A 117,731-nucleotide genomic window follows, 5' to 3' on the forward strand; every position below is an offset into this window, starting at 1 on the left:
CATGCTACTTCGATTCGATTGCTGTGACAACATGTTGTAAATGAATTGTTGGTTGTGGAAAAAAAAATCAGTGGTGAACACCCACAAACGTACGTGTTCAGTACATGGTAATGTTGCAACTGCTAGCAGCACTGTTGGATGATGCTTCAGGTAATGCAGAAACTGAGCTCCACGATCGGCCACTTTCGGGATGTCCTGTCGCAGACACTTCTAGAAATGTAAAATCGCATGATGATGACTCAGGAATACACTACAATCCGTACGTATCGCTTACATAGGGATCGCGAGGATGAGATTAGAATAATTATAGAAAGTACAGAGGCATTCGAACAATCGTTCGCGCCGGCCGCTGTGGCCGAGCGGTTCTAGGCGCTTCAGTCCGGAACCGCGCTGCTGCTACCATCGCAGGTTCGAATCCTGCCTCGTGCATTGGTGTGTGTGATGTCCTTAGGTTAGTTAGGTTTAAGTAGTTAGGTTTAAGTAGTTCTAAGTCTAGGGGACTGATGACCGCAGATGTTAAGTCCCATAGTGCTTAGATCCATTTGAACCATTTTTGAACAATCGTTCTTCCCGCGCTCCATACGTGAATGGATCGGGAAGAAACCCTAATAACTGGTACAATAGGACGTACTCTCTGCCACCTCACGGTGGTTTTCAGAGTATAGACTTTGATGTAGATGTAGATGCCATTATTCGTGTAGACCCGGACACCACTACTCGTCAGTTGGCTCCACAGCTATAGGTGAGCATTTGAATTGCACATTATGACTGAGATTCTGGGGCATTCGAAGATGTGCTCAAGAGGATTCCACGAATGCTCATAAGAGACTACAAAAGTTAAAGAATACCCATTTCACATGAACTGTTGGAGTAACTTGAGGCCAAAAGAGGCCTTGTTTCGCGTATTGTTATAGACAAGGCCGTACGAGGATAAGGCGAGAAAGGCCCCCACCAAAGGCTCAAGAAAAGACGGGCTGTAAGAACTGATCGGAAACAACAAACAAAGAAAGACGGTTTAAGAACTAACCGGGAGAAGTACGTGAGTTCTCTTTCGCCTCGTGTGACTATTTTATACTTCAGAGAAAAAGCTTTTCTCTGCGACTGTAAACCCGATTTTTTTTTGTCTGTGAAACTTCGTCACAGTAGCGTCATAAGTAAACGAGTATTATCGAACAGCTGTCTGTCACTAATATCGTTACGGTAATGTGGAAACAGTACACCCGGTTAGCACAGATGCTGCCTACACAACTCCATCCTGTTCAACAATCGAGTTTGTGCTGCTACTTTACTAGGGGATTGTTGGTTCACAGAGTTATGCGAGCTGGGAATGGAACTAATATGCGTTTGGCCAGTTTTGCCAAATTAGCTTTTTTAGAACTCACTCTGGCTTATTTTTAATACAGTTTAGCTGGCAAAACAGTGATTTATCTGGCGTCCGAAAGTATGGCCTTTTCTCTAGTTATTTTCTTGACTATAGAAAAGAATTAAAATCCATGTTTATTAGGCCGGCCGGTGTGGCCGTGCGGTTCTAGGCGCTTCAGTCTGGAACCGCGTGACCGCTACGGTCGCAGGTTAGAATCCTGCCTCGGGCATGGATTTGTGTGATGTCCTTAGGTTAGTTAGGTTTAAGTAGTTCTAAGTTCTAGGGGACTGATGACCACAGATGTTAAGTCCCATTGTGCTCAGAGCCATTTGAACCATGTTTATTAAAGAAAAATTATTTGCCTTGAACTAAGAAATAGACTTTAATATCCCATGAAAATGTATTACTTGACTGAATTAAAAAGCACAACAAAGCAAACTAAAGCTCTGTCGGTGTGCCTTCCGGGCTTGTCAGCATACATATACGCAGTTGAGAGTTTTACTGGAGACGCTGTTGCAGTGTAGGTGACACCAGCAAAGAATCACAACTTCACAATAATGAAGAAAGCTGTTCTAAGCATAGCAGCCTTTGATTTAAGCAGCATCAATCCAATATCATACGGTTCACAGGTGCGATAAACAATGAGCCGGCTACTGAATTGAGGAGAGGGAAGGCGAACTTCTATTCAGTGCAGTAGTTTGCTAAGTGTAAAAAACAATGTAAAATTGCAGTGCAGATATTGTGAAGTTCGTCCAGTAAGTACTTACCACAAACATAATTTCTATTTCTATTGCGAGGAAAAGAAAGTTATCCGAAAGTAACTGACATGAAGACGATCATTGAAATACATTTTTGCCTCAAAACATCGAAGTTTTAAAAATGGACTGATATTTTATATGCGTATCATAGAAATATCTGCTGCTCGGTACGCCTTACAATATAGCATCTTATTTCGGAACCATGTTTGTCCATTATGTAATCTAACTGAAATCTTCCAGTATCTCTCGGCCTTTCCCAAATACAAGTCCTCCTGTTGTGATTGAACACAGTATTCGCTATTACTAGCTGAAATTTATTACAGAACTCAGCCTTTCTCCTCTCTCATTACTAGTACCAATACCACATTCTGCCGTACTCATTTCTTCTACTCCTTCTCTTACAACCGCATTCCAGTCCCCTATGACTATTAAATTTTCATCTCTCTTTACATACTGCATTACCTCTTCAAATCCACATATACTTTCTCTATCTCTTCATCTTCAGCTCACGACATCGGCATGTGTACCTGAACTATCGTTGTGGTTGTTGATTTGTTGTCGATTCTCATGACAACAACTCAATAACTGAACTGTTCACAGTAACACACTCTCTGACATACCTACCTATTCATAACGAATCCTACTACCGTTATACCATTTTCTGCTGTTATTGACATTACCCCGTACTCATCTGACCAGAAATCCTTCTTTCCTTCCACTTCACTGACACCCACTGTATCTAGACTGAGCCTTTGCATTTCCGTTTTCAGATTTTGTAGCTTCCGTACCACGTTCAAACTTCTGGCATTCCACGCCCCGCCACGTAGAGCGTTATCCTTTCGTTGGTTACTCAATATTTTTCTCATGTTTATCTCCCCCTTGGCAGCCCCACCTGGAAATCCCGAATGGAGTTTGTTCTGGAATCTTTTGCCGATGGAGAGCATCATCATGCCACTTTTTCAATTTCAGACCACATGTCCTGTAGACACACAATAAGTGTCTTTAGAGCAGTGATTTCCACTGCCTTCTGCACCCTCATGCCGTTGTTCATTGCTGATTTTTCCCACCTTAATGACAAGAGAGTGCCCTGAACCTCTGTCTACTCCTCCGCTTCCTTTGACGAGGCCGTAGGCAGGAAGAGGGTGACTTCTGGTGACTTCTTATGCTGGAAGATCTAATGTACCAGCAAGTGTACCTCATATCATATGCTCTTTGAAATCCAAACGTGGAAATATCATTGCGGTGGGGAGACGGGGTGAGGGGTAAGTACGTCGTTACCACGATCATTTATGCTGTAACATGTCATAAACAATGTTCCACACACTGCACTGGTAGCTTTGTTAACTTGTTTCACAGTCCCTAAGGCCTTAACCACCTGCTGTGCCGCAGAAAGATACCATGGCTAAATGCAAAATTTCCTCAAAGTTTTCAGCGAGAGCCAAATCAGGCCAGACCAGCACGCCATGTAGCAGCCAGAAAACAAATGGGCAGAGAGCCGATTGCAAATAATATGCCACACCCCGGAAGTTATTGCTTCACTTCGTCATTCTCACAGCACAATACGATGCCGCAAGAATGAGTAGACTCTTGAACACTTCCTTTGTGATAATCGTATACGTTTTCTGATGTATGAAGCACTTTTTGCCCCTGCCATCCAAACTTTCTGGAATGATTTACACCACACCAGCTGTCATCAACATAAAGACTTAGTCCATCCATTGCTTTCGCAAGTCTCTTATTTCCCACAAGAAATCGTCCCTTTTTCCTGCTACTTGGTTATTATCCATCAGTCCAAGTTCCTAGTTGACCTCTTTGTATCTGAAGCCGAATTTCCAAATAGCACGTCAAAGGTTGTTTCATTCATATCAGGAAAGTCTTCCACTTCAATCTTCAACTTTTCCAATATGGCTGCTGGTGCTGAAACTGATTTTCCACATAGAAATGGTTCAAATGGCTCTGAGCACTATTGGACTTAACTTCTGAGGTCATTAGTCCCCTAGAACTTAGAACTACTTAAACCTAACTAACCTAAGAACATCGCACACATCCATGCCCGAGGCAGGATTCGAACCTGCGACTGTAGCGGTCACGCGGTTCCAGGCTGAAGCGCTTAGAACCGCTCGGCCACACCGGCCGGCTCCACATAGAAGTCGTAGATTTTCCTACATTGTAACTGAATGGAATATCGGCTTGCAAGCCTGGATCTGTCCATCTGAGTCAATGACGTGTTGTCTTGCTGAGGATTACTACATGTGTCCTCGTTTTCCAGGCCCACCAGCATTCTTCGCCACACCTCAGTGTCCCAACAGTGGCTCCCAGTGGTTCAGCTTGGTACTTTTCTGTCATGTCACCTGTCTGATAGGTGTTCCACAGGAACACCAGACGGCCCAGACCATTCCAGGTAAATACAGCCCACACCATTATGGAACCACCATCAGCTTGCACAGTGCGCTGTTGACAACTTGGGTCCATGGCTTCATGGGGTCTGTGCCACACTCAAACCCTACCACCAGCCCTCACCAACTGAAATCGGGACTCATCTGACCAGGCCACGGTTTTCCAGTGGTCTAGGATTCAGCCAATATGGAGAGGCGCTGCAGGCGATGTCGTGCTGCTAGTAAAGGCACACGCGTCTGTCATCTGCTGCCACAGGCTGCTGCCATACGGCCCGCATTGATGTCTGCGGTTATTCCATGCAGTGTTGCTTGTCTATTAGCACTGACAGTTTACGCAAACGCCGTTGCTCTCGGTCGTTGAGTGAAGGCCGCCGGCCACTGCCGAAATGTGGTATTCGCGGCACACTCTTGACATCGTGGATCTCGGAATATTGAGTTCGCTAACGATTTCCGACATGAAATGTCCGGTGCTGTTAGCTCCAACTGTCGTTCTGCGTTCAGAGTCTGTTTATCCCTGTCGTGCGGCCATAATCATGTCGGAAGCCTTTTCACATGAATCACCTCATACAAATGACAGCTTCACCGCCGGCCGGTGTGGCCGAGTGGTTCTAGGCGCGACAGTCTAGAACCGCGGGATCGCTACGGTTGCAGGTTCGAATCATGCCTCGGGCATGGATGTGTGTGATGTCCTTAGGTTAGTTAGGTTTAAGTAGTTCTAAGTTCTAGGGGACTGATGACTTCAGATGTTAAGTCCCATAGTCCTCAGAGCCATTTGAACCATTTGAACAGCTTCACCAATGCATTGCCCTTTTATAGATTGTGTACGCAACATTGTCGCCATCTGTATACTTCCATATCGCCATCCCATGGATTTTGTCACCTTAGTGAACAATTTGTAATCCATTTATAACCCGTCAGTTCCTTTTTAATTCATTAATCTTGTGGTTTAACGGTACCTATTTACGCAATGGTTTTTGATTCTTGATGTGTCTATGGATGTATTATCAAAAGCAGCACTGCTGATTTCCATAACCCTTGATGTAAATAATTTCTAATGATGTGTGCAGTTGTCACCTCAATGTATGATGGGGACTACGTAGAAAAATAGTACTTGTAAGAGAAATGTTGACTCGTATGATCTCAAATTCTAACTCTTAAAAATACACATGATCTGAGAAAAAAAATTGTGGAGCATTATGTATTGAACGATTCTCGTAAGAGTTACACAGTCGCAAAAGTCGGCATGACTCCCATATTGCTTATAAACTGTTGAAGAAAGGTCTCAGAAAACAAGAAGACAGTATTGGTAAGTAGTAAGAAGCGTCGCAGATCGTGGATCCCGCATACGAGGTCCTGCGGCTATCGGAAGCGGCGGGCTTTATCGTAACGGGCGCGAGCAGGGACAGGTGTCGTCTGGGAGCGGAGCCTCCTATCTGTGCTGAGATGACGGCGCATTTCTCCACAATAAATACGCTGCATGACGCTGCACTTGGCCCAGACACGGCTGGACTCCAACGCACGACGCAGCTCTTGCAGTCAGGTAAGAATTTTGTTCGTCTTGGTCTATCTAAAATTTTTCATAAAATTTGGTTGACACAACGTCCGCAACTGAGCATCGTGGATTCAGGCAGTAAACCGCTCCAGTTGGAACTAGTTTTTTTGGTTCAATCACGATCGGTTTCGAGCAGTTATAAACCCATCTTCAGCTGAACAAGAACATGATTCGCGTGGCCACCACACCCTAGAAACTAGACTGCGGGTGGTGACGGATGCACGTGAAGCCGAGATACGGTTATCTCGGCCTCATGTGCAGCTGTCACCTGGCGCAGTTTGGTGTCTAGTGAGCGGTGGCCACGCGAATAATGTTCTTGTTCACCTGAAGATGGGTTTATAACTGCCGAAACCGGACGTGATTGAACTTATAAAACTGTTTATCTCAATCTAAAATTTTTCTTTTGTGACCGGAGGGGAGGTCACGGTTCTTACGTAGTTATTGGAATATTTTGGATCAACAACGTACACTGAAGAGCCAAACAAACTGGTACACCTGCCCAATATCGTGTAGGGCCCCCGCGAGCACGCAGAAATGCCGAAACACGACGTGACATGGACTCGACTAATGTTTGAAGTAGTGCTGGAAGGAATTGACACCATGAATCCTGGAGGACCGTCCATAAATCCGTAAGAGTACGAGGGGGTGGAGATCTCTTCTGCAGAGCACGTTGCAAGGCATCGCAGATATGCTCAATACTGTTCATGTCTGGGGAGTTTGGTGGCCAACGGAAGTGTTTAAACTCACAAGAGTGTTCCTCGAGCCACTCTATAGTAATTCTGGACGTGTGGAGTTTATACTGTCCTGCTGGAATTGCCCAAGTCCGTCGGAATGCACAATAGACATGAAAGGAAGCAGGTGATCAGACAGGATGCTTACGTACGTGTCACCTGTTAGAATCGTATCTAGACGTATCATGGGTCTCATATCACTCAAACTGCACACGCCCCAAACCATTACAGGGCCTCCAACAGCTTGAACAGTCCGCTGCTGACATGCAGGGTCCTTGTATACATGAGGTTGTCTCCATACCCGTACACGTCCATCCGCTCGATACAATTTTGAAACGAGACTCGTCAGAGCAAACAACATGTGTCCAGTCATCGTCCAACGTCGGTGTTGACGGGCCCAGCGGAGACGTAAGGCTTTGTGTTGTGTAGTCATCAAGGGTATACGAGTAGGCCTTCGGCTATGAAGTTTAAACTGACTTAAATATTGATAACCTTGTATTGAAGCAGCAGCAACCGATCTAACAACTGCTACAGACTCCTGTCTTATATAGGCGTTGTCGATCGCAGCGCCTTCTGCCGGTTTAGACATCCCTGTATTTGAATACGCATGCCTATAGCAGTTTCTTTGGCGCTTCAGTGTATAATTACCAAGGCACTGAAGCCTTCGGTAGCACGAAAACCGACTCTAGAGAAGGCTCCTGCTCGTCACAGTCTTTATTGACATCACGTTGGTGTTGTCTTGAGCGTTAAATGTAAATGTCGTGTGACTAGGGCCTCCCATCGGGTATACCGTTCGCTAGGTGCAAGTCTTTCGATTTGACGCCACTTCAGGGACTTGCGCGTCGATGGGGACGAAATGATGATGATTAGGACAACACAACACCCAGTCCCTGAGGGGAGAAATTCTCCGACCCAGCCGGGAATCAAACTCGGGCCCTTAGGACTGACATTCTGTCGCGCTGACCACTCAGCTACCTGGGGCGGACGTCTTGAGCATTGAACGTACGGCACATCTTGTGCGTTACTCATTGTGATTCTGCGATTTCGTCAGATTTATTTAGAAAATTATTCAAACGGTTCTATGGTCCTTGTACAATGGTGTGCAAAAATTAAGACGGAAAGCAGCTTTCGTGTGACGTGTCACTGCCAAGTAACACAGCTAGGTGAAACTAGGATCTTATATAAAGAACTGCTACAGTAATAAGCAGGAGGTAATTGAAAGAAATACGCAATGAGACGAATAAAACTGGCACTCTTATTCAAAGACAGTAATGCACTAAAGCCCCCACAATTCAAGATGGTCCCCTGGACAAAGCGCGGGACATGGTTCTTAATTATGTTTGTGATCAGCACGGATGGCAGTTCATACTCTGCAACGTGCCCCATGCTTACAGCAAAGTTGGTAAAGACTTTTTGCGATAGGGCGTTCCATTCCTTCATCAACACGGTTGACAACTATTCGATGGTCGTTGCTGCAAGTCGAGGTGCTGCAGGACGTCTCCCCAACCCAATGTATCTTCATCTACATCCATAGTCAGCAACCCACCTGACGGTGTGTGCCGGAGGGTATTTTGAGTACCTCTATCGGTTCTCCCTTCTATTCCAGTCTCGTATTGTTCGTGGAAAGAAAGATTGTCGGTATTCCTCTGTGTGGGCTCTAATCTCTCTGATTTTATCGTTATGGTCTCTTCGCGAGACATACGTAGGAGGGAGCAATATACTGCTTGACTCCTCGGTGAAGGTATGTTCTCGAAACTTCAATAAAAGCCCGTACCGAGCTATTGAGCGTCTCTCCTGCAGAGTCTTGCACTGGAGTTTATCTATCATCTCCGTAACGCTTTCGCGATTACTAAATGATCCTGTAACGATGCGCGCTGCTCTCCGTTGGATCTTCTCTATCTCTTCTATCAACCCTGTCTCGTACGGATCCCACACTGCTGAGCAATATTCAAGCAGTGGGCGAACAAGTGTACTATAGCCTACTTCCTTTGTTTTCGGATTGCATATCCTTAGGATTCTTCCAATGAATCTCAGTCTGGCATCTGCTTTACCGACGGTCATCTTTATATGATCATGCCATTTCAAATCATTCCTAATGCATCCTCCCAGATAATTTATGGAATTAACTGCTTCCAGTTGCTGACCTGCTATGTTGTAGGTAAATGATAAAGGATCTTTCTTTCTATGTATTCGCAGCACATTACACTTGTCTACATTGAGATTCAATTGCCATTCCCTGCACCATGCGTCAATTCGTTGCAAATCCTCCTGCATTTCAGTACAATTTTTCATTGTTACAACATCTCGATATACTACAGCATCATCCACAAAAATCCTCAGTGAACTTCCGATGTTATCCACAAGGTAATTTATGTATATTGTGAATAGCAACGGTCCTACGACACTCCCCTGCGGCACACCTGAAATCACTCTTACTTCGGAAGACTTCTCTCCATTGAGAATGGCATGCTGCGTTCTGTTATCTAGGAACTCTTCAATCACACAATTGGCCTGATAGTCCATACGCTCTTACTTTGTTCATTAAACGACTGTGTGGGACTGTATCGAACGCCTTGCGGAAGTCAAGAAACACGGCATCTACCTGGGAACCCGTGTCTATGGCCCTCTGAGTCCCGTGGACGAATAGCGCGAGCTGGGTTTCACACGATCGTCTTTTTCGAAACCCATGCTGATTCCTACAGAGTAGATTTCTAGTCTCGAGAAAAGTCATTATACTCGAACATAATACGTGTTCCAAAATCCTACAACTGATCGACGTTAGAGATATAGGTCAAATTGATGATAGGATTTAAGTTGGAAGAACGGGCAGGCCACTCCAGTCGCCAAATATCCCCTCTCTCTAAGACCTTCTCTACCTGCACAGTTCCAGCAGTCGCACTTTGTCATCTATAAAAAAGAAGTCAGTGCCGAATGCACCCCTGAAAGGACGCACATGGGGAAGCCGTACAGTGACACAATAACCTTGGCCAGTGAGTGTGCCCTGTTCAAAGGTTTGGGAATCAGAATGTCCATGCAACATCGTGCATCCGCACACTGCAATACCTGGACCACCAAAAACATTATGTTCGACAACGTTCCTGGCTGCATTACGTGTTTCCACATCTCGCCATATGAGAGTACGTCCAACATTGTCGAGCATGATCGTTTTGGTGGTCCAGGTGTTAGGGCGTGGACAGACATTATGTTCCATGGGCGTACTGACCTCCAAACATATGAACACGGTACATTCACCGTTAACGTTATTGTAACTTTGTACTTCATTCCCATGTACGTCTTTTGAGAGGTGCATTCTACCCTGACTCCATTATAGGGTTCCGTACCGCAGTCTCTAAAAACGGAACCTATCTACATCTACATGGATACTCTGCAAATCTCGCCGGCCGGAGTGACCGAGCGGTTCTAGGCGCTACAGTCTGGAGCCGCGCGACCGCTACGGTCGCAGGTTCGAATCCTGCCTCGGGCATGGACGTGTGTGATGGCCTTAGGTTACTTAGGTTTAAGTAGTTCTAAGTTCTAGGGGACTGATGACCTCAGAAGTTAAGTCCCATAGTGCTTCTAAACATTCTGCGTGGTATCTGTTTGTTCTATATCGTGTCTCCCTACCACTTTCGCGCAACGACGCTCTGAGCGTGTTTTTTTAGGGAATTGACTAGTTTGAAACTGGGACCTGTTGCTGGTAAGGAGACGCCAGACCACACATGACATGTAGAATTCAGAAGAGTTCGGTGAGACTAGCGATGATATAACCAAATACTTAATGATTTCAGCGTCAGCTCCACTGCACTCCCTGTAAAAGAATCTTAATACTTACTAAATTTAGTGGAAGGGGTTCAAGGCTTTCCTATTTTTAGTTAGCTGGTAAAATAACGACGAAAAAGCAGTTAAGTTCACCATTGGAAATTTTATTCTACTCACAAAACATCGTTTATAAATTGCACTATTGATAAAAGGAAATGTTTTAATACAGGATGGTAAAAACCAACTGCGTTCAACAAAAATGTGAACGAATATTCCCTGAATGGGTTTCCAAGTTCTACAATGGATCGAAGGATGACCTATGCCATATCACATCTATAATCTAGGTTTAAATTAAGTTTCACAAGAGAGAAAACTATCAAAATGGTCTACAGTGACCCTCAATTATCTTTAATTACTTATCTAACTTGTCGTAAATTACAGTGGCTGATGTGGCTTCTCAATAACTATATAACAGAAAAATCATCGAGTTTCAGATTTTTACTTCAAGTGGCAAATGTGAACACCATGAGCTTTAATTGACGATCGACACTAGTATTACGCAAAAAGGGGATGTAACAGATGAGACTTCTGCAGTTCTGAGTGAAGCCTTATGCGCTCAAAAATGCGGCATCGCGTGCGTTCATTACCTTGTCGGTGTTCGTCAGGGGGCGGCAGGCAGCACAGGTCCGCTCACCTCCCCGTCTCCGAAGCAACTCTCTCCTAACTTCTCCTTACTACAATTTACCGAAGTTGGTTTAAAAAAAACTATCTGGCTGTGTTTTCATCTGACCAATCAGGGTCTCAATGTTAACCTTAAGCTCTCCCTACAAAAATTCTGTCTATCCAATGACAAACGTTATGCTTTTCGTGGTGGGGCAATGTTTTTAAAGTTTGCAACGTAACAGAGACGCGAAAAAGTCTCACGCTAAAACTTGCAGCTGGTGTGGTCCTTTTAGCGTTATCGTAAGATCTATACTGTTCTTCTGGAGGGCTCTATCTTTTAACATGGGCTGGGGGGTGGTCCTAACGTAACATAGACGCGAAAAAGGCCTCACGCTAAAACTTGCAGCTGGTGTGGCCCTTTTTGTGTTATCGTGAGATCTATACTGTTCTTCTGAAGGGCTCTAGCTTTTAACATGGGCTGGGGGGTGGTCTTGACGTAACAGAGACGCGAAAAAGTCTCACGCTAAAAAACTTGCGGGTGGTGTGGTCCTAGCAGTTAGCTGGCGACGTGGGTGTCCGTCCGTCCCTTATCGTAGGGCCTTCTCGCTTAACACGGTTCTGCTCTCGCCTTCTGTTCTCGTTTCTCCCCTCGGAACTGCGTCTGTTTCACGGTGGGAAGGTATGACATGCATTTAGGCATTCTTGTGTTAGTCTGTTATTCCATTTGCTCACTCGTTACTCGTATTACTTTGGTTAATTTAATGTCACGCTTTATTCGGAGCTATGTGACATACTACTGGATTTGCTTATCATGTCAGGGTTTTCATGGAAGGTGTTGGATTTGCCTGACACCTTACATGCTCAGAGCCATTTTTTTTGCAAATCTCATTTAAGTGCCTGGCAGAGAGTTCATCGAACCACCTTCATAACAGGTGTCTATTACCCCAATGTCGTACAGGGCGCGGGAAAAACGAACACCTATATTAAACGATAATTAATTGAAACCCTCAGCTGCGGACAGGTGGGGACAGAAGACGCTCTATCCATCTATTAGGGACATTACGTATGTAGATTGTGGACAGTTGGAAATGTGGGTCTCGCGGGAAGCGTGCAAGGGATAAGACCCTGCAGTCGCGCTATTCATCTGTGTCCTCGGTGGCTCAGATGGAGCCGGCACGGTAGCTCAGCGTGTTCTGTCAGAGGGTTTAGCTACCCTCTGTAATAAAAAAAACTGAGTGAACGGATCAACGAACAACCTGAATGACGGTCGTTGGACGTCCGTCACGAACAAAGCCAACGAACAATATAGAATAGATTGAGATTTTAAAAAAAATGGATAGAGTGTTCGCCATGTAAGCAGGAGACCCCGGTTTCGAGTCCTGGTCGGGGCACACATCACACAATTTCAGCTGTCCCCATCGAGGTGTATCAACAACACCTGTCGGCAGCTGAGGGTTTCAGTTAATTATCATTTATTCTAGAGAAGCTGCATGGTCATCAGTGGTAGCTGTTCTTTCGAGAACAGTTACTATCTACATATATAGTTGAACACCTATATCTGATTTCCCTTATTTTATTATGATGATCCTTTCTCTCTATGAAGGTCGGCGTCAACAAAATATTTTCACTTTCGGTGGAGAAAGTTCGTGATTGAAATTTCGTGAGAAGATTCTACGGCAACAAAAAACGCCTTTGTTTTAATGATGTTCACGGGAAATCCTATATAATTTCAGTGACACAATCTACCCTATTTCGCGATAATACAAAATGTGCTGCCATTCTTTGAACTTTCTCGATGTACTCCCTCAGTTCTATCTGGTAAGGATCCCTCACCGCGGAGCACTATTCTAAAAGAGGACGGACAAGCGTAGTGTAGGCAGTCTCTTTAGTAGAACTGTTATATTTTCTAAGTGTCCTGCCAATAAAACGCGTCTTTGGTTAGCCTTCCCCACAGCATTTTTATGTTTTCGTTCCAATTTAAGTTGTTTATACTGGTAATTCCAAGGTATTTAGCTGAATTTACGGCATTAAGATATGACTGATTTATCGCGTAACCGAAGTTTAACGGCTTCCCTTTAGCACTCATGTGGATGACCTCACACTTTTCGTTATTTAGGGTCAATTTCCAATATTTTCACCATTCAGATATCTTTGTTAAATCCGTTTGCAATTTGTGTTGATCTTCTGATGACTTTACTAATCGACAAACGACAGCATCACCTGCAAACAACATAAAATGGCTGCTCAGATTGTCTCCTAAATGGCTAATATAGATAAGGAGAAGCAAAGGACCTATAACACTCCCTTGGGGAGCGCCAGAAATCACTCCTGTTCTACTGGATGACTGTCCGCGAATTACTACGGACTGTGACCTCTCTCATAGGAAATCACGAATCCAGTCACATAACTGAGACGAAATTCCATAACCATACAATTTCACTACAAGTGGCTTGTGTGGTACTGTGTCAAAAGCCTTCCGGAAATCCAGAAATACGGAATCAATCTGGAATCCACAACACTTCATGCGACTAATGAGCTAGTTGTTTTTCACAAGAAAGATGTTTTCTAAATCCGTGTTGACTGCGTGTTAACAGACGGTTTTCTTCGAGGTAATTCATAATATTCGAAACAATTTATGTTTCAAAATCCTGCTGCATATCGACAGTAATGATATGGGCCTGTAACATAGTGGATTACTCCTCCTACCTTTCTTGAATATTTGGTGTGACCTGTTCAACTTTCCAGTCTTCGGGTACGGATCTTTCATCGAACGAACGGTTGTATATGATTGTTAAGTATGGAGCTACTGTATCAGCATACTCTAAAAGAAACCTGCCTGGTATACGGTCTGGACCGGAAGACTTGCTTTTGTTGTGATTTAAGTTGATTCACTACTCTGAGGATATCTATTTCTACCTAACTTATGATGGTAGCTGTTTTCGATTAGAATTCTGGAATATTTACTTGGTTTTCTTTGGTGAAGGAATTTCGGAAGGCTGCGTTCAGTACCTCGCCTATAGTATTTCCATTGCTGTCGCGCAGAGAAGGCATAGAGTGTGTCTTGCCGCTAGCATACTTAACATACGACCATAATCTCTTTGGATTTTCTGTCAGGTTTCTTTGTCGTAACTATTAGAAGCATCTCGCATTGAAGTCCGCGCTAAAGTTCGAGCTTCTGTAATAGATCGACAATTTGGAGACTTTGTGTCCGTTTAAATTTAAAATATACAGGGTGATTCAAAAAGAATACCAGAACTTTAAAAATGTGTATTTAATGAAAGAAACATAATATAACCTTCTGTTATACATCATTACAAAGAGTATTTAAAAAGGTTTTTTTTCACTCAAAAACAAGTTCAGAGATGTTCAATATGGCCCCCTCCAGACACTCGAGCAATATCAACCCGATACTCCAACTCGTTCCACACTCTCTGTAGCATATCAGGCGTAACAGTTTGGATAGCTGCTGTTATTTCTCGTTTCAAATCATCAATGGTGGCTGGGAGAGGTGGCCGAAACACCATATCCTTAACATACCCCTATAAGAAAAAATCGCAGGCGGTAAGATCAGGGCTTCTTGGAGGCCAGTGATGAAGTGCTCTGTCACGGGCTGCCTGGCGGCCGATCCATCGCCTCGGGTAGTTGACGTTCAGGTTTCATAACTAACCTTTTTCGTAGGACTCTCCATACAGTTGATTGTGGAATTTGCAGCTCTCTGCTAGCTCTGCGAGTCGATTTTCCTGGGCTGCGAACAAATGCTTGCTGGATGCGTGCTACATTTTCATCACTCGTTCTCGGCCGTCCAGAACTTTTCCCTTTGCACAAACACCCATTCTCTGTAAACTGTTTATACCAACGTTTAACACACCACCTATCAGGAGGTTTAACACCATACTTCGTTCGAAATGCACGCTGAACAACTGTCGTCGATTCACTTCTGCCGTACTCAATAACACAAAAAGCTTACTGTTGAGCGGTCGCCATCTTAGCATCAACTGACGCTGACGCCTAGTCAACAGCGCCTCAAGCGAACAAATGTACAACTAAATGAAACTTTATAGCTCCCTTAATTCGCCGACAGATAGTACTTAGCTCTGCCTTTTGTCGTTCCAGAGTTTTAAATTCCTAAAGTTGTGGTATTCTTTTTGAATCACCCTGTATATGGTTATACTTGCAAACTCACTCATTAAAACCTATAGGGTACTACCAGTTGTCCTAGAATTATGAAAGTTGGAAAAAGAAAGGTTTCAAAGTACAAATAGAGTAAAAAATAAGGAAACTGTTAATTTGTAGTTATATTACACACAACTATTTCTTTTGTTGTTTGTTTTTCGACTTCAGTCTTAAAATTAAAACATCCTCGAAATTTTTGGAACGGCTGGGACCGATAGCTCGCAAGTACCAGTGTCGATAACAGGCAAAAATAGTCGAGATTCTCGACTCCTGGGACTGATGAACTGTCAGTATACGTAATTAAGTTTGTACGGAGCCCTCAGAGGCGGACATGCCGCCGTCTTCACCCCCCCCCCCCATACACCTTCTCTAGTACGCCGATGACGCCGCCTTCCTTGCCCTCGCCCCCACCCTGCAACGCTCCCAGCACTTTCTCCAATCCCATCTTGACCGATTCACGACCTGGTGCAACCAGTGGCTGCTCAAGGTCAATCTTCAGGCAACCATTGTAGGCAAAAGCACCCCTTCCTTCCGTCTCCTTGATTTTTATATCACTATCTACGGCCGTCCTATGAACCTCACCCCCACCCTCAAATACCTTGGCGTCACCCTTGACTGTCGCCTTTCCTGGACCACCCATCTCCGGACAATCCAAGCCAAGGCACACTCCCGACTCCGCCTCCCCAAACACCTCTCTGGCTGCTCAGGGGTTTTGACCCCTCCACTGTCCTCCACACTTATAAACCCCTCATCCGCCGCATCCTCTGTTATGCCCATACCGCGTGGATGTCCGCCCCTTCTACCTACTACAAGTCCCTTCAAATCCTGGAACGCCATGTACTCCACCTCGCCTATCGCATTTGTCTCCCATCCCCCACACGGCTCCTCTACGACTTAATTCCTATCCTACACCTCCTCCTCTTCCTTGAACGGATATGGATCCTTTACACCTCCCGTATACTTGAACCCACTCACCCGCTTGTCTCTCCCGTCCTTTCCCACCCCAATCCGTTGCCGCACCTGTACTCCTGCATCCCACCCGCTCTCCATCTTACCACCCCCCATACCCTTGCCCAAGGTGGCTTCCGCCAACTCCCCCTCGTCCCCTCCATCTACCCCTCCTACCAGATTTGATCCTCTCCTTCCTCCTCATGAGTTTTTGCTCCAGTACTCCTTCTTTACCTTCTCTCCCTCCTAACTTATTCTCTCCGTCTCCTCCCCCCCCCCCCTGGGCTTCCACAGTCAGCCCTACCCTCTCCCCTCTGCCTCACTTCCTCTCTCCCACTGGCGTCCTCCCCACCTCCCTCCTACCCTCCCCTATTCCCTGTGGCAGCCCCCTCTCCCTTTTCTTCGTGCAATAGCGTGTGCAGTTCGTTGAAGATCATCGTCAATGTTTTCTGTGCAGTGTTTCTCCATTCCAGCGCAATTGTGTCTCTTCAGTGTCCTCCACCGTTCGACAGTGTACTCATTCTGCCTTCATGTACAGTTGCACTTGCTTATGCAATTCAGTGTCTTCTGTTCGAACGTCTTCGTAATTATCATTATGTGTTGTCACTTGTTTTTTCATATTCATATTTTCTGTATATCTGCCTACATGTTATCTGTTCTATGGGTTTCTGTGGACGAAGTGCGGCGTAGATAGGCCGCTCCCGGCCTACCTTTTGTACAAGGTTTTAAAATAACAATAAAGAACAGAAGAGTCCTCAGAGTGAGCCCTACTCGCACCTGGCCAACATTTATGGTGACAATGTGCGACTGGATCTAGCTGTGTTGGTGGAGGATGTAGTGTTGGCAGAAGAGCCAACACTGTGTTGCTAGAGGAGGCCGAAATGCATGCGTTTAATTACACGCTGACTGGCGTGAGGTCTGGAACAGTTAAGGGAATTAATAGTAGCAAATAAAGTACGTAGTTGATATAATACTTAACTTTAATCCACAATTGGTGTACATCGCTCTTGACGGTACATGTTATAATGTCAATATCAAATGCTATGGCGCCTTGCTAGGTCGTAGCAAATGACGTAGCTGAAGGCTATGCTAACTATTGTCTCGGCAAATGAGAGCGTAGTTGTCAGTGATCCATCTCTGGCTAAGTCGGCTGTACAACTGAGGCGAGTGCTAGTAAGTCTCTCTAGACCTGCCGTGTGGTGGCGCTCGGTCTGCAATCACTGACAGTGGCGACACGCGGGTCCGACGTATACTAACGGACCGCGGCCGATTTAAAGGCTACCACCTAGCAAGTGTGGTGTCTGGCGGTGACACCACAGAGGATGTTTGGAAGGAGAGAGGTTTCGGTGAATGGACTGGCGTGTTCGTTCCCCCGACTTAAATTCCATCCAGCGCTTGTGGATATGTTGGGGAGACATTATATGAGAATGCAGGCTTTCGTGGCCAATCTCGATCTTCTTGGGATGACAGCCGAGTCAGTACGTCATTCTACGGTAACGTTTCAGCAAGTTTCTTCCACGTGAAGATGGCAAATAACAAACTTGCTGAAACGTTGCCGGAGAACGACGCACCGACTCGGCTGTCACCCCAAGAAGATTTTATAATTGGGAAGACGTATTGCAGCAAGTCTACATGCACCAGCGACCATCGAACAATTGTCAGCCGCTCCCGTAGTGGAATGCAACGCCCTGCCAAACAAATATCTCTCCAAGCTTGTGGCGAGCATGGGAGCAAATTGCAAAACATACACTGCCGTCCGTGGCCATCACACACCCCGTTAAGAACAATGTCGAGCCTTTTGTTGCGGCGACCATTTTGAATTGCAGTGTCTTCAGTGTAATTATTGTCTTTGAATGGAAGTGTCATTTCTGTTTGTCTCACTGCGTGTTTCTTTCAGTCACCTTCTGTACTGCACTGTACTGTAATAGTTGTTTCTAGGTATGCTTCAACTTTCATTTAGCTAAAGTGACATCAGTGAGTGAAGCTCCATCTTTCACCCTTAACAGCAGCTTACGTACACTACTGGTCATTAAAATTGCTACACCACGACGATGACGTGCTACAAAGGCAAAATTTAACCGACAGGAAGAAGATGCTGTGATAAACAAATGATTGGCTTTTCAGAGCATTCAGACAAGGTTGGCACCGGTGGCGACACCTACAACGTGCTGACACGAGGAAAGTTTCCAACCAATTCCTCATACACAAACAGCAGTTGACTGGCGTTGCCTGGTGAAACGTTGTTGTGATGCCTCGTGTAACGAGGAGAAATGCGAACCATCATGTATCCGACTTTGATAAAGGTCGGATTGTAGCCTATCGCGATTGTGGTTTATCGTATCGCGACATTGCTGCCCGCGTTAGTCGAGATCCAATAACTGTTAGCAAATGTGGAATCGCTAGGTTCAGGAGGGTAATACGCAACGCCGTGCTGGATCCCAACGGACCCGTATCACTAGCAGTCGAGATGACAGGCATCTTATCCGCATGGCTGTAACGGATCGTGCAGCCACGTCTCGATCCCTGAGTCAACAGATGGGGACGTTTGCAAGACAACAGCCAACTGCACGAACAGTTCGACGACGTTTGCAGCAGCATGGACTATCAGCTTGGAGACCATGGTTGCGGTTACCCTTGACGCTACATCACAGACAGGAGCGCCTGCGATGGTGTACTCAACAACGAACCTGGGTACAGGAATGGCAAAACGTCATTTTTTTGGATGAATACAGGTTCTGTTTACAGCATCATGATGGTCGCACCGTGATTGGCGACATCGCGGTGAACGCACATTCGAAGCGTGTATTCGTCATCGCAATACTGGCGTATGACCCGGCGTGATAGTATGGAGTGCCATTGGTTACACGTCTCGGTCACCTCTTGTTCGCATTGACGGCACTTTGAATAGTGGACGTTACATTTCAGATGTGTTACGACCCGTGGCTCTACCCTTCAATCGATCCCTGCGAAACCCTACATTTCAGCAGGATAACGCACAACCGCAAGTTGCAGGTCCTGTACGTGCCTTTCTGGATACAGAAAATGTTCGACTGCTGCCCTGGCCAGAACATTCTTGGTTAGACACTGGACTCGCATTCGGGAGGACGACGGTTCAATCCCGCGTCCGGCCGTCCTGATTTAGGTTTTCCGTGATTTCCCTAAATCACTCCAGGCAAATGCCGGGATGGTTCTCCTGAAAGGGCACGGCCGACTTCCTTCCCCATCCTTCCCTAATCCGATGAGACCGATGACCACGCTGTCTGGTCTCCTTCCCCAAGCCAACCAACCAACCAACCAGAACATTCTCCAGATCTCTCACCAATTGAAAACGTCTGGTCAATGGTGGCGGAGCAACTGGCTCGTCACAATACGCCAGTCACTGCTCTTGATGCACTGTGGTATCGTGTTGAAGCGGCATGGGCAGCTGTACACGTACATGCCATCCAAGCTCTGTTTGACTCAATGCCCAGGCGTATCAAGGCAGTTATTACGGCCAGAGGTGGTTGTTCTGGGTTCTGATTTCTCAGGATCTATGCACTCAAATTGCGTGAAAATGTAATCACATGTCAGTTCTAGTATAATACATTTGTCCAATGAATACCCGTTTATCATATGCATTTCTTCTTGGTGTAGGAATTTTAATGATCAGTAATGTATTTAGCATTTCCTGTGTTTCCTTACAAGGATATATTGCTTACATTTCGTGCGTATTTTTGTATTTAAGACGTTTAATCTTGCGTTTTGTAACTATATATTCAGGCAGTCTGTAGCTCAATTGTCATTTCTTCTGAATAGTCAGTTACACAGTTCATTAAATTATCGGTGTCAATTGCTGACATGTCAGGAAGGTAAAATGTTGCATATATACGATGGTCGTCCACAAAGTAAGTTCCGTTTCTATTTCTATCCGCGTCAGTGCTACGATCATAGTTCCGAGCATGCGTGGCAGTTACTCTGTCTCAAGGAGAAGACATGTACGCCATTTTCAGTTCGCTGCTGCCGACGTGAGCTTTGTAGTGCTTCTTTATAATGTCAGCCGTAATTGAAAATGCCGCCGCGTGTGAAATCAGATCTGTGATTCGTTTTATAAATGCAAAGAAAGTTAAACCAAAGGAAATTCATCGGCAAATCTGCGAGGTTTACGTACAAAATGCTATGAGTGATTCAATGGTTAGATGATGGGTCAGACTGTTCAATGAGGGACGTGATCAAGTGCTCGATAAGAACGAAGTGGACACTCTCTGTGGTTACTGATGAACTGGTTCACACAGTTGAAGTGATTAAGCACAACCGTAAGTTTGCACTTAGTGCCCTTGCTACGGAAGTTTCGCAAATCTCATGATCACTAATTCATGAAATTGTTACTGAAAAACTGAATTTTCGATAACTTTGCTCACGTTGGGTACCCAAAATTCTTACTGAACAACACAAAAAAACAACGGATGGGCAGTGCATTTCAGTTTCTGACACGCTACAATGAAGAAGGCGATGGTTCTCTTTCTTGGACAGTCACGGGGGATGAAACTAGGGTATCGTACGACATCCCTGAAACAGAACGGCAATCAATGGCACATTTCATCCCCCAACGAAGGTTAAGCCTAAGCAAATCTTGACACCGCGAAAAGTCATGTGCACCGTTTTTTGGAGCAGAAAAGGCATTTTGCTGATTGATTTCTTTCCACGAGGGCAAACAATCGATGCACATAGTTACTGCGAGACCATTAAGAAATTACGCCGCGCGGCGGCATTTTCAATTACGGCTGACATTATAAAGAAGCACTACAAAGCACACGTCGGCAGCAGCGATCTGAAAATGGCGTACATGTCTTCTCCTTGAATCAAAGTAACTGCCGCGCATACGCGGAACTGCGATCGTAGCGCTGTCGCTGATACAAACGGAACTTACTTTGTGGACGACCCTCGTAGGTACCTGTCAGTTTTTGTAGGTTACTTCTTCACAGTCTTGCTAACATTAGTAGGATGTGAGCATGTTGCATGCGGACGCTGGGGGAGGTGGCCGCAATTCGCGAACAGTTGAATGTAATTTTGCCTACGGTAAGCCGCCTTCAGGCTACTGTCTCGGGATGTAGCGGTGGCCGAGAATCCAGTGCGTCGCATGGGACACCTCAAGTGTCACTTGTTTCGTCCACCGGCTCTGCTGCCGAGGCGTCTTATAGTGTACCCGACTCGGTGGATCCACCCTCACAGCAAGGTGAGGCAGGTGGTAACTAGAACTCGTTCATTCTTGGGAACTAATTCTCTGGTGATCGCTCATTTTTACTCGTTCACCGTTCATTTGTGCTTGGTATATCGTTCTTATGAAAAACTGAAAATTAGTAGCATAGGGACTGAAGATGGAAGGCACCAAGAGGAGGCACTTGCCTCCCCTCTGGAGTATGGAGCTTTTATTCGTAACCGTATTCTCACACACTTGTAATTTTCGGGATTCTGCAAAACCTTTCGTTTAGCCAACTGTAGCGTTATGTGGCTGATCCGCTGTGAAATAATATGGTGGCGCACGAGAAACCGGCCCCGAGTACAGACTGCTCGCCATTTACGCACGATTTGTTGACCGCTACGAGCAGAATATATAAACATGTAATAATTAGCAGTGAAGAAATAACAAATAAGCTAATGCAAACGACAACTTCGAAACAATAGATGACGATTGGTGGGCAACAATGAGCAGTCTAGTACTTGCGGCCGATTTTTCGTGCGCCACCCTGTACCACTGAAATAATATTTTAGAAGTTACCATATTCTCTTTACAAAATGTGACCCCAGACGCTCGATTATGGAGCGCGGGCTTCATTCGGTTGTAAGTTGGTCTACCTTCCATACAATGAACATGCTGCTGTACCTTGGATAAAAAAAAAAGACTGAAAATGGCCACTCGTGGGTGTCATGCCGACTTCCTTCGCATGTGTAATAACGAAAAAAGAAACTTGCCTTTTTATAAGTATTTCTTCTGCTGTTTATCGAAATAGTGAAGTAAGCTGATATGATGTTTTGTTACCTGAAAAGATGTATGTATTACATACCACGTAATTTTTATGTAATGTACGTAATTATAAAACACATTTTAATTACCGGTCATGGACGCTGAATGGATATACGAAAAGAACCAGAAGTTCAGAGTTCAAAAAAGGTCTGAAACAGATCTAGAATGAGCGCGTACAGCAAACGAAACGAACAACTCCATACTGAACTATGAGCAGTCGGCAGTGGAACTGCGACGAGTGGCCACGCGAAGAAGAACGAGTCCGGCCGAGCTAGACCGAGACCGAGACGACGGTAACGGGACCGAGGCTGGAACGAGACCGGCCGACGTGTCGTTGCGGGAACGAGACCAACCGTTTCCCGTTCCCGGGAACTACAAGTAGAAAGCCACGACCGAAGTGAACTATGAAAGACCATTCATTAAAATTTGTTCCTCGCTCTTTCCGTTCTACATCTACATCTACATCTACATTGATACTCCGCAAGCCACCCAACGGTGTGTGGCGGAGGGCACTTTACGTGCCACTGTCATTACCTCCCTTTCCTGTTCCAGTCGCGTATGGTTCGCGGGAAGAACGACTGTCTGAAAGCCTCCGTGCGCGCTCTAATCTCTCTAATTTTACATTCGTGATCTCCTCGGGAAGTATAAGTAGGGGGAAGCAATATATTCGATACCTCATCCAGAAACGCACCCTCTCGAAACCTGGCGAGCAAGCTACACCGCGATGCAGAGCGCCTCTCTTGCAGAGTCTGCCACTTGAGTTTATTAAACATCTCCGTAACGCTATCACGGTTACCAAATAACCCAGTGACGAAACGCGCCGCTCTTCTTTGGATCTTCTCTATCTCCTCCGTCAACCCGACCTGGTACGGATCCCACACTGATGAGCAATACTCAAGTATAGGTCGAACGAGTGTTTTGTAAGCCACCTCCTTTGTTGATGGACTACATTTTCTAAGCACTCTCCCAATGAATTTCAACCTGGTACCCGCCTTACCAACAATTAATTTTATATGATCATTCCACTTCAAATCGTTCCGTACGCATACTCCCAGATATTTTACAGAAGTAACTGCTACCAGTGTTTGGTCCGCTATCATATAATCATACAATAAAGGATCCTTCTTTCTATGTATTCGCAATACATTACATTTGTCTATGTTAAGGGTCAGTTGCCACTCCCTGCACCAAGTGCCTATCCGCTGCAGATCTTCCTGCATTTCGCTACAATTTTCTAATGCAGCAACTTCTCTGTATACTACAGCATCATCCGCGAAAAGCCGCATGGAACTTCCGACACTATCTACTAAGTCATTTATATATATTGTGAAAAGCAATGGTCCCATAACACTCCCCTGTGGCACGCCAGAGGTTACTTTAACGTCTGTAGACGTCTCTCCATTGATAACAACATGCTGTGTTCTGTTTGCTAAAAACTCTTCAATCCAGCCACACAGCTGGTCTGATATTCCGTAGGCTCTTACTTTGTTTATCAGGCGACAGTGCGGAACTGTATCGAACGCCTTCCGGAAGTCAAGAAAAATAGCATCTACCTGGGAGCCTGTATCTAATATTTTCTGGGTCTCATGAACAAATAAGGCGAGTTGGGTCTCACACGATCGCTGTTTCCGGAATCCATGTTGATTCCTACATAGTAGATTCTGGGTTTCCAGAAATGACATGATACGCGAGCAAAAAACATGTTCTAAAATTCTACAAGAGATCGACGTAAGAGATATAGGTCTATAGTTTTGCGCATCTGCTCGACGACCCTTCTTGAAGACTGGGACTATCTGTGCTCTTTTCCAATCATTTGGAACCCTCCGTTCCTCTAGAGACTTGCGGTACACGGCTGTTAGAAGGGGGGCAAGTTCTTTCGCGTACTCTGTGTAGAATCGAATTGGTATCCCGTCAGGTCCAGTGGACTTTCCTCTATTGAGTGATTCCAGTTGCTTTTCTATTCCTTGGACACTTATTTCGATGTCAGCCATTTTTTCGTTTGTGCGAGGATTTAGAGAAGGAACTGCAGTGCGGTCTTCCTCTGTGAAACAGCTTTGGAAAAAGGTGTTTAGTATTTCAGCTTTACGCGTGTCATCCTCTGTTTCAATGCCATCATCATCCCGTAGTGTCTGGATATGCTGTTTCGAGCCACTTACTGATTTAACGTACGACCAGAACTTCCTAGGATTTTCTGTCAAGTCGGTACATAGAATTTTACTTTCGAATTCAATGAACGCTTCACGCATAGCCCTCCTTACGCTAACTTTGACATCGTTTAGCTTCTGTTTGTCTGAGAGGTTTTGGCTGCGTTTAAACTTGGAGTGGAGCTCTCTTTGCTTTCGCAGTAGTTTCCTAACATTGTTGTTGTACCACGGTGGGTTTTTCCCGTCCCTCACAGTTTTACTCGGCACGTACCTGTCTAAAACGCATTTTACGATTGCCTTGAACTTTTTCCATAAACACTCAACATTGTCAGTGTCGGAACAGAAATTTTCGTTTTGATCTGTTAGGTGGTCTGAAATCTGCCTTCTATTACTCTTGCTAAACAGATAAACCTTCCTCCCTTTTTTTATATTCCTATTAACTTCCATATTCAGGGATGCTGCAACGGCCTTATGATCACTGATTCCCTGTTCTGTACATACAGATTCGAAAAGTTCGGGTCTGTTTGTTATCAGTAGGTCCAATATGTTATCTCCACGAGTCGGTTCTCTGTTTAATTGCTCGAGGTAATTTTCGGATAGTGCACTCAGTATAATGTCACTCGATGCTCTGTCCCTACCACCCGTCCTAAACATCTGAGTGTCCCAGTCTATATCTGGTAAATTGAAATCTCCACCTAAGACTATAACATGCTGAGAAAATTTATGTGAAATGTATTCCAAATTTTCTCTCAGTTGTTCTGCCACTAATGCTGCTGAGTCGGGAGGTCGGTAAAAGGAGCCAATTATTAACCTAGTTCGGTTGTTTAGTGTAACCTCCACCCATAATAATTCACAGGAACTATCCACTTCTACTTCACTACAGGATAAACTACTACTAACAGCGATGAACACTCCACCACCGGTTGCATGCAATCTATCCTTTCTAAACACCGTCTGTACCTTTGTAAAAATTTCGGCAGAATTTATCTCTGGCTTAAGCCAGCTTTCTGTACCTATAACGATTTCAGCTTCGGTGCTTTCTATCAGCGCTTGAAGTTCCGGTACTTTACCAACGCAGCTTCGACAGTTGACAATTACAATACCGATTGCTGCTTGGTCCCCGCATGTCCTGACTTTGCCCCGCACCCGTTGAGGCTGTTGCCCTTTCTGTACTTGCCCAAGGCCATCTAACCTAAAAAACCGCCCAGCCCACGCCACACAACCCCTGCTACCCGTGTAGCCGCTTGTTGCGTGTAGTGGACTCCTGACCTATCCAGCGGAACCCGAAACCCCACCACCCTATGGCGCAAGTCGAGGAATCTGCAGCCCACACGGTCGCAGAACCGTCTCAGCCTCTGATTCAGACCCTCCACTCGGCTCTGTACCAAAGGTCCGCAGTCAGTCCTGTCGACGATGCTGCAGATGGTGAGCTCTGCTTTCATCCCGCTAGCGAGACTGGCAGTCTTCACCAAATCAGATAGCCGCCGGAAGCCAGAGAGGATTTCCTCCGATCCATAGCGACACACATCATTGGTGCCGACATGAGCGACCACCTGCAGATGGGTGCACCCTGTACCCTTCATGGCATCCGGAAGGACCCTTTCCACATCTGGAATAACTCCCCCCGGTATGCACACGGAGTGCACATAGGTTTTCTTCCCCTCTCTTGCTGCCATTTCCCTAAGGGGCCCCATTACGCGCCTGACGTTGGAGCTCCCAACTACCAGTAAGCCCACCCTCTGCGACTGCCCGGATCTTGCAGACTGAGGGGCAACCTCTGGAACAGAGCCATGTCAGGCCGAAGATCAGTATCAGCCTGAGACAGAGCCTGAAACCGGTTCGTCAGACAAACCGTTCCTCGCTCGTTCCATTCATCTTGGTGAACCGTTGTTATTTATAATCCGTCTTGATTGCAAAAAATGTTTATTCACATGACCTGTTTCGGTTCATCTAGAACCATCTTCAGATCTGTAACGACAATGATACTAATTTACTAATTCACAAATGCAAACCTTTTTCATCCTATCCAATCAACATCAAATGTACCAGAACGTACCTGCAATTTCGGTTACAGGAGTAACCCGTCCATACACAGCAACCTTCACATGATGCGTCACATAAAATTGGTTGGCAGAATGCAAGTCATTTATAGTAATTATAAAACTTACCGACAGGTGGTGTCTGGTACATCTGTTACATTACATATGCACATACTGTATTAAGCAAATTTTTGGTAATTTACTTATATTTTAAGAAACAGTCCCTTATGATCTCTATGCAGGATGTCTAAATTTTGTTCAATGTTCGTGACTGAGTGCTTTAAGGCAACCATATGCGCCCCAAACGCTGTTTGGTTTTGAGAGTAGGTGTGCTCCCTGGATCTGGTCTCAAAGTTCCTACCAGTCTGCCCTATATATTGTTTACAGCAGTCATAACATTTGATCTTATATACACCTCAATCCTGAAATTTATTTCTACTATTACATATTTTGTGCCGGAGCTTCAGTTTTAGCGTGTTGTTTGGAAGAAATTGAAATATACACCCACAAAAAGAAAGATCCGGATTTAATCCTCAAGGAGCAAAGCGAGTTCAATCATAGCGCCTATTTTAGTATTTATGACGACTTACTGAGATGACAACTGTTGCCTGTGGAGGTCCAGGCCGAGGGATGAGAGATGGGGCATGGTGGGGAAGCTGGAAGATGCGTGCAGCGCCTGGCGTCGTTGACGGGGCCCTCCTGTGGGGCCCTCTTGCCCGCGGCGATGGTCATCACACGACTGAGCGGATCGCGGCACAACACCGAAATGACGGGAACCACGGAAGCAAACCATGGAGGAAAACAAGTCTACACCAGCACCATGGATATAGAAATCGCGCTTTGTTTTCGATCGTACAAAAATGGTAATTTTATTGTGTATTTTAATTTTGACAAGTACAGATTTTTACCTTGACATCTACAGATTTTAATTAAGTATTTTTAGAGATAAAAGTAAATTATCAAAAATCTACTTAATGCAGTATCTGCATATGTAATGCAACAAATGTACCAGACGTCACCTGTCAGTAATAGTTTCATAATTAATATAAATGACGTGCATTCTGCAACCAATTTTTTGTGACGCAGCATGTGTAGGTTGCTGTGTATGAACGGGTTACTCTTGTAACCGAAATTGCAGGTACCTTCTGGGCATTTGATGTTGACTGGATAGGATGAAAAAGGTTTGCATTTGTGAAATAGTAAATTAGTATCGTTATGGTTACAGATCTGAAGATGGTTCTAGATGAACCGAAACCGGTCATGCGAATAAATATTTTTTGCAATCAAGACGGATTATAAATAACATTGGAAAAACCAGTAATTGCGGTTATCCCATTAGACATTATGTCTGTTTTTGTGTTGAGGAACCGTTCCTTTGGACCCGTTAGTTCGCGAACGATCCATCTCTAGTGGTAACGCTTTCGCTCCGTTCGAGGCTGGGCGTGTGGCCTCGCCTAATCGCCATGTGAGTGAACAAATGGTTCAAATGGCTCTGAGTACTATGGGACTTAATATCTGAGGTCATCAGTCCCCTATAACTTAGAACTACTTAAACCTAACTAACCTAAGGACATTACATACATCCATGCCCGAGGCGGGATTCGAACCTGCGACCGTAGCGGTTGCGCGTTTCCAGACTGAAGCGCCTAGAACCGCTCGTCCACACCGGCCGGCTGAGTGAACAAGTGGTCCGTTCCTTCAGCAGGTCCGAGCAGGCACACATGGGCAGAAGCTTGCTAGTTAACGGGAGCTCCAACGTGAGGCACGTTATGGAGCTCCTTTGCAAGACAGCATATAGCATTCAAGGCTGGAAAGAAGGCCAATTTGCACCCGCTGTGTCTGCTGGGGGAGGGGAGGGGGGGGGGAGGAGGCTCGTCCGTGATGTGGAGGCGGCCTTGTCTGCGGCTATCGATCGGGCGGGGTGTAGTTGTCTGCAGCTTGTGGCTCGCGTAGGCACCACGACGTCTGTCGCATGGATTCTGATAGCATTCTCATTCAGGCGGTTAGTGGAGGTGGTGAACGTTGCCGTTGCTGGCCTTTAGCGTGGAGTGCAATAAGAGCTCGCAATTTGCTGCAACGTTCCCAGAGTTGATCGGGGTCCTTTGGCTTGGAGTCGAGTGGAGGGTCTCAGCCAAAGGCTTCGTTTACCCTGTGGCTCAAGGTCCCTAGACCTGCATTACTCGGTGGGGAATTGTAAGACTCCCCTTGATAGGTCGGTGGTGCACTACGCAGCGGAAGCAGCTACTCGGGTAGCAGAGCACTATTGAGTGCGCACATGCGTAGTTTTTAGGCCAGTTGGTAATTTGAGGTACTCTGATGAACACTCGCCAGTCGATACGCAGATGGGAAAATCAGACCTCGTTCAGACACTTCGACGGTCTAAATTTTATCAGTAAACTGTCGAAGTATTCGTAATAAAGTACTCACGCTCAGATTGTTCTTGGGACTGAGAACTGGCTAAAACACGAAGTAGAAGGCTCTGAGATATTTAGCGAGTCATATAATATTTATCGGCAGGACAGTTTAGATGACATTGGAAGGAGAGTGTTCCTTGCATTCACAAAAATATTGTCTATTGAGGTTGAAATTGAGTGTAACAGTGAAGTTATCTGGTCTCGTATAACACGTCTAGGTGAGACCAAGTTAATTGTAGAATGTTTTCATCGGCCACCTGATTCCGTTTGACAGTTCTGGAGTCATTGAATGGAAGGCTACGGTCAGTAGTGCGTAAGTACCCAGATTATGTAATACTAGTCGGAGGCAACTATAACCTGCCGGATAGACTGGGACATTCAAATGGCTCTAAACACTATGGGACTTAACATCTGAGGTCATCAGTCCCCTAGACTTCGAACTACACTACTGGCCATTCAAATTGCTACACCATGAAGATGACGTGCCGCAGACGCGAAATTTAACCGACAGGAAGAAGATGCTGTGATATGCAAATGATTAGCTTTTCAGAGCATTCACACAAGGTTGGCGCCGGTGGCGACACCTACAAAGTGCTGACATGAGGATAGTTTCCAACCGATTTCTCCTACACAAACAGCAGTTGACCGGCGTTGCCTGGTGAAACGTTGTTGTGATACCTCGTGTAAGGAGGAGAAATGCGTACCATCACGCTTCCGACTTTGACAAAGGTCGGATTGTAGCCTATCGCGATTGCGGTGTATCGTATCGCGACATTGCTGCCCGCGTTGGTCGAGATCCAATGACTGTTAGTAGAATATGGAATCGGTGGATTCAGGAGGGTAATACGAAATGCCGTGCTGGATCCCAACGGCCTTGTATCAGTAGCAGTCGAGATGACAGGCATCTTATCCGCATGGCTGTAACGGATCGTGCAGCCACGTCTCGATCCCTGAGTCAACAGATGGGGACGTTTGCAAGACAACAACCATCTGCACGAACAGTTCGACGACGTTTGCAGCAGCATGGACTATCACCTCGGAGACCATGGTTGCGGTTACCCTTGACACTGCATCACAGACAGGAGCGCCTGCGAAGGTGTACTCAACGACGAACCTGGGTGCACGAATGGCAAAACGTCATTATTTCGGATGAATCCAGGGTCGTTCTGTTTACAGCATCGTGATGGTCGCATCCGTGTTTGGCGACATCGCGGTGAACGCAAATTGGAAGCGTGTATTCGTCATCACCACACTTGCGTATCACCCGGTGTGATGGTATGGGGTGCCATTGGTTACACGTCTTGGTCACCTCTTGTTCGCATTGACGGCACTTTGAACAGTGGACGTTACATTTCAGATGTGTTACGAGCCGTGGCTCTACCCTTCATTCGATCCCTGCGAAACCCTACATTTCAGCAGCATAATCCACGACCGCATGTTGCAGGTCCTGTACGGGCCACTCTGGATACAGAAAATGTTCGACTGCTGCCCTGGCCAGCACATTCTCCAGATCTCTCACCAATTGACAACGTCTGGTCAATGGTGGCCGAGCAACTGGCTCGTCACAATACGCCAGTCACTACTCCTGATGAACTGTGGTATCGTGCTGAAGCTGGATAGGCAGCTGTACCTGTACATGCCATCCAAGCTCTGTTTCACTCATTGCCCAGGCGTATTAAGGGCGTTATTACGGCCAGAGGTGGTTGTTCTGGGTACAGATTTCTCAGGACCTATGCATCCAAACTGCGTGAACATGTAATGACATGCCAGTTCTAGTACAATATATTTGTCCAATGAATTCCCGTTTATCATCTGCATTTCTTGTTGGTGTAGCAATTATAATGGCCAGTAGTGTACTTAAACCTTACTAACCTAAGGACATCACACACATCCATTCCCGAGGCATGATTCGAACCGACGGTAGTAGCAGCGCGGTCCAGATGGAAGCGCCTAGAACCGCTCGGCCTGTCGTTTTTCCCTCGCTATATCTGCGAGTCGAATAGGAAAGGAAACGGCTATTAGTGGTACAGGATACCCACCGCCACGCACCGTATGGTAGCTTGCGGAGTATATATGCAGATGTAGATGCAGATGCGAACACCGCTTTGCCTGCCAGTGTATTTACCTCTCCTAAAGACGAAAACTTTCGTTATAAATAGAGTGCCACTATTTACGCTGATTCCTTTTCATCAAACAAATATTCCATAAATGGAGAATTCCACTTCCCATCTGGATGTTATAAAATCACTGCCATTATTTACACCACTGTCGTGCGACTTCGGCTGTTGTCCATTTTCAAGTACACATTCTTAAAACCACGGGCGAGAACAATGTCCTATAGCCGTCAACACTTTAAATAACTACTGCGTAGTGGTGTACGTACATAAACATAAAACTAACCTCACTGCCGAACATTGTCCTGCCCGGGCTGATTCGATACTGACCAGTTTATAGTAAACAGCTGTTCAAAGATATACCGACAAAGAGTTATCATTGCCCGGCACATCCCACCTATCGATAAGTGTCGGGGACAAGGTATCTCACTATTGTATATCTTTTGTCGGTGTGGTTAAACTAATTATCATTACGTATATATACCACCTCGAACACAAAAATACGTTAATGCTTACGTCATGCCATAGAGCAAGTATTTACGTAAAATGAAGTCAAAACTTTAAAACATTATCAAACACCGAAATTTAAAACTTTCACTGGCTTCCCGATGTTGTAATTTGGCATATGGTTCAAGTGGTGCTGAGCACTATGGGCCTTCACTTCTGAGGTCATCAGTCCCCTAGAACTTAGAACTACCTAAACCTAAATAACCTAAGGACATCACACACATCCATGTCCGAGGCAGGATTCGAACCTGCCACCGTAGCGGTCGTGCAGTTCCAGACTGTAGCGGCTATAACCGCTCGGCCACTACGGCCGGCTAATTTGTCATATAATAACATAGATATGAAGGGCTTATTTCAATAGTGGTAAAAGTCGATTTTTGTTCATTTTGAGGTACAGAGTCCTAAAGTTAAATGAGCGTTGAAAAATCTGCAGTTGAGATACCACAAATATTCAAGCATGCGGCTTCTTGCTGGAGATGAACCTTTCTCTCTGTTTGTATGCATCATTAATTTCAGGAGCATTATAGGCAGAAAAGTGGAGGTAATGGACTTGTACCACTATTGAAATAAGCCCTTCATACGACTATAGACTGCTGGCGCGCTTATTTCTAGTAACATTTGTACCGTTCCACGGAAATATCAGGTGTTGATATTTCCATGTGCTATTTGAGTAAGGACTGGTCAAGACATGGTCTGAAAGTGGCTCTGTGAACTCTCTGCGAAACCCTTTGGAGTGAAATGTGGAGAGTAGCCATCTAGACGCAGATACAGATGTCGATGTACAACCACATACGGTGCCCACTGGCTGGAGACCGCATCAGAAGCTGGGACGGGACCTTGTTCCCAGTACCGGCCACCCACCAGCGGACGTTGCGATACCTTATCAGGAAGCTGGCTGCTGATGGCTCTCACCTTACAGCTCGGCTGATCTCCCACGGCTGCGAGTTGTGCCTGTTGTGACTTGCGAAGCTGATGCAACATGGTCACAGGAGGGGGGAAACCGTTACCACGCTCACTGTGGAGAATGTACCCGTTATCTACATATTCGACATCAGTTTCTGAGAATACTGAAACGACTCTTCCGTCACAAAGTATTTTATATTCTGGGGACCCCAAGCCGTTGAAAGGAAGATTGTTAAGGACACTACTGGCGATTCAAATTGCTACACCACGAAGATGACGTGCTACAGACGCGAAATTTAACCGACAGGAAGAAGATGCTGTGATATGCAAATGATTAACTTTTCAGACCATTCACACAAGGTTGCCGCCGGTGGCGACACCTACAACGTGCTGACATGAGGAAAGTTTCCAACCGATTTCTCATACACAAACAGCAGTTGACCGGCGTTGCCTGGTGAAACGTTGTTGTGATGCCTCGTGTAAGGAGGAGAAATGCGTACCATCTCGTTTCCAACTTTAGTAAAGGTCGGATTGTTGCCTATCGCGATTGCGGCTTATCATATCGCAACATTGCTGCTCACGTTGGTCGAGATCCAATGACTACTAGCAGAATATGGAATCGGCTGGTTCAGGAGGGTAATACGGTATGCCGTGATGGATCCCAGCGGACTCGTATCACTAACAGTCGAGATGACAGGCATCTTATCCGCATCGCTGTAACGGATCGTGCAGACATGTCTCGATCCCCCAGTCAACAGATGGGGACGTTTCCAAGACAACAACCATCTGCACGAACAGTTCGACAACGTTTGCAGCAGCATGGACTATCAGCTCGGAGACCATGGCAGCGGTTACGCTTGACACTGCATCACAGACAGGAGCGCCCGCGATGGTGTACTCAACGACGAACCTGGGTGCACGAATGGCAAAACGTCATTTTTTCGGATGAATCCAGTTTCTGTTTACAGCATCATGATGGTCGCATCCGTGTTTGGCGACATCGCGGTGAACGCACATTGGAAGCGTGTATTCGTCATCGCCATATTGGCGTATCACCCGGCGTGATGGTATGGGGTGCCATTGGTTACACTTCTCGGTCACCTCTTGTTCACATTGACGGCGCTTTGAACAGTGGACGTTACATTTCAGATGTGTTACGAGCCGTGGCTCTACCCTTCATTCGATCCCTGCGAAACCCTACATTTCAGCAGAATAATGCACGACCGCATGTTGCAGGTCCTGCACGGACCTTTCTGGATACAGAAAATGTTGGACTGCTGCCCTGGCCAGCACATTCTCCAGATCTCTCACCAATTGAAAACGTCTGGTCAAAGGTGGCCGAGCAAGTGGCTCGTCACAATACGCCAGTCACTACTCTTTATGAACTGTGATATTGTGTTGAAGCTGCATGGGCAGCTGTACCTGTACACGCCACCCAAGCTCTGCTTGACTCAATGCGCAGGCGTATCAAGGTGGTTGTTCTGGGTACCGATTTCTCAGGATCTATGCACCCAAATTGCGTGAAAATGAAATGGCATGTCAGTTCTTGTATAATATACACTCCTGGAAATTGAAATAAGAACACCGTGAATTCATTGTCCCAGGAAGGGGAAACTTTATTGACACATTCCTGGGGTCAGATACATCACATGATCACACTGACAGAACCACAGGCACATAGACACAGGCAACAGAGCATGCACAATGTCGGCACTAGTACAGTGTATATACACCTTTCGCAGCAATGCAGGCTGCTATTCTCCCAGGGAGACGATCGTAGAGATGCTGGATGTAGTCCTGTGGAACGGCTTGCCATGCCATTTCCACCTGGCGCCTCAGTTGGACCAGCGTTCGTGCTGGACGTGCAGACCGCGTGAGACGACGCTTCATCCAGTCCCAAACATGCTCAATGGGGGACAGATCCGGAGATCTTGCTGGCCAGGGTAGTTGACTTACACCTTCTAGAGCACGTTGGGTGGCACGGGATACATGCGGGCGTGCATTGTCCTGTTGGAACAGCAAGTTCCCTTGCCGGTCTAGGAATGGTAGAACGATGGGTTCGATGACGGTTTGGATGTACCGTGCACTATTCAGTGTCCCCTCGACGATCACCAGTGGTGTACGGCCAGTGTAGGAGATCGCTCCCCACACCATGATGCCGGGTGTTGGCCCTGTGTGCCTCGGTCGTATGCAGTCCTGATTGTGGCGCTCACCTGCACGGCGCCAAACACGCATACGACCATCATTGGCACCAAGGCAGAAGCGACTCTCATCGCTGAATACGACACGTCTCCATTCGTCCCTCCATTCACGCCTGTCGCGATACCACTGGAGGCGGGCTGCACGATGTTGGGGCGTGAGCGGAAGACGGCCTAACGGTGTGCGGGACCGTAGCCCAGCCTCACGCCCCACGTGTTGAGCAATTCGGCGGTACGTCCACCCGGCCTCCCGCATGCCCACTATACGCCCTCGCTCAAAGTCCGTCAACTGCACATACGGTTCACGTCCACGCTGTCGCGGCATGCTACCAGTGTTAAAGACTGCGATGGAGCTCCGTATGCCACGGCAAACTGGCTGACACTGACGGCGGCGGTGCACAAATGCTGCGCAGCTAGCGCCATTCGACGGCCAACACCGCGGTTCCTGGTGTGTCCGCTGTGCCGTGCGTGTGACCATTGCTTGCACAGCCCTCTCGCAGTGTCCGGAGCAAGTATGTTGGGTCTGACACACCGGTGTCAATGTGTTCTTTTTTCCATTTCCAGGAGTGTATTTGTCCAATGAATACCCGTTTACCATTTGCGTATCTTCTTTGTGTAGCAATTTTAATGGTCATTAGTGTACATATTCGATGTCAGTTTCTGGGAGTACTGAAACGACTCTTCCGTCACAAAGTATTTTATATTCTGGGGACCCGAAGCTGTTGAAAGGCAGGATGTTAAGTAGTATGCCGCTGACAGCTGGAAAAATCCTTGTTTTATTGATACACCACCAGTTTCGCGGCCTAAAGCCGCATCGTTAGGTGCAGCCTACGTGGTAGAGTGTAATGTACAGTGTTTCGACTTTGTAGATATTAAAATTAATAAAGATAATATCTATAATGCACTCACAGTGTTAAAAGCTCATAGGTGTGCCCATCACTCCTAGTCAATATATATTATTCAGTGAATACTTTCTACTTTACATTGGCGAATGAAGGGCGACAAGTATGCGATCCAAATATATCATAAAAAATTACTGGTTGGTGGATCATGTAGGTATAGACCCTTGTTTTAAAATTCACCCTCATCTAAAAGAAGAAAAATATTTTTAAACAATGGAAAATCCGGGATGAAATGTAAAAATATTATGAAAAGCGTAGTTGCTCTTCACCATACTGCGGAGATTCTGAGTCGCAGATAGGCACAACAAAAAGAGTGTCGGAAACCTCACTTGCCGACAATTTTTTTGATGTACCTTCCTGTGACTCAGGATCTCCACCTCCTTAGCTGGGTGGTAACGTGCTTGCCCCCCGTGCAGCGGGTCCGGGTTCGATTCCCGGCCAGGTTGGAGATTTTCTCCACTCGTGGATTGGGTGTTGTGTTGTCCTCATGATCATTTCATCCTCATCATCAGCAAGTCGCACAGTGTGGCGTCGACTGAAATAAGACTTGCATTTGGCGGCCGAACTTCCCCGGAAGGGGCCTCCCGGCCAACGATGCCATACGCTCATCTCATCATCCGCAAGAGTAGCAACTATTCTTTTCGTAATACTGCAAAAAATAGTTTAGTGAAGAAACGCTAACTTTTTAAAAAAAAGCAGGATTGGCAATAAAAATAGTCACTACTAACGTGATTAGTTGGGACAATATGCATATCACTGTGCAGGTGGTATAAGGTGGCGGTTTCTTACCAGTGTGACTGCAGTGCAGCCAGGTGTTGGGGAGATTACCGTAGAAGCGGCCCCACAAACGATTAAGACGCACTAAGAGACTAGCGAAACGGAGATTATCTTGTGGACGAATCTGCTTGCAATACAGTGCACACCCGCTTCATTCTATTTGATTACCACAGACTTTTCCTTATGCCTGAGTTTGCTACCTAGATCCGAAGAAGAAGGTAGTAAACTCGGGCATAAGGAAAAGTCTGTGGTAATCAAATATAATGAAGCGGCTATGTACTGCGTTACGTGCAACGATTGCCCTAAGAAGTACAGGGTAGCGCAGATAAATGTAGCTCACGTAAATACAGGTGACACATGGGAGACGGACGGTTTTTGATGAACTAATACTCAGCCAACTTTAAAATTAATGCATGTTTATTTACACAAAATCAAAGCTCATTGTTTGCCATTTTAGTTAACAAAGTTATTTGTGAAAGATAATGTCGTCAAGGTGATGTCCATCATTTCGAATGCAGTCCTCAAGTCTCTTCTCAAAATTCTCCATCACACAGACTAAAATCTCTGCAGGGATGACAGCAGTTTCTTGAATGATTGCACTCTTCAACTCGTCCAAATTTCGTAGTTTGTGGTTATAGACACAGAAAAAAGTCACATACTGACAAGTCGGGAGATCTGGGAGGCCAAGGAACATTGCCAAAACGTGAGATAATCCGGTCAGGAAACATGCGTCTAAGAACTGTCATTGAAGTGTTTGCGGTGTGCGATTTTGACCCAACCTGCTGGAACCAAACGCGTTTTAAAGGGGTTCGTCGTCTTCTAAAATTTCATTTTCATTCGATCCCAAAATCACTTGCATTCTGTAAGCGAAGTCTTCTCGTACAGCAAAATCAGTTTCCTCAAGTTGTTGGACAATGAGCATTTTGTAGGGATGGAATTTTAATTCTTTATGCAAAATTCGTCTAACCGATTCACGATTGATTCGTAACTCTCTAGCATGACGTCTAGATGACAATCCTGGGCTTCTGACTGTCGCTTGCCTTACCCTTTCAACATTTTCTGGTGTCGTTACTCTGCGTCTCCGGCCAGGATGCTTCTTATCCAGTATATTTCCAGTTGATCTGAAGTTTTTCACCCATCTGAGGATTTTGTTATGGCTCGGAACAGCTCCGTGTCGTCCGACATTAAACCGCACACGAAACAATCGCTGCGTAGCAATAATACACTCCCCACTTTTCACGAAACTGTCATAGACAAACACTCGACGTCGCAAGTCCCAGTGCTCCATAGTACCTGAGTAAATGAAATGGCGTCTTGTGTGGATCAGAACTATCCCCACCACAACCACTTCCCACCACCGCGCCCTCGGTACTACGCAGTTCAAAACCGTTCGTCCCTCGTGTGTCACCCTGTATAAAGGAAATGCAGTGAAATTACAGAAACGAACAAAATGTTGGCCAGGCGGTTCTAGGGGCTTCAGTCTGGAACCGCGCGACCGCTACAGTCGCAGGTTCGAATCCTGCCTCGGGCATGGATGTTTGTAATGTCCTTAGGTTAGTTAGGTTTAAGTAGTTCTAAGTTCTAGCGGACTGATGACCTCAGAAGTTAAGTCCCATAGTGCTCAGAGCCATTTGAACCATTTTTGAACAAAATGTTCAATTGTGTGTGAATTCTTAAGGGACCAAATTGCTTAGATCATGGATCCCTAGACTTACACACTACTTAGACTAACTTATGCTAAGAACAACAGACACGTCCATTCCCGACGGAGGACTCGAACCTCCGGCGGGAGGGGCCGCGCAGTCCGTGACATGACGCCTCAAACCGCGCGGAACAGCTGAAGTGGACTCACCATTAATTTGCAGTGAATAATACAGTCAAAAATACATTATAGAAAATGTCGAAACTGATTCCTGCAACCTCAGCACAGTTGTGCACGGCTAAGCATATTCAGATACAACCGGCTTATATGTCCGGATGTCAACTGCGGCAGCTGCACGGCTGATGTCTTTCATTTCCTGTGTTGTGTGTGGATTTTTTTCATAGACCTTGCTCTTCAAGTGTCTCCACAGGAAGGAAATCACATGTTGTTAGACCCGGCGGACGTTGTGGCCATAAATGTTTGTTGACAATTCATTCCTCAGTGAATGGATACCTTAGACATGCGGCATGTTGCCCCACCTTGGTGTAAAAAGCAGTACTGTCTTTCATATTGAGTGAGTTGAGCACAAAAATATCAAAAATCTCCATATAAGCAACCGTTTTGGGGGTAGCATAAAAATATATCGGTCCAGTGATGCGTGGTCCTGTTACACCGCATCAAACGCCGAGTTTTTTCATCATGATTTGATTGCTGGCACACAATTTTAGTGTTCGCCGTTGCCCAGTACCTGGTGTTCTGTGAATGCACATGACCGGAAAGATAAAACAACGTTTCATCACTCGTGATGTAATGGAAAGGGTCTAACAAACCATCGTTGATGTTATTCAAAAGCCACGTGCAGTAATCTACACGTTTCCGACTGTCACCCTCCCGTAACTGCTGCACAACTGCAACACGATATCGCTTCAAATTAAGACTTTTCAGAATCCGCTGGCAATTCCTTGGAACTTATGTGGGCCTGTTGGGTGGATCTATGTGTGGACTTTTTCAGGCTCTGATAATTTCCGACGTGCGAACTGAAGGAATTCATTATCGTTTCACTTTTTGCGCAGATCTGTAGATGCGTCAATTTTTATACAGACTCTGTGTTGCTCTCTTTGCTGGTAGTCCTGTAACTGGATGCTCGACCCCAAAAATTTCGCGAGTTTCCTTAATCGAACCTGTTTTCACATATGCTTCCACAATTCGATAAAGTCATTTTGCAGACTGCGAAGAGAAACGTCTAACATCACTGATGAAATGAACTGAAATGTTGGAAGAAGAGTGCTAACAATCGATTATTGCGTAAACTATACGTTATAGTGGCTGTTTATTTCAGAAGTCGAAATATTGCATTCGTCTTCGTGGTAGGGGTGGGCATTTCTTAACTGCACTACCCAGATCATTTCAAAAAAGATTTCACTAACACTTTAACTTTAATTACCTCTCGGTTCTAGGCGCTTCAGTCTGGAACCGCGCTGCTGCTACGGTCGAAGGTTCGGATCCTGCCTCGGTCATGGATGTGTGTGATGTCCTTAGGTTAGTTAGGTTTAAGTAGTTCTAAGTTCTAGGGGACTGATGACCTCAGAAGTTAAGTCCCACAATGCTCAGAGCCATTTGAACCATTTCTGAAATAACCTCTGATGTGCATTAAAACGCACTTACGCGAAGCGGGGCACAGCATCACAACCCCTTTGAAAAATTTAAAAATACTTAATAGAAAAGTAAAAAGCCGTATTTTGAATCTGTTAGAGGAAGTAGAAAATTTTAGATACAAAAAAGAAAATGCACAGTTCACGTTGAATGACCAGTTAGAATTAAAGCACGATAGTGTTCCGGCTAATTTTGATTGTTTTCACGATTAAGTATTAGTATGTAATAAAATTGCCTGTTATTCTGGCTTGTAACGGTAACGACGCAGCGCCTCTAGTCATGAGTACATGACGTCACACCGTTTCCGTTCCGCCAGCCTGTTTTTTAGTCCGTCTCACTCGCTTGTGTGGGGGCCGATTCTACACTGCGTTGCCCTGTCGCCGCAGCAGTAAAAAGGTGCCAACTTATACCATTCCACAGAGTAATTTGCATTGTGTCCCGTCTAATCACATGACTGTTTTGTTGCCAATTCGGCTATTTAAAAAAAATAGCTTCCTCTCACTATAAAATAGTTTTTCTTCTTTTAGATGCAGGCAAATTTTAAAACAAGGGTCTACATGATGCACCACCAGTGATTTTGCCATCCATCGGTCACCTGTGTTAAAGTAGACAACAGTCACTGAATAATACACTCCTGGAAATTGAAATAAGAACACCGTGAATTCATTGTTCCAGGAAGGGGAAACTTTATTGACACATTCCTGGGGTCAGATACATCACATGATCACACTGACAGAACCACAGGCACATAGACACAGGCAACAGAGCATGCACAATGTCGGCACTAGTACAGTGTATATCCACCTTTCGCAGCAATGCAGGCTGCTATTCTCCCATGGAGACGATCGTAGAGATGCTGGATGTAGTCCTGTGGAACGGCTTGCCATGCCATTTCCACCTGGCGCCTCAGTTGGACCAGCGTTCGTGCTGGACGTGCAGACCGCCTGAGACGACGCTTCATCCAGTCCCAAACATGCTCAATGGGGGACAGATCCGGAGATCTTGCTGGCCAGGGTAGTTGACTTACACCTTCTAGAGCACGTTGGGTGGCACGGGATACATGCGGACGTGCATTGTCCTGTTGGAACAGCAAGTCCCTTGCCGGTCTAGGAATGGTAGAACGATGGGTTCGATGACGGTTTGGATGTACCGTGCACTATTCAGTGTCCCCTCGACGATCACCAGTGGTGTACGGCCAATGTAGGAGATCGCTCCCCACACCATCATGCCGGGTGTTGGCCCTGTGTGCCTCGGTCGTATGCAGTCCTGATTGTGGCGCTCACCTGCACGTGCCAAACACGCATACGACCATCATTGGCACCAAGGCAGAAGCGACTCTCATCGCTGAAGACGACACGTCTCCATTCGTCCCTCCATTCACGCCTGTCGCGACACCACTGGAGGCGGGCTGCACGATGTTGGGGCGTGAGCGGAAGACGGCCTAACGGTGTGCGGGACCGTAGCCCAGCTTCATGGAGACGGTTGCGAATGGTCCTCGCCGATACCACAGGAGCAACAGTGTCCCTAATTTGCTGGGAAGTGGCGGTGCGGTCCCCTACGGCACTGCGTAGGATCCTACGGTCTTGGCGTGCATCCGTGCGTCGCTGCGGTCCGGTCCCAGGTCGACGGGCACGTGCACCTTCCGCCGACCACTGGCGACAACATCGATGTACTGTGGAGACCTCACGCCCCACGTGTTGAGCAATTCGGCGGTACGTCCACCCGGCCTCCCGCATGCCCACTATACGCCCTCGCTCAAAGTCCGTCAACTGCACATATGGTTCACGTCCATGCTGTCGCGGCATGCTACCAGTGTTAAAGACTGCGATGGAGCTCCGTATGCCACGGCAAACTGGCTGACACTGACGGCGGCGGTGCACAAATGCTGCGCAGCTAGCGCCATTCGACGGCCAACACCGCGGTTCCTGGTGTGTCCGCTGTGCCGTGCGTGTGGTCATTGCTTGTACAGCCCTCTCGCAGTGTCCGGAGCAAGTATGGTGGGTCTGACACACCGGTGTCAATGTGTTCTTTTTTTCCATTTCCAGGAGTGTATATCTTGACTAGGCGCTATGGGTACACCTATGACCCTTTTAACATTGTGAGTGTATTTTAGATATTAGATTTACTAATTTTAATATCCACTAAGTTGATACCCTGTATATTACTCTACACCATGTAGGCTGTACCTGACGATGCTGCTTTAGACCGCGGAACCGGTAGTGCATCAATAGAATTTTACCAGCTGTCTGCAGCATTCTTCTCGACTTCACATCTTTTCCGTCGCGTCCTCGGATATTCCATTGCGTCGTTCCACTGGTAGAAAGCACACGTGGCGAGGCTTCAAGGAATCGTCAATTTGGTAACAGAGCAAAGTGACGGGAGCTGATAACTGGGAAGCGCGTCCAAGACTTGACTACAGTAAGCAGACTAAAATGGTTTGGGTTGCAGTAGCTATGCAGAGATTCAGTGGCACCCACAGCATAAAATAGCGGGGAGAGCTGCATCAAACCAGTGTTTGAAATCGCAAGCGGTGTGCTCTGCTACGCAAATGGTTTAACTCCTCGCAAGTAAACCTGTCTTATCTTGGAATATGCCTCAACAGCTCAGTAAGAACTCAAACAACATATCTATTAACGCAATCTGATATCGATAAGAGAAAAGAATGTTACATGAGCAGCACATTAAATCTGCAGCGGGACGATATCAGGTATATTACAAGAATGCGTATGATAACGAACATGAATAGTCACGAGATCCTAATAACATTTAAAGTGAGGTAATATCTAGGTTACACTTATTCACTGTGCAACGGAATATGAACGCGGTATGCTAGGCAAAATCGTCAAATATGAAACACGGAACAATTACTAGTAATACGACTTAAAATCGGTTAAATTATGACACATTTCGAAAGATTTGAGTAAGCACGGTTTACCCACTCGTACTAAACACATGTTGATAATACTCTGCTTGAAATAGCTTATGAGACACAAATAAATATAGTTTTGTAGAATCATGACAGTATTCGTCGTCACAACCTACCTTGAAACATGAAATTACAAGCGTTAGCACGGGATATTTACTACTAAAAGAGTGGAATACTATTTGAGAAGTGAAATATTTAGCCATACTCATCAACTGCAGTAGTAATCTGAGGGAAAAGTTGCGTTTGATAACATGCGATCACGAAATAATGGAGCACGAATTGTTGTGGTAATTCTTATTTAAAGACTCAGTAAACAACACGGGAAGGTAGAAATAAGATACTGTAGTTCAATTTAAATTGTATAGTTGATCCAAAATCAGAAGAACACTAAGGAACATTGGCCCTTGACCATACAAAGACACCTGATCCGAAAAGTCAAGTACAGTAGAATTGCATAAAATCACTTTCGTACACAACTAGCAACAAATCATTGATCGTTAAACGACTAGCAACAAATCATTAACTAAACTAAACTGGGAGAAAGAATGATTGAAATTATTATACTATGTTCAACATTGAGTAACAAAAGTTCGATTTTCCCACCAGATTAGCATCTACTGACCTACAAAGAATGAAACGTTAGCAACATAACACATATGAATACATAATTCACTTAAGCAGTACCAGGCTAATGAAAATCTAGCCGTAGCATGTGAACATCTTACGAAAGTTTTAATAGCACGCTGTTACACACCAACGGTCTCTTCGAATATCGCACTAATCGCAGCAATCTCACAAAGAAAACTGTAAAGTCGTGGTGATCTTATCTAACACAACTAAGTTGTCTCCCCGCGGCTCCTCGAACGAGCGTGTGTTTTGAAAGCAGCTCAGCAGTGTGTCTCCCAACTGATTGAGCGCTGATTGGTCTGTTCCCCGGAAACGCGTGAAGAAGGCTTCCCAAAGCATCACAAAGACAGTCATCCCAAACATTACAGTTATCTGTAGTCGACGCTCCTTACAGAAACATTATTGCAGATACTACTCCGCGAGATAAAGAACGTGAGTAAAATTTGAAAGTGGCCACTTGACAGATGCCTATCAGATTGAACCATACCAGTGGTTGTGCTCTATCTTCGAGATCTCCGTGACGCTTTTTTTTTAACAATGCAACGCAAGCCGTACGTTTCCGATGCTGTCCTGACCTACCTCGATTGTTTCCCTGGGGCCCTATTCTGTTTCATTCATACCGATCGGTGTAATAGGTTAGTCTCAGAAAGACGTCATTTTCGGTTCTTTATCGAAATATCCTGTTCAGTAAGCTTCTGAGACCTGTTACCGAACGGTTCCTTCACCGATTTTACGACAATTGTACCGAGAGGTTTTGGATTTTGGTGTAGCCCTGTCGATCGGTGAGCTGTGGTTTATGTACACCTATAATTTGTTATTTTAAACATATTTATCGGTTTTAGCTTTGGATTTAGTGATTGTGTTACTAAAGAATCACCAGAGGACACATATGGTTGGAAATTGAGTTCATAATAGACCATTTTCCTTTGTTAGAACTATGGTTAGGTTAGGTTGTTACTATGAATGATTACATAAAAAAAAGTTTTCGGTCAATATCCTCTCAAAATACGTGTTATTTTTTATGCAAATTAGAGTTTAAAGATCATTAAATATCAAGACATCGGCTCTGCTTACGTATATTACATGAGTGTGAACTGACGTTACTAGTGACTTCGTGTACTTTTGCCAACAAATGGTTTAGTTAGTAATTATCGAAACGTGTTTACAACTTTCAGTTAACAATGGAAACCAATTATGTGAAGCCTAATATTGGGAACGTTCCAAACTATCACTCATTTATGACTTACGCAGCACCGTTTGGAAACGAAGTCAGCCTACGTTCCTCTGCACAATTGTACGAGAATAGAGCGCAATGTCTCTGTTGTTTGGCGTGGCCAAGTGGTTTGCCCGCGGGAATAACATACTCAAGGGAATATTCGTAATTACTTACATGTAAGAGCGCACTTCAAAATGGTTCAAATGGCTCTGAGCACTATGGGACTTAACTGCTGTGGTCATCAGTCCCCCAGAGCTTAGAACTACTTAAACCTAACTAACCCAAGGACATCACAAACACCCATGCCCGAGGCAGGATTCGAACCTGCGACCGCAAAGAGCGCACTTCCTCAGTAATGATTTCGTGATTTCTGTGTGTTTAAAAAACGAAATATGAAATTGCTGGAGATGAAATTGCAGTGACTGAAACAACCAACAGTGACCTTTATATTTTTTCTTGTCAGAAATAATTCACCATTTTTTTCCCAATATGTAGCGATTTCGGAGTTGCAGTTATACAGGAATCTAAGAGCACAACTTAAATTACTGGGAATGTTACTAGCAGCAGTCATCTTCATAATCTTGCTTGTCACAACTGTCTATCAACGATCGAATCCTCAACAACAGCAGACACGAAAGATCTCCGCCGTAATATTTTTAGACTGTAGCACCATATACGAAACATTTTCATTCATGAGAAGCATGTTATAAACTTCGACAAACTGCAGGGGCTCTCGAAAATGTGTTTTTTCAATTTTGTTTTCAAGACCCAAATCGTTGATGTATCATATAGGGAAGTGGGCTACTTAATCATTTGGATCTCTAGGAGCGAGCTATAGCCACATTCTTTGAAACTCTCAGAATCAATTTTTCGGGTGTTTTTATAGATGTGTCAGTACAATGTGGTACTACACACTATTCCTAACTCATTTGCCGAAACCTAAAATCCAAAATACGATATCAGTGTGAATTAGAATAAGATGACATAATGCGACATTTACGACAATCTGCAGAATACAGTCAAATACGCTATGAAACGTCCCCTTTGAAAAATTATACATGACTGTGCTTAAACTGACACACAATATTTTTTAGCGCAACGCAATCTGACTTTCAATCATCCCTACAAGAGAATGGCCCTGACTAAATTAACCTACACGTTTCACAAATCACTTACCTCACAAAAATCTTTGTTACTCGAACTACTGCAATACAGCGAGCGCCACTACTGCCAGCTAAATAAAAGATGCAAACTACTGAAGGCACTAACTACTGATAGGCATAGTTAGCAAATGAAAGATTTTGGTAGAGAACAAACAATGTATTTACCTTAATAATGTTCAAAAGTCATAATATATATATCAGTTCATGACATCCATTCTTACAAATGTACTGTTTCTGATGGACACACGTCCAGATCATCCGCTCTCAAAATTCCGCCATCTCTCTCCCCACATCCACCACTGCTAGCGGCTCACCTCCAACTGCGCAACGCTAAGCGCTGTTAACATCCAGCTATCCAACACTACAATGGCGAGTATTACAACAATGCCAACCAGCCACTGACTGCACACAGCACAGCCAATGATTTTCATACAGAGCGCTATGTGGCGTTACCAATATAAAAAACCTAAACAGCCTATTTACATAGCCCCCATGCTCCCTACAAAAAATTTTACAAATTGTTTTGGGCAGTGGCCAATGCAGATTTGAAAAATTTTTTCATAGTTACAATAACAAAGAAATCAAATGCACACACTTATTGAGACAATGTTGGTCAAAAGCTAAAATTTTCTCACAGTCCATAAAGACAGTCCTGATCATTCATCACAGTAAAGTTGCAGTGTTTCTTTTCTCAAAGTCTGAGCAGTAAAAGAGAATGCACACGGAAGTAGTGGATTTCCATGCAGTCTTGAAGAAGTAGTGTTGTCCTTCCAACGGAAAGACAGTGCTGACTTGTGACATGCAGACAGGTAATGGGCCACAACAGAGCAAACCCACAGCAGAGTCAGCCGAAGTTTAGAAGAATATTGGTAGGTAGGTCATCACAGAGCAGACCCACTATAGTCTTGGTAGAGAGTATGGTATTGGTGGGTCACCAGAGATGCAGACCCACTGCAGTCCTTGTAGAAATTATGGTATTGGTGGGCCATCAAAGGTGCAGACCCACTTCAGTCCTTGTAGAGACGGCCAGCAGCCATTTGTTGCGACTGTGCAGGTGCACAATCACCATCAAAGAGACTTGCGGAGAATATAACAAGTCCATAAACCACCACTTGTGCACTCACAAAGTTTTTGGAATTGTCCTTAGACAGTCCCTTGCTGAATTATTAACACATGTGCAAAGACTAAGAATCCCAACTTCTCACATATTGTACATTACTGTGACCAACAGAAACGTGTGCAGTGAAATGAATGCTTACAAGTTACTTAATTTGATGAACAGGTGTCAATTACAATTTTATAACATAAGAATACAATTACAAAGGTACAAAATACATAATTAAAGAACATAACAGTACAGATAACATTTGTAGTAACACAGGCTTTACAAAAAAATAGAAATAAACATATATATATCAGTGTTACAGGAATTATGATATAAGTAAATATATAAAATAATGAGAATAGTTTTCGAAACATTAATTTCACACATGAGAATTGAAACAGAACAAAATTAATAATGTGTAAACATCTTTATAAAGAAAATGACATATTATTAATGCAAATTATATTTGAGGATAATAGTATTCCTCATCATAGTGAATGTAGCTTAGTACTAGAAAAATTCTACAACATAAATCTATTAGCTAAACACACAAAGACAGGAAAAACACAACTACACAAGAGTACACAAACACATAGCACAATAACACAGGACAAAAGGACAGGGTTTGTTTTCAGTGTAACATTTGGCACTGCAGACCAACCCAAAACTTCATTCCATAGATCTTTCGTATTATTTCAACATTTGTTTCCACCAAAAAAATCCTATCCAAGCATGCTTTCTGTATTTATATGTTCACATATTTCTTACCTCATTATTTATTTTCCATTATTTTACCTCATCATTTATTTCCAAGAAAATCCTACCTAAACCTGTTGTCTATAAACCCTACTTTTTTGTTCATATCCTCTTTCAAAATACTTTTATGGCCAAACCATTTTCTTATAGCTTCCCAATGCATTTCTTCCAATTCATCACAACTCATTCTCTTATATAGCCTACCCCATCTTAAGCTAACTTAAATCTACTGAGCTCAGATGCATAAACTAAGGGACGAGGCAATGCAGCAGCACAAAACAATTAACACAAACAGCAATGACAAAAAATGCAAATTGGCAAAGCAAGCAGCAGTATAAATTAACAGAGCAAATGCAACATTGCAACTAATATGAGCCAATGTGCAGCAACAAGAAAAATAAATCAGTAGTAAAAAAGGCTTAACAGAGTAATACTAAGTGACATTCAGTAGCACTAAGCCCGGCAAACAGCAGCTGCAAATGCTATAACTTATTCCTAAACATGACAAAGCTCAAGCAGACAAAATATTACAGTAAAAATGGCCATGTTTAATACCTACGTCACATATTAATACTAGAGTGATGCATCACCTTAACTTACACTACTAAAAAGTTACCAGTCATTGACAAAAATTATGTATGCAATTCCTGTGAGAGGAAATGTCTTTTTGTGCTCCCTAGTTTTTTTTGTTTTTAAGTAGATTATAAAGTTATTATTTACTGGGTCTGTAGGCATAAAATATCTATATTAATACATCTATTAAATTTTATTCTAACCAATCTGCAGTGCAGCTAGAAACTAGATATTAAACAAAATGAGCAAATAAATACATAAGGGAAGGCATGAAACGTCATTCACTAGGCAAATGGCGTCTCCAAAGGCAGTAAAAAATCTCTCAACTAGAAAAACAATAGATGTAAAATGTTTCTCATCATTTCATTAGGCATTTTAGTAAATATCATAGATTAAGAACTCCACAGTGTAATCATATGTTTTCACGCCATATGTTTCCAAGTAATGAGCGTGTCGTATTTGCGATGCTTTCTGTAAAGGAATGTCAATAGCGAGGTTAATGGTCTCCTTTTTTCTCCACCTAATGGCTATCTTTTGTCAGACAAGTATCTCTCAGCTGGGCGCCCAAAACGCATTACATCAAGGTCACTTACCTTTCTTTCTGAAATATTTACGACAGCAAAACAGTGACAGTCTCTTATAAAAATTTTCACAGGTCGAAAATTTGCATTACAAATGTGTAGAAACAAAATCCTATAAATATAACAGTATGCAAAAATTTTCGCCAGCATTGTGATACATTCACGCATATTCACTCATTTCGTTACTCTTAAAGTACGATTCTTGGTTCCAACATCCTTTTTCACAAGCCAGAGTCCCTAACCACTACTCATTATTCCTTACTTTATTACACATATTCATATTCGTAGACACTTCTTCAATATTTCATTATAATAAATACATAGCTTAATCAGATTCCTCATACAGCATCAGCTTATTAATCATAAACATACCTCAACAGCATAATACACATTGTCATCATAATAACAACATCATAGCACCTCAGTCAAATCTCAAAAACGTCGTAGCTTTCTGCAATAATTTCAAAACCTAAAAACAATTCTCTGCTCATTTCGATAGTGTCATCTACCTCAAATGTACTTTAAAAATCATGATCCCATACCAAATACATCATTCAAAGCTCTCATAGTATCACAATGGTTCTGAAAAAATATGAACAGTTCACAAAGTACAGACAAAATACAATTTCATAAGTGTGAAGTTATAAAACTGTGTAATTACGTAAACATGAGTCACTGACATAGTAAAAAAAATGTTTGTTTCTCTGTTAAATAATCAGATAGCTGTGCAATTCCGTGTTAGAGAAATATGGTACCGATGTGTAAAGTTGTATAAGCAAATACCATATTAGCTAGGGCTCCTTGTGCTTGCCAAACACATGGTACACAAAGTAAGCGTGTACCCCCCTGAGGATTAATGTAATTATACCCTCAGGTGTTACAGATTACAACAATGGAATGAAATGTATCACAGAAAACCTCTGTATCATTGTAATTCAAAAATCTTTAAAAATAAATGTTTTAAGTACAAAATTAATCACTCAAATGCGTGTCCTGTAGCGCTAAAGTGTGCGTCTTGTTGTAACATAATCTCTGTCATTACTTAAGGGTAAAAAAGTCCCCTTAGAAAAATTATACATGACTGTGCTTAAACTGACACACAATATTTTTTAGCGCAACGCAATCTGACTTTCAATCATCCCTACAAGAGAATGGCCCTGACTAAATTAACCTATACGTTTCACAAATCACTTACCTCACAAAAATCTTTGTTACTCGAACTACTGCAATACAGCGAGCGCCACTACTGCCAGCTTAATAAAAGATTCAAACTACTGAAGGCACTAACTACTGATAGGCATAGTTAGCAAATGAAAGATTTTGATAGAGAACAAACACTGTATTTACCTTAATAGTGTTCAAAAGTCATAATATATATATCAGTTCATGACATCCATTCTTACAAATGTACTGTTTCTGATGGACACACCTCCAGATCATCCGCTCTCAAAATTCCGCCATCTCCCTCCCCACATCCACCACTGCTGGCGGATCACCTCCAACTGTGCAACGCTAAGCGCTGTTAACATCCAGCTGCCCAACACTACAATGGCGAGTATTACAACAATGCCAACCAGCCACTGACTGCACCCAGCACAGCCAGTGATTTTCATACAGAGCGCTATGTGGCGTTACCAATATAAAAAACGCTATCGTTATTATGCATGCATAGAAACATGTGGTCAGGGAAACTGTAAAAATTTCTATGCATTTCAGCTGAGAATCATGGAAATGGATATATTGCGCCTGATAGTGTTAAGGAGGAGGCAAGAGCGATGAAGGCGGGCACATCAGCTCGATGGTATGCGGCGTCATGCGTTATGGCAACGTAAACGCAATTTTTGGTACTTGGAAGAATGGCGCGCCTGTGTCGTCTGCTAGCCGCTTTGTGTTCGTGGCGCTGTAATGTGCATGCGCGGATCTGCAGCCGCTTGCCTTTGATTGACTTGCGCGACGCGAACCGACAACAGCGCTTCGGTTGTCTAGACCCGAACGGTATCGCTACCGAAATGCATACTGAATAATGCAGGGGCTCTAATTCGAGTATCAGACCGTTCGGTGCTCTTGATTACCGAAACGATCGGCACAATGGCGCAAAGATACAGAATAGGCATCCTGGACACCACATTCTCCAGATGTCTCGCTCATCGAAAACTCTGTCATACAATCTGAGTTGTATTCGTGCCCAGCAGAATTAGAGCCGCTCATGCTGACAGAGGCTGTATACTTAACTTCGAACCTGTACACTCCCAAATCATCTACATAGTTTTCATGCAGTCTTCCTTCTACGACAGGCATTCAATAAATAATGCAACACATTTTTTTCCTAGAAATATGTTGGTTTTATTCAGGATTCCACTACTTCATATTATACCCCACTCTCGTGGCTACAAAACCCTATTTTTCTACATAATCTCCATTCAATGCAACGAATGTACTCCATCTTACTGGGAGAGCCCGTATGCCTGCATGGTACCACTCTACTGGTCGACGTCGGAGCCAACGCCTTGCTGCATCAATAACCTCATCATCATCCATGTACTTCTTCTCACAGAGTGCATCCTTCATTGAGACAATCAGCTGGAGTACTTCTTCCCGCAGAGTGCATCCTTCACTCAGATAATCAGTCGGAAGTCTGAAGTTGCGAGATCCGGGCTGCAGGGTGGATGAGGAAGAACAGTCCAATGAAGTTTTGTCAGCTCCTCTCGGGTGCGCAGACTTGGGTGAGGTCCTGTGTCATCATAGAGAAGGAGAAGTTCGTTTGCGTTTTTCTGGTGAAGAAGGAGCTGGAGTCGTTTCTTCAATTTCCTGAGGGTAGCACGATACACTTCAGAGGTGATCGTTGCACCATGATGGAGCACATCAAACACAATGATCCCTTCGGAGTCCCAGAAGACCGTCGCTATAAGAGTGCGGCTTTGAACTTTTCCTTCGGAGGAGAGGTTGCGTGGCGCCAATCCACGATTTGCCGTTTTGTTTGAGGTTCGAAGTGATGAACCCATATTTCATCGCCTGTGACGTTGATCGACAAAAAATTGTCACGATCAGCCTTGTAACGAGCAAGCAGTTCCTCACAAATGGTCCTTCCGTTACGCGGCGAGAAACCCACGGGCACACACCTTTGAGTACAACTGGGCGACGAATGTATCAGCACAACCAGCAGGGACCTCGAGTTGTTCACCGAAGTGTTTGATTGTGATCTGTCTATCAACTCGAACGAGAGTGCCCCCGCACGTTTCAATATTGCAAGAGTCATAGCTTTGTGTGGCCGACTGGCAAGCGTGAGTTCGAACAGGTTTGAACGACCTTGCTGCGATGATCCAACACGCCTCTCCCAACGACTCATCGTGATTTTATTCAATCCCAGGTCTCCGTAGACATTCTGATTGCTCTCTGCATGGAGCGCACCTCTTTTACACACGCCATTTTGAAGGCTACATACAGCGCCGCCACCTATCGGAACTTCTTGAAACTATAGGGACTGAAGCGAGAATATTCCACGAGGTCCCCCCATGACAAATTCAGCATTTTTCAACATAAATCGACCGAAAAAAAAATGAGTTGCAGGACGTATTAAACGCCCCTCGTATATTGTAGGCGCACAGTAAGAAAAAATTTCATTACCTCCTGACCCGATAGTCAAGGGAAGGCAGGATTCGGTTACGATTGTGGACAGGACCGTAATCAGTTACTATTGGTTGCCTTTTACATTTACACGCATTTATTTTTAAAACACTAATGCGAGACTCAACAATAAATTAAAAAAATTACCACACGTTATTAATGAAGTTATAAACAACTGTGTAAATAATAGTGTTTTCATTGCATTACAGTTTAGCAAATCGCCATAAAATACAGATAATGTAAAAAAAAGCCACTGAGATCATGGCAATAGATTAAGAATGTTTAAGAACTCGCTGCAATTACAACTTACAGGTATTAAAATACTAAAAAGTAAGTGGCCACAAACTCAGCAGAAGGTATCAGGCGCCAGGAATGGCAGTAAATGAGATTTTAAGGCTTACTGCTAAAATACAAATATCGTTTTTTTTTTCTAAGCAAATAACCACAATCACGGCTGAAGGCCTTATTACACTACTGACCATTAAAATTGTTACACCAAGAAGAAATGCAGATGATAAACGGGTATTCATTGGACAAATATATTATACTAGAACTGATATGTGATTACATTTTCACGCAATTTGGTGCATAGATCCTCAGAAATCAGTACCCAGAACAACCACCTCTGGCCATAATAACGGCCTTGATACGCATTGGGCATTGAGTCAAACAGAGCTTGGATGGCGTGTACAGGTACAGCTGCCCATGCAGCTTCAACACGATACCACAGTTCATCAAGAGTAGTGACTTGCATATTGTGACGAGCCACTCGCTCGGCCACCATTGACCAGACGTTTTCAATTGGTGAGAGATCTGGAGAATGTGCTGACCAGGGCAGCAGTCGAACATTTTCTGTATCCAGAAAGGCCCATACAGGACCTGCAACATGAGGTCGTGCATTATCCTGCTGAAATGTAGGGTTTCGCAGGGATCGAATGAAGGGTAAAGCCACGGGTCGTAACACATCTGAAATGTGACGTCCACTGTTCAATGTGCCGTCGATGCGAACAAGAGGTGACCGAGACGCGTAACCAATGGCACCCCATACCATCACGCCGGGTGATATGCCAGTATGGCGATGAAGAATACACGCTTCCAATGTGCGTTCACCGCGATGTCGCCTAACACGGATGCGACCATCATGATGCTGTAAACAGAACCTGAATTCATCCGAAAAAATGAGGTTTTGTCATTCGTGCACCCAGGTTCGTCATTGAGTACACCATCGCAGGCACTCCTGTTTGTGATGCAACGTCAAGGGTAACCGCAGCCATGGTCTCCGAGCTGATAGTCTATGCTGCTGTAAACGTCGTCGAACTGTTCGTGCAGATGATTGTTGTCTCGCAAACGTCCCCATCTCTTGACTCAGGGATCGAGACGTGGCTGCGCTATCCGTTACAGCCATGCGGATAAGATGCCTGTCATATCGACTGCTAGTGATACGAGACTGTTGGGATCCAGCACGGCGTTCCGTATTACCCTTCTGAACCCACCGAGTCCATATTCCGCTAACAGTCATTTGATCTCGATCAACGCGAGCAGCCGTGTCGCGATACGATAAACCGCAATCGCGATAGGTTACAATCCGAACTTTATCAAACTCGGAAACGTGATGGTACGCATTTCTCCTTCTTATACGAGGCATCACAACAACGTTTCACCGGGCAACGCCGGTCAACTGCTGTTTGTGTATGAGAAATCGGTTGGAAACTTTCCTCATGTCAGCACGTTGTAGGTGTCACCACCGGCGCCTGCCTTGTGTGATTGCTCTGAAAAGCTAATCATTTGCATATCACAGCATCTTATTCCTGTCGGTTAAATTTCGCGTCTGTAGCACGTCATCTTCGTGGTGTAGCAATTTTAATTGCCAGTAGTGTATACAAGCAAAGGTTAATTAAAAGCAAGAAGCAACTGACCACCAAACGGATGAAATACGAGATGATGGTAACCTTGTAACACAGCCCTTACACTGCTAGATTTATTCCAAAAGGCGGCCGGAACTATTAACTAGACATCCATAGCCTTTAATGTAGGCATTACAAGGTATGGTAATAAATAACACAATAATAAAACACAAAGACCAGTGACACACGCTGCTCCAGTAATCGACCTCTGAGAAGGTCCGGCAACAAACACTTACGCAAGTGATGTTATAGGTAGCCAAGAGTTGCATTCACTTCACAATATGGTAACTCAGACTTGTGGCAGTCTAACGAATGTCTAATGACAATCTTGCTGAAGCTGCCTGACGTCCAATAAACCAAATGCAAGAATGGAACAACACGTCAAAGCCGGAACCGTCGAAATGCACTACACCTCGAGAATGCTGTGCTTAGAGCGCCCGAAACGACAAAGGAATCACTACTACCAGACTAAACAATCACAAACGGCGTACAATCAAGAAAGCTGTCAAAACTACACGCATTACCGGACAGCAGCGGCAAGGCGAGGAAACGTACTCTGCCATTACATACACTAACTCCCAGGGCAGGTAACTGGGGCGTCAGCGGCCACCAGGCAGGAAAAAATACCAGTGGCTGAACTTAACAAATTATAACAAGCTGAACGCAGTAAATACACTCCTGGAAATTGAAATAAGAACACCGTGAATTCATTGTCCCAGGAAGGGGAAACTTTATTGACACATTCCTGGGGTCAGATACATCACATGATCACACTGACAGAACCACAGCCACATAGACACAGGCAACAGAGCATGCACAATGTCGGCACTAGTACAGTGTATATCCACCTTTCGCAGCAATGCAGGCTGCTATTCTCCCATGGAGACGATCGTAGAGATGCTGGATGTAGTCCTGTGGAACGGCTTGCCATGCCATTTCCACCTGGCGCCTCAGTTGGACCAGCGTTCGTGCTGGATGTGCAGACCGCGTGAGACGACGCTTCATCCAGTCCCAAACATGCTCAATGGGGGACAGATCCGGAGATCTTGCTGGCCAGGGTAGTTGACTTACACCTTCTAGAGCACGTTGGGGGGCGCGGGATACATGCGGACGTGCATTGTCCTGTTGGAACAGCAAGTTCCCTTGCCGGTCTAGGAATGGTAGAACGATGGGTTCGATGACGGTTTGGATGTACCGTGCACTATTCAGTGTCCCCTCGACGATCACCAGTGGTGTACGGCCAGTGTAGGAGATCGCTCCCCACACCATGATGCCGGGTGTTGGCCCTGTGTGCCTCGGTCGTATGCAGTCCTGATTGTGGCGCTCACCTGCACGCGGCCAAACACGCATACGACCATCATTGGCACCAAGGCAGAACCGACTCTCATCGCTGAAGACGACACGTCTCCATTCGTCCCTCCATTCACGCCTGTCGCGACACCACCGGAGGCGGGCTGCACGATGTTGGGGCGTGAGCGGAAGACGGCCTAACTGTGTGTGGGACCGTAGCCCAGCTTCATGGAGACGGTTGCGAATGGTCCTCGCCGATACCCCAGGAGCAACAGTGTCCCTAATTTGCTGGGAAGTGGCGGTGCGGTCCCCTACGGCACTGCGTAGGATCCTACGGTCTTGGTGTGCATCCGTGCGTCGCTGCGGTCCGGTCCCAGGTCGACGGGCACGTGCACCTTCCGCTGACCACTGGCGACAACATCGATGTACTGTGGAGACCTCACGCCCCACGTGTTGAGCAATTCGGCGGTACGTCCACCCGGCCTCCCGCATGCCCACTATACGCCCTCGCTCAAAGTCCGTCAAGTGCACATACGGTTCACGTCCACGCTGTCGCGGCATGCTACCAGTGTTAAAGACTGCGATGGAGCTCCGTATGCCACGGCAAACTGACTGACACTGACGGCGGCGGTGCACAAATGCTGCGCAGCTAGCGCCATTCGACGGCCAACACCGCGGTTCCTGGTGTGTCCGCTGTGCCGTGCGTGTGATCATTGCTTGTACAGCCCCCTCGCAGTGTCCGGAGCAAGTATGGTGGGTCTGACACACCGGTGTCAATGTGTTCTTTTTTCCATTTCCGGGAGTGTAATAATAAGAAGTCGAGGAAAGCTAATAAGATCCGCCTTCCCCAAGCACTCCACTCGTTGCTCTTCGCCTCGCGACACTACGAGCGGCTGCACGAATCCAAGTCACTGGAGAATCGCGAGACGTCAGAATGGTGGAGGTTCCTCTACTTGGATTGAAATGCACTCATCTTAAAGCCTGCAGGATCCGGTTTACAACGAGGTCGTGCACCCTCGTGACCACAGCCCTTTCTATCTGGCTGTCCATGCAGGCCGCCAGTGGTCCCGTCGTGTTCCTCGCACTGCGTGGACCTGGCCTCTCCGGAATCCCCAACCGAAATGCCACACTCACATGACATGGAAAAACAACGTTGTCGCCCCAAAGATAGGGCAACAGTTACTACATATCGATAAATCGATAACCACCGCTGCTGCCACTAGCGGACAGGCAACGCTTGCGAAACGAGTGGCGCCAGTCAAGACGAGAAGTAGACAAACGACGGCAACTATGCCACTAAAGGATACGGTCTGGCCTCCAACAGAGGGTGGAAACCTACAAACAGCACCAACGCGAGCCGCAGCACGGCTCTCTCCCTATATTTTTTTGTGTTGCAATTTTATTGGCCCAGAGTGTACACCGTGAAGTATTAACATAGACGATCATAGATAGATAGTCGTGCCAGCCACCGTGATCGCAGGCTTAAGCAGAATGTGGTATTATTCTCTCATTTTGTTGTTATTCACACAACTTCACAGAATCTTGTAGCACTATTAGAAAACTGCAACCGAACAAAGAATCAGACAAATGTGAGTCACAGCTGTCATGTCATGCGGAGAAATCGTTGTGAGGATATGTTTCTTGGCTGATGTTGTGAAAGAAACTCTATTGTTTCTAAGGTGACTGCTCCCAGTCAAAACTTTTATTTGCTTTGTTCTGCAGGGATGATTACTGTGTTTAGAGAACTCAACCAGATTTCGACGTTGCAAAATTTACTTATTGACGAAATTGTTTCACTGGGGAAGAACGCACTATGGTCTCTCCTTTCAGTCGATGCATCAACGTTAAAATGACAGATATCGAAATGAGTGACCATGAGCTACTAAATCAACTCAAACACTCAGCTGAGGCAAGGCGACTGAACCTTATAGGATACGAGTACCTTCCTACACACAATATATGAAAGAACTTGCTCGTTCCTAGTGATCGGAAAAATGCGTTTTCATGGTGAGTCGTCGTACGAACGCACGAAACTACAGGCCTGTATTGTTGACGTCGGTCGCTTGTAGAATTTTAGAAAACGTTTTATGCTCGCTTATGAAGTCGTTTGTGGAGACCAAAAATACAGAGCAGTCGCAACGCTAGAAAATTGTCGCGAAATGCAGGAAGACACGCACAGGACCTATCCTGTGCATGTACAAGGACTGGCAGTTTATCCTCAGAATAAACAAATGTAACGTATTATTTATAAACAGGCGGAGATACCCGTTATTGCATTATTACACGATCGCGGAACGTTGGAAACAGTGACACCGATCACAAATATACGAATATGTCTATGGAGTAAACTAAAGTGGAACGACTAGATAAAACTCTTCACAGGAAAGGCAAACACGAGACAGGTTCAGTGGAAAAAATCTCAGGTCATGAAGCCCACTCGCAAAGGAGGTTGTTTACAGATCCCTTGATTTACCAAGACTTGCGTATCGGGTACCCGTTCCAGGCAGGACTGACAGAGGAAAATGAGGAGATCCAAATAAGAGCTGCGCGTTTTGTCTCAGCTACGTTTAGCAAGAACGAGAGCGTCATGGAGATGCTGTAACAGGTCAAACCACTACGGACAAATCTAACTACAGATGTACAGTATGTGAATTTGTGGAATTTTAAAAGCGTATCCGCTCGCATTAAATAGTTTTCGTATCTGCTACTCAGGTGGTTTTATACGTTGGCTTCCTTGTCTTCGGAGTGTGATTGTTGACTCCGAATTTTCTTGTACGAAGAAATCCGAGACTTTTAAGGATTGTAAAAATTCGATAGATCATCAACTACGAAATCTAAACTACTACATAAATAATAGTCGTTGTTTAACGTTGTTAACAGAAACCTCTAAAAGTTCTAGTCTGATTTGCTTCAGATTCTTACACGATACTCTAATAATCGTTCGGACGGACATAGGCTACGTTTTTTTAAATAAATAACATATAAATATATCTACCTGGTACACTACCGTATAAAGACAATCGTTGTTAACATTGTTACCATATAGATATCAGGAAAAGTTCTTAACCAATTTACTTGAAACTTTTGGGTGATAATAAACGTTCAGACGAACAGAGCCTACATATTGTTAATATACCCATACGCGTAATAAAGGTGTGTGTGTGTGTGTGTGTGTGCGCGCACACACATCTCCTCCTGATCTACTGGACCGATTTCAACCTAACTTGGTACACGTATACCTTACTGTCAGGTGACAATTACTGTGCGGGTGAGAAGCGTAGGAAACGACGCGTGAATTTCCAGGCTTTATTCATCCAGTATTTCAGAATGAGCACTTCATTCAAATGGCTCTAAGCACTATGGGACTTAACGTCTGAGGTCATCAGTCCCCTAGACAACCTAACTAACCTAAGGAAATCACACACATCCATCCCCGAGGCGGGATTCGAACCCGCGACCGTAGCAGCAGCGCGGTTCCGCACTGAAGCGCCTAGAACCGCTCGCCCACAGCGGCCGGCGAGAACTTCGTGACTTGTAACAAACTTTATACTGAATTTCAAAAAATTACGAAATTTTTTCTCGGTGACAACCCCAAGAGAATGGTGAAGGCAAATGTGTTGATCGCTTACTGCTTTTCCGCTGTTCATGCAGTAAAATTACCGCATGAGGTATAACGTTATAATTCATCACTTCTTTACTACTTACTGTATTCGCGACACATTTTACAGATAATATGCACGTATACCAATGAATCTTCTAAGTGCAAAGTTATATCAATGCACGACACGTAGCTCAGGAGATATGACGTCATAAAGAATGAGATGCGTGAAAAACTGATGCATCACACATGACGTTTAATTTGGTTACTTCTTTGATACTAACTCTATTTGCAATAAATTTTAAGACAGTATCCACATATACCGCAAAATGTACCTACAAAATTATATCATTGTACGACGCATACTTCAGGAGATATGACGTGATAAACATTTAGCACAAGGCCAGGCGCTGCTTGGTACTGGCGTGGACGCACAGCTACACTCCTGGAAATTGAAATAAGAACACCGTGAATTCATTGCCCCAGGAAGGGGAAACTTTATTGACACATTCCTGGGGTCAGATACATCACATGATCACACTGACAGAACCACAGCCACATAGACACAGGCAACAGAGCATGCACAATGTCGGCACTAGTACAGTGTATATCCACCTTTCGCAGCAATGCAGGCTGCTATTCTCCCATGGAGACGATCGTAGAGATGCTGGATGTAGTCCTGTGGAACGGCTTGCCATGCCATTTCCACCTGGCGCCTCAGTTGGACCAGCGTTCGTGCTGGACGTGCAGACCGCGTGAGACGACGCTTCATCCAGTCCCAAACATGCTCAATGGGGGACAGATCCAGAGATCTTGCTGGCCAGGGTAGTTGACTTACACCTTCTGGAGCACGTTGGGTGGCACGGAATACATGCGGACGTGCATTGTCCTGTTGGAACAGCAAGTTCCCTTGCCGGTCTAGGAATGGTAGAACGATGGGTTCGATGACGGTTTGGATGTACCGTGCACTATTCAGTGTCCCCTCGACGATCACCAGTGGTGTACGGCCAGTGTAGGAGATCGCTCCCCACACCATGATGCCGGGTGTTGGCCCTGTGTGCCTCGGTCGTATGCAGTCCTGATTGTGGCGCTCACCTGCACGGCGCCAAACACGCATACGACCATCATTGGCACCAAGGCAGAAGCGACTCTCATCGCTGAAGACGACACGTCTCCATTCGTCCCTCCATTCACGCCTGTCGCGACACCACTGGAGGCGGGCTGCACGATGTTGGGGCGTGAGCGGAAGACGGCCTAACGGTGTGCGGGACCGTAGCCCAGCTTCATGGAGACGGTTGCGAATGGTCCTCGCCGATACCCCAGGAGCAACAGTGTCCCTAATTTGCTGGGAAGTGGCGGTGCGGTCCCCTACGGCACTGCGTAGGATCCTACGGTCTTGGCGTGCATCCGTGCGTCGCTGCGGTCCGGTCCCAGGTCGACGGGCACGTGCACCTTCCGCCGACCACTGGCGACAACATCGAAGTACTGTGGAGACCTCACGCCCCACGTGTTGAGCAAATTCGGCGGTACGTCCACCCGGCCTCCCGCATGCCCACTATACGCCCTCGCTCAAAGTCCGTCAGCTGCACATACGGTTCACGTCCACGCTGTCGCGGCATGCTACAAGTGTTAAAGACTGCGATGGAGCTCCGTATGCCGCGGCAAACTGGCTGACACTGACGGTGGCGGTGCACAAATGCTGCGCAGCTAGCGCCATTCGACGGCCAACGCCGCGGTTCCTGGTGTGTCCGCTGTGCCGTGCGTGTGATCATTGCTTGTACAGCCCTCTCGCAGTGTCCGGAGCAAGTATGGTGGGTCTGACACACCGGTGTCAATGTGTTCTTTTTTCCATTTCCAGGAGTGTATAAATAAATGAATGAGCAACGCCGGGTTTGTGGGTTGCCGGCTTATGTTTAGAATACTACTACAGAATCTGTATCGTCAGAAATTTTGTAATCCTACGAGCTGACAGATTAAAACTACCGAAATACTCGAACAATCCACGGGTGTACTGCCGATCCATAGTGTCCAACGGGCACAATATTTCGGCGAGCAGACATGTCACCGTCGTCAGGTGCGCTGACGAACTGAGCTCCTGTGGGCGGGCGGCCGTCTTAAATCCGTCTTAAATCCCCTCCCCTCGCGAGGCGTTCTCTCCGCGGTCCGCGCCCGCGCGTCAGCGGTCCGTGAGACGCTGGCGTCGGCGTCTGTGGTGGCGTCGGTGTAACTGCCTCGTCCGCCCTTTCGCTCCTTTGCTGAGCATCTTTTTAATTAGACTCAATGCTGGTTCGCATGCCATGCTGAGGTTGTAGCCGCAATCTCGGTTTATGAGTCCGTCCCTGGTACGAATTTCGATAGCCTCTCTAACCTGTCCCAGTATTCAGATGTCTGGGCCAAGACCCTGGTATGAGGGTAGTCCATTTCGTGATTTTCGGACAAACAGTGCTCTGCGACCGCCGACTTGTTGCGGTACCCAAGTGCAGTGTGCCTCTGATGTTCTCGGCAACTATCTTCGAAAGTGCGCGCTGTCTGTCCAATATAAGTCTTCGCACATGGACACGGAATCTGGTATATGCCGATCTTCCGCAAACCGAGATCGTCTTTGACACTTACCAATAATGCTCGCGTTTTATTTGGTGGACAAAAGACAGTTCCTACTCAGTGTTTCCTCAATATTCGTCCTATTTTCCCCGATAGTGCTCCAGTATACGGTGCATAGGCAGTGGCTATCTCTTCTCTGTGACTCCTTCCGTCTCCACATGCTGTACTGTAGAGGTGGCGCGGAGAGCACGTCTGATCGGCCATTCCGAGTACCAGTTTCTCCGGAATACAGTTTTGAGGTGTTGCAGCTCTTGGGGCAGACACTCTGTGTCAGAGATGGTGCACGCTCTGTGCACCAGTTTTTAGCACCCCGTTCCTCTGTGCAGGGTGGTGGCAGCTATCCGCTTGCAAATACTGGAGCTCAGTTCGTCAGCGGACTTGACAATGGCGACATCTCTGATCGCCGAAATATTGTGCCCGTTGGACACTATGGATCGGCAGTACTCCCGTGGATTATTCGAGCAAGAAATACGCCGGGAGAAACTGAAGAATCATACCGAAACACTGTCACTGAAGCTACTATCCTTACAGACCCAACTGCTAGTGAGGTTTACCTCATACGCTCTATACCAATGAGACAGCCGATTTACCTACTCATTTTAAGCAACTTCAGTTCCCAATCAAGGTGTTGTTCTGTAACAAAAATTAAGTCTGAAGGGGAGAGGTAGGGAAGAGGAGATGAAGAATGTAGGGGACAGGAGGAGATGGGCAGAAAAAGGGTGGGAGGAAGTGATGGACAGAGAAGTGGGAGGAGGAGGAGATGCACAGAGATAGAGGGAAGAAGGAGGTGAACAGAGAGAGAAGAGAGAGAGAGGAAGGGAGGGAGGGGGGAGGGGGGAGGGAGAGAAGGAGAGTAGGACGTATATGCAATTCCAGTTCTTATTTAGCAATTGTGAAACATTGCCGGTAATAAATATTTACACTTTTAACTTGAGCATACTTAAACATTTCAAATAACTGATTGACTAAAATAATTTGCAACTGCTCCCATGACTTACAGATGGCAACTAAATACAGGGCTATTACAAATGATTGAAGCGATTTCATAAATTCACTGCAGCTCCATTCATTGACATATGGTTACGACACACTACAGATACGTAGAAAAACTCATAAAGTTTTGTTCGGCTGAAGCCGCACTTCAGGTTTCTGCCGCCAGAGCGCTCGAGAGCGCAGTGAGACAAAATGGCGGCAGGAGCCGAGAAAGCGTATGTCGTGCTTGAAATGCACTCACATCAGTCAGTCATAACAGTGCAACGACACTTCAGGAAGAAGTTCAATAAAGATCCACCAACTGCTAACTCCATTCGGCGATGGTATGCGCAGTCTAAAGCTTCTGGATGCCTCTGTAAGGGGAAATCAACGGGTCGGCCTGCAGTGAGCGAAGAAACGGTTGAACGCGTGCGGGCAAGTTTCACGCGTAGCCCGCGGAAGTCGACGAATAAAGCAAGCACGGAGCTAAACGTACCATAGCCGACGGTTTGGAAAATCTTACGGAAAAGGCTAAAGCAGAAGCCTTACCATTTACAATTGCTACAAGCCCTGACACCCGATGACAAACGCTTTGAATTTTCGGCGCGGTTGCAACAGCTCATGGAAGAGGATGCGTTCAGTGCGAAATTTGTTTTCAGTGATGAAGCAACATTTGTTCTTAATGGTGAAGTGAACAGACACAACGTGCGAATCTGGGCGGTAGAGAATCCTCACGCATTCATGCAACAAATTCGCAATTCACCAAAAGTTAACGCATTTTGTGCAATCTCACGGTTTAAAGTTTACGGCCCCTTTTTCTTCTGCAAAAAAAACGTTACAGGACGCGTGTATCTGGACATGCTGGAAAATTGGCTCATGCCACAACTGGAGACCGACAGCGCCGACTTCATCTTTCTACAGGATGGTGCTCCACCGCACTTCCATCATGATGTTCAGCATTTCTTAAACAGGAGATTGGAAAACCGATGGATCGGTCGTGGTGGAGATCAGAATCAGCAATTCATGTCATGGCCTCCACGCTCTCCCGACTTAACCCCATGCGATTTCTTTCTGTGGGGTTATGTGAAAGATTCAGTGTTTAAACCTCCTCTACCAAGAAACGTGCCAGAACTGCGAGCTCGCATAAACGATGCTTTCGAACTCATTGATGGGGATATGCTGTGCCGAGTGTGGGAGGAACTTGATTATCGGCTTGATGTCTGCCGAATCACTAAAGGGGCACATATCGAACATTTGTGAATGGCTAAATAAACTTTTTGAGTTTTTGTATGTGTGTGCAAAGCATTGTGAAAATATCTCAAATAATAAAGTTATTGTAGAGCTGTGAAATCGCTTCAATCACTTGTAATAACCCTGTACATGTCTGTTCTTTAGGAACGACTTCACATGACTCTCTCCCACAACTACTCATCCCGCCAAGGGAAAAAGAACAGCGTTTCATTTATAGACAAAGAATTTAACTATTCACATCGCTGACAAAACCAGCATCCAAATTCACTTACGTTTATCCTGTATGTAAACATTAACAAAATTTATTGGAAATGTTGTAACTAATGATGATGCTGTGGTATATCAAGAGGTTGTAAGAATGGAAAATTGTACTGAAATGCAGGAGGATCTGCAAAAAATTGACGCATGGTGCATGGAATGGCAATTGAATCTCAATCTAGACAAGTGTAATGTGCCGCGAATACATAGAAAGATAGATCCCTTATCATTTAGCTACAAAATAGCAGGTCAGCAACTGGAAGCAGTTAATTCCATAAATTATCTGGGAGTAGGCATTAGGAGTGATTTACAATGGAATGACCATATAAAATTAATCGTTGGTAAAGCAGATGCCAGACTGAGATGCATTGAAAGAATCCTAAGGAAAATCAGTCTGAAAACAAAGGAAATTGGTTACAGTACACTTGTTTGCCCACTGCTTGAATACTGCTCACCGGTGTGGGATCCATACCAGATAGATTTGATAGAAGAGATAGAGAAGATCCAACGGAGAGCAGCGCGCTTCATTACAGGATCATTTAGTTGGTTTGTGAGATTGAAGGGACCAGAGTGCGATGGTCATCGGTCCCTTGATCATTTAGTAATCGCGAAAGCGTTACGGAGATGATAGATAAACTCCAGTGGAAGACTCTGCAAGTGAGACGTTCAGTAGCTCGGTACGGGCTTTTGTTGAAGTTTCGAGAACTTACCTTCACCGAGGAGTCAAGCAGTATATTGCTCCCTCCTAAGTATATCTCGCGAGGAGACCATGAGGAAAAATCAGAGAGATTGGAGCCCACACGGAGGCATACCGACAATCTTTCTTTCCACGAACAATACGAGACTGGAATAGAAGGGAGAATCGATAGAGGTACTCAAGGTACCCTTCGCCACATGCCGTCATGTGGCTTGCGGAGTATGGATGTAGACATAGATGTAGAACTTTATCAAATTTATCGTTACGTTTCTATTCACATCGAATGTAAGCAGTAGCCCACAAAATATTACATTTAAGTACAAATGGTTTTGTACGAGGTTATTGTCTTATAAATAAAATTGTCGATACCCATTGGTATCAGACAGATCGTAAGGCGGATTAAGCTTCATTACGTCACAATAATCAGCCAACTCCAATGGCAGACGCTAAAACAGAACCATTGTGCATCACGGCGTGGTTAACTGTTAAAATTCCGAGAGTGTAAGTTCCGAGAAGAGTCAACCAATACGCGGTTTCCTGTACCATCTACAGAGGAGACACGACTGCGTGAAGTCAAGGTAGCTGTTGGGAAACTGCTAAGCATCAACGACGCCAGTAAAACATTATTAGACTTCAGTTATTTATTCGCATTGTTTACAAGCCGTCATTCTTCTGCAGCAGTATCGGTTGTTGCTAATTCAGCTGCAGGTTGGTTTCCGTCGAGTCTGCTCAGCGTTTGCACGCCCGGGATGCAATGTCAGCGACCCAGGCGACGCGACAGCTGCCTCGCGCCCGTTGCGAAGTGCACTCGGTCCCACTCCAAATTCTAGGATGACCCTTGATGACACATCCGCGATGTACCGCTAGTCGTATGGTCGGTTGATTTCCTCCCCGTCCTGGTAAGTTTCAGCACCCGAAGGCGCCTAAGTGCTGAAAAGGAACGTGGGCCCCAAGAGGCTCTGTTACTGTCTTCCACGTTGAAGTGTACGTAGCTCGTGGTCTAGTGGCTAGTGTTGCTACCTCTTGATCACGGGGACTCGGGTTCGATTCCCGTCCGGGTCAGGGATTTTCTCCGCCTGGGATTGGATGTTTCTGTCGTCCGCATCTCTTCATCATTCGGGACGTGGCAAGACTGGAACTGGAAAGATTAGGAACTTGTACGGGCGCTGATCACCACGATGTTGAGCGCCCCACAAACCAACATCATCATCATCATCATCATCCACGTTGAATTTCGGTATTGGCAGCGCTCTGCGATGTGATGTTGTCGGAAGACAGTTTCTCCATCAGCAGATATTAGGCGGCGAGCAGCATGAAATTCATCTGGTGAAGGCCATAATCTTGAGTACATATTCGGCTAGTTCACAGACTGTGCTGGGGCATCTAGTACATAGATTCACCAAAGTATCGAAATCATGAAATCGAGTGCTGTTACTGTGAATATTTTTGCTTTCGATCCCAATGATCAACACATGACAAAAGCTGCAGGAATGGAGTATTTAGAGGGAGATATCATGAGGTTATCATGCAAAGTTCGGTTCGTAATGACCAAATGTGTCCTTTTTCTGCTATATTCACTTAACAGGCTGTTAAAAGCTGGGTCGGTCCCTCGCTATGTGCTCTTATGAAATAGATAAAGTTTCTTGCAACATGCCTTACAAGGTAAAGAATATGCATGTCTCTCTTTCTTTGGTTTTCCGTCCTGTTTTCTGCTGAATGTTTATTCTTTACTCGGCGGACAGTGTCCTTGACCTAACCCAACTGCGACATAATCGCTCACTTCTTGCTTGAAACCTCCGTCGCTGGCATGATTCGGATTTTTGCTGGGGCAGTGTGAGTGAGTTTTAATAAATTTTTTTCTAAATTCTACCTCTTGCTATTCTGTGCCGAAACAATTCTCTTTCGCAAAAGAAAGAAAGAAAGAGGTAAAATTGGAGAGAAACGAGCTCACACAGAGGTTTACCGACACTCGTTCTTCCCGCTGAACATTCTCGGCTGGAACAGGAAAAGGAGGAAATGACATTGGTATGCAAAGTACCGTCCGCCACACACCGTAAGGCGGCCTGCAGAGTATGGCTGTAGCTGTAGTTGTAGATATAACACTTGACTCTTACCTCTGGATGCCCTTCTTACTCTTTGCAGCATACACAGCAGCTGCCGCTCTCGTGGTCTTCGGAGATGTTCCTGTTGTTGGTATTGGCCGCTGTCCTGGCCGTGTTGGTCTGGAAGAAGTTGACGGCTGCAGAGGAGGAGCCGTTCAACCCGCGCCGGCTGGAGGAAGCGTGGTGGGGGCCCGGAGAACCCAAGGAGGTGGACGAGTCCGTCCGGCCATTCACCATCGCCGTCCCAGACAGCGTAAGTACAGGGGGACAATTATTGAAGAACATGAAATAAAATGGTCATAACTTGTGAACGGTTTGCGTTAGGACGTTCAAAATGGACGGTTGACCGTGTGGCTTGATGGGAATTAGTTTGGTTTGGTTTAGCGACAAGCCCGCTTCCATTTGGATGCGCTCGTCAATAACCAAAATGGCGCATTTGAGGAACTGGGTATTAGCATTTCGCGAAGTCTCTTCACCCTCAACAGGTGACTCTGTGGTGTGTAACGTCCAATCACTGAATGATCGGCGCGATATTCTTTGATGGCATGGTGACTACCGTATGACACGTGAAGGTTTTGGAAGATGATTTCATCCCCATTATCCAAAGTGATCGTGGATTCGACAAGATGTGGTTCATGCAAGACGGAGCTCGACCCCCATCGAAGCAGGACAGTGTTGAGGAGCACTTTGGGAACCACATTGTGGCTCTTTAGTACCCAGAGGCCACTGGCATGGGCCTCGATTGGCCGCCATATTCTCATGTTCAGACACATGCTACTCCTTTTTGTGACGCTATATTAAACACAAGGTGTACAGCAATAACCCCAAAACCATTGTTGAGCTCAAAACAGCCATTCACGAGTTCATCGCCACCATCAATGTTCCAACACTTTAGCTGGTCAGGCAGAATTTCGCTATTCGTCTGCACCAAATGATTGCCAATGATGGCAGGCATATCGAACATGTCATAATCTAAATCCGAATATTTTTAGTGAGTTTTACATGTTGAATACATTGTGCCCACGCCGTAGTTTGTAACTACTCTACCTTTCTTTTCATGTAGTTCATTAACCATCACCCTACAGCTGCAGCAGTGCCTCTCGCTATAACAGAGTGTGTAGCAAGGCATAGCCATGTTTTATTGATGTTGTGCAACCACTGCAAACTGCAAAAGGGCATGCTGGAAAAGGAATAGCAATTAACACACTTTCCCAGTCAGCCACCCAGTTAAAAGAGGTAGTCACGAAGTTTTAACTATCACTTCGAAAGGTAAAAGTTATGAAATTAATATGAGGTGAAATTTTTCCCAAACAGCGAAAATGCGGACTTCTACACCCAATGTCTACGCAAAGCGGTTTGTTGATTTGGAAAAGTAAAGTATCACATTGAAGGCTGAACACGTGGAGAAGAACGAACACAAAGTTTGAAAGGGGTGTTCACTACCAGCTTCCCTTATATCTTGGATACACAGGCGGCAGTGGCCCTTACTTTGTTTATCAGACAGCGCGCAATGTCATCTGCGACATTGCTGGTCTGCAGTATCATCTCTGCGTCGGCCGCTCCTAGTGGATGCTGTTCGCAGAGTGTCAATCGGCATCGTGTTATCGTGACGTGAGCCATAGCCGGGAGAGTGGCATGCCAAGAATCATGAGAATTTATGTTTATTGATGAAGTTTGTAATATAGTTTCTGATATTGTTACTGCGAAAGAGAAAGATTTTTGATTGATTTGTTGAGGACTTCATAATAAGTTAATAATTAATTTCCTTTGCATTAATTGCGAGCGAGCTGCTGCCTGCACACCATTATAACAATTCAGTATACAAAGCTGAACTCTCCCCCTATTTTTAATTAGGTAACGTTTGCGACAATTCAGGAAAGATTAACTCATTTAACGCAACCTTGTGTAATCTACGATGAACATATATTACTTGTAATAGTTCAATGAACGTGAAACTGTTGAACAAACAACTTCAAAGTATTTTCAGAGTCTATTATTTCTTTGCAATTCTTGATTAGAATGAAGAATCCTTTTGTAAAGTGACTTTTCTAAATTTGCCAATACACCTTTTAAAGAAATCAACATTAACGTAAGTTACCACATTATCATCACTTTCGCAATCTTTGTCATTCACTAGATAAAAGTTTCACAATTGAAGTTTACAATGGAGACGCGTTAGGTCCAATGATTGGACACGCTTGTCCTACCAGTAAAACACGAGAATGTTGGCTGCACTGTTCACAGCCAGCTTCATCACAACAGATGTAAGTTATAGTTAGTACTTCAGCCACTTGTCTGTTTGGAGCACAATGAAACCTATTATCATGCTGTTTAGTTGCTATGTTCGAGTACTAGCACTAAAAATCACCGTTCAGGTAGTTTGCTCTGCTTGCAATAGTTAGCGAATTTCTCACAATTAACGTAGTTCATCCTAACGAAGCTACCGATGATTTTCATGAGTGCAAGTGTAACCATTCTACGTTACGACTGGTTGTTGTCCTTGTGACACAATATGCGAATGAAGTTCCTCCACTTGTGAGTTTTAGTTACATAGCTTACGACTCTCCCTCAACTCGAATAATCCCAGAATTGAGATCAAGTCCACGTTTGTTACGTCTGTAGCCATCGTGACGTTGTTCATTGTTACTTTGATGACGCAAAACATGGATGCAGAATTTTCGCTTTTCATAATAACTCACTGATATTGGAACTGATGTAAAACACACACCTTCTGCGATGAAAGCTTTAACGGTTATTATGAATTACAGCAATTGCATTTCTGTAGGCCACGTCTCCAGCACAACACGTGAAACTCACCGCCAAGGTTGACATACAGCTCACTAAAACAATTAGTCTCCACGCTCTCGAGAGAAGCGACTATCGATACTGCGGTTGGTCAGGAAGCAATACTATAATCTGCTTATAAACATCTAAATTGTAATCAGATCTTTGTTTAGGCTGTGAAATATTTCTTTGTACGCTCCCCCGAACTAAATACATTATCTAGTTGTATTCCCAAGAATTTAAGTCAGTTAACCTCTTCAATGTACTTGTCATCATCCTTTAGACATATGCCAGGAAGAAACCACTTACAATTTCTGAAATGTGTAGAGTGTGCCTTTTCAAATTCTAATGACAAAGAGTAGATTAGCAACCATCTACTAGTGCCCAAGAAACTTTCGCTAACTGGCCTTTGTGAAACTACACTTGCTTTTCTGTTTGTTACCATGTGTGTATCATCTGTAAGCAAAATTAAATTGGGATCCGGTAATGTCATTGATGGAAAGTTATTAATCCACACAGGGAAAAGCAAGTCCTTAAGAGGGAAACTGATAGGACACTGTATGCAATTAATTCCCAGTCGGATGACGACAGATAACTTAATACAGAACTGTTTAAATATTGACAGTGTTTGTTCCTTGTTGGGTTGGGTTGTTTGGGGAAGGATACCAGACAGCGAGGTCATCGGTTTCATCGGATTAGGGAAGGATGGGGAAGGAAGTCGGCCGTGCCCTTTCGAAGGAACCATACCGGCATTTGCCTGGAGCGATATAGGGATATCACGGAAAACCTAAATCAGGGTGGTCGGACGCGGGACTGAACCGTCGTCCTCCCGATCGCGAGTCCAGTGTGCTAGCCACTGCGTCGGTTTTGTTCTTTGCAGCCATTTTGAGGAATTTGCTGTTATTTCGTAATATTCCAATGAAATTAAAGGATATTTTGATTAATCTATTTTTGATTTGCTGTTTTCTGCAATATTTGTATCAGCTGCAAAAAAGTAACCTTGAATTCTTCACATACTCACTGTAATAGTACTGTGAGGAAGCAGCCTTTGAATTTCTGCATTATTTTAATCACATTGCTCGTTGTTTTCTGCAATATTTGTATCAGCTGCAAAAAAGTAACCTTGAATCCTTCACAAACTCACTGTAATAGTACTGTGAGGAAGCAGCCTTTGAATTTCTGCATTATTTTAATCACATTGCTCTTTTCATGTAGGTGATTGAAGACTTGCACGAAAAACTAAAAACCACACCAAAGCTGACGCCGCCATTGGAGGGTGTCGGATTCGAGTATGGCTTCAACTCCAACTACATGCAGGAGGTGGTGGAGTTCTGGCGGACCAAGTACGACTGGAGGGAGCGCGAGAAGTTCCTGAACCAGTTCCCGCAGTTCAAGACGACGGTGAACGGCCTGGAGCTGCACTTCATCCACGTCAAGCCGGCCGAGGTCCCGCAGGGCACAATGGTGGTCCCGCTGCTGCTGATGCACGGATGGCCTGGCTCCGTGAGGGAGTTCTATTCGTTCATCCCCCTGCTGACCACCCCCAGGAAGGGGGAGGGCTTCGTCTTCGAGGTGGTGGCCCCCTCTCTGCCTGGGTTCGGCTTCTCGCAGGGCGCGGCAAAGCCAGGTCTTGGTATCGTACAGATGGCCGCCATTATGAAGAGGCTGATGGAGAGACTCGGCCATAACAAGTTCTACATCCAGGCTGGAAACTGGGGAGCCATCATAGGAACCGCTTTGGCGCAGTACTTTCCGACCTCGTAAGTACTATCACAGATACACAAGAGTGCAGCTCTGTTCTATCGTTTGTAGAGAATATAAGCAAACTGTATATTCGAACTGTTATGACACATCGCTCACACACAGAAGATGAAATTAACACCACACAAGAAATCAGAGACTCCTATGAGGCATCACGCTAGTACTATATAACACCATCTCTAATTTTGGTGAAGACTTCAATTTGGCATGGAAGAGAGTCCACAAGTTTCTTCAGGTATGCCATGTTGTTGTTGTTGTTGTCATGGTCTTCAGTCCTGAGACTAGTTTGATGCAGCTATCCTGTGCAAGCTTCTTCATCGCCAGTACCTACTGCAGCCTACATCCTTCTGAATCTGCTTAGTGTATTCATCTCTTGGTCTCCCTCTACGATTTTTACCCTCCACGCTGCCCTCCAGTGCTAAATTGGTAATCCCTTGATGCCTCAGAACATGTCCTACCAACCGATCCCTTCTTCTAGTCAAGTTGTGCCACAAACCCCTCTTCTCCCCAATTCTATTCAATACCTCATCATTAGTTTGTGATCTACCCATCTAATCTTCAGCATTCTTCTATAGCACCACATTTCGAAAGCTTCTATTCTCTTCTTGTCTAAACTATTTATCGTCTATGTTTCACTTCCATACATGGCTACACTCCATACAAATACTTTCAGAAACAACTTCCTGACACTTAAATCAATACTCGATGTTAACAAATTTATCATCTTCAGAAACGCTTTCCTTGCCATTTCCAGTCTACAATTTATATCCTCTCTACTTAGACCATCATCAGTTATTTTGCTCCCCAAATAGCAAAACTCCTCTACTACTTTAAGTGTCTCATTTTCTGATCTAATTCCCTCAGCATCACCCGACTTAATTCGACTACATTCCATTATCCTCGTTTTGCTCTTGTTGATGTTCATCTTATACCCTCCCTTTCAAGACACTGTCCATTCCGTTCAACTGCTCTTCCAACTCCTTTGCTGTCTCTGACAAAATTACAATGTCATCGGCGAACCTCAAAGTTTTTATTTCATCTCCATGGATTTTAATTCCTACTCCGAATTTTCCTTTACTGCTTGCTCAATATACAAATTGAATAACATTGGGGAGAGGCTACAACCCTGTCTCACTCCCTTCCCAACTTCTGCTTCCCTTTCATACCCCTCGACTCCTATAACTGCCATCTGATTTCTGTACAAATTGTAAATAGTCTTTCGCTACCTGAATTTTAGCCCTGCCACCTTCAGAATTTGAAAGCTTTCTCTAAGTCTACAAATGATAGAAACGTAGGTATGCCATACCCAAATGAAATCAGTCAATGATGATTACCATAGAGCCATCAAAATGTGGTGACGAATGCTACTATGGTGTTGTATATGCAATGCCTAACAAAAAAAAATCACTCGGAAGGGGAGGAGGAAATGGAGTGAAACTTCATGGGTTGAGACAGAATGCGATGTAATTTCAGTGACTACAATATTAAGTCAAATTTACAAAGAACTTGGCAGTACGAGCCCACTAATTAGTATGGCGTTGCACGCACTCTGTCGTGTATGCACGCACTTATTCATTTGGGGAAGGTGTTATAAAGCCATTGCACCCTCCCCTGAGGCAAGGTGGCCCACAACTGTTGGAAACTGGTCCTTGATAACCTGGATACTGACGCTGGGGCAGAGCTAACGTCCGAGCTGTTCCCACGTGTGTTTTATAGGGGACATATGTGGGGATCTTGCTGAACACAATGAAACGTCCCCTTAGAACAATTATACATGACTGTGCTTAAACTGACACACAATATTTTTAGCGCAACGCAATCTGACTTTCAAAAATCCCTACAAAAGAATGGCCCTGACTAACATTAACCTATACCTTTCACAAATCACTTACCTCACAAAAATCTTCGTTACTCGAACTCTGCAATACAGCGAGCGCCACTACTGCCAGCTAAATAAAAGATTCAAACTACGGAAGCGACTAACTACTGATAGGCATAGTTAGCAAATGAAAGATTTTAATAGAGAACAAACAATGTATTTACCTTAATAGTGTTGAAAAATCATAATATACATAGCAGTTCATTACATCCAGTCTTACAAATTTCAAAACTCCGCCATTTCTCTCCCCACATCCACGACTGCTGGCGGCTCACCTCCAACTGCGCAACGCTACGCGCTGTTCGCATCCAACTGCCCAACACTACAATGGCAGACAACAATGCAAACTAGCCACAGACTGCACACAGCACAGCCAGTGATTTTCATACAGAGCGCTACGTAACGTTGCCAATAAGAAAACATAAACAGCCTACTAATATAGCTCCCTTGCTCCCCACAAAAAAATTTACAAATTGTTTTAGGCAGTGGCCAATAATGATTTGATAAAATTTTTCATAATTACAATAACAAAGATATCAAATGCACACACTTATTGATACAATGTTGGTCAAAAGCTAAAATTTTCTCACAGTCCATAAAGACAGTCCTGATCGTTCATCACAGTAAAATAGCAGTGTTTTTCTCAAAGTCTGAGCAGTAAATGAAAATGCACACGGAAGTAGTGGATTTCCATGCAGTCTTGAAGAAGTAGTATTGTCCTTCCAACGGAAAGACAGTGCTGACTCTTGACATGCAGACAGGTATTGGTCCACAACAGAGCAAACCCACAGCAGAGTCAGTCGAAATTTTGAAGAATATTGGTAGGTAGGTCATCACAGAGCAGACCCACTGTAGTCCTGGGAGAGATTATGGTATTGGTGGGCCACCAGAGGTGCAGACCCACTGTAGTCCTGGTAGAAATAATGGTACTGGTGAGTCAGCAAAGGTGTAGACCCACTGTAGTCCTTGTAGAAATGGCCAGCAGCCATCTGCTGCGACTGTGCAGGTGCACAATCACCATCGAAGAGTCTTGCAGACAATATAGCAAGTCCATAACCACCACTTGTGCACTCACAAAATTTTTGGAATTGTCCTTAGAACCAGCAATGCTGTTATCCAGTCCCTTGCTGAATTTTTAACACACGTGCAAACACTAACAGTCCCTATTTCTCACATATTGTCCATATACTATGACCAACAGAAACGTGTGCAGTGAAATGGAACTTACAAGTTACTTAATTTGATGAACTGGTGTCAATTACAATTTTATAACATAAGAATACAATTACAAAGGTACAAAATACATCATTAAAGAACATAACAATACAGATAACAGTTGTAGTAATAGGGGCGTTACAAAAGAATAGAAATAACATATACATCAGTGTTACAGAAATTATGACATGAGTACATACATAAAAGATCAGAATAACTTTCGAAACATCAACTTCACACATGAGCATTAAAACAGAACAGAATAAATAATGTCTAAACATCTTTACAAAGAAAATAACATAGTATTTGAAAAATTCTACAACATAAATCTTATTAGCTAAATGCATAAAGACAGGAAAAAGACAAATACACAAGGGTACAGAAACACATAGCAGAATAACACAGGAGAAAAGGACAGGGTTTGTTTTCAGTGTAGCATTTGGTACTGCAGTCCAACCCAAAACTTCATTCCATAGATCTTTCGTCTTATTTCAACATTTGTTTCCACCAAAAAAAAATCCTATCCAAGCATGCTTTCTGTATTCTTCACACCCTCTTTCAAAAATAGTTTTTCTCCACTGTGCACTACTTTTTTGGCGAAACCATTTTCTTATAGCTTCTCAATGCATTTCTTCCAATTCATCATGGTTAGTTTCTCATATAGTCTACCCCCTCTTAAGCTAACTTAAGTCTACTGAGCTCAGATGCTAAACTAAGGGACAAGGCAATGCAGCAGCACAAAACAATTAACACAAACAGCAATGACAAAAAATTCAAATTGGCAAAGCAAGCTGCAGTATATATAAATTAGCAAAGCAATTGCAATATTACAACTAATATAAGGCAATGTGCAGCAAACATGAAAAATAAATCCGTAGTAAAACTGGCTTGATAGAGTAATACAAAGTGAAATTCAGTAACATTATGCCTGGCAAACAGCAGCAGCAAATGAAATAACTTATACCTAAACATGACAAAGCTCAAGCAGAAAAAATAGCACACTAAAGACAACAATGCAGATAAGGGAAATGTATAATCACATCTTAATGTCTCCGTAATCAAAATGGTGCACCACAAAAGCTAATTCTACAAAAAATTACCAAGTACTTGAAAAGAAAATTATATATGCAGTTACTGTTATTAGTCCCTTCTTATTGTTCTTTCCATTCCAAGAGCTCCTTTTTCGAAGAATGTGGATCATAAAATAATTACTTAATAGATCTGTTGACAGAAAGTGTTCACATTAGCAAATGCATTTAAGTTTATTTTATAAAACCAATGCTGCAACACAGCTGGAAACTAGATATCAAATGAAATAAGCAACTATAAAAAGCAAAGCATGAAAATATCATTCAATAGTCATGTGACATTTCATAAGTTAGTAGAAATTCTCTCAACTCTCGTGGAAAGACGCTTGTCATAATCAGGTGTGCAGATGTAAGTATCTTTCCAAGTAATGAGCGGGTCATATTTGCGATGCTTTCTGCAAAGGAATGTCTATTGACATTCCTTTGATAATGGCCTCCTTTTTACTGCACCTGTGCCTCTGAAAGGCACACACTAATGGCTTTTTCTCCAGGCAACTGGCACACCTGGGCGACACCTAGGTCACTTAGCTTCCTTACTGAAATATTTACGACAGCAGTTTGCGCTACAGTGACAGTCTCATATTAAAAAAAATTCAGAGGTCGAGAATTTGCGTTACGAATGTGTAGAAACAAAATCCAATAAATATAACAGTGTCAAAAAATTTTCGCCAGCATAGTGATACATTCACGCATATACACACATTTCATAACTCTTAAAGCACGATTCTCGGTTTCCAACATCCTTTTCCACAAATCAGAGTCCCTAACCACTACTCATTATTCCTTACCTTATTATACATATACATATTCGTAGACACTTCTTCAATATTTCATCATAAGAAATACGTAGCCTAATCAAATTCCTCACATACGGTAGCATCATCTTATTGATCATAAACATATTTCAACAGCATAATACACATCGTCGTCGTAATAATATCGTAACATCGCAGTCAATTTTCAAAATCATGGTAGCTTCCTCCAATAATTTCAAAACCTAAAAAAAATTCTTTGCTCATTTCAATAGTGTGATCTACCTCAAACGTACTTTAAAATCATGCTCCCTTACCAAATACATCATTCAAAGCTCTCATAATATCAGAATGGTTCCGAAAAAATATGAACAGTTCACAAAGTACAGACAAAACACAATTTCATAAGTGTGAAGTTACCCAACTGTGTAATTGCGTAAACATGTGTCACTGATGTAGTAAAAAAATGTTTATCTCTCAGTTAAATGATCAGATAGCTGTGTAATTTGTGTGTTAGAGAAATATGGTACTGATGTGTAAAGTTGTATAAGCCAATACCATATTAGCTAGGGCTCCTTGTGCTTGCCAAACACATGGTACACAAAATAAGCGTGAACCCCCCTGAGGATTAATGTAATTATACCCTCAGGTGTTACAGATTACAGCAATGGAATGAAATGTATCACGGAAAACCTTTGTATCATTGTACTTTAAATATCTTTAAAAATTAATGTTTTAAGTACAAAATTAATCACTCAAATACGTGTACTGTGGTGCTAAACTGTGCGTCTTGTTGTAAGATAATCTCTGTGGAAGTGTCGTAGTTATCGTCCTCCGAAAGCTAAGTTCCGCAAAAGTCAATGTACTTACCTCATGATAAACAAAAGTGAAATGCTTTGCGTATAGATACCTTAGTTATTACGCTTATTGCCGTGATGAAGAAAGTACTGTGCTGTAGCGTATTGTTGTGCTACGGAAAAGGCTGTCTCCTTGTAGCTATACCACAAAAGTTACTACTAAAACATGTTTTACTTTCCAGAATAATACAGAAAAACTGTGCAGATATAAAACAGAATCACCGCAAAAGCAACATTGTAAATTGTCACTCATTAATAGCGTCGTGATAAAATCGTGTAGCTGTCACATAAACTAACCACTGTGTCATCTGGTATCTCACAGAAAGTACTTTAAATCCAGAAAGTATTTACAAGTAAACCAAAATTTAGCATTAAAATCTCATTAGCAGTACCAGTATATGTTCTAAGTATGTAAGCCTTATAGTCGTTACGTAATCGTGCAACAAACAAACAAGAATGTACACACACAATAACACTGTGTCGTCTGTTCACTATAACAATGCATTCGTAATTTCTGTTTAAAAATTTTCCCTAGGTTCTAGACTGGATATTTAACTTCAAACATTGTTGCATGTTAACAGTTTCTTAAGTCTGACAAAGCATACTAGAAATGTGAAGTGAAAAGTTTTATGGCAAAGACAAAGTTAAGAAACAGATTATCTTTCAATAAACGGCCTTACATGTGAAATGTGGTGTAAACCTTTACTCTTCCTTGTACGCAGAGTTTCAACTTCAACGCAATTATCATGTGGTATACATTGGTAAAGAATACTGGAGTTTTTCTCAAGGTTAGCGCCTATGTTATTTTTCTCTGAGCCAGCCGGCGTACGCGGCTGCCTGCGGTGCAAGTCATTGTCTGTTCCTTTGTTGGCGCGCGTCGTTATTGGGATTAGGAGACCTAACTTCCACAAATTCACCTTGTCGAGAGGGCCTTGCTCTGTTTGAATCCCGCCAATTCTGATGCAATTCAGCTCTGTCGTTACGATCATATCATCTGTCGTCATGTTGGTAGATTCCATAGTTTCTTTCTTGTCGGTCACGTGGTGGAGAATTTTTCCCTGAATCGTTACTGCGCGCTGGACCGTTGCGTCTAAAGTTATTGTGTCGCCCTTGATAATAATTATTTTGGTTCCCAAATTGTCTGTTTCCCTGATTGTCTCTGTGATAGTCACTACTGCGGAGAGGTGGTCTTTCCCTGTAGTTATAACTACTCTGCCAACAGTTGTCATACGGGTGGTGTCTGCTTTGGTCACGATTTGTGTTGTGAGAATAGCCTTGTCGTGTCCAGTTATTATTTCTTTCATCGCGGAATTGCGACGGATGTGACCTGTAATTGTTGTGTTCCTGTTTTCGCGTTCCGCGATTGTCAGTGTCAATTTCTAATTCTTGTAAGAGTCCCTGAAAAGCTTCAATGTCGTCTTTGCAACGTCCTGCCAAAATAATATGTCGTAAATGTTCAGGTAATTTGATTAAGCAAATGCGGATGAGTTCTGAGGGGCTGTATGGGTTTGACAGGTACTGATTCTTGTGCAACATGTCTTCAAAATATTTCACAAGACTGGAAAATTCAGATTGTTCGAAATGTTTCATCATTATGATGCTATGTTTTACCCAGTCTTGTGTAGCTTGAGACCAATATGCTGAGAGGAAGGCATGGTAAAATTCTCCTTCACTGTGACAATCGTGAATGACCGATCGCATTCTTACAGCTGGTTCATTCTCTAAATAGCCACACATAAATTCTAATCTGTGCTCTAATGACCAGTTGGGAGGAAAACAATGAGAGAATTGATGGAGCCATGCTTGTGGATGAATGTCGTTGCCAGAATTCTTAAATGTTTTAAATTTACGTGAAGTAATGAACAGCTTATAGTCAAAATCATCATGTCGGCGAGTCGCATATCGGTCATTGTTACGTCGTTTCGGCGGTTCCATTTCAAAATTCGGTGCACCTTGCCAATTTTTTTCATAATTTCCGAAATGCGCTGTGTTATTATTTTGTGGCTGTTCCGTATTTCTATGTCCGTCTTCCCGTATTTGGGCGCGAGTGTCCTCTGAAATACGTAATTCTTGTATTACCTGTGTCAGCTGATCTTGTACTTCCCGGGTTTCTCTTTGGTGTTGCGTATTAATTTGATTCTGATTTTGTTTGAATTTCCTAATTTGTTCGCACTCTTCTGTGTCATTAAAGACTACCAGTTTTGTGTCATCCAGATTATCATCTACCTTCGTAGATAAATTATTTAGCTGATCGGAAAGTTCAACTACTTTGTCTGATAATGAACTAATTTCCTCCATGTGTCTTTCTGAACCAATTTTCAGAGTATCTACTGTGTCCTTTAAGTTTTTCTGAGTTTTTGCAAGTTGCGTAACCGAATCGGTAGATGCAACTGAGTCAATTTTAGCTTGCAAGGTCTCATGATTTTCATGAACAATAGTTTGCAGTTCTCTTGTGGCTGCTTCGTGATTCTGTAATGCATTTTCATGACGCGAAAAAATAGGTTGGAAATGCTCACAAATTTATGTTTTTACGTCATTACAGACTTTTTGACGATTTTACGTAACTCAGTAGTTAAATCTTCACGTGTTTGTTCAAGCGTGGTGTGAAGATTTTATTCCATTGCGTCTAACTGTTGCTGTGTTTGTCTCTGGTGTTGTTCCCTTGTGTCTAACTTTTGAAGATTTTGTCCCATTTGTTTCTGATTTTGTTCAAGCGTTGTGTCTAACTTTTGTAGCCTTTGTCCCATTTGTTGCATTAACTGTAATAACAATGCACTGGTGTCTGAAACATGTTCCTCAGTGCTTTTCGGCAGTGAAGTTGCACCGGCAACATTCAAATTTTGACAAGCAGAAAATGTGTCTTGACTTATTTGAGAAAACGGTGACGACCCAAAACCTGAATTTACAGTATTTGCAAGATTGTGTCCTGTCATTTCGGATTCCTGAGGCGAATTGTTGCTGACCGATCGATCGATAACGCTTCCCTGTTCACTAATTGTTTCACTGTCTACACCATTATTTGCCGCCCGCTCCATTTCCCTATGCACAATTACCAAATTACTACTTTGAACATTAGTTAATTCATTACTCGGTGGCGCTAACACACTGCTTTCGTCTTCACTGTCATTTCTCAGTTTACTTTGGAGCCTAGTATTATGTTTTTCACACGCCATTATTGTCACAATAACACAGAAAAACACAATTGGAAGAGTAAAATAAGAAAACACATTAACATAGCACTGAAAATAATATCTAGTTAATTGCAAGCGCAGCTGCGAAATACTTGGTGCAAATCTACATGCATGCCACAACAACAATGAAAGACTGCAACTACAAAGGAGATTCTCTCTACAATTACGCGCTAGCAATAAACAAAAGCTACCCTAATTACACAAACTACAAGAAAAAAAACAGAAGATTCCAGTGAGGTATCCTCGGCTAAGGGTCGACATATGAAACGTCCCCTTAGAACAATTATACATGACTGTGCTTAAACTGACACACAATATTTTTAGCGCAACGCAATCTGACTTTCAAAAATCACTACAAAAGAATGGCCCTGACTAACATTAACCTATACCTTTCAAAAATCACTTACCTCACAAAAATCTTCGTTACTCGAACTACTGCAATACAGCGAGCGCCACTAATGCCAGCTAAATAAAAGATTCAAACTACAGAAGCCACTAACTACTGATAGGCATAGTTAGCAAATGAATGATTTTAATAGAGAACAAACAATGTATTTACCTTAATAGTGTTGAAAAATCATAATATACATAGCAGTTCATTACATCCAGTCTTACAAATTTCAAAACTCCGCCATTTCTCTCCCCACATCCACGACTGCTGGCGGCTCACCTCCAACTGCGCAACGCTACGCGCTGTTCGCATCCAACTGCCCAACACTACAATGGCAGACAACAATGCAAACTAGCCACAGACTGCACACAGCACAGCCAGTGATTTTCATACAGAGCGCTACGTAACGTTGCCAATAAGAAAACATAAACAGCCTACTTACAACAAGAGTACCTCAACATCATGTAGACAGTTCGTAAAGAGAAGCGCCATTTGTGTACCAGCATAATATTCTCGCAGGAGATGTAACACATGAGAACACAACATGTCAAAAAAATTGCTCTGAGCACTCTGGGACTTAACTTCTGAGGTCATAAGTCCCTTAGAACTTAGAACTACTTAAACCTAACTAACCTAAGGACATCACACACATCCATGCCCGAGGCATGATTCGAACCTGCGACCGTAGCGGTCGCGCGGTTCCAGACTGTAGCGCCTAGAACCGCTCGGCCACCCCAGCCGGCTACAACATGTCAGTCACATACCACTGTACAGTTTGATTTCCCTCAGTCACTACCTGACCTGAAATCATACCCAAAGGGGCTCCAGACCATGGGGCTAAGAGTAAAACCCTTTGACTCTCCAAAACATCGGAAGATTGGGACCTCTCACTGAGTCGCCGCCATGCTCGCCGACAGTGGTCATCCGAGGTACAGTAGGAACGTGATCCGTTACTAAATACACTGCATGGCCAATCGTCAGCAGTTCAAGCTTCCCGGTCACGGCAGCCGTTTGTGTTGTTGACAGTAATTTCCCAGTCCATCTGCTGCTAATCTCCGACCGATGGTGCAAGTTGACACAGGACGAGGAGTTCAGGTCATCAGAGTAGGAGCACATGCTCGGATTAGGGAAGGATAGAAAGGGAAAGCGGTCCTGTGCTTTCGAAGAAAGCATTCCGCCTATTGTTTTAAGTGACTTAGGGAAATCATGGAAAACCTAAATCTGGTTGACTGGACGAGGGTTCGAACTGTTGTCCTCCTGAATGCGAGTCCAGTGTGCTAACCTCTGCGCTACCCCGCTCTGTAGGTCGACACAGAATGTTGCAGGGAGTCCAAACCCCATTCTCAGATGGCAGGCGCAGATGTGGATGGCTTATCGTTGGTGCATCATACAGTGATCCCCCCCCCCCCTCCCCCTCCACGCCATGGTCGGGAACCTTGACAACGAGTATGCCATGCATCACGATCCTACGCAGTCCAACACTGGGCTAGTGTCACATCCAAACGCCACAAAAATCCGGACATTGGGGGATTCGACCAACTGGCCAAATGGATACCCACTGTGACGCCTCGCTCAAACAATGTTAAGTGCTGATAACGCTGTCTCACACAAGTATGTGTCCTCCACAGTGGTCAACCAACATCCGACGCTGTTCATGCCTCTTATATACCATATTAGGCGTGGTAACATTAATGACGACGAACACAATTTATACACTCTGGTGGCCGTTCTGTCACAGAAATGCAATTCTTGTTATTCACACAGCCGCCGGTGGTGTGTATGTGTACCGTGCGCTGTTTTTGTCAGGCAGTGAATATAAATTCAGATTTTAGATTGACTGTGTACTTCCATAACCCACAAATTCTTCTCAGTTGGCTCAAAACTCAGTTGAGTTATACGATGTCTGTTCAAAAAAACCCAGGGACTTTGTCCACAAAATTTTTCTGCGCTTACCTTTCACTTGTTGTGCATGGACTCCTTCTAAATACTCTCCTCCACAAGTGCTGCACCGGTCCCAACGCCCTTTCCACTTCCGGAAGCACTCTTGATACGTCTCCTCCTGGATGTGCGAGGCGCCATCTGCGAATTTTCTTTTATCTCGTCTATCGTTGCAAATCTTCGTCCTTTCAAATAAAAAAAGTCCGCAGGGTCCAGGTCTGGAGAGTACGGAGGATGAGGCAAAACAGTGGTTTCGTTTTTTTGTGTTTTTTTGTTTTGTTATGTGCAATAGATTGCAAGGCAAAGGTCTTTCTGGTCGTGGCTCATGAGCCGTGGAAGAAACTTGGCTTCAACACGACGCATTCCAAGATGCTGTGTTAGGATTTCACGACATGATCCAACTGAAATGGTACACTACTGGCCATTAAAATTGCTACACCAAGAAGAAATGCAGATCATAAACGGGTATTCATTGGACAAATATATTATACTAGAACTGACATGTGATTATATTTTCACGCAGTTTGGGTGCATGTATCCTGAGAAATCAGTACCCAGAACAAGCACCTCTGGCCATAATAACGGCCTTGATACGCCTGGGCATTGAGTCAGACAGAGTTTGGATGGCGTCTACAGGTACAGCTGCCGATGCAGCTTCAACATGATACCACAGTTCATCAAGAGGAGTGACTGGCGTATTGTGACGAGCCAGTTGCTCGGCCACCATTGGCCAGACGTTTTCAATCGGTGAGAGATCTGGAGAATGTGCTGGCCGGGGCAGCAGTCGAACATTTTCTGTATCCAGAAAGGCCCGTACAGGACCTGCAACATGCGGTCGTGCATTATCCAACTGAAATGTAGTGTTTCGCAGGGATCGAATGAAGGGTAGAGCCACGGGTCGTAACACATCTGAAATGTAACGTCCACTGTTCAAAGTGCCGTCAATGCGAACAAGAGGTGACCGAGACACGTAACCAATGGCACCCAATACCATCACGCCGGGTGATACGCCAGTATGGCGATGACGAATACACGCTTCCAATGTGTGTCCACCGCGATGTCGCCAAACACGGATGCGACCATCATGATGCTGTAAACCAGGGCCGGCTAAACGCTGCACAGTGTGCAGACGTGCGGAAATGCTGCACATGCGCACACGTGTGCGACAGTGACATCTGTTATTAGACATGTGTCCTAAATGAACAGCGGCGGCTCCACTTCCTTGTTTATGTAGTACAAGCAAGAGCGCAACGTACCCAGTCTCGTTTACCCCTGGTGACCGTAACCTTAACAGAGAGGGATTGAGAAATGGCAGGTAGGCCTTCAGTGAAAAAGCAAAGGACGGGAGATCTATGTTCTCAGTAGTTTAAAAACGACTGAGAACTACAATTCTTTTTTATAGACGTTGCTGAAAACTCACAGTGTTTGCTGTTCCGCCGAATAATAGGCGGCCAGCGTAAGTTTTCAATTGAAAGACACTACAATGCATATCACAAAGACGAGTGTAGTGTACTCAACAGTGAAGAACGGCAAGCAAAATTAAATGTCCTTAAGAAAATGGATGAGACATATCAACTCGATTTTACTGTACGTCAAAGTAACTGATACTTCTTGAACTCTTAGTTTCTTGTGTTACATTTATGTCTATTTTACTGTACGCTGTACAATGTACGGTTTTCAATTTTCCAGAATGACAACCACACTAAATCTTCACTGCGAGCAAGTTTTAAAATCGCATTAAGAATTGCACAATCTGGGAAACCCTTTCCGAAGGGGAGTTTGTGAAAGGATGTCTGACTGATGCTGCAGAACTTGTGTGTCCCACGAACGTTAGCAGATGTCAAGAAATCAGTCTATCCAAACGAACAGTGACAAGACGTATCAGTGCTATGGTCGGCTATGTGCACAGGCAGCTAATAAATAAGGCTAAAGACTTTGTTGCTTTCTGTGTTGCGCTCGATAAAGCAACAGATCTTACAGATACAACCCAGGTTGTGATATACATACTAGGTGTCGATAACGCACTTTGTGTAACAGAGGACGTTTTGGACTTAAAGGGACTACTACAGGTGCGGACTTACTCCAAGCTGTCGAGCAAGCGATTGATGATGTCGGTATGGACTGGAATCGGTTAGTTTCAGTGACCACAGATGGAACACCATCAATGCAAGGCCATCGGAGAGGACTCGTAGCGCGGATGCGCAAAAAGCTAGGGCGCACAGACGAGACGTTGTACGGAATTCACTGCATTCTGCATCGAGAGGCGTTTTGTGCAAAATCAGTAACGTTAGCAAATGTCATGCAAGTTGTTGTGCGGACTGTAAATTATCTGAAGGCACATGAGCTTACGCATCGCCAGTTTCGGCGGTTCTTGGAGGAATTAGGAGCGGAGTACGGCGACATACCTTATTATACCGAAGTACGCTGGCTCAGTCGACGTAAAACGCTGAAAATATTTTTTTTATTTACGTTTGATCATAGTAACAGTTTTACACGAGAAGGGAAAAAGTGAACCTATGTTGGAAGACCCTTGTTGGATATCAGACCTTGCATTTCTCGTGGACATTACGTCTCATATGAACAGCCTGAACGTCAGTTTGCAAGGTGAAAATAATTTAATTTCTGACATGTTGGAAGAAGTTAATGCCTTTGAAAGGAAGCTTGCGCTTCGGGAGAGCCAGAAAACAGTGCACATTTCCCTACTCTTGGACTGGTCCATGAATGTGCTAGATTTGAAGAATACGTGTCAATAATTGTAAAAATTAAGGAACAATTTCGAGCACGATTTGCAGATGTTACGAGTTTGTCTCCTGTCATTCGCCTCTTTGCTCGACCGTTCTCGTCGTCAGTTGAAGATGCTCCGAATGATCTACAGATGGAACTGATCGACCTACAGTGCAATACAAGACTGAAGGACAAGTTCTTTTCAGTGTGAAGTACAAAAGAATTCTACGAAAATTTTTCACAACAAGAATTTCCACGTCTGCGCCGAGAAGCCGCGAGAGTTATGACCCTGTTCGGGTCGACATACGTTTTTGAAAGATTTTTCTCGGTGATGAAAATGAATAAATCAAGGTTTCGATCAAGCATAAGTGATGATGAAAATCTTCGTAACTGCTTGCGTTCGTCAATGAGCCGTGCTTTTGTGCCAGATATTAACTACACTCCTGGAAATGGAAAAAAGAACACATTGACACCGGTGTGTCAGACCCACCATACTTGCTCCGGACACTGAGAGAGGGCTGTACAAGCAATGATCACACGCACGGCACAGCGGACACACCAGGAACCGCGGTGTTGGCCGTCGAATGGCGCTAGCTGCGCAGCATTTGTGCACCGCCGCCGTCAGTGTCAGCCAGTTTGCCGTGGCATACGGAGCTCCATCGCAGTCTTTAACACTGGTAGCATGCTGCGACAGCGTGGACGTGAACCGTATGTGCAGTTGACGGACTTTGAGCGAGGGCGTATAGTGGGCATGCGGGAGGCCGGGTGGACGTACCTCCGAATTGCTCAACACGTGGGGCGTGAGGTCTCTACAGTACATTGATGTTGTCGCCAATGGTCGGCGGAAGGTGCACGTGCCCGTCGACCTGGGACCGGACCGCAGCGACGCACGGATGCGCGCCAAGACCGTAGGATCTTACGCAGTGCCGTAGGGGACCGCACCGCCACTTCCCAGCAAATTAGGGACACTGTTGCTCCTGGGGTATCGGCGAGGACCATTCGCAACCGTCTCCATGAAGCTGGGCTACGGTCCCGCACACCGTTAGGCCGTCTTCCGCTCACGCCCCAACATCGTGCAGCCCGCCTCCAGTGGTGTCGCGACAGGCGTGAATGGAGGGACGAATGGAGACGTGTCGTCTTCAGCGATGAGAGTCGCTTCTGCCTTGGTGCCAATGATGGTCGTATGCGTGTTTGGCGCCGTGCAGGTGAGCGCCACAATCAGGACTGCATACGACTGAGGCACACAGGGCCAACACCCGGCATCATGGTGTGGGGAGCGATCTCCTACACTGGCCGTACACCACCGGTGATCGTCGAGGGGACACTGAATAGTGCACGGTACATCCAAACCGTCATCGAACCCATCGTTCTACCATTCCTAGACCGGCAAGGGAACTTGCTGTTCCAACAGGACAATGCACGTCCGCATGTATCCCGTGCCACCCAACGTGCTCTAGAAGGTGTAAGTCAAGTACCCTGGCCAGCAAGATCTCCGGATCTGTCCCCCACTGAGCATGTTTGGGACTGGATGAAGCGTCGTCTCACGCGGTCTGCACGTCCAGCACGAACGCTGGTCCAACTGAGGCGCCAGGTGGAAATGGCATGGCAAGCCGTTCCACAGGACTACATCCAGCATCTCTACGATCGTCTCCATGGGAGAATAGCAGCCTGCATTGCTGCGAAAGGTGGATATACACTGTACTAGTGCCGACATTGTGCATGCTCTGTTGCCTGTGTCTATGTGCCTGTGGTTCTGTCAGTGTGATCATGTGATGTGTCTGACCCCAGGAATGTGTCAATAAAGTTTCCCCTTCCTGGGACAATGAATTCACAGTGTTCTTATTTCAATTTCCAGGAGTGTATATCATTTCTCATGACCAATGATAAACGTTGTTGGGTTTATTCCTTTCATAATTAAAAATTATTGTTTACTAACTGTGCATTACTGCCTCATTCTGCTCCATGTTACATTATTATCAGGAAAACTGGTCATTAAACCGATTGTTCCAATGTATACTTACATTTAGGTTGCTTTTGTTTTTTAAATGTGTGAAGGGCTACGCTCAGCTGAAGTCGATAAAACGTAACATTCATCTAATTGTCGATTATTATGCAGATTTCAGACGGAAGTGATGAAAGATATAGCACTAATGGTCTTGAAATAACAGGTTATCATCGAGAGGTCTGCGGTTATCATTCTGTTCGGAGGTCAGTGAGACAGAAATTATGTGGGTGTAACTGAGGGCACCGAGAATTAGTTATAGGAAACCTTGCATTAATTTAATGTTATTTGAAATCATGAATAAGGTTCGTTGGAAGTCGCTAAGTGCTCTCTTTCTTAAATACTAAATCAAAAACATTCTGCGTATTTACGAGCCGTCAGTCAAGCTGCCTTAATAAAAACCCACGGTTGTTAACTGTATTACTTGTCTTGCTGGGTTAAACTGTTAACATAAAAGTAGATGTCTGAATGAGTAGAGTGTGACAGTATTTTAAATGTTTAATACGCGAAATACCTTCCCATGGTTGGCTTGCAAGCTGTGGGAAGAGCACTAGAATGCGCCGGTACGGAGTATCCTAGCAAGTGGATAAAGCGACATCTGCACTACATGAACGATGACGGCTGCGGCGTGTACGCTATGACCCGCAAGTTGCACATGTGCAGGACTGCAGGAGCACCGCACGCGTGCAGAATTTCTGGCCGACCCTGCTGTAAACAGAACCTGGATTCATCCAAAAAAATGACGTTTTGCCATTCGTGCACCTAGGTTCGTCGTTGAGTATACCATCGCAGGCGCTCCTGTCTGTGATGCAGCGTCAAGGATAACCGCAGCCATGATCTCCGAGCTGATAGTCCATGCTGCTGCAAACGTCGTCGAACTGTTCGTACAGATGGTTGTTGTCTTGCAAATGTCCCCATCTGTTGACTCAGGGATCGAGACGTGGCTGCACGATCCGTTACAGCCATGCAGATAAGATGCCTGTCATCTCGACTGCTAGTGATACGAGGCCGTTGGGATCCAGCACGGCGTTCCGCATTACCCTCCCGAACCCACCGGTTCCATATTCTGCTAGCAGTCATTGGGTCTCGACCAACGCGACCAGCAATGTCGCGATACGATAAACCGGAATCGCGATAGGCTACAATCCGACCTTTATCAATGTCGGAAACGTGATGGTACGCATTTCTCCTCCTTACACGAGGCATCACAACAACGTTTCACCAGGCAACGCCGGTCAACTGTGTATGAGAAATCGGTTGGAAACTTTCCTCATGTCAGAACGTTGTAGGCGTCGCCACCGGCGCCAGCCTTGTGTGAATGCTCTGAAAAGCTAATCATTTGCATATCACAGCATCTTCTTCCTGTCGTTTAAATTTTGCGTTTGTAGCACCTCATCTTCGTGGTGTAGCAATTTTAATGGCCAGTACTGTATATTCTTCTGCAATCTCTCGGTCAGTCAGTCTTCGTTTTCCACGCACAATTTCGTTGACGTTCTTGACAAGAGCGTCGTCTGTAGACGTCGAAAGGCGTCCTGAACGAGGGTCATGTTCAACTTACATCCGGCCATTTCTAAACCGTGTGAACCGTTCGTAACACCGATTACGGCTTAAGCACTCATCTCCGTAGGTTCCCTGCATCATTTGGTTTGTCTCTTGAGTTACACGCAAAATTTAATACAGGCTCATTGCTTCTCTAAATCTGCGAACGCGAAATTCGCAAACTGTGTGATACAACATTCTACTTAATACAGCACAGAACAACAACAAACAAACATACAACAATAAAACTTTCGGCAGTTACATATTAAACACAGGCGTGCGCAGGGATGCCAACCGCATTTCGCTCCAACACACCATTGGCGTGAAATTGTGAATGTTCCGGATTTTTTTCAGCAGCCCTCGTATGTAATTTCTGCTTTCAAACTTGCTTCTTCTCAGTACGCTAACCATTGATTGAAAGGACTGATTTCGCTTTCATTTTGCCTTTCGCGGGCAAGTGCTCTACCAACTGAGCTACCCAAGCACTACTGACGGCCCAGGGCATGAGTGTGCTGGGGTAGCTCAGTTGGTAGAGCACTTGCCCGCGAATGGCAAAGGTCCCGAGTTCGAGTCTCGGTCCGGCACTCAGTTTTAATCTGCCAGGAAGTTTCATTGCCGTTGTTCTGGTGCTACGACGATGATCGGAGGTCACAGGTGACAAGGCTAATACACGAGCTCTTCTCTGAGGAGCGACGGCCATTGACGCACTGCATATGGTGATCAGCCAATCGACAGCATAGTTCGGTCTTCAGAGGCATCACGCATTCTCCCAAATGTCAGTCGTTATTTGAAAATAAAAAACAGAATTTCTGTAAATGCACAGCAAATATACATTTAACACTTAGTAGAACATAAAAATAACTTAATATAATTTGTATAATGCGTAGTAGATACATTTAGTCGCCTGTTGCAAGTAGTGAGTATCACAAACACATTCCACCCACTGCTCTAAGCAGACCGTAACACTTCCTATGGCGACAAGATCGTATGATTTAGCAGGCCCGAGTGTTTGTCAAATCTGGAAAGTATGCACCCAGCTTTGCGAACACGGCTTTTGTGTTCTTGGAAGACGGGACTGTCCATAGGGTGCCCATTATGAAGGTACAGAAGAGAGGGCGATGCTTGGACGACGAAATTGTGGAAATTAAGATGGTGGTTTATTTTGAATAAAGTCCTTTTATGTATTGGGCCGCATCATTTGAAAGCTAAACAATTAGAAAAACAGACTTTTGGACAATCGGTTGTACACAAGGCGCCCTAACTGCTACCTCCCCCCCCCCCCCCCCGCCCATTTAAAATATCTTAGGGGGAGCCCCTCTAGGCTTGCACTTGCATGGTTGCATGTGACCATCATAAAAAGCTCTCTCTGACTCCTCTGCGAATCGGGGGATCGCAGAATACACGTTTGCAATGTTGCCCATACGTCTGATGTGGTGATCCATTAATATGGTCCTGTAAGTGATACAGCATGCAGAAACGTTTGAAGGTAGTAGTTTAGGACAGATGGTAAAAAGTGCCACGGCGAGCCGTGGACTAAACCTCTGCGACGTTCTGGACGGATGGTAGGACTGTCGGTGGACATGTACTGCTAACATTGACAGTCCATTCAGTGTGCAAGGGTTATTGCTCTGCGCAGACGACGTCTCCTTGACCAACTGTAGGGGTCTCGATCCTGTAAAATTCCAAGGCCTTCATCAGAGTGGTCAGTTTGATTACAAAATCAGCCTCTCAATGTAAATTATCGTGCGAAATTTGTTTGTGATTTTTGTGTTGCCAGTTTCCCTGTGTGATCAGTTGTTTGATTGTTTCGACTGTATAGGTGTCAGAACCAGTCAGCCTTGTTGAGGTACAGTCGCTCGCCGTTATGATGTCTATCTCAGTTTTTGAATTGTCCATAGGTGTTCAGTTGCCACTGCTAATGTGTCTTTGATCTGTTATCCTTCCCCCTATGGTGGCGAGAGAAATTTCCAGATTTTGATGAAGGGGTTTTTCGAATGTCTCGAGTTCGAGTAGAGTCGTGTAGCGAGTTTCTTGAATATCTCCAGTATAGCACATGGTCTCCTTAATACACCGTTCCATTTCGGTTGTCACGTGACAGCCTGTATCACTTCCCTCAACTTCCCTGGACAGTTCGAAAGGAAGGTACGTGTGGATGGGTGGCTGTGCGGTAGCCTGTTGCCTGTGGCACTCTATGACAGGTGGTTGGCACGTTACAGCGAATCGGCAGCTTGAGACCAGGGGCAGAGTTTCCCTGAAGCGAGTAGACGGTATTTCTGTTGTGACCTCCTGTTCATGTTGGAGAATCCAGAACTTGCGGAGCTGCTGGCTGGCAAACACACGCGGCCTTCTCGACTCAACTGCGAACGTCCAATGTAGCAGTTCCCTTCGCAATGTTCACTGGTTGAGACGGACACGCATTCATTGAAGCAGCATTTCCTGTCTGGTTTTGAGTCAACTCTCACAAGGCGTGAAGCCCGTCTCCAGTCCTTGACGCTTGTGGCCTTTTTTGGACCACTATTCTCCCGTTGCGAGCGATGCAACATTCCCCATAAAGACGGTGGACAGCCAGTGTTGATCCACCAAGAAATAGAGCAACTTAGTTCGCGCTGTTGTCTTGTACACAACCAAAGACGATATCTCCTTTCTGTCATACGTCCAAGTCGACCCATCATCTTGCACTGATTCCTCGCTAGTGACTGGTGCATAGACACCTCTTCACTGCCACGGCTTACGACAGCAGTGGCGAGTGACATGATCGCCTGGTACGATATTTTGTCCCGTGAGGTTATTACTACTGCTATCATTAGCGTTAGTCCTAAAAGTGTCAAGTGTAATTATTACCTTTAACGTTTGTGATGGGCAGTATTTGATAACTGTACCCGATGTTCAACAAAATTGTGAAGACTGTCGAAGCAGGTATGCACTATGTGATCGAAACAGAATGTCAAATCAAACGCCTTTCAGCTGTCTAATTTCCAAACTGTTATTTTACTGGGCTACCAGTTTTGGCAATCTCCAGGCCACCTTCAGACCCCCTGACCGACGCGTAGAAAGATTCCAACCTCAGTTCCGGCCAAAATAGGGGCCAACATTCAAAGACTGGTATCTGTAGATTTTCGTTACAGAAATCACTTCACACATCATCAGAGTCGGCAGACGCTGTTTGAAGTGATCGCTGCAACGAAAATCTACAGATTCCTGTCTTTGAATGCTGGCCCCTATTTTGACTGGAACCGAGGTTGGAATCTTCCTACACGTCGGTCAGGGGGTCTGAAAGTGGCGTAATAATTCGCTGAAACTGGTACCCCAATAAAATAACGGTTTGGAAATAGACTGCTGAAAGGTGTTTGATTTGACATTCTGTACTAAACAGCCAAGGTCCTGAACCATCTCTGAAAAGGTGGACATACAAAGAGACATGATCAAAAGTATTCATGTGCCTATTAGTGGGCATTAATATGACGTGTGTTGACCCTTCAACTTTTTGAAGTCTTGAACTCTGGTGGGAACTCTTTGAATGAGGAGTCTGAATGTCTATGAAAGAGTGCCAGCCCATTCTTCCTCAACAGTCAAAACCAGAGAAGGTAGTGATGTTGGACACTGGAATCCGGAGAAAAATCGACGTTCTAGCTCATCCCAAAGGTATTCCATTGGGCACAGGTCTGGACTCTGAACAGGCAACTTCATTTCACCAATGTTATTCTCCGCACACCATTGCTTTATAAACGCTGCTTTAGGACAGGGAGCAATGACATGCTGATACAAACATTCATCACATCCGAACAGTTTCTCTACTGTACGCAGTACAAAATGCTGTGAAATGTGTTAATATACTTAAGCGTTCAGCGTTTTCTTAAGCGCAATAAGGGGACCATATCCAACCCATGAAAAACACACCCATCATCCATATCATTACACCATCTCCTTTGTACTTCATTGCTGGCACTACACATGATAGCAGGTAACGTTGTGTAGGCATTTGTCAAACCCAAGTCCTTCTAAGGGATTGCCACAGGGTATATCATGATTCATGACTCCAAACCACTCGTTCCAGTCATCCAATGTCCAGTGGCGCCGCTCTTTACACCATCTTGAGCGTCGCTTAGCATTGACTACAGAAATGTGACACTCCTGAGGAGGACCGAGCGATGTGGCGTAGTGGTTAGCACAATGGACTCGCATTCAGGAGGACGGCGGTTCAATCCTGTGTCCGGCCATCCTGATTTAGGTTTTCCGTGATTTTCCTAAATCGCTTCAGGTAAATGCCGAGATGGTTCCTTTGACTGGGCACGTCCGACTTCCTTCCCCACCCTTCCATAATCCGATGAGACCAATGACCTCGCTGTTTTGTCTCTTCACCCAAATCAACCCAACCCTCATGAGGAGCGTACGACCATTGTACCCCATTATTTTTAACTCCCTACCCACATCAATGTGGTAGATGGATTGCTGACTGCTGGTAGCACTTTCGCACTGACAAGTGTTTCCTTCTGCTGGTTTCATGCGATTTTTTACAACTACTCCCTGGAATTCTTGGTGGTCCCTGTCCGTCAGGAGATGAGGTCAGTCTGGTCTTGGTCTAGTACTTGCTGGTTCCTTCGCGTTTCTACTTCACATTCATAATAACAGCAGTCAGCTTGGGAAGCCTTAAAAGGGTTGAAATGTCCCTGATGGATTTGTTACTCATGTTACATCCAATGCCTAGTCCACATTTGAAGTGTCTGAGTTCTCCTGACCGAACCATTCTGACGTTACTGCTTCTATATTGGCAACACAATACTCCCCGTCTTCTTTCATACTGACATGAATGGCCCTCTCGACATCTAGTCATAGGGATGTCCGGACAATTTTGACCAGACAGTGTAAAAGGGAACTTCAGACCCAATTTTTTCAGCTAATGTAATTGACTGATTGGAACAATAACATATTTGCTTATGTGTATGTTACAGCGTACTGGCATTACATGTAAACACGTGCCCCGCTGAAGGCCTGATGCCCATGATCAAAGGCACGATCGGCAGTTTCTGGCCGACTCTGTTCGTGGAACGCCGCTACGCACACAAAGCGTTACCCTACTGGACGAACATCCTCAACATGGTTCTGCAGGAGATGGGCTACTTGCACCTTCAAGCTTCCAAACCAGACACCATAGGTAAGCAAAACGTTTCTGTTCCAGAGCATACCGGCTATCAGCTAGCAGGTAGCTCCATCATTTCCATCTACATCTACAACTACACACATACTCAGCAAACCACTGTGAAATACACTGAACAGAGTACTGGGCGTGGTACTTCTCACATATTAAGATCCCTTTCTGTACCAATCTCACATGGAGCGAATGAATGCGTAAGTGCCTCTGAGAATGTTGAAATTAATCTATTTTTGTCTTTATGGTCGCTGCGAGAGTGATACTTACTGAGTTGAAGGATACCTCTAGATTCTTCACTTAATACTCGTTCCTAAAAATTGTAAATTGGCTTTCGAGGGATAATTGCCGTGTGTCTTCAAGACTCAGCCGATTCAAGTTTTTCAACATTTGCGTGCCGCGATCCCGTGAGGGAAACAAACCTGTGACCATTCGTGGCCCCTTCTTTCTATATGTTCAATATCCCATATCCTATAGCACATCGGTTCCACCCACTTGACCAAAAATGTAAGATGGACGCACAAGTGAGTGACTTGTAAACATTTTCGTTTGCAGACTGACTGTATTTTCCTAGTGTCCTACCAATGAACCGAAGTCTGCCACCTGCCTCACCTACGATTGAGCGTGCGTGACCATTCCATTCTACGTCCCGCACAAATTGACTGATTCTAAATGAGAATCATTGATAATGTAGTTACAAGTGTTAAGAGGTCCATGACTAAGGAATTTATTGCTAGCGCACTCGAGCAAATGTAATTTCGATGGATTGCTCACGCGCTGCCTGCGGTATGTAAGCTATAAGAGAATCAGACCAGAGAGCAGTGTTGGCTGCAGTAAGAGCAGTGTCAGTAGCAGTAAGTAGTAGCTAGCAGTCGTGTGCATGGAGTTGGCTGGGCCGGTCGTGGGGAGGGATGGCGGTGCCTGAGCGATGTAATATGAGGTAAAATCACCCGCGCGCATATGTCGTTTGTTAAGCTAAATTTGTACTATTGTTATATCAAGTCCCATGTAAATGTTTCAAAAAATCTTTTAATAATAATCTTTTTTATATAATTAACTTTTTGACAATAATTCATCTGATTTTAAAGAATTTGCTAATTTCTGCAATCCATGGTCATCCCGATTATCGTAAGGAAAAATCAGTTGTTTCTCTTTATACATGACAAAGCTAACGTCCAGCATTGCACTGGGCTGTGCCAGAAAAATTGCTTATAGAAGCAGATATATACGCGTTATCCGACGACTTCATTGAGGTAAGAATTTTCAATTTATTCAGAATGATCTTTCAGGGCCATGACGCAGTACTGCTGACGTCCAAATTTACCAGTTTAGATTCACAGTCAGTTAATTATTGAAGGGTTATATGTGAGCCACAATTTTATTGAGAGATTAGTCAAACATTATTATAGCGAGGTTACGGAATAATAAACTGTTGGGGGAATAATAAACTGTTGGGAGGTTACACAAGATACTAAGTTTTTTTTCTTTTTCTGAAGTGCACAATTTTGCATTTCTCTACATATAAAACGAGCTGCAAATTGTTGCACCAAATCGAAATCTTATCAAGATCATATCGGATATTTGTGCAGCTTTTTTCAAATAGGCCACCATCATAGACGACTGGATCATCAGTAAAATATCTGAGGCTTCTATTAATGCTCTGTGCCTGTACATGAATAAGTCGATGACTGTCCATCTGAGATAACATGCTGCGTACTCCCTACCAAGAAATCCTCAATCCAGTCACTGATTTTGTTTGATACCCTGTAGTATTGTACTTTTGTTATTAAAGATTGACGATTTTCGAATTCAAGAAATAATGCATTCGCCTGATTTATTTGATCCATTGCTTTCAGGACCCCATGTGAGAAAAACACAAGTACTGTCTCGCATGACCAATGTTTTTGGATTCGACAAGAGATGGATGTTATTGACACTGGACAGTAGTTTTGTGAATCACTTCTGTCTTCTTGAAGACAGGTGTGATCTCTGCCTCTTTCCAACTAATGGGCACGGTTTTTTGTTTAGGGGATCTACGACACGTTATTATTAAAATAGGCGGCAACTCAGGCGTAGGTTCTTCATAGAATCTGATAGAGATGCCATCGGGACTTGGAGTCTCGCTAAATTGTAGCAAATTTAGTCGTTTCTCAATTCTAGGTACTCCTTGGCCATTACTGTAATTGTAACGCTACTGCACACAATTTACAAACGTCACACAACTAACTCCATAGACAGTCCTCATGGTGTCGTCATAGTGTTGCATTTGTGTATTGGCAGCAGCGGGTTCGAACTCTGTCTCAGGCACTCGCACGAGTTTTAAATGTGGTGCTGCTATGTGTCTGCGTATGTTCGTGCAGAGGTTCAATTACAAATGACAGGAATGAGAGTGTATTTGGAGGTACGAACTAGATAAGTCGTCTGAACTAATATTCGTAGCGGGTGGTCCACTTTTGTACTGATACTCTTTCTCTCACACTTTTATTAACAGTTCTGCGCAATGTTGTTCCATCATGATGAAATGAGTTCGAACAACCGTTAGTATACTGCCCAGTCCACTTAATTATGTCACAATAACTACTCCATGCGGAGGACGTACTTGTGGATGGTACAGTTTCACCGGATATTTTTGTTGTTCACTTTCGAATCGACAAGTGGTCCTTATATTCACTCATACAGTGAGTAGCAGTCGACAGCGCCTCTGTGATGTACACGCCGTTTGCCACCGCAGTTGACTTTGGCGATTCGTTTTCCCTTTCTCAAAGTTCTCACGCTGAGGTCTACATATATTTGCACTGCCCAACAAAAAAAGTCAAACTCCCAAAAGGAGAGGACGTGACCAAAAGAAACTTCACGGGTTGAAAAGGTATGTGACGTTATTAAAGTGATTACAATATCGAAACAAATTACGAAGAATTTGGCAGTATGAGCCCACTTATCAGTGCAACGTCGAACCCTCTCTGACCTGGATGTATGCACTGACTCGGTTGGGAAAGGTGTCATAAAGTCGTTGTACTCTCTCCTGAGACACGCTGATCCACAACTCCTCTAACTGATCCTCGATATCCTCGATGAAGCACTGGGACGGAGGTGGCGCCCGATTGGTTGATTGGTTGATCTGGGGGAGGGGACCAAACAGCGAGGTCATCGGTCTAATCGGATTAGAGAAGCATGGGGAAGGAAGTCGGTTGTGCCTTTTCAAAGGAAGCATCCCGACATTTGCCTGAAGTGTTTTAGCGAAATCACGTAAAACCTAAATTAGGATGGCCGGATGTGGGTTTGAAGCGTCGTCCTCCCGAATACGAGTCCAGTGTCCTAACCACTTCGCCACCTCCCTCGGTTAGGTGACCGAGCAAGCCTCACACCCTTGCTGGCCGCCGGAGTACCTCAATATCACGCAGACTGTTCAAAGAAAAATGTGTCGTGTATGTACGAGCACTGTCCAGTTGACAAGTGGCACCACGATATTGGCACATGGGAGGTATCGGTAACACCTGAGATCGCAGGATGCCCATGACGTACTGTTGTGCCATCACTGTTACCAATCGCTACCAACCATGACCTGAAATCAAATCGTACGGCTCTCCACATGATTACGCCACGAGTAACACCGCTGTCCCTCCCCAAAACATTGGGAGAATGGGTCCTCAGCCTAGTTTGCCACTGTACTCGCTGGCGACAAACAACCAGGGCGGTGCAAAACCTCGATTCATCGCTGAACCTACGTGTGGGACGGTAATTTCCTATTCTTTCGGCTGCTGGACTCCGATCTATGGTCCGGGGTGACACACAGTGTTGCAGACAGTCCACTTGTTGTCCTGGAAAAGCAGAAGTAGATGTGATGGGGTTACGTTGTGTTTGGCGCACATACAGCGATCCTTCCTTGAGGTGGTCAGATGTGATCGACCAGAACCTTGACGACCAGTATGTCAGCCCTCATCCCCTTGCAATCCAACTCTGAGCGCCACACAAATCTTGATACTGCACGATTTATCCAGGTGGGCAAACAGAGAACCACAGTGAGGTCCCTTTCTAACTCCGTTAGGTGCTCATGGCGCTGTGTCACTCAAGTATGTGCCCTATCTGTATCCTTCATAGTGATCAGTCTACATCTGACACTGTTCATGAGCCGTATATACCCTATTATGCCTCGTTAAAAGGCTAAACACAAGCACCGCTAATGCACTCTGTGTGTGTTCTACCTGTCATGCTCACCGATGGGGAGTACATGTAGGAAATTTGTCAGACAGTGTATTTTCTGGCATTTAATCGAGACGCCATTAGTTATGTGTAGCTATTTTTGTTCCACTCTTCCCCCCACCTCCCTCCCCCGCGTGAATTATGGACCTTGCTGTCGGTCGGGTGGCTTGCGTGCCTCAGCGATATCTTAGGTGCTACCACAACGGAGGGGTGTCTGTTGAGAGGCCAGACGTGTGGTTCCTGAAGAGGGGAAGCAGCCTTTTCAATAGCTGCAGGACCAACAGTCTGCTTGATTGACTGTTCAGGCGTTGTAACATCAACCAAAACGGTCATGCAGTACTGGTACTGCGAACGACTGAAAGCGAGGGGAAACTACAACCGTAATTTTTTCCGAGGACCTGATGGTTAAATGATGACGACGTCCTCTTGAGTATAATGTTCCGGATGAAAAATAGTCCCCCATTCGGATCCCTAGGCGGGGACTACTCAGAAGGATGTCGTCGTCAGGAAAAACACTCGGAGCGTGGAATGTTAGATCCGTTAATCTGGCAGGTAGGTTAGAAAATTTGACAAGGGAAATGAATAGGATGAAGATAGATATAGTGGCAATTAGTGAAGATGGTGGCAGAAGGAACAGGACTTCTGGCCAGGAGAATACAGGCTTATAAACACAAAAGAAGGGTAATGCACGTGTAGGTTCAATGATGAACAAGATGTGTATGTGAATTTCTAAGGGACCAAACTGCTGACGTCATCGTCCCTAGACTTACACACTACTTAAACTATCTTATGCTAAGAACAACACACACACCCATGCCCGAGGGAGGACTCGAGCCTCCGGCGGGAGGGGCCGCGCAATCCTTGACATGGCGCCTCTAATCGCGCGGCCACTCCGCGCAGCAATGAACAAGAAAATATGAACGCGGGTAATCTACTACGAACGCATTATCGTAGCCAAGATAGACACAAAGTCCACATCTGTCCCAGTAGTATAAGTTTATATGCCAACTAGTTCCGCAGATGAAAAGAATGAAGAACTTTCTGATCAGATAAAAGAAACTATTCGATTAGTAAAGAGAGAGGAAAATTTAATTGTGATGTGGGGCTGGACTTCGATAGTAGGAAAAGGAAGAGAAGAAAAAATAATAGATGAATGTGGACTGGGTGAAAGAAATTAAAGAGGAAGAATTTTGCACAGAGCATGATTTAATCATCGCTAACACTTGATTTCAGAATCACGAAAGAAGGTTGTATACATGGAAGAGGCCTGGAGACAACAGAAAGCTTCAGATTGATTATATAACAGTAAGGTAGATATTTCGGAACCAGCTATTACCGTCTGGATATACACTGCCCGAAAAAAAGATAAAAAATTAAAGTGATTAAAGTTTCAAAAACTCTTTGTGGCATGTAGAACAGTCATCAGAATGCACTAGTGAAAGTTCCTGGCAAATTAAAACTGTGTGCCGGACCGAGACTCGGACTTAGGACCTTTGCTATTCACGGGCAAGTGCTCAACTGCAAATCCTTTCTTCCAAGAGTGCTTGTTCTACAAGGTTCACAGGAGAGGTACTGTGAAGCTTGGAAAGTAGGAGACGAGGTACTAGCAGAATCAAAATTGTGAGGACGGGTCGTGAGTCGTGCTTGGGTAGCTCAGTCGGTAGGGCACTTTCCTGCGAAAGGCAGAGTCTCGATCCGCCACGTAGTTTTCATCTACCACGAAATTTCATACCAGCGCACACTCCGTTGCAGAGTGAAAATTTCATTCTGCACTAGTGTTGGCCGCGTTCGGTGTTGTTAACACGCCTGGTAGGGTGCAGAAGGGCCGTGAACAGCGTCAAGTTTTAAGTGATCCCTGTGAAGGATACGGAGATACCATGTTTTCCTGTGGGACTGCGTCATCTACAGCTGGCAGAGAATCGCCGTATTTGTGCACCAAGCACGTCGTAATTCCATCACGTCTGTGCAAGTAATGAACTCCTTCCAACATTCTTTGTCATCTCGCACCATCGTTTGAAAACTAGCAGAAGTCGGATTGTGGCTGTACCATCACATGCATACACTGGTGTTAACACCACAACACAAACCTCTTTGTGTGGCGTGGTTACGTGACTGGTAAGTAGAGTCCGTTGAGAAGTAGTGTCTTATTGTATTCAGTGATGAATCGCAGTTCTGTACTGTTCTGGATTAAATATGATGATCTCCATAGAGCAAATCATCATTTCATCATTTGATTTGGGCCTTTGTCCCACTTCAACGCGGGGTCGGCCTTGTTACTATGGATTTGGCGATGTTAGTGTCGGAGGGTGGCCGGATGACGTTCCTGTCGCCACCCTGTACCCCCTGTGATGGAGTTAGTGTACCCCAGCTGTCTGCATCTAGTGTAAGCCAGGAAATAGTTCGAACGTTGCCAAATGTCTGCAAGTCGTGTAAGTGAGGCTGAACATGGGGGACCAGCCCAGTATTCGCCTAGTGGGGTGTGGAAAACCGCCTAAAAACCACATCCAGGCTGGCCCGCACACCGGCCCTCGTCGTTAATCCGCCGGGCGGGTTGAATTCAGGGCCGGCGAGCCTACCCGAGTCCAGGAAGCAGCGCAATAGTGCTCTTGGCTAACCTGGGGGGTGTTCTCCGCAGAGCAAGTGAAATCAGAAAATTAACATTACCTGAAATTCTAGCTATCAACAAACATCAATCCCAGAATCCTGACTGACTCTTTAATCATCAAATACTGTGTCGGCTATAATTATCGTGTGCCACAGAAACTTGATAATATGCTTAATGCGTTAATGGGGTACCAATTTAGGCTTGTGGTCGTCAGGTGCAGAGCTGGCGTTGATCGTTGTTTGTATGACGGTATGACACCCACGCTGCCATTTGCCAAGCCATAACATGAGTGAGCAGTATGGTTATCGAGAAGAGAGCCCGTGTGAAACTGTTTTATGTAAACGGATGCAATTACAGTGCTGTACTGAGAGAATACCGCCGACTGTAAAGTCTGAGAAGAGGGCCGATGACATTAAATTGTTTAAAGAAGATTATAATGAAATTCGAAAACACTGGTGAGCTTGGTGTGGCGCCTGGAAGAGGTAGGCATCCCGCTGACTGCTACAACTGACCGCGCAACGCATGCCTCGGATAGTGCTGGCGCTCATGCAGCTTTATGAGAATTGTACATCCCATGATCAACAGTACGGAAAGGTTTGCAGTCTATTTTACACTGGAACACATACAAGATCCAGGAGAGAGCGAGATGGTGCAGTATCTAGCACACTGCAGTCGCATTCGGGAGGACGACGGTTCGAACCCGTGTCCGGCCATCCTAATTTGGTTTTCCGTGATTTCCCTAAATCGCTTCAGGCAAATGCCGGAATGGTTGCTTTTAAAGGGCACAGTCGACTTCCTTCCCCATCCTTTCCTAATCCAATGGGACCAATGACCTTACTGTTTAGTCCCATTCCCTCCTCCCCACCACCCAAATCAATCAACCACCAACAAGATCCAGACGGTGCAGCAACTGAAACCTCATGATCCGCAGCAACGTTCTGAATTTGCTCTTCGATTTCTGGCAGGGATCGAAGTTGATGAAATGTGGTCGGGCAGTATTCGGTGGTCTAACGAGACACATTTTACACTACAGGATGACGTGAATACACGGAACTACAGGGCTATTACAAATGATTGAAGCGATTTCATAAATTCACTGCAGCTCCATTCATTGACATATGGTTACGACACACTACAGATACGTAGAAAAACTCATAAAGTTTTGTTCGGCTGAAGCCGCACTTCAGGTTTCTGCCGCCAGAGTGCTCGAGAGCGCAGTGAGACAAAATGGCGACAGGAGCCGAGAAAGTGTATGTCGTGTTTGAAATGCACTGACATCAGTCAGTCATAACAGTGCAACGACACTTCAGACGAAGTTCAATAAAGATCCACCAACTGCTAACTCCATTCGGCGATGGTATGCGCAGTCTAAAGCTTCTGGATGCCTCTGTAAGGGGAAATCAACGGGTCGGCCTGCAGTGAGCGAAGAAACGGTTGAACGCGTGCGGGCAAGTTTCACGATAAAGCAAGCAGGGAGCTAAACGTACCACAGCCGACGGTTTGGAAAATCTTACGGAAAAGGCTAAAGCAGAAGCCTTACCGTTTACAATTGCTACAAGCACTGACACCCGAGGACAAAGTCAAACGCTTTGAATTTTCGGCGCGGTTGCAACAGCTCATGGAAGAGGATGCGTTCAGTGCGAAACTTGTTTTCAGTGATGAAGCAACATTTTTTCTTAATGGTGAAATGAACAGACACAATGTGCGAATCTGGGCGGTAGAGAATCCTCACGCATTCGTGCAGCAAATTCGCAATTCACCAAAAGTAACGTGTTTTGTGCAATCTCACAGTTGAAAGTTTACGGCCCCTTTTTCTTCTGCGAAAAAAACGTTACAGGACACGTGTATCTGGACATGCTGGAAAATTGGCTCATGTCACAACTGGAGACCGACAGCGCCCACTCCATCTTTCAACAGGATGGTGCTCCACCGCACTTCCATCATGATGTTCGGCATTTCTTAAACAGGAGACTGGAAATCCGATGGATCGGTCGTGGTGGAGATCATGATCAGCAATTCATGTCATGGCCTCCACGCTCTCCCGACTTAACCGCATGCGATTTCTTTCTGTGGGGTTATGTGAAAGATTCAGTGTTTAAACCTCCTCTACCAAGAAACGTGCCAGAACTGCGAGCTCGCATCAACGATGCTTCCGAACTCATTGATGGGGACATGCTGCGCCGAGTGTGGGAGGAACTTGATTATCGGCTTGATGTCTGCCGAATCACTAAAGGGGCACATATCGAACATTTGTGAATGCCTAAAAAAACTTTTTGAGTTTTTGTATGTGTGTGCAAAGCATTGTAAAAATATCTCAAATAATAAAGTTATTGTAGAGCTGTGAAATCGCTTCAATAATTTGTAATAACCCTGTATTTGGGGTACTGTTAAACCGCGTGTAGTGCACGAAGAGCCATTGCACTCGCTGTATGTGACTGTGTGGTGAGGATTCACAAGCCCTTGGACAGCAAGTGATTCCTGCTTTGGAAGAGTGCAGCTGTGTGGATACCATTCATTTCATGCAAGGTGGGGCCACACCTCAAGTCGCTCGTCCAGTGAAAGATTTGCTTAATGCAACCTTCCACGAACGTGTTTTATGCAGAGGTTGGCATGGCCTGGTAGATCACCTGGTGTGACTCGGTGTGAATTTTGGCCCCTGGGATTCGTAGAAGAACGTGTTTACATGGGTCACGTTCGGTCTTTATCTGATCCAACGCCCAGTATACAGGAACACATTGCTCCGATTCCACCAGAAGTGCTGCGAGCAGTTGTCGATCACTTCGTTTCGCAATTGCAGGTCGTCGACGCCTTCGGCGTTCGTTTTGAACAAATTTTGTAAGCGCTGGTTAATAATGAAAGCAACATTATGTCTTTCTGAATTGTTTGACCTTTTCTGTCCACATCCCGTTCCTAATCTATTTCACATGGAAAATTTTTTATACGTCTTTCTTGCATTCGCAGAGCGAAATTTCCACCTGGTGTCCACAACTGGAACTAATGTTTTTTTTCCAACGTAAATCGATTCCGCATTAATGCGTTAGAATGTCTACTAAGCTTCATTGCCATACGATAGCTACAGTCCACACTGTAACTCTATGAGTAGCTTCACTTTAATTATAACCGCTCGGTACAAATACATTTCATCATTTGCGCTTACTAACGTAGCAGCACCTAGTAAATATTTTTCTTACCATGTGATGCTTGTTTTAAATACTACAACTGTACCTCACCCGCATTCTTATGAGTCCTCCCTCCCCTTTGCCCTCCCCCCTTTTATCTATTTCCACATATCATAGTAGTCTAGTAGTCTGCAACAGTACTCACTTGTGTACTGTTTTGGCCTCTCCATTCTTATACTTTTAACTTCTTAGTGTAATGTAATACAAGGTTAATTTTACCATAGCTCCCTCATGTATCGGTACGCACGAGGCAGCTTGCGCTGTCTAATGAGTATATGTTCCAAAACGCCGCGCATAAAAACGGGATCCTTGCGGAACTCGTACCTCGGGTTCTGTTGGTGATGGAAAGGTAGAGTTAAATGTTTTGGATAGCCCTTGGGGTTGGGATCATTTGTATACTTAATAGAAGGATCGTCTTAGGGCCACTATCCTACAGTAAAGATTCGAAATATGAATGTTGCACTCTTCCTCCTCTTAGAAAATTTTTATTTTTATTTTTTGCGTTTGATGTGGTCTAAGGTAGAGACAGCATTAGTCCACGGGTGGTGCCTTAGAAAACCCGAAAAAACGGAATTTTTACAATTTCTTCGTAACAAAGCCGAGCCACGTATTCCGAGGCAGCTATGCACAACAAATCGCTTAAATTCGTAAGATCCCGATCTCGAATAATCTTGACAGTTTTACCGATGTCTTTATCCGTTTCCAAGCTACAGAGGTTCAGAGTTACCTTACACGTACACATAAAATAAGCACACAAAATCCGGTGTGAGTCGAAATCTAAATAATAAATAACCGCAGAAAAAAGAGAGTGCAACATTCACGTTATATTTATCTAGAAGTGACATCTTTTCGTTATCAAAAATATTTTTCCGCTATCGAGAAACACCCCAAAAACATAGTTTTTGGGTACCAAAACCGAGCCGCTGATTTCGTAACGGCTACGCACAGCAAATGGGTGTAATTTTTACGATATATTCCTAAGACCCCGATCTCTAACAACGTTGAAAATTTTCTTGATATCTTTGTCCGTTTCCGAGATATATAGGCTCAAATGAACCCTATTTGTAGGCGTAAAATACGCACGTAAAATACGGTGTGAGGAGAAAACGCAGCTTATGAAATGACATAGCACGGAGAAAAATGCTGTAAAGTGCTTGTTATTGTCACAAGGGTTCCGGGACGCCCATGTTGCAGTACTGAAGTACAAATAAAATTTTTGTGATTGTAGTATCCGGTCTGTGGTGTAAAATTAGTTTTGCGTTATTTCAGATTCACGTAAGCAAACAATCTGAATTTTACTGACCGATGATGTTCTCATATAAGTGACATGCTCTGCCGTGGCATGGAAAAGAAGGGAACCAGCGGGAAAAAGGTCCTATCGGAGGATAAAAAAGGAGAATATGCTCATGTTTACTGAAAGACTGACTTAAAAGTGTGATACCAGCTGCCTCATTCTACCTTCCTCAGCAGCTTTAAAAATTTTCCGAAAAATTTTGGCATACGAACATATTCGCGCCTTTTTACTCTGATATGGAAACAGTCCCAGAGGGAAAGAGACAGAAAAGTCGTAAATACTATAAGATAGTAAACAGTAATTGCGATGTAGAAAGAGCGAAGTTGACAATGGTAGTGCGAGAGAAAGAAAGGGAAACAACAACAGTGGAATATAGCTCACAATGACAAAACAGTACTACGAAAAGAATAAAGAAGACAGTGTCAGTGAGACATGATAAAAGAGAAGGAGAAATTGGAAGCGAGTGAGAGGTGAGAGCCAGTGATGATGAGATACAGCCTATGGCAATGACAACGAGGAGGAAGAGATATTGACAGTGAGAAGAGACAGCAGCAGTGGGAAGGAATGAATGAGGTAGCAACAGTAAGATAACGCAAGAGGAAGACAGCGACAACGAGAGGAGATAGTGACTCTGACACGGAGACGGTGACAGTTACTTAAACACAAGGATAGAATGACATTGAGTTGAACTGAACGAGTGAGTGAGAATGGGTAAGTGGGAGTAGATGAGTACGAGAGACTTACGCAGTGTTTTAGTGACGAGTTACGATTAGTGGTGCTCGTGGGAATGAGATGCGAGCTGTATGTTAAAAAGAGCACGAGTTTGTTCGCATCCCAAAATTTTTGGAAAAATTTTTAAGGGCGCTGACGAGGGTAGAATGAGGCAGCTGGTACCCCACTTTTCAGACAGATTCCTTTAAACACGAACATATTCGTCTTATTGTGTTTGTTTCAACATGCTTGTGTTCCTCTTATTAAACCACAGTCGTAAAAGGTCACACATCAATGGAAAAACGATCTTTCTACTGCTATAAACTTTCACTGGTGTTACGTGGCACATCTGTTTAGTCCTACGTTGTCTGAGGATAGCCGAAAACTATATCATATCGAACTACAAAATATATATTATTGTGGAACACCAATAATGTGTATTTCAGTTTTTAATATATCTATGTTGCTCCAAGTTCAAATGTTCAAAATGTGTGTGAATTCCTAAGGGACCAAACTGCTTACTACTTAAACTGACTTATTCTAAGAACAACACTCACATCCATGCCCGAGGGAGGATTCGAACCTCCGGCGGAAGGTGCCGCGTGCCTTGCTCCAACTACCGATGGAATATTTAATAAATGTTATTAATTTTTCAAAGAGATTGGTCCTAATTCTAGTTGCTTAAAATTTGGATTGTCTTCATCGTATCCGTCTGCTTCCTCAAATGAACTATTTGATCCTGTTTCTGCTAACAAATGTAGAAAAAAGAAATATTAAACATACATGCAGTATGTGAATTATCAGTCGTATTATAATCATTCGGCTTCATTTCTGTAGTACGAGGTGCATTCAAGTTCTAAGGCCTCCGATTTTTTTTCTCCGGACTGGAAAGAGATAGAAACATGCGAATTGTTTTAAAAAGAGGCCGCGTTCATTGTCAATACGTCCCAGAGATGGCAGCACTGAACGGCAGATGGAATTTTACCGCCAGCGGCGAGAATGAGAACTGTTTTAAATACTTAAAATGGCGACGTTTTCCTTACTTGAACAGCGTGCAATCATTCGTTTTCTGAATTTGCGTGGTGTGAAACCAATTGAAATTCATCGACAGTTGAAGGAGACATGTGGTGATGGAGTTATGGATGTGTCGAAAGTGGGTTCATGGGTGCGACAGTTTAATGAAGGCGGAACATCGTGTGACAAACCGAAACAACCTCGGGCTCGAAAAGCCGGTCTGACGACATGATCGAGAAAGTGGAGAGAGTTGTTTTGGGGGATTGCCGAATGACTGTTGAACAGATCGCCTCCAGAGTTGGCATTTCTGTGGGTTCTGTGCACACAATCTTGCATGACGACCTGAAAATGCGAAAAGTGTCATCCAGGTGGGTGCCACGAATGCTGACGGACAACCACATGGCTGCCCGTGTGGCATGTTGCCAAGCAATGTTGACGCGCAACGACAGCATGAATGGGACTTTCTTTTCGTCGGTTTTGACAATGGATGAGATGTGGATGCCATTTTTCAATCCAGAAACAAAGCGCCAGTCAGCTCAATGGAAGCACACAGATTCACCGCCACCAAAAAAATTTCGGGAAACCGCCAGTGCTGAAAAAATGATGGTGTCCATGTTCTGGGACAGCGAGGGCGTAATCCTTACCCATTGCGTTCCAAAGGGCACTATGGTAACAGGTGTATCCTACAAAAATGTTTTGAAGAACAAATTCCTTCCTGCACCGCAACAAAAACGTCCGGGAAGGTCTGCGCGTGTGCTGTTTCACCAAGACAACGCACCCGCACATCGAGCTAACGTTACGCAACAGTTTCTTCGTGATAACAACTTTGAAGTGATTCCTCATGCTCCCTACTCACCTGACCTGCCTCCTAGTGAAAGACACTCTCCGTGGCCGCACATTCACCAGCCGTGCTGCTATTGCCTCAGCAATTTTCTAGTGGTCAAAACAGACTCCTAAAGAAGCCTTCGCCGCTGCCATGGAATCATGGCGTCAGCGTTGTCAAAAATGTGTACGTCTGCAGAGCGATTACGTCGAGAAGTAACGCCAGTTTCATCGATTTCGGGTGAGTAGTTAATTAGAAAAAAAATCGGAGGCCTTAGAACTTGAATGCACCTCGTATGTTGTGCAGTGGTTGGGTTTCCTGCCTGTCGTTTCAATCCGCTCCAGATAATTTTAATTATATTGTTGGCGTTTCTAAGATATGTCTTGATGTGCATATTCATGTACCGTGAAAATACTTTTCTGAATATATTGCAGTAATTGTTGCTGATAGCCAGTAATACAGTATCTCTATTATCCTGAGAATTACATTATGTAAATTTCCTTTGCCACTGTCAAGATATTTGCGTTCATTTGTTATTTGGCTTTTTGTCTCTGTTTTCTTTTTTCTTTAATTTCACTTTCTTTATTTATTTGCTCTACTTTGATTTTCCACCGCTGTCGTTATCCTGTTCTTTCCATATTTTACTGCCCACTCAAAACTAGTGGTGTCCCCAGGGATTGTACTGCAGACTACGCCTGTTGGCCTGGCCGCCTACATCCTGGAGAAATTCTCCACCTGGACAGACCCATCTTGGAAGACTCTACCCGATGGAGGTCTGACGAAGAAGTACGACCTGACGGACCTGCTGGATAACGTTATGATCTACTGGGTCACCAATTCAATTAACACCGCCGTAAGATTGTACTCTGAATTCTATGGGAAAGCAGCAAGAGTCGGCCGAAAGAGAGTGTGAGTATTGCTATTACCCTTTTGTGAAGCACCTTAAGGCAGAAAATCATTCGTCTACGTTGTGCTTGCACGTATCCAAACTCGAACCTACGATTTTCCAAATACAGGGTGACACGGAATAACGAGAATGTTTGAAATGAGTAGTGGCATCCATGGGTAGGCGGCAGCACTGCGGGTTCGTGACAGTTAGCGAGTAAACAGTCCGACATGTCAGTAATCATGGACCAGTGGAACGGACAACACCGTGCGTTAGCCATACGAATTTTTTATTAAAAAAATGATAGTTTGGTAGCGGCGCAGAGGTAATTTCGACGTTTTTATAATTTAGGACGTCATGATGCCGTTCCGTCCACACACGCGATAAAATGTTGGGTTAATAACTTTGAAGAGACTGGATTTGCCCTCAAGAAGAAACCAACAGGACGACCAAGAAATGTGTATTCTCCAGCGAACATTGATGTTGTACGTGAGTCTGTCTTACGGAGCCCACGGCGTTCAATTCGTAAGCAAGCGGCAGTGGTTGGAATGTCGCCGGAGAGTGTTGGCAGAATTCTTCATCTTCATTTAAAATTTCATCCATACAAACAACTGAAGGACAACGATTACCGGTTACGATTAGGATTCTGTCAACAAATGATAAAATTAAACAATGACGATGAATTTCTACACAAGTCGTAGATCTCAGATGAGGCACATTTTCATCCCACAGGTTATGTGAATAAACAGAACTATCGTTCCTGGACAAACACAAATCCTAATGACGTTCATGAGCGCCCTTTACATGCTAGTAAAGAGACAGTATGATGTGGCGTTTCATCACATGGGATTGTCGGACCGTATTTTTTCGCAAATGGACAGAGAAACACAATAAATGTCAACGCCGATCGTTACACCTGCATTGAACAACTTTCCAAACGCTGAAGAAGCCGGGTTTCAAAAGGACGGAGCGACATTACACACTGCACGGCAACCAATGACATATGTGCGAGGATTGTTTGGCAACCGTGCGATCTCAAGATTCGGTAACATTCCCTGGCCAGCTAGATCGCCAGATTTATCCGTTTGTCATTTTTTCTTGTGGGGGTACCTCAAGAGCAAAATCTACGCGACTCGACCAAGAATCCTGGATGAGTTAAAACAGAGAATTCTGGGTTAAATCCACAGCATCCCGGCTGAGATGTTGCAGCGGTCAATGAGGAATCTCAACAGAAGATTTCACGAATGTATTCGTACAGGAGGACGGCATTTAAGGACGTAATTTCTAAAAAATGATAAATGTCATCAATGTTTCGTAAATGGCAAAGTTGTAAGGTTTCAATTACCATGAATGAAATTTCTTTCCTTCATGGCTTCTAGTTTTAACTGGAATGTGGAAATGTTCCCCTTTTTCTGTGTCACCCTGTATTATTTGTCCATAAGGACAGCTGTAAGCGTACGAGTTTTGACAGAAGGCTGATCCCTTTTCCTAAGACCGTTTGAAAGTGTAGTTTGTGACAGAGAATAAAGGTACTTTGAGAAACTAAAGTCTTAACGGAATCTACGTTTGGTTCCGAATAGACTTCTCTACAAATGTTAGTTCTTGCCAAACGTGTTTCTGTAGCTAAAAACGAGATGTATATTCTGGTTAGCCAAGGCCCTTGATTGTACAGGGGATGACATTCTTTTAGGAAAGCTGCAATTTTGTGACACAGATTATGTCTCTCATACGTGTGTCGAGTCCTGTTTACGTAACGGGAAATGTAGAGTCCAATTAACGGGAAGCACAGCAGTAATAATGTAAAACTCAAAACTGAGGAACGTCAAGTATGGCTTTCTTCAGACACCTTAACTTGGCCCATTTCTGTTCTTTGTCGATACAGAACGGCTATTTTCAAGTGCAGATTACGCGCTCTTGCTAACTACGGAGCTATTTAGATTTCACACACTTCAGACGCAATAATAGTAGAATTGGCTTATGATATGTTCAACACAAGAATGACTCTTGATCTTGCAGTCAAAGAATATGGAAGTTCAATTGATTAACAACTAGTAGTAACTCGTTAGATATTAATCATCACACAATAAATGAAACTCCGTCGATGAAATCTGTGAAAGTCGGATAAAAATTTAAAAGGAAATGTACATACGAGCTGATCACAAGTTTTGTTAATCTTGAGTATCTCACTGTTCTGACATGCAGACAAGTGTGCTATGTTGTTGTTGTTGTTGTTGTGCCGCTCTTTATTCCGAAGACTGGTTTAGTGCAGCACCCCAGCTGCTCTACCCTGTGCAAGCCACTTCATCTCCGAATAACTACTGCAGCCTACCTGCTTCTGAATCTGCTTACTGTATTCATCTCTTGGTCTCCCTCTACAATTTTCACCCCCCACCCTTCACACTTCCCTTCAATACTAAATTTCTCATACCTTTCTGTCTCAGAATGTGTTCGACCTACCGATCCCTTCTTTTAGTCAAGTTGTGCCACAAATTTCTCCCCAGATCTGATCAGTACCTCCTCATTAATTACGCTATCAATCCATCTAATCTTTAACATTCTTCTGTAGCACCATATTTCAAATTGTTTTCCGGCTATGTTTCACTCCCACACATGGGTACATTCCAGACAGATATCTTCAGAAGACTTCCGAACACTTAATTCTATACTCGATGTTAGCAAATTTCTCTTCCTCAGAATTGCTTTCCTTATCATTGCCAGTTTACATTTTATATCCCGTCGCTCTCTTTTTTGGTTTTAGGAACCAAATGAAGAACACTTCTGGCAGCACCGTCACTGGCGAATCGCTTGGTTTTTCTCGCACACCGTCCTGATTGGCTCACTTCAGCGCTAATTACCACGGAAACGGTGGAATGTGTCGAATTCTTTTCTTAAGAATTGTTTCTCTGCAGGACAATTTGCAACACCCTTACAAGCTTTTCAGACTGCCTCTGACCACCCAGTATACGGGGAATCCCACTCAGCTCTGAAACCTCACATATTTCCGAAAAGGAACAAAGTGTGAAAAATGCAATTGGCCAGTAATGCACCTATGTGAAGAGCTCACACAATGGGCAGGGTTGCATAACCAATAAATATCAACGAACATCAATTTCAACACATATTTAGGTTCAGTAAATGCATATGGCTATTTTTTCATACAGAAATGAAAACCAGAGGTACAGTTAAAGATGGCAGACTTGGTTTCACCGTTGTAAACCTCATACACTGTGAAATATTAGACTTTAAAGGTTGGCAACGGCGCCTCTGTTTCTGCGTAATGCGCAGAATGAGAAACGCGAAAAAGCCGCCATCCAAGCTTAAATATTTCCGAGCGTTATTAAGCATCAAAATTCTGTACTCGGTTGAGGCATTCGCCGGTATCTCAGCACCAATAACTTCTGTTAATTGGTATATTCCAATGTAAATTGTTTGAAAAAAGTAAAGCAACGTAAAAAAAACAGCGTAGCTTAATCTGGTTGTAACCAATAGACCACTGGCTCGAATCTTGCCAGTCGGAGTCTTCTTATTTACTTTTTTTTAAAATTCTATATTTAATAACGACTGTAACTAATTTAACAGATATAAATTCAGCTTTTTAACAGAAATAGCATCTTTTTGAAATTACTGGTTGTGCTAACATAGATTAAAATTTGATACAGACTCGCGAAATGCCTTTTTGTTAAATGCATACATCAGTAATACTGTTGAGTCTCTAAAAATAGAAAGTAATTAATTTTCTATTTGATGTTTCTTATTTTTTATACCAAATTTTAATTTACTTTCAATTTGCATGCAAGCAGTAATGAAAAAAATTATTTTTATTTAAAATTATGATTCCTCTTTATTAATTAACATTTCCATTTGTTAATAAACATTGAACTCAAGTAACAATGAATGTTGCTAATGAAATTCGAACCAAAGACCTTGATGTTACAATCTGATTAAGCTAATGAGTTTTTCTCAGCTTCCGACGAATTCCATTACTAATTATGAAATTTTAACAGAGCTGGGAAATCTTCTAATCCTGAAAGGCGTTTTTCTCGAGTTTTTTTAGTACTGCTTCGTACTGCTGTAGGAAGTTGACAGCGTACACTGACCTTGAAATTCCAAAGTATGAAGGAAATGAGAAAGGGACATTGTTTAACTCCCCTTGTTAATACTGAAGCATTTCTATTTGCGTCCTCTAATGATCGTTTGCGGTGAGCGTATTAGTGTCCAATACTGGGTTGACAGCCTGCGTGTACTCTTGTGTTCCAGCATCGAGAAGTACCCGCCGACAGCCGTGGCGCAGTTCGAGAACGACCTCTTATTCACCCCCGAGTCGATGGCTCATGATGCCCACCCCAACCTGGTACGCTACAACGTCTTCAAGGGTGGACTTTTCGCGGCATTCGAGGAACCCAAAGTGCTGGCTGATGACGTGTGGGACTTCATCAAGTCGATACACATATAGTGTGTGTGTGTGTGTGTGTGTGTGTGTGTGTGTGTGTGTGTGTGTATGGGTTATGTGTGGCTGGAGTGTGGGAATAAATATCAGCCGATGTACACTATCTGATCATAAGTGTATGGACATCTATTACGGGACGATTATATGGGGTTGTCCAACCTTCGCTCTTATGACGGCAAACTCTGTTGGGGACACTTTCAATGAGGTGTCTGAATGTCTGCTGAGGACAGGCAGTCCATTAATCCTCAAGATCCGAAACCAGAGACGGCAGTGATGTTGGATGCTGCAGTCTGGAGCGAAGTAGTTCTAACTCGCCCCAAAGGTGTTCCCTTGGGTTCAGATTGGGACTCTGGGGAGGCTAGTCCATTTCGGTTATGTCGACGTCCACAAACCATTGCCTCACAGCTGCTGTTCTATGATGGGGTCCATTGTAGTGCAGATAGAGACAATCGTCCTCTCGGAACTGCTCCTCTACTGTACACACTACGCAGTGCTTTAAAATGTGCCCATATCCTTCCGCATTTAGCGTTTTCTTAAACACAGTAAGTGGATTACATCCTAACCTCAAAAAACAAGCCCACACCTTAACATCACATAGTCCATACTCCACTGTTAGCACTACATATGATACACAGTAATATTCTGCAGGCATTCTTCAAAGTCAAACCCAGCAATCGAACTGCCACAGGGCGAAGTGTCATTGACCATCCCAAAATACTCGTTTCCAATCTACCACTGTCTGCTGGCGTTACTCTTTGCACCATATTGTGTTGCTTACCGCTGACTGCTGAAATGTATGACTTGTGAGGAGCTGCTCGGCCATGATATGCCAATATTTTTAACTCTCTGTGCACAGTCATTGTACTAGCTAGAGTGCTGATAGCACTTTGGAACTCTCAAGTTATTCCTTCTGCTGATTTCATGCCATTCACAATTATCCGTGTCTGTCAGTAAAAGAGATCAATTAGGTCTTAGTTTAGCTGTGGTTGTTCCATTGCGATTGCACTTCGCAGTCACAAAACCAGCAGTCGAGATCGGCAGCTTTAGAAGAGTTGACATGTGCATGATGGATTTGTTACCCAACTGACATCGAATGACTGGTCCACATCCGAAGTCACACAGCCGTGCTGACTGACCCAGTCTACTGTCACTGCTTCTCTACTTTCTTTCTGGTGGGTCCGCTTCTCGTGACGTCTAGCAGTCAATTCCGTATTACGTAGGTGGTCTGGATACTTTTGATCAGATAGTGTACACCTTGGAAGGCACCTGCTGTAAACTGTGAATTTAAATGTATTCATCGTAATAAAATATTTCCCTTTTTAAGTGGATTGTGTCTGACGCTTTTTACTTCCCTCCTACGTTTGTTCATATTGCTGGCCATTGAAACTGCAGCACCAGGAAGGGCAACAAGCAACTAAATTTTTCTTGATGTGCGTCTTCAGCATAGTAGGAATAATGAGTGATTAAATTTATAGATGGTTTGGAGATGGAGAGTACGAAATATAGTACACGGAGACGGCCCCTCTGGCAGCTACAACAGCTCCAACCCAGCTCTGCATCGAGTTGAACTGAGATTGGATAACAGATATCGGCAAGTCTATGGATACTGTTTCATCTCTGTCCCACAGTTCGTCAATTGTCGTGACTGCCGAGTGGAGAGGTACCAGCGTCTCGGAAACTCATGAGCACATGTTTTCTTTGGATGGAAGATCTTGATAATGGTCTGGGTGGAGCAATGGTCAGATACCATCTATGTTGAGGTAGGTCAGGACAGCATGGGCTACATGTGGTCTCGCTTTACCTTGTAGAAAGATAACGTTACAGAGGCCTCTGAAATGGGGCACAACCACTAGCCTTACCACAGCACATATGTGACCCCTGTGGTCCATATTACTGGCTATACGAACTATAGGTGATTTGTGGTGTACCCAGCGGCATCTCATACCACTGCACCAGGAGCAGGGGCCATGTGATGACAACGAATGCAGCCTGGAAATATTCGTTTCCCTCGGGACCAAATATAGATACCGTACACTAATCGTGACTCTGTACGAAGAACCAGGATTCATCTCAAAAGACAATGTCGTGCCACTCTTCAGTCTAGTGTCGGTGCTGGGCCCATCACTGTTAGCTCACCTCTCTCTGCTTATATGTCAAGAGAAGCCGCAAAAGTGGTCACCTTACTGATGGCCAATGATTCTCCAGATGCTGTCGCACTGTCTGTATGGATACTTGTCTTGCTGCACACAACTCCACTTCCTGATTATCACGTCGATGTACAACACTGCATGACTGAGCAAATTGTATGGCTGTCCTCTTGTGCACTAGTTGCGCGGGGCCACTGATAACCTACATGGTGCTGAGTATGGTCCTACTGAACCTATCGATTGTATATTCTCATGAGCGCTGTGTGACCTCTGACAACAAATGCAACAATATCGAGGAACGATAAACCGTCGTCTGGGCAGGCCACGACTCTGCCATTGTCAAATTTTGGCATTTGGTGGTAGAAGTTTCTCCTTCTGCAAGCAGGCGTATCACACTGTTCTCAGAAAAAAAAAATGGTTCAAATGGCTCTGAGCACTATGGGACTCAACTGCTGTGGTCATCAGTCCCCTAGAACTTAGAACTACTTAAACCTAACTAACCTAAGGACATCACACACATCCATGCCCGAGGCAGGATTCGAACCTGGGGCCGTAGCGGTCTTGCGGTTCCAGACTGCAGCGCCTTTAACCGCACGGCCACTTCGGCCGGCTGTTCTCAGAAACAACCAACATTCAAATGCTATTTCGGAATGAGAAACTAACTGTAAAATCTTTCCTTATGTACAGAATGAAAATGTCATTGGTTCTAACTAACTTGTACGGTTGTACTGAAATGCATAGTATGTACATACCCAAGCATATAGTACACGTCATGCCAGTTTGATGATTGTTACATTTCATCTTCATGATACTGGAATTTCAATTGACAATAGTGTGGATTGTCTGCTACGAGGGTTAAAGGAAAAGTTATTGGCAACCTCTTTGTTACAAGTGTTGTACCCTGAATAGCTCCAATATCAGGAAAAAAGCAGGTTGTTCAGTACCATAGGTTGTTGGACAGCTTGCGTAACTGCAATGCTGAGGACATGGATGCTGTTTCCGCTACTGCCAGGGATTTTATTTGTTGCGAGAATTGGATGGCCTGCACTCAGTCTCGTGATGTCAACTGAAGAGCTACTTCATTGTGGAGTTGCGTCTCCAAGGTCTGAAAGCCGACAACGGCTGGGAGAGTGGTATGCTGCCCCCGTGCCCTACCAAACCGCAACAGAAGAAGGCCATATGGCAGGTCGGTATCGCGTGGTCCACTTGGACTGATCCCTATTCCAGTACATGTCTGATAAACGCTTTTTAAGTATGCAGGATAAACATAAAATCTCTGTATCTTTCTGTGGATACACAAGATTATGAAACATGTGCGATACTGGAATTATAATACTGCATACATCATAATAGAACCACAAATTGGTACATCTCAGTGTGATGGCCCTCCAACTACAGGCGTGGCTGCCAGTGCTTGTCCACAGACCGAAACATTCTGGTCAACAAAGGTGGAGAGAGTTGATCAGCTGAGCGTCTCTGATTCGTTGTTTCAATTCTGGAATGCTGTTAATCTTCACCTGCTGCAGTCTGCACTTAATAAACCCTATGGAAAGAAGACTGTGTAGGTATGTCCTGAAGAGTGAGGGGTGGAAGTCTTTGAGAATCATGTCAAACCCACCTACTGGGAAAAAACTGCAGCCGGGTAATTACCCTCAGCTGCAAAACGACTGAGCCCTTAATTCCATCTTGTACCAACTGTGGCTCCACAAAAATTTCCAAGATATGTGACCACTGCTATTGCTTTACAACAAACTTAAAGGACCCTTAGACGGAGGTCCTGGTCATCCCTAACCACACATGCACTTTGGGGGTGTCACGTTACCACTCTTGTAGCGTGTGTGTGGTAGTTCGTTCACTATGATTCCGCAATTGTTTATTCACATGCCCAAAGGTGTAGAATGTTGCCTCATCACAGAACCCCACATTTACCATGATATTCTCATTTCCCACAGCCTGCAACAGGTCATAGTGCAGAGCATGAGATATACTTATGCTTTGCTCTTTTGAAACTTGCTCAAATGTGTGTGAAATCTTATGGGACTTAACTGCTAAGGTCATCAGTCCCTAAGCTTACACATTACTTAACCTAAATTATCCTAAGGATAAACACACACACCCATGCCCGAGGGAGGACTCGAACCTCCGCCGAGACCAGCCGCACAGTTCATGACTGCAGCGCCCTAGACCGCTCGGCTAATCCCGCGCGGCTTTTGGAACTTCCTGGCAGATTAAAACTGTTTCACATCAGGGCACACTCCGCTGCACAACGAAAATTCA

At 44.5% G+C, this 117,731-nt stretch overlaps 1 protein-coding gene across 1 annotated transcript; it reads left to right on the forward strand.

The window, feature by feature from the left end:
- The first annotated feature begins 6,023 nt into the window (after positions 1 to 6,023).
- LOC126474929 (juvenile hormone epoxide hydrolase 1-like) lies at positions 6,024 to 114,630 on the forward strand. The gene is made up of 6 exons (XM_050102445.1): positions 6,024 to 6,057; positions 66,922 to 67,134; positions 70,881 to 71,425; positions 93,952 to 94,154; positions 108,649 to 108,883; positions 113,118 to 114,630. The coding sequence occupies exons 2-6, from the start codon at positions 66,958 to 66,960 to the stop codon at positions 113,311 to 113,313; spliced, it is 1,356 nt and encodes a 451-aa protein (XP_049958402.1). The 5' UTR covers positions 6,024 to 6,057; positions 66,922 to 66,957; the 3' UTR covers positions 113,314 to 114,630.
- The last annotated feature ends 3,101 nt before the right edge of the window (positions 114,631 to 117,731 follow it).

Source organism: Schistocerca serialis, chromosome 4, assembly GCF_023864345.2.
Source record: "Schistocerca serialis cubense isolate TAMUIC-IGC-003099 chromosome 4, iqSchSeri2.2, whole genome shotgun sequence".
Taxonomy (NCBI): Eukaryota; Metazoa; Arthropoda; class Insecta; order Orthoptera; family Acrididae; genus Schistocerca; species Schistocerca serialis.

Bases quoted from the DNA above. Each gene is read 5' to 3' on its own strand.
- LOC126474929 (XM_050102445.1), top strand. From the start codon at position 66,958: ATGTTCCTGTTGTTGGTATTGGCCGCTGTCCTGGCCGTGTTGGTCTGG. The intron at 94,155-108,648 runs GTAAGCAAAACG...TGGTGTCCCCAG, and splicing joins TTCCAAACCAGACACCATAG to GGATTGTACTGCAGACTACG. The intron at 108,884-113,117 runs GTGAGTATTGCT...CTTGTGTTCCAG, and splicing joins AGAGTCGGCCGAAAGAGAGT to CATCGAGAAGTACCCGCCGA.